This window comes from Rattus rattus, chromosome 5 (genome assembly GCF_011064425.1).
Source record: "Rattus rattus isolate New Zealand chromosome 5, Rrattus_CSIRO_v1, whole genome shotgun sequence".
Lineage (NCBI taxonomy): Eukaryota > Metazoa > Chordata > Mammalia > Rodentia > Muridae > Rattus > Rattus rattus.
Genome location: NC_046158.1, coordinates 107,365,264 through 107,487,159, shown reverse-complemented (window position 1 = coordinate 107,487,159; position 121,896 = coordinate 107,365,264). Strand labels below are relative to the sequence as shown.

Genomic DNA, 121,896 nt, shown 5'->3' with positions numbered 1-121,896 from the left:
CTAAGAAAGAGAATGACCGGGAGGAGGGTCTCTGGTTACTCCGCAACATCGGAGTCTCACTCTGTATGAGTAGGTAGGAGGGCTTGGAAAGGGTAGTGGGAGACTTTGGTAGAGGGCGCTGATGCAGCTCCAAGACCTTTGAGGGTTAGTGGGTCCAGCTGTCTTGGAGGGGCAGCGATTCTGCAGTCCAAGCTCTACTAGCCTGAAAGGTCCTGGCAGCTGCACTCCAGAGGCTGTGGCCACGGTGGCAGCAAACGCTGCGGTGCCGGGAATTCCTCCTGGCTACTGAATCGGAGTGCAAGAGCGGACCCTGGCGTCAGGTTCTTGCAGCCACCACTGGAGAGGTTAGTTCAGGGAGCACTAAGCCGAGTCTTATATGGAGGGAGTTTGGAACAGGGATGGAAGAAACAGTGCTTGTAGTGGGAAAGGGTGGAAGGCCCAAGACAGCAGCATCAGATTGTGAATTCTGTTGTGAATTTCAAAGAAAAGGAAGGTGCTTTTTCTAGCAACCAAACAAATACTTTACATTGTGTATGAGGCTTTCTTAAAGGAAATAGAATGATTAGTTTTCTTTGGAGATAAGATCACATTAGGGCCTGGAGTAAATAGCCCCGATGAATTTAAAGTGTTTATTACTGAAACTAAGGACAGACACAAGCACTGTGATGCCTACAATCATCTCCTTGCACCTCTAGCCCTGCAGAAGGACATCAAACCAGAAGGGCAGGATTAAACAGACCCTTGATTGGTGATTGATGTGAAAGAGCCCAGTTTACTGTGGATGGTGCCATTCCTGGGTAGGTAATCCCGGGATGTATAAGAAAGCAAACTGACCAAGCCAAACTGATCAAAGGGAGCAAGCCAGTAAACAGAGTTCCTCTATGGCTCCTGCTTAAAGTTCTTGCCTCCAGGTTCCTCCCTTGAATTCCTCTGGCTTTCCTTCATGATGCATTCCAATCGTAAGCTGAAACAAACTATTTTCTCCCTAAATTGCTTTTGGTCATCACAGCAATAGACATCTACTTAGGACAGACAGGGTCTTGCTGTGTTACCCAGGCTGGACTTGAATTTGAATATCTGGTTATGCAAACACTCCAGCTTTCTTAGTAGCTAGAACTACATGTGCGTGCGTGCGTGTGTGTGTGTGTGTGTGTGTGTGTGTGTGTGTGTGTGTGACTATGTCTTGCTTAAATCTCAGCTTTCTTTTTTTCTTTTAAAGGCAAGGTCTAACTATTTAGCCCTAGCTGGCATGGAATTCACTATGCAAACCAGACTGGTCTCAAACTCAGAGATCCATCTGCTCTGTCTTCCATGTGTTAGATAGAATTAAAGGTGTGTGCCACCATGTTCAGGACAGATGTGACTTTTTTCCTCTTTGGATAATTTCTTTAGCTACATTGTGTATGGGTGTTTTGACTGGATGCATGTGTGTGCTGGTTACCCATGGAAGTCTGAAGTGAGTGTTGGATCTCCTGGAATGTAGTTATAGAGAGTTGTGAGCCACCAGATGGGCACCATGAATTTAAAATTGGTCCACTGCAAGAGGAACAAGTGCTCTTAACCACAGAACCAACTTTCCAGCCTCAGATCTGTCTGTTAATGGGGTCTCCCTTGTACTGTTTTATAGGTCACCCTAAATGTAGTAAGGATGAAGCATTGGCCATTTTATTAGATTCACAGATTCGGACAGAGGAAATGGATTATCATTTCTCTGTGGCCTCTGTCTGTGACCTTCAAGTGGCTAGCACCTGGAGTGACCCCAGTGGGAAAGGACCCGAGAGTCTGTGGCCTGGCTTTGCACATCAGCATTATTGGAAGACAGCCATCACAGGCAATATTATCTCTGTCGTTTTTGTGCTGAAGTGGCAGGGCTGAGTAGTAGTAACAGAGATTAAATGGTTCACAAAGCCATATAATCCAGCCCTTTACATAGTCGGCCAAGCCCTGGACTAAAGGTTAGTTCATTTACATAGCTGCTGCCTGCACTGGCATGATTTGGAGACAGGGGCTTTGGACCAAAGGATCTAGACAAGCTTAGAGGAAGTCGGGCATGGGAGCCCAAGAGCTCCAAGAGTGAGCAATCCAGTGAGCAAGGTAGACGCTGCTGTGTGCTGCTGGGTGATGGAGCCAGAAGTCAAGTGGCTCTCAGAGTGAAAGCAATGCCAAGCCACACTTGAAGCCACACACCATAAACTCTTCATAAGAGATGTGTCAAAGAGCTTGCAGTTATGTTTGCAAACCTCCACAGCATGCAGACCTAAAACGTAAGCTGCACGCCGACCTATAGTATTGCTTACTGTACGTCCAAATGAAATTGTAATTTTTTGACTGCTTTTCTTGTTACCAAGCTACTCGGAGAGAAATGTGAGACAAAATAGAATCAGGCTCTATTTTCCATACCTGTTTCCATGTTTGTAGAATGCCCGTGTACAGCATTTATGCAATTTCAGAGGTCAACAATGTCCTAGAACCCATGACTCAATGACACTACGTAGCCCAGAGCCTTAGATCTACTGTTGTTTTCCCGTTGTTATTGTTGTTTGTTTTGTTTTGTTTTTCTTTTTGGTTTTTCAGGAAAGCATTTTTCTGTGCAGATCTGGCTGTTCTGGAACTGGCTTTGTAGACCAGGCTGGCCTCACACTCAGAGATCTACCTGCCCCTGCCTCCCGAGTGCTGCGATTAAAGGCATACATCACCACCGAACAGCTAGATCTACTGCTTATTAACTAACCAAAGGAGGGATTATCCGGGCCTGTAGTACTGTTTATCCAGGGCCAGAGAGGATAATTTCTACTGATTCAGTAGTATAGCTGCCTATAACCAACATAAAGAGTGAGCGTGAGCTAGGTATTAAACATGTTTAATACATCAGTGACTGAAGACTTTCAATCAAAGGCCCCAATTGTGCCAGACCATTCATGAAAGGTTAAGATTCTTCAATGGATGCCACCCCTCCCCTTCTTTGAGATAAGCATTCGTGCATCTTAAATTCCATTCAAATTTGCTTTATAGCTGAGGACGACCTTGCACTTCAGGTCCCTGTGCCTCACTTCTCTAGTGCCGGGATTACAGATGTGTGCCACTCTACCTGGCTTTGTGTGGAGCTGAGGATCAAACCCAGGGCTTGTTGTGCTTGTGTGGCAAGTACTCTGAGGTACATCCCCAGCCCCATGACGTCATTCTAAACCCGAATCCTGCTCCGTAGCCTCCTAACCACTGTCTCCTGCACTTTTCATATTGTTCTTAGTCGGGACCTATAATTTACTCCTGCTTCTGTTCCACTAGCGTACCCTCCCCCAGTAGTGCACCCTCATCCCCCACCCTCCATCCTGTCAGTTAGACTCCCTCATCTACTGCAACATAGTTCAGACTGCCTATTGGCATTGATTGAGATCTAGACATCAAACTGATCCCAGGATACTCTACAAATGACCGTGCGGCAAGAATCTGCTTTCAGTGCTAGAGACTTCATTACATAAACGGGCCATTATCTTTAATTTCAGGTATGAACGGATGCCTAGGAGGTGTGGCTGAGACAGTACATGGCTCCTCCAGCAGGGAGCCTTTATCTCACGTCATCTAGTACCAGTTAAGGCCTGTCCCACTCTGGCTATCGTCCAGCCAGAACCCACACTTCAGTCCTTCAGTAGCTGCACCTGGGTGTTTCTCTGGTGAATCATATCACCCACACTCATATTCCTGTTCTCCTTGAGTGGGAGTGGAATTCTCCTTGATACCGGAAGAGCATCTAATGTCCTTCTCCAAAGTTTCTGACTTTAAATTTTGAGTCAAGGGATGGAGAGAGATGGTTTAGAGATTAAGAGGCCTGTATGTTCTTCCAGAAGTCCTGAGTTCAATTTTCAGCAACCACGTGGTGGCTCAGAACCATCTATAATGTGATCTGATGCCCTCTTCTGGTGTGCAGGTGTACGCGCAGATAGAGCACTCATACAATACATAAAATAAATAAATCTTTTTAAAAAATTATTAAAAGGAATTTGGGGTCAAGAGATGATTCCAAGGGGGATAGAAGAGGGTAACAGAAAGAGAATGTGATAAAAATAGATTCTGTATATGGGGCATGTGTTCATAATAAACCCATTACTGCATATAATTAATATATGCTAATGATGCACTAGAAAATTAATTAATAATTCTCTATCAGCCCTGGTTGCTGCATTTATCTACAGACCTCTAGGCCTCTTCTCATCCACAGAACGTTTCATCCCGTGCTCGATGGCCACTTCTTTCACTTCGCCCATGACATAACTCCCGACATGTTCTTCAAGTTTGCTGGGTAACTGGGATGATGCAAAAACAAGGAGAGTCCACTCAGAATGGCGAAAGCCATAAAGGGAAGGTAACATCTTGGGGTTTCATGGAAGGATCAAATAGTGCCTAGGAGCGACCATTCAATGTGCTCCACGCCACTGAGATGACAGTGCACACCCCTTGGGGGAGTAGGTTTACGCTACTGTAATCCCTTTGGACCTGTCTTGTCAGAGTTCCTATTGCTGCAATGAAACAGCATGACTAAGCAACCTGGGTAGGGAACGACTTATTTGACTTTTCACATCACTGCTCACCATGGAAGGATGTCTGGACAGGAACCTGAACAGAGCAAAGACCTGGAGGCAGGAGCTGATACTGATGCCATGGAGGGGTGCTGCTTACTGGCTTGCTCTCTTGGCTTGTTCAACCTGCTTTCTACAGAACCAAGGACCACACCAGCCCAGGGATAGCATTACCTGCCCTGGGCTGGGCCTCATCAATCCCTAATAAGTGCTCTGTGTGCTTGCCTACAGTCTGATCTTATGGAGGGATTTTTCTCAATTGAAGTCCTCTCCCCTCAGATGACAATAGCTTGTGTCAAGTTGACGTAAAATTAGCCAGCACAGGAACCGAATTGAATACAAGTAATGTTGCAGCTGTGTAAGTAGGTCTTAAAGAAGGCTTAACTTTCAACGTCTCATTGATTCCTTTAGGAAGCCGTGGACTATGACCTGCTTAATTTCAGGTATCATCTGGCGTGTATGAAGCACTGCTGAGACGATGCGTAGCTCCTCCAGCAGGGAGCCTCTAGCTCATAGAGTCCAGGCCTGGACCACTCGGGTTGAGGCCTGGACTGCTCTGGCTATGGACTGTTCCTCTACCCAGAACTCACACTACAGTCCTTTAGTAACTGCATCCAGGTTTTCTCTTCCTGACTCATACCACCCACCCTCACATTCCTGCCTGTCTCTCACCAAAGTAGTAACGAAAGAATGTGCGCCACAATCCGAGGTGATCTGGGGTAAGAGATACAGAGGGGTGAGGTGCCTTCTGTAAGGAAGTGACCAGACGCAAAGCACATCTGAACCCAGGACTCCTAATGTGGAGGCTCATGGGGATTTTTCTGTTTGCTGCCTTCACAGGCATTTTCCTAAGGCAATATCAGTCTCCACCACAGAGTCCAGGTGCAAATCATCTCTCTCCCTGTTTTCTATCAACAATGCTGACAAGCTGGCACGGATCTCCCTGATCCTCCTCAGATCTATGATTAAAAAGCAACATTATAAATGAGTGTGCTTCATGCTGTTGGCTGGTGCTCAAGGCCATACAGAGACTTTAGCAAAGCCTCTCAGGCCAATTCCAAGCCTGCTGGAAGGAATCCACCCAGCACAGTGGTTCCTGAAGTTGTTGAAAGTGAAATGGCACTAGTAGAAGGCCGTCAGCGGACACAATAATGGGAAAAGGGTATTGTATTTTGTAGAGTATTGACCTCTCCACTCCCACCTCTATAAGATCATCCATCCGATAGGCTGAAAAGCTTATCCTTACTCTCAGCCCCACCCTATTAGAAATGATACAGTACCACAAAAAGCTATGTTTTACTATACTGAACAACATATGGACGAGAACTATTAATATGTATAGTTTCTTGGGAAATGCGATGTTGTGGATATAAAAGAATCCTTTTTGTTATTTATTTTAGATTTAATTATTTGTTTTGATTTTGTGTGTGTGTGTGTGTGTGTGTGTGTGTGTGTGTGTGTGTGTGTGTAAAACAGAGTCTCACATAGCTCAGGCTAGCTTCAAACTCACTAGGCAACGCTGACAATGACCTTTAACTTCTAATCCTCCTGCTTCTACCCCTAAAGCTGGGGTTACAGGTGTGTACCACTGTGCCCCATGTGAGAGTCCTACTGTCCTAGGAAAAGCATGAGAAATGCAAGTTCCCAAGCACTTCTCCGTAGCCTCTGCTTCAGTTCCTTCCCTGAGGTTCCTGCCTTGACTTCCTGCCCTGATTTCCTGAATGACGTAAGATAAAATGAACCATTTGCTTCATAAGTTGTCTTTGGCCATTTTACCACAGCAATAGGGAGCTAAGATAGATATTTCAGAGAGGGGCTATCAGAGTAGGTCTTGCCATCATATAGAATGAAACCGCAAAGAAGCATCCTAAGAGATTTGCTCAGGGAAACAAATGTCCATCCATGATAGTTGAGATAACCTTTTTTAGTGACTCCCTAATTGGACAGCCAGCAATGTGTTTTGTGTTCCTCAGGGCTAGGATGAAGAGTACTGGTCTTTAGCCCTGTCTGGAGAGAGGATAAAGAAAAGAGGACAAGGGTAGGTTAAGAAGACACAACAAATGTTGCACTGGCTGTCACTTTACAACCAAATGCAACCAACTCGCAGACAGATGGATATGTCCACTCAGTCACACAGTGTATTTTATGACAGGTTGTACAATCAAAAATTCAATAGAACGGTCCATGGGAAAGAGAAAAAGAGGACAACTTATTTTTTCTAAGATTTGTTATTTGTTATATGTGAGTACACTGTAGCTATCTTCAGACACACCCGAAGAGGGTATCGGATCCCATGACAGATGGTTGTGAGCCACCATGTGGTTGCTGGGATTTGAACTCAGGACCTTTGGAATAGCAGTCAGTGCTCTTAACCACTGAGCCATCTCTCCAGCCCAAGAGGACAACTTATAAATGTCTCCTTCTGCCTTGCTCCTATTGGCTGTTAGATCCTGAAGAAACTCAGGACACAGGGTTAACTGAGGTGCCTATTACCATATCAAATCAAACACTGGCCACCAGACTCTCCCAGCATCCCTTGTGCCTGTAATAGAGTCCTGGCTCCTCTCAGCACTTCTCACCCACCCCACCCCAATCCTAAATCCCTCCAGCTCCACAGTTAGCTTCCCTTCCTCCACCTTTTTTCTCTGTATAACCTAGCCATTTTGGCCACAGGTTGCTTGGTTCCCAGCTTCTCTCTTAGTCCTCCTGGGTCTGCTCTTGATCTCTTTTGGCTTGCTTGTGCTTCTCTCTTTTCTCTCTTGTCCCCCTTCCCTCCCCAATCCTCTCATGGCCTGGTCTATTCTGCAGCCTGTGTTCAGTATTCAGTGCAGACTCTTCCAGACTCTGGCTGTTCTTTCCCTCCGATCTATGATAAAAACCTCCTCAACCATATCTAGGAGTGCTCATGTCCTTGTTTTCATTCATTGACCAGTTTGCTCCCTAACGTTTTGGGTTTCTAAGTATGGCCTCTTCAGAAGCCAACTCCCATATCCCTCATCCAAGGCTGGCAGTAGCAGAAGATATCACAGACTCGAGTATGATAGTGGCTTGGTTGCTCAGAGCATCGTGGAGAGTCGGGTGTCCTTCTATTCCAAGTGACTACTGGTGTGGTTGATGGTGTTATAGGCAGGCTGTGATGGGGAAGGGGTAGAGAGGATGGAGAATGATGAGTGCTCTTTGTTGGGTTCCTGCATTGATATGTAAAATACACACCTCAGCCCCTTGTCTCAGGTCAGAAACACACACACACACACACACACACACACACACACACACACACACACACACACACACACACCCAACACTCTTCTGTTCGTTTTTCCAGATAGCCTTGTTGGTGATAGAAAGACCTTTGTAGGATGGTGAGGTTTTGCGGGAAGGAGTGAAGAGGTCGGAGCAGAGCATGTGGAATATGAGTGTTAATTTAACCGTTTTTTAATATCCAGGCAAGCAAATTTCAGCTAAACAGGCATTCCACTCACCAAGTTCTATGAGCTTCCTTTTGGAGTGCAGCCTCAAACTCTGTAGGATGACATTCCAAGAAAAGAAATAAGAATGAACTAAAATATCAAGGTGTGTGTTACAATCGACAATTAAAATGAAGGTATCAAATTCCAACTAACTGCCTTTGGGGCAGAGAAGTGGACTGGAGCTCTATTCTTTAGGCAGTGAGAGGCCCGCCATTTTTTATCTTAAACTCAGAGACCAAGAGCAGTTAAGGGACTAAAGCCCATCTTGGGTGGTGGGTGTGTGTGATTTCCGGGCAGAATGTTTTCCTTGCAATCTTGAGAAAATGAGCGGCCTCCCTTGCGCTCCCATTCCTCAGTAAGGAGGCACACATCCCCTTTTGAGATGAGGAGGAAACTCAACCAGCTGGAAAAAATTACCTAACTTAACTTAAAATTGAGAAGATAGTTCAGGATCTCAGAGATTTAGTTTGTTAGAGAGGTAAAGTCGTTAAGTGACTGCCTTCGTAGGCACTCGCACAGACACCCTTTCCAACTGCGCAGGCGCCAGGTCCTCTCCGCTGCCGCGCGTCCCCGCTTTGCTCTGTCGTGGCGCGAGGCAGGTCGGGAAATCCAAGATGGATACATTCATTTGAGTTCTTCGCCAATTTTTTGGTATCACGCTGCGGCCCATTCTTCCTCCGACATCAGAGAGGGTAAAGGGATGAGAAGCTGTGGCGAGGAGGAGCCATCGTGACCGTCTTGCCGCTGCTCTCGGGCCTTCGCGGCCCCTGTGCCTCCGGGGAGCAGCCGGGGCTCGCAAGCGCCTGACGCGTCCCGAGTCACTCAGGTGCGGGCCGGGCCGGGTAGCGCATCACTGCAACTTGGTGTTGGAATTTCGCTGCACCGGGTGACCCAACGGCTGAGCGCTCCGGGGCGGGCCTTGAGAGCGTGCTGGGGTGAGAGGAACCCGAGTCTCAGACTGGGCTTTTCCGGTTGGGCCGACGCGACCCGCGCCCTGAGCCAGATGCTCCGGCCGCTGCGCCTGTAGCGCGGTTTACTCAAATGCACGGAAAGCCTATTTTTGTAGACCCAACTCAGGGTCCCGCTGTTTGCATATGTATCTAGTAATCAGTAATAACAGTTTTACTTCTAGCATGTCAACTCCGTGCTTTGATGTGGCCTGTAACGAATAACAAGCTTAACAACTTTTGGAGACCTGTGAAAGTATTAAGTATGATGCCTTTGGGCTAAAAGACGTCGAACTGTGAAAATGATGCTGTAAAAAGCAATCCTGTAGGTTTGTTTTAAGTTACAAGGGGATGACATTACATGTTTGCACAAGGAAAAGTCCGGCAGAGTTGCGAGTTCTTTAATGTTACCTGCTTTGTTGAATAGAATTTGGAAAGGCCAGCCACACCTTGGAATTTTTTTTCCTACTTTGTATAAGGCATATGTGGTTCAGTTAAGTTCTGTTCTCAATATTGATTTTATTTCTAGGAGGTGAGGTAGTCATATCAGGGATAACATTTACATCACAGCAAGGAAGACTTTGTAGCAATAGAGGGCTTCGTATAAACTAGAGGCTTTCAGGTGATTGTAAAAAAAAAAGATAAAAGATGTCTAAAAGCTTCAGGTGAGAGCTTCAAGTCAAGTTTAGTTAGCAGTTGTTAATCTTACGTTCCTTTCCAAACACTAACAGTTGGTTGTAGTGTTGCTATCAAATGCTGTTGTAGACGTTTTCTCAAAGACAAAACTTGCACAAACTATGCCACAGAATGTTAGAATGTTAAGCTATCTTTACATCCAGTGTGTTGAAATGTCTGCGAGGTAGACCAGCATGTTTCTGACATAGCTCCATCCGGGCCTTTGTAGTGATAAGTTAGTTTTGATTAGAAGGCTGACAAGGATGTGTTTGATTTCACACAGAAATAATGTTGATATTTGGAACCCATGTCGAACTTCTCTGAAGAAAGGGCAACGATGATTGCAGCCGGGGATCTGCAGGAATTCGTTCCTTTTGGTCGAGACCACTGCAAGCACCACCCTAATGCTCTGAACCTTCAGCTTCGTCAGCTGCAGCCAGCTTCTGAGTTATGGTCTTCCGATGGTGCAGCTGGCTTGGTGGGCTCTCTTCAGGAAGTTACGATCCATGAGAAACAGAAGGTTTTATTAAGATTCTCATCATACGTTTGAAACACGGAATGAATGAGTGTAAAGCTTCTTGTGTGCATGTGAGAAATACGTGTGTGTTGGCACTTGGTTAAAAGCTAGTGTTTGGTAATTTCAGTCAGTGCTGAAACATAGTGCTGCCTACTTAGGCATGCTGTGTAACTTGTAAAGAGAGTTGATTACTTCAATCATGGCTCACTTTAAACTATCTTCACTTCATATGTGGATAATCAGGTTTTATACTCTTTGGTGACTAAATGCTAGAGATTGGAAATGGTACCTGCAACACACGTTTCTAGAAGAGGGTTGATGTCACACAAGAGTGTTAGAGTAGCAGTACCTTTTTTTTTTTTTTTTTGAGTTGGAGCCTCACTGAGTAGCCCAGGCTGGCCCTGGAATTTTGACCCTCTCTCTCAGTCTTCAGAATATTGGAATTAGATGTGTGTGCCACAATGCCTGGCAAATCTCTTAATTATGGAGATGAGATGCAAAAGTAGGTCAGAAAAATGACACTAGAACAAAGTCGTTCCTGTGTATCATCCTTGTCCCCTCACCCAGCCCCTGATTTTTTGGGGGTGGAGGACTCATGCTGGGGCCAAACCAATGTCATGGCCTTGTTGCCTTGAGAGAGAAACACTCTACCACCAAGCTGTTCCTCTCTCCTGCTGCTTCACCTAATCTTCACATGCCTTTGAGATCCAATCTCCTGGTGTGTACATAGGTAGAAATCAGAAACTTTCTAGCTTCCATTCATCTTATGTGTGGGACAAGGGAAAGAGGACGACTGTGTTTGCAGCTGTGAAGCAGGGAAGTCCACACTGCATCAAGTCCCCCATTGAGTCCCATGTGCACCTCTGTTTTGTGCCTTCTACATACATTTAATACATACTTTTAGTTTCCCTTCAAGCATGGATTTTATCTTATGCTTTATATGTAAGATATACTTTTTGTGTGCCTGTGTTATTGGCAGAGCAATACTAGGGACCTAGAAGTATAAAATAAAACACTATAGAGGAATTTTGAGTCAATTTTTAAACTGCTTGTATAGCTGCACCATGTGTATGCAGTGCCCATATGGGCCAGAAGAGGGCATCAGATCTCTTGGAACTGAAGTTACAGACAGTTGTGTAGGTGCTGAGAATCAAACCCCAGTCTTCTAGAAGAGCAGCCAGTGCTCTTAACCACTGAACCATCTCTCCTACCTCTCTTAAGTTATCTGGAGAATCCCCTGATAGAATGTACCCCCTTTGCTAACTCACCCACTCTGCTCATCTCTGTATAGCCATCCTTTGAGGAGTTAGTCTTGGGTTGAGTCTTAATTCACAGGCAAATCTTACTCCAGACTCCTGAAAAGGAAGGAAGAAGTGCTTAGCATGTCCTGTGTGTTCATTTTTTTTTTTTCCTTTTTTTTTTTTTTTTTGGAGCTGGAGACCGAACCCAGGGCCTTGTGCTTGCTAGGCAAGCGCTCTACCACTGAGCTAAATCCCCAACCCCTGTGTGTTCATTTTTAAGGAAAGCTGGCAGTTAAGAAAAGGCGTGAGCGAGATTGGAGATGCAGCCGACTATGATGAGGAGCTCTATGTGGCTGGGAACATGGTTATCTGGAGCAAAGGGAGTAAAAGCCAGGCCTTGGCAGTGTACAAAGCCTTCACAGTGGACAGCACTGTCCAGCAGGTGAGTTCATTGAGTTTGCACAGCAATCAGCTCTTAATATCGCTGGGAAAGAAGTTTGTGTTTTAAAATAACAAATAACTGTAACAGTTGTGGCAGTTGATTGTACATTATGTCATATAGTGAAGACTGGCAGGAAAGTAAGATTTTCAGTTTTTCCATCATGACATGGTCTCTGTAGCCCAGGCTGGCCTGGTACTTGAGATCCCCCTGCCCCAGCCTCTGAGTATGACAGGCACCTATCACCGTATCTGGCTTATCAATTCTTATATTTTTGGTTATAAGCGTAGCATTTAACTTCTGAGCCATCTTTCTAACCCTCTTATTCTTTATACCCTTACTCTTCACATTATTCTTTGCTAGTGATACAATCTTTTTTTTTTTTTTTTGGTTCTTTTTTTCGGAGCTGGGGACCGAACCCAGGGCCTTGCGCTTCCTAGGCAAGCGCTCTACCACTGAGCTAAATCCCCAACCCCAGGTGATACAATCTTTTATTTACTTCTCTTTCTTTCTTTTTTTTTTTTTTTTTTTGAGACAGGTCTCTACATAGCCCTGGCTGTCCTGGAACTTTCTCTGTATTATAAGCTGGCCTTGAACTCACAAAGATCCCATTGCCTCTGCCTCTTGAATGCTGATATTAAAGGTGAACCCAGCACAGTCTTATTTTTATTGCTATTTGTAGTACTGAGGACTGAGTTTAGACCCTTTTATATGTAAGGCAAGCACTTCATACATACATACACACACACACACCGATTACAAATACTATTTTAATACTTAGATATGAGACTTAAAATTTGTTCTTATCAACAAAAATTATATGAGATTTAAAAAATCCCTTAAAACACATTACTATAATTCATTTCTAGATATTGAGTACATAAAAATTATTAGATTCATAGTGAAAGCAAATTCAACCTGATTTGGTACTATTGTAGGAGTTGTTGAGATCATTTTCTTTAAAAAAAAAAAATGATAGAAGAAATTAAGCACTTACTATTTCAGGAAGATAAGCAATTTATCACTGTTTGATGAAGGAAACTCTTATTGAAGAATACCAACCTCTAAATGTAAAAGAAATGGTAGAATCTGAAATCATTTTGTAGCTTCCAGTGTGCTAATCAGTTCAGGCATGGTTGTAATGGTTATTAACACAGTTGCAGAAAAGGAAAATACATGACAACAAGGTATTACTTGCTAAGTGTAAGAAACAAATGAATCTTTTTCAAAATTGTTTTTGGTCTCTAGCTGAAATAGGTTCAGCTTAACTAATGTACCTCTGGCTAGTTGTAATAAGGGAAAAATGTGATGTCTAAGTATTTTCTTTTGAGAAATATTTAATGTGAATGTTTAGATTTAGTTTCTAGGGGTGCAAATTCTAAAGTAGCCTAAGATTTGAGGAATGCTTGGAGGTTATTTAGTGAAGGCTCTGGCCAGAAAGATGGCTAGGCTGATAAAGGCACTTTCTGCTAAGTCTGACAACCTGAGTTATTACAGGACCCAATGCTGGAGAGAGTGAACCGACTTCTGCAGGTTGTCCTTTGACTGCTATAAGTGTGCTGTGGTAATAAATATAAAATAAATATTAAATGTACTCATGAAGAACAGAGGCTAGGTGTGGCTGTGTTCTCTTTTAATTCTAGTACTTAGGAGGCAGAGCCAGGTGGATCTCTGTGCATTTGAGGCCAGCCTGCGCATAGCCAGTTACAGGACAGCAAGGGCTCTGTAGAGAAACCTTGATTCAAAAATAAATGAATAAGAAAAAAAAAAAAGCTAGCTGGCCAGAGGTGGTGAATGCCTGTACTCCTAGCAGTTGGGAAATTGGGAGGCAGAGGCAGGTAGATCTCTGAATTCAGGGTGAGCCTTGTCTACAGAGCAAGTTCCAGAACAGCCAGGGCTACACAGAGAAACAAAACAAAACAAAAAAATGGCTGATAATTATGGAAGCTGTGGATGCAGATAAATTGTATTTCCTTTGTGTGTATATTTGAAATTTTCTGTAATAAAGTTTAAAAGAAAAAAATACCAGAGAACAACTAGAAGACTCTGGAATTTGGGAATGTTTACATTGTGGTCTCTTAAAAAGTAAATCAGGGAGGAAGAAAAAGTAAGAACTGTTCCGGATGGCAGACACTAAAATGACATCACCACATTCCTTTATTTCTTGAACAGAGTTGTACTATGTAGAACTCAGGCTGTCCTTAAAGGAGAAATGCCCCAGCCTCAGCCTCTTTCTGTAGTGCTGTGATTACAGGCATGTGTTGCAAATGCCAAGCCAAATGCAGTATTTTTGAACCTTGTTAAATGAACTTTGTTTGAATTCCGGTTCTAAAACAACTATGTAAAAAAATGACTCATGGGGGAGGGGGAGGTGTTAGAAAAGTTTAAAGAAAGAATGTTTCACTGTAAAGTGATATTAGTATTTTTCTCTCTAGGCTGATAGTTTTGAGAGTTCTTAACAAAACATCCTCACCTGGGCCTGGTGGTGCACACCTTTAATCTCAGAAGGCAGCAGCTGGAGAATCTCTCAGTTTGAGGCAGCTTTGTTCACATACTGAGTTCCAGGCTCATACTGAGTCTCAAAAGCAAACAAAAAGAGAGCATCTTTAGCTTTTAAATTGAAATTACTTAGTAGCATTTTAATATTTTAGGATCATGGCAGACTATATACACACAACACAAAATTTATGCTTTATACCATTTTCAAGGGTTCAATTTAGTAGCATTAATGGAGAAACTGTTTTCTAACATTCTTTTAATGTGAGCATAGAGTCTGAGATCTGCTGAGTCACTCAAGCTCTCGCATAATCCTTGCTTTTGTAAGATGCAGGGTTTGCACAGCCTGGGCTGATGTTTGAGCTGGAACTGCAAGATTTGTGTCAACTGAGTCTTTTGGTTATTTTGTTCCTTTCTCTTAAGATTTAATTGTATTCATAAGTCTTCTTAGAATATGTAGCATTATGTGTTCTAATCTTTTTGTTACTCTTGTTTGTTTCCATGGTATGTATGTATGACAGTGTGTGTGTGTGTGTGTGTGTGTGTGTGAGAGAGAGAGAGAGAGAGAGATAATACATCTGTATTGAACTGAGGAAGTGAACTATGTAAATACTGTTTCCAATGCCATTAGCTTGTGATGATTATTTAGATGTAATTTTCTTAGACAAACATTTTGTTTTGGTTTTAGGCATTGTGGTGTGACTTCATTATATCACAGGATAAGTCCGAAAAGATCTATAGTAAGTTTCTTTATGAAATTTTATTTCCCATGATTCTAAATATTTATCTCACTGTGTGATACATTCATAAGCAACTCTTTTTCTTTTTTTTTTTTCGGAGCTGGGGACCGAACCCAGGGCCTTGCGGTTGCTAGGCAAGCGCTCTACCATTGAGCTAAATCCCCAACCCCCATAAGCAACTCTTTTTTTTTTTTTTTTTTTTTTTTTCGGAGCTGGGGACCCGAACCCAGGGCCTTGCTTGTTAGGCAGCGCCCTACCACTGAGCTAAATCCCCAACCCCCATAAGCAACTCTTAATCACAGTGGTTTAGTCTTAATGTTTTCATAAGGTATTGAACTTTGGCTGTTTGGATTGAACTCTTTAGCAGGAAAATCAGCAACCTGTAAATCTTGTACTCTTTCCTTTCAGAGAGCCATGAACTAGAGAAATGCATATGTATATTACAGAGCTCGTGTATGAACATGCACAGCATAGACGGGAAGGATTACATAGCTTCCTTACCATTTCAGGTAAACTCAGCGCTTTAAGTTTTTGTTGTGTGTTTTGTGTAACGTATAATTATGTGTTACAGATTTTTAAAGATATATTTTTATTTATTTTATATATGTGAGTACACTGTCACTGTCTTCAGACACACCAGTAGAGGGCATCAGATCCTGTTACAGATGGTTGTGAGCCACCATATGGTTGCTGGGATTTGAACTCAGGACCTCTGGAAGAGCAGTCAATGCTCTTAACCGCTGAGCCATCTCTCCAGCCCCGTGTTACAGATTTTTATGTAGGTCTCATATGTCAAGGGTGTTAGTTTTTACTTAACTGAATTTCAGTAGTTTTAGTTCACCATGTGACTAACCTTTCCACAAAAATAATTTTGTAGTGAAGTAAATTATGAATTATGAGATGTTTGTCAGTTTAATGTGTTTGCAAAGTCATGTTGGCTCTATTACATTAGGCATGAATAGTGTTGGCCTTTTTGTGTCACATCGTCTTTTAGTGCTCAGGGCTGTTACACCCTGCACTGATGACACCAGCCGCAGTTTCACACTGAGCACCTGGTCTGTGGGTTTGATTTTTGTCTTAGAGTTGTTTGTTAAAAGTCATAGGTTTTGAAATACTGCATTTCCTGATTATATTACTTGAAGCCCTCAGTAAATCCAAAGAGAATGTTACATTATTCTGTCTGAAAGCTTTGCTTAAACTGTAGTTTTCTTACTTCTGCTCCCCACCCTCTTATTGATAGGTGGCAAACGTGTGGGCCACTAAGTATGGCTTGCTGTTTGAACGAAGCAGTTCTTCACATGAGGTGCCTCCAAGTCTACCTAGGTATTTACTTTATTCTGTTCAGAATATTATTTCTTGGGCTTTTATAGTGTTGATTCTGAAGTAAACTTGTCAACCTAAAGGTTTGGGCTGGGGAAGATATCCATAAGTATTACACCATTTCGTGCCAGTTTGGTCAGCGTGAGAACTTACTCAGCACTCCCTTGCTCTCCTAGGGAACACTGGGCAGTAACTGAAGGGGGAGGACCGGGCTCAGTTCTTAGCTCCACCATGTCTTCATTGCACTGCTTTAGACAGACCGTATCACTTGCTAGTCTTCATTTCTTAACTTGTTTCAGGAATGTTCTTAGTTAGCTCTCGGGATCCTGCAGACTCTCACAGGGTGGCCGCCCAGTGTCTTAAGAGCACAGTCTGGTGATGTTTATTGACCACGTGCCTGCTGAGAGGAGGAATGTGCAGAACAAACATAGGGCACGGCAGCAGACGCTTGCTGTGTGAGAAAAGCTTGCCGATTTTCATCTCTGCGTTGATAGAAAAGCCAGTCCTCCTCTTTAACTTTCTGAAAATTTCAGACTTAATTATTTGAAGTACTTTTCTTTTAAAAAATGTATCCATTTATGAACAAGTGTAGGAGGCTAAATGTCTTGGCTACTGTAGACACACTGCGACTAGGAGAGTTAAAGGAGGCTCATCTCATACTGTTGTCAGTCTCTGGATTCTGTCAGGGGTGGCTGCTCTTTGTGGATTTCCCCCAGGACATAGTCAACTTCCTTCTATGTGTGAGTGTATAGAATTATTACAGGAAGAGTTTTAGAACGAAACAGAGGATGCCGTGACAGACAGTATGTGAAGAATTAGAATTGAGATGGTAACTGTGATAGAAGCTTGACAGGGATTGAGGAAGGAAGGACCTATTTTGCTTCATGATTTCAGCCCTTTGTTCAGGGAAGGTGTGGCAGAGTTCGTGTTGGAAGGGCTCTGTGACAGAGGCTCTGTACGTCTGGGCAGACCCGGAAGTGAAATGAGGGATTGGAAACAGGGCTGGGCAGTAGCCCTAAGACCCTCTTTTCTTAAAGGCCCCACAGCCTCCTAAAGCAGTGCTACAGTTGAGGACCAAGCGTCCACACATGGCCTCTGAGGGCATTGCGTGTCCAGTGGTAACAGTAGGTTTGCAGTTGCTTGTCGTGCACACAGTCTTCTTGTTGGTAATCGATTGTATGTGTTTGTTGCTAGAGAGCCTTTGCCTACCATGTTCAGCATGCTGCACCCTCTGGATGAGATAACTCCACTTGTTTGTAAATCCGGAAGTAAGTGCACTTTTATACTCCTCTATGTAAGCTCTGTTTTGACATTGAGGGCATTGATGGAGGGAGGAAGTTTAAAAGTTTATTTTAAACCTGACTTGTTTTATTAGAAGGTAATTTAAGCATATTATAGAAGTAACTTTTGTCTTGAAAATAACTCATTGAAAGCAAGGATAACCATTATCTCAGCGAAGCCAAGATGCACATATCTCGGAGGGACACTGACATTTGTTAATTTGCTTGTGTGTCTTTCCTCTAAAAATAAGAAAATGAGTGATACTTTGATGAAATAAAAAGTTTTTTTTTTTTTTTTTTTTTTTTTTTTTTCGGGGCTGGGGCCCGAACCCAGGGCCTTGCGCTTCCTAGGCAAGCGCTCTACCACTGAGCCAAATCCCCAACCCCAAAGTTTTATTTTTTTAAGGGTACATTCATAGGTCCTGATTGCTGGGCACATTTTATTATTTTACTGCCTTTGTTAAAGATTCTAAATGTTTGCACCTTGAGTATTTTTAAAGTATCGTTGTACACTTGGCTTTAAATTTAGGCTTTATGACACATGAATAAGCATCTACAAATAATAGACTGAAGGGCTAGAAGGGCATTTATAGAGTCCTCGGTCATTTTACTTGTACATTCCAAGCACTACTGAGGTGTTTCCTTCTGATCATGACTCCAATAGCCACTGGCTAAACCAAGCCTCTGTCCTGTTCAAGTAAATCACACCAGCTCTCTTGAAAGGTTATAGAAAAAAAAAAAAAAAAAAAAAAGGATTGCTGATCATGTAGGATGTTATGAGTAATATATAAAGCTGTAAGCACAGTATACGAGTACAGTAAACTTCTAACTTGATAAAATTGGTTGTGGTGATATGTACCTATAGACACAGCTACGACTGAGGCTGAGCGGGGAGATTGCTCGAGACTAGCACTTTGTGGGCAGCCTGGGCAACATGGGAAGATTTTGTCTCTCTAAGAAGATTTTACTATAATCTTTAGTGCGTGTGTGAACCCAAGTATGGGTATGTGTGTATGAGTTCAGATGCCCACAGAGGCCAAAAGACAGAATTGGGTCCTGGGGCTGAAGTTAAAGGCCGTTGCAAGTTACTTGACGTAGGTGTTAGAAACTGAGCTTGGGTCCTCTACAGGATCTCCAAGTTCTTGATGGCTCAGCTGTCTCAGCCCCACCCCTCCCTCTAACCTTGGGATCCCACTGTGTGGACTTCTTAACTCTATGTAGAGTTCCAGGCTGGCCTCAAATTCACACGAGATCTGCCTGCCACTGCCTCCTGAGTGCTGGGATTAAAGGTGTGTTAGCTTGGCTAGTTTTTTTTATTTCTTTTTTTTTAAATGTAAATATTTATTTTATATATATGAGTACACACTGTCACTGTCTTCATACATGCCAGAAGAGGGCATTGGATCCCATTACAGATGGCTGTGAGCCACCATGTGGTTGCTGGGAATTGAACTCAGGACCTCTGGAAGAGCAGTCTGTACTCTTAACTACTGAGGATCTCTCCAGCCCTTATTATTTCTTTATAAAATTTTTTCTAGTTTTGAAGAATAATCATGTTTTTTTCATTTACCAATATTTTAACTGAGAATGAAACTGTCAACGATATGGAACCTGGTTTGTGATGATATAGAAAAATAGCTGGACTCAACTGGAAAAACGTGCTTAGTAAGACACACCGCTCACCACTTGTGGATTATTACAGAGGACAGAGTAGAAGCAGCAAGTCAGACGTTTCCAGCGTGCCATTGTAATCTAAAGAAGTTGGTTGTTGGCTGGGTATTGTGTGTGCCTTTAATCCCCGCACTTGGGAGGCAGAGGTAGGCGGACCTCTGAGTTTGAGGCCAGCCTGCTGTATATAGTGAGTTCCAGGACGGCCAGAACTACATAGTGAAACCTTTTCTCAAAAACAAAACAAATCACCCTTTGCCTCTGGCTAATGAATTTAATAACAAATCTGGATAAATCGTCAACCTTTGAGTTGTATGTGTGTCAGAGTGAACAGTCATTATGTCTTGTTTAATGCATTTTAAGGAAGTTAACAATTGAAAATTGAAAATTTGTTGTCAGTTACATAACACAGAATGGGTTTTGTGCTTTAAGGCTTTTTGGCTTGGTTCTCTTTCCTTTCAGGAAAAATGAGACTATTCTATAAAGCCACTATTCCGTCCCTGGTCATTTCCATTTTGATTTTTAGGTCTTTTTGGCTCATCGCGGGTGCAGTACGTTGTAGATCCAGCAGTGAAAATTGTGTTTCTGAACATTGACCCCTCCATTGTAATGACCTATGATGCTGTTCAGAATGTGCATTCTGTGTGGACTCTCAGGAGGGTCAAGCCAGAGGTGAGGGGACAGATCTGCTTCCTCCCATGTCAGATCACACTTGCATGCTTTTGAGACCCGTTGCGGTTCTTTGGTAAAGAACAAGCCCTTTGTCTTTAGTACTGCCATCTACATGCATTTTCAAGGTAATTTCCGGGAAATTACCTCTTTGTTCTGATTATTTTCTTATTTTTCCCATTCCTTTGACTTAAGGAAGAGAATGCTGTTTTAAAGTTCCCTGAGCAGGCAGGGACCCTGCAGAATGCAGCTACTAGCAGCTCCCTGACAGCACATCTCAGAAGCCTCTCCAAAGGCGAGTCCCCTGTTGCTTCGCCGTTCCAGAATTACTCTTCCATTCACAGCCAGAGCCGCTCAGCCTCCTCACCCAGCCTACACTCCCGGTCGCCTTCCATTTCCAACATGGCGGCTCTAAGGTGGATGTCTGTCTTTGTTTTAAACAAGCAACAGATACCTGCTGTTTTTTTAGCTCTCATGTTTTAAAGGATCTAAAGTTTCTATTGACAACTCTTGGATAGTTTTTAGGGAGAATAGGCAGAAACCCAATTATGGCTACTTTTGACTTGTAAATCCATGATGCTTCAGTTTCCTGTATCACACTTAGAACCTGTTCACGCTGCTGTAAGTTTGATTTGTTTCTCCTATTAGGTATCAGCACTTGGATGAACATCTAATTCTACAAATATTTTGTTTTTTTAAACCTTAATTTATAATTCTTTTTTTTTATTTTTGATAATTAATATGTATACCTGTGGATTGCAGTCTATATGCAGGTGAGGGCAGCAGGCACAAGACAAGGCGAAAGCCTGTGATTGGGCAGTGGGTAGAGAAGGCGGGCTGAGAGTTTAAAGATGGGAGAGATAGGGAGACACAAGGAGAAGGAAGGAAGATGGGAGGAAGAAAAGGACAAACCAGATTTTCGTGGCTTTAAATAGCCACAGGTAGCTATGACTATTATATAAGAAATGGATTATTACGGGACATTTTGTCCAGTCGAGGTGGGCAGCTTATATCAATGTTAATTGGCTCTGATTTCATTGTGTGAGTTTTTTGTGGGTTGAGAATTTACTGATAGAAATCTGATAAATCACAAGTCTCTAGACTTTTGATTTTACCGGGTTTTGGGGATTTGTGACTATAACCACGGGGCAGATGGCTGTTACTGTGAGCAGAATTTGCAGCAGGAGAACTGCGAGTTGGGTGGTCACTGCATGGGGACCGTGGAGACCTTGGGGTGCGGGGGTAGCATGTTACTATCACATAGCTGGTGCTAGCGTGGGTGCCTTTTTTATATTTTATGCAACATATGCCTACATGTCTCTTTATTGACATAGATGCACATGGATATATACATTTAGAATTGAAAATGAGTTTATTCTCAGAAAATATGGCTTAAGTATTTTGTGTGTGTGTGTGTGTGTGTGTGTGTGTGTGTGTGTGTGTGTGTGTGTGTGTGTGTATGTGTGTGTATCTCCTCTCTGTGTAGCCTTGGATGTCCTGGAACTCAATATGTAGATCAAACTGGTCTAGAACTCAGAGAGATCTGCCTGTCTTTGCCTCTGTCCTGGGACTAAGGCCTTGCTCGTTTATGCCTGGTGTGAGTGCATTTTAACACAGATTCTAAACAAAATGTTAGGCTATCATAAAATATGTTAGAGCAAACCAACTGTTTAAATAGCTATTCAATTCTGAAGATGTCTGTGTCACTGGGATTGTACCATAAATGCTTCCTGTGCGTAGGAGTGGGGACTGTTATCGCATGTGTTAGAAATGCAAGCTGCTCCTAACGACATCCTCTCTCTGGTTCTTTTGCAGTCGTGCTCACTCTCCTGCCTTAGGTGTGCACTCTTTCTCAGGGGTGCAAAGATTCAACCTTTCAAGCCACAACCAGTCACCAAAGAGACACAGTATTTCTCACTCTCCGAGTGGCAGTTTCAACGATTCATTTTTGGCACCAGAAACAGAGCCAATTGTTCCTGAGCTTTGCATTGACCACTTGTGGACTGAGACACTTCCGAATATGAGGTTTGGTGGATATAATTTCATGTTCAAAGAAAAATATTATTAGCGTTTTTTGATGATGTTTGGTGTTATGCCTGGTGGTTTAGCTCAGTGGTGGAGTGCTTGTCAAATATGTGTGAATGTTTTAAAGTATCCTTCAACATCAGGTATGGTATCAACACATACACTATGTAGAGATACATACTTATGCCACCTTAAATTTAGAAGAATAAATTACTGATACTAAAGTGATCATAAAGATGTTTTGTCATCAGACATTTCTTTAAGAAGTAATCTTTGAGGTTTGAGGTGTTTGACATTTTGGGGTAAAACATTTAATTCTGTAGTGTTGTAGTCAGGGTTCTGTTGCTGTGAAAACACATCACGACTGCAGCAAAACTTTTTTTTTTTTAAAGATTTATTTTATTTATTATATATAAGTACACTGTAGCTGTCTTCAGATACACCAGAAGAGGGCATCGGATCTCTTTACAGATGGTTGTGAGCCACCATGTGGTTGCTGGGAATTGAACTCATGACCTCTGGAAGAGCAGTCGGGTGCTCTTAACCGCTGAGCCATCTCTCCAGCCCCGCAGCAAAACTTATGAAGGCAAGCATTTACTTGTGGCTTGCTCTCAGTTTCAGAGGGTCATTCCATTATCGTGTTGGTCTAAAGCATATAGGCATGGTGCTGAACAGCAGCTGAGAGTTCTACATCCTGATACAGAGATAGCAGGAGAAGGAGCAAGATACTGGGCCTGAAGGAGGCTTTTGAAATCTTCACAGCCCATCCCTAGAGACACAGTCCTCCAACAAGGCTAAATACCCCTCCCCATCCTTCCCTGGTGGCTCATCAACTGGGGACTAAGCATATAAATGGGAAAGGTTGGATTGGGGTGGGCCAGTCTCATTTAAACTATCACAAGTAGATTCAGTAATTTGAGGTTTTATAGCAATTTTTAGTAAATTTTATCTTTGTGTTAAATTTTAGCACTACTTTTTGAGAAATAACTCTAATCGTTTTGTGATCTCATTGATAGTTTGTTAATTCAGCCACATGCCAGTGTGTGTGCTAATTAACAAGGTAGTTTAGTGATTGTCTAACACATAACTAGTAGTGACGCTGGAGCACTTCCTATTCTGCAGGTAGGGTTTGGGAAAGATGGGCACAGTGGGTGATGTGATCCAGAGAACAGTTCAGAGAGTGAGTGGGAATCACAGATATTCCTGTTTTGCTCTGTGATGGGATGAACAGCCTGATAATGAAGAGGTGAGAGACATAGAAGACAGAATCAGCAGCACAATTTGTAGGTGAGATAAGGGCTTCTGTTAGTTGTGGACTCTTTAGGTGATGGTGGTGTGTGTGGTGTAGGCTTTCCCTGGGCAGTTTCAACATTCACTCCCTCTTCACATTATTCCGTCACTTTGCAACAAGCTAAAGCTGGGTAGTGGAAAGACTAAGGTCTCAGGACTTGGGAGGCCGGTGGGGAGAACTGCTACAGAGAGACAGGAAGTGACATCAAGTGAGAGTAGCAACAGGGACATCACAGCACACAGGCATTTCAGGAAGGAAGTATGTCTAGTGACCTCGGGACAGCAGTCAGCTCACCCACCTTAGGCTTGAGGAGTGGTAGGGAAGCATGGTACAGCGGGCAAATGGGAGGAGTGGAAGTGAGCACCTACTTAGAGAAAGACTTGAGGTGCTGCCTAAGGGTGTTTACCTTCTCTGAACAACGTGATGAAAACAGTCTCTGAATTTCATCCAGATTTGTCACTTTGTATATATAAAAGGTGAGTGGCTTGTTTTTTTGTTTTTGTTTTTAACCTAGCCACATAACCCTAACCATCACTGTGAGTAAAAATGATTATGTTGTTAGGTAAACACTCTTAACTCTTGACCTTTGTGTATATGTAGTGTGTGCGTGTGCATGCTTGCACGTGCGTGTGCTCGCATGTATAGTTGCACTGTATGTACATGTGGAGGTCTGGAGTTGATATCAGGAGTCTCCTTCATTCTTCTGCACCTTATTTATTGAAGCAAAGTCTCTTTATCGAGTCCAGAGTTGACTGCTCTGGCTAACCATCCTGCTGCTGGGACCCTTTGTCTCTGCTTTCCAAGTTCTGTGTTTGTACTTGGACTGCATACTCGCCTGATATTTAGTTGGGTTCTGGGAATTCAAACTCCAGTCCTCACATTTGCATGACAAGTGCCTACTGGTCGAGCCATCTTCCCAGCCCTCCATTTAACCCCTGTATCATCCTCTCTACGATGTCTAAGGCCTAACAGGAGAGCACTTGAGTAGGCTGTACTCAAGTAGAGAAAGGACATGATGGATAAGAGGGAATCTGAAAGTGGAGAGCTTAGTTTTAGAGGTGAGAGTTTATCACGTATACAGAACATGCAGTTTTTGTGTCTTGGCTATTGGTCAATCCAGGAATTATTTAGCTTTTTTGTAAATATTTTCAAAGGTTTTTAAATTATTGAGGTAGATTTTGGACTAATACTGATGGTTTAATAATCTGTCTACTTCAGAGAGAAAAATTCTCAAGCCTCCAAGGTATTTATAACGACTGACCTGTGTGGACAGAAGTTCCTGTGCTTTTTAGTGGAGGCCCAGCTTCAGTTACGGTAAGCGTTTCTACTCTCATTGTCTCTGAAGAAATTCAGAGCTGATTCCTTCTCTCCCTTCTATTTGTCCCCTCCAGCCTTATTGAGAAGTAGGTTACATATCGTGAGATTAACATGTCGTATCATGACTTTAGTAATTTATAGAGGTGTGTAGCCACCAACCACCTCAGTTCAGGCTTAAACATTTCTACAACCCTGGTGATTTCCTCTGCCAATTGCAGATAGTCTTGCCCTGCCCCAGTCTCAGGCAGTCATCCTGGGGGGCTTGCTTTTTTGGTTTTCTGTGGACATTTAATGTAATCTATAATCATATGTTTTTAATTTAATTTTTTTTTTAAATTTTGCATCCCTGGCTGGCCTGGAACTTAGAGAGATCCACTTGCCTCTGCCTCTGTTGTGCTGAAATTAAAGGCATTTGTTACCACCATACCATTATTTTGATCAATTTTTTTTACTTTTCACAGTGATTTTTAGGATCCGCCCTGTTGGGACACATCTGAGGACTTCCTCAGTGTTACTGTACTCATTGTATAAATAGGTCATGTTTACCCGCTAACCAATTGGTGGATAGTTTGTTTACCTCATTGTGTGGCCCTGGATGTCCTGAAACTCTGTGTAGACCAATCTGACTTTAAGCAACAGAGCCGCCTGCATCTGCCTCCCTCTGGAGTAAAAGCATATGCCACGATGCCCACTTGTCTTCACTGTTCGACCACTGTGACTTAGGAACCTGTGAGCAAGTATCTTTGTATGCACATATGTAATTCTGCTTTTCTTAGGCAGACACCTAGCAGTGGATTGTTGAATTGACTGATAAATTCATGTTGAATGTTTCAAGAAATTGAACAGTTGATTTCCAAGCAGGCTATACTGTTTGCATTTCTTCCTCCAGTGTGTGAGGTTCCTGTCTCTATCATAAGCAGTGTTAGATGTTGTCAGCATCTTTGATTGTATCCGCCCTAATGAAGCATCAAGTTGTTTCTATTTATATTTCCATGATGCTTTTTAAAAATGAATTATTCTGCATGTATGTGTGTATGTATGTATGTATGTATTTATGTATGTATGTTTTACTTGCATGTATGTCTGTGTACTGTGTATGTACATGCCTGGCATCCCACAACGGTTCTTGACAGAGGAACACTTCAGATCCCCTGGAATTGGAGTTATAAGTGATTATGAGTTGATATGTGGATATTGAGAACCAAACTTTGTTCCCAAGAACAAGGTTGTCTAGCAGAGCAGTCAGTAATTTTTGAGCCATCTCTCCAGTCCCTTCCTGATACTTTTGATACTGTTTATTTTCTCATGTGCCTAATACCCACATACTTACCTTTATAGGCGCAATGCCTCTTCATGATTTATCTGCTCACTTAGCTTCCATTTAGGAATTACTATAGCTTATAGCAAGGTGCAGAATTATAGAGACCCTTCTGTGTCATGAAGCTTTTTTCAATTTAAACATCTGTGTGTGTGTGTGTGTGTGTGTGTGTGTGTGTGTGTGTGTGTGTGTGTGTGTGTCCTATGGTATTCTTGTGGAGATTTGAGGGCAAGTTGGAGGAATCTATTCTTCTTCACTGTATGGTCCTAGGATTACACCCGGGCTGTCTGGCTTTTCCTGCTGAGCCGTCTAGCTCCCTGGCCCCCATGCACTATTTTTCTCCAAGCAGTAACTATAGCATGTTTTTAAAATCAGAAATCAATATGACCCACATATCTTTCTTTTGTTTTACATGTATTGATTTTTGTGTATATTTATTCAAGCAGTTTTCTCTTATCTGCAGATTTGCATAATACTCATAACATCCCATACTATCTGTCTTCTTGCTCCCCAACTATAGTGAATGTGATCCCTGGTATCCTGGAACTGGTTATGTACTCCATGTTGTCCTTGAACTCAGAGGTCTACCCATTGCTCCCTCCCAAGAGCTGAGATTAAAGGCATACACCACAGTGCCCAGCCCGCATGACGCTCTTAGAACTCATTTTTTTGTTTGTTTTTATTTTCATACTTAGCTGTGTAAAGTTTCAAGAGAGTAATGACAAGACTCAGCTTATCTTTGGCTCTGTCACCAACATACATGCAAAAGACGCAGCCCCAGTGGAGGTAAGCACACAGTGAAATCATTACGCTTTATCAGAGTTGTTCTGGAAAATTATGTTAATTTACTCAGAATACAGGAGCTTTTGTGTTTTGTCTTTTAGAAGATAGACACCATGTTGGTGCTCGAAGGCAATGGGAACCTGGTGCTGTACACAGGAGTGGTTCGGGTATGTTGAAGGCGGTGCTTCTGTTATTTCCAGGTGGCTCTGCTGCTTCTGTGCAGTTTGGAAAAACATTCTTGTGGGAAACGAAGCTAAGCTAACTGGAGCTCATCCTAATGCACTGACAGTGTGCATCTGTGGTACCCAAATGGGAAATTGTGTATTGGTAGGGTCTTAGAAACCAGTGTGAGAGCGGAAGGGGAGCAGCTTTGGGAAGCACCGGCACTGTCGCAGGGTTGCATTGTACTAAGTGTTATGTACGTTAGTGGCAGCTTCCTTTTGTAACATTTGTCAAATTTAAAAATGCATCCTTAAGCTGGGTATGAGGCACACGTCTGTAATTACAGCACTTGGGAGGCAGAGGCAGGTGGATCTCTTATGAGTTCAAGGCCAGCCTGGTCAACAGAATTTGTTCCAGAACAGCTAGAGCTGTGTAGTGTGCCCTTGTCTCAAGAGTTTAAAATAAGTGCATAAGTAAGTAAAAATATATACTTAGTTTAAAGAACAATGAAGGAAATGTATTATCCGTATATCTATTTTTTTCTATTAAGTTATTATTGTTCTTAAGGCAGTTTCTCACTAAGTAGCACAGGTCTTAGGACCCTCTTGACCTGGCCTGCCAGTACCTTTATTATGTTCTCTGAATGCAGCTGCCACCTGCCTCTCCAGTACACTATCCTGACATGTCCAATAAACCACCCTTGATTTCATTGTTCGCTTTGCACATATGTACATGTCCCTAAAGATCAGTCTGTTTACTTTTCCTTGGTTTTGAATTTTTATATAAAGGAGTTATATGTATGACTCTTGAGATGTTTTTTATTAGATTTCTATATACTATCTTCAGCTTTTGTGCGAAAAAGTTTGCTAAATCAAACAAAAAAATGTATACTGAGGTATTCCCACAGTTGGTTGGTAGGATCTGAGGGGTTGCTAAAGGTGCACTTTGCTTTTCAGTTGTATTTAGTGAACATGAACTTCAACATAGGTAAAGAACTTAGCTTATGTGCCTAAACGTCTAACCTAAGGTGATGTAGTCATTGACACCTCCCCCTACATCTTTTCACTACTCAAAGGTGGGGAAAGTGTTTATTCCTGGACTTCCGGCTCCTTCCCTGACAATGTCCAACATGATGCCTCGGCCCAGTACCCCACTCGATGGTGTTAGCACTCCGAAGCCTCTTAGCAAATTACTTGGATCAATGGATGAGGTAAGAAGTAGATTAGGTTTTGTCAAATGTTAATCATGTTTTGAAGAAGTTTGGTCTAGAATTAGCTCTTTCCATTGTTAATTTTAGGTAATACAAATGCGTGTTTTTGAGCACAAGTGGCAGATGTTGCATGCTGCCCTCCTTTATGCTCTGGAAGGCATTCTTTGAAGCTGTGGAGAGGTGAAAGGACACACTTTTAAAAGAGTAAAGATCTCACAGTTTCTCAGGATGTAAAGATGCGTTCTGCATAGGAAATCATAATTTAGGTAGCCTGTTAAGAGTTATAAGTGGGGCTGGAGAGATGGCTCAGCAGTTAAGAACTGGCTGCTCTTCCAGAGGTCCTGAGTTTAGTTCCCAGCACATTGCAGCTCACAGCTGTCACAGCTCTAGTTCCAGGGGATCTGGTGTCCTCACACTAATGCATATAAAATAAAATAAAGTTATGAGTTATGAATAAAAGCTGTTAATGCTCCTTTATTCACTGAGCAGAATACTGGGCTGAATCCTTTTTTTTTTTCTATTAATTTATTTATTCACTTTATATCTTGGTCACAGCCCTCCTTCCAATCCTCCCTCCTATAGCTCTTCCTACTCCTCCCTTCTCCTCTGAGAAGTGGGACCCCCTGCCCTATGCCTCCAAGGTCAACCCACCCTGGCACTTCAAGTCACGGCAGGACTAGGCTCATCCTCTCCTACTGAGGCCCAGTTATGTGAATGGGATCCATAGGCAGGCAACAGAGTCAGGGACAGCCCCTGCTCTAGTTGTTGGGGAACCAGCATGAAGGGCAAGCTGTGCTTCTGCTACATGTGTGCAGGAGGTTGGGGTAGGTAGAGAAAGCTCATGCTTTCTCTTTGGTTGGTGGTTCAGTCTCTGGGAACCCCCAAGAGTTCAGGTTGGTTGCCTCTGTGGGTCTTCCTGTGGGGTCTCTATCTCTTCAGGTCCCTTAATCCTTCCTCTGACTCTACCACAAGACTCCCAAAAGCTCCCTCTAAAGTTTGGCTGTGGATCTCTACATCTGTTTCCATCGGCCACTGGATGGAGCCTCTCAGAGGACAGTTATGCTAGGCTCCTGTCTGCAAGCATAGCAGAGTGTCATTAATAGTGTCAGGGGTAGGTATCAAGTTGGGCCAGTCATTGGTTGCTGGCCTGTATCTTGAGGGTAAGAAGGGTAAATAAAGGACTGTTCAGGGCAAGGACACGAACACAGAAGAGTTGAGAAGACTTTCTCTGAGGCTGTTACATGTAGTCCATGCTGGCCCCAGACTTGCTGTATAAACTGTAATAACTTGAGCTCCTGATGTTTCTGCCTTCAGTTCCTCAGTGCTGGGATCACAGGTGTCCACCACCATGTGGCTAGGAGATCTTTTAATCCATGTATCTTCATCTCTTAGCACATAAACTAAAGACTCAACAGATCTGTGGAATGAGCAAATAGTATGTTGGGTGAGATAGAACAGAGAGTAGGATGATAATAATTAATTATAATAATAACTATTTTAAAATTTTCTTCATCTGTCTGCTCTATCAGTGTTTTCCTATAACAACTTTACCGATTGAGAGGATACTTGGTCCTCACTTTATAAGTGGATGCACAGAGGTACATGGAACTTAGTTGTCCAAAGTTAGAGAGCTGTTAAGTGGTAGAACCCCAGTTCTACCCTCTATCCATACCCTACGAATGTGTTCTTGAAGAAGGTGGGTGAAAAGACATTGTTCTGAATGCAGTTCCCCTGGCGTTGTAGGTTTGCGAGAAGTTTCTCATGTCATTATTTGTTTTAGGGTTGAAGCTAGGAAGGTCAAGTGAAGTCTGTGCATAGAAGAGAGATGAAGAGGGTCTGAGCTTGATGTGCGTAGAAAGGAGGAGAGTGGTGTGACAGGCCTGGATGCGTGTAGATGAGAGTGTGTTGGCCAGCAGCGTTTATTCTCTTAGGATGGGGCTGAGTTCTGTGAGCAATTTAGGCTGGTGCCTGTGCTCACCAGACTCGAAAGCCTAGAGACAGGTGTCTACATGATGTGGGTATGAGTGTAGGTTGTCAGTCAAATGCTTTTGTAGTTTTCTGTGAAGAACTTGGCCTGCTGCAGGTTTCTCATTACTGGAACAGCATGATCAGAATCATCATAGCATTTGCAGAAACACAGTTCCTTGTCTTTAATTCTCAAAGTCTTTTCGTCTGTGTTGTGACTTTTTATAGGTGGTTCTTCTGTCTCCAGTTCCAGAATTGAGGGATTCTTCAAAACTTAACGATTCTCTCTGCAATGAGGACTGTACATTCCAGCAGCTTGGAACGTACATTCACGCTGTGCGAGACCCTGTTCATAACAGAGTCACTCTGGTAAGTCCTCCTCCCTCCAGAGGGTGGAGTAGCTGCCTGACCCTCCAGAGGGTGGAGTAGCTGGCTAAGGGTTATTTGCTTGATACTTTGCATTTGGCAGGATGTAAAATTATGTGTGGGAATGAAAACGAGCATTTCTCATGATTTTAAATATTTATTATTGTTATATGATGTGCATATGTGTGTGGGTATGCATTTATGTATGGGGTCATGACATGAATGACCACAACTTTGTGGGGTTGGTTCTCCTTCATGTGAGCTGTAAGATTGAACTGCTGAGTTACCTTGTCATTCATATAGCTCATCATTTTTAAAACACGCTATCATTTTGTACTATTTTACTTTAATTCTGTTTTTATTTTCGAGATTTCTATATTAAACATTTAATGAACCCAACCCCAATTGGGGAGCTGTGGGGAGTGGATGCTTTCTGGGGGAGGGAAGGTCAGTTTCCTTAAAGGATGTGTGACCCTGACAGGATGACCACTCATCAGTGGATTGCTCCACGTCCAGGAGTTTATGGGTAGCATAAATTGGACTTGGTGGGTTGTTAAGAAGGAGAGAGGACAGGAAGTTGGGGAATTGGGAAATAGGATCTGGGAGGAGTTGGAGGTGACTATGATAAAAAGACAGTGTATGAAATTCTCAAGTCGTTAATAGTATTTAACACATTTATTTAAAACAAGCACATTTAGTCCATCATCTTATATTACTGTGCTTTTATCTTTTCAGAGAAAGGCACTTTCTGATAGTGTCTCATAGTGTTTGAATAAAAACACTATTAAAAGAATTTTTGAAAGTATTTTACAAAAATGCTTATTGAGTTAGAAGCATTCATTTCTTATTGAAAAATATAGCAGTTCAATTTATTATATTTTTCCTTTACAGGCAGACAGTAATAAGAATTAGCATTTTTTAAAGCTTTTAAAAACGTAGAATACTTAAGCAGTTGGTTTTTTGTTTCCATTCTTTTTGCCAGGAACTGAGCAACGGCTCCATGGTTAGGATCACTATCCCTGAAGTGGCCACCTCGGAATTAGGTACTGTGCGCTCTCAGTTTGTTTACCACACTGTTGATGCAGACAGTTGCTGGTCCTTTCCTTTTGTCTCTAAGTACACATGAATGCAGTGCCCATGGAGGCCAGAAGGAGGCTGGCAGGTCCCGAGACTAGAGCTGAGAATGGTCGTGAGTTGATATGGTCCTAGACAGTGAACCAGCGTCTCTACAAGAGTAGCCTGTGCTGAACCATCCTCCAGCCTCCACTTTCTGTCTGTAGGAGCAGTTCCTTTGCAACATCTGGTTTATTCTTGTTTTGTTCTCAGCTAAAGCATGCTTCTTTGGATTTTAGGATGTATTGCCACATGATTCTCATCCTTGCAGTGTCTGTGTTCACACAGCAGATCGATGAGGCCCTGCTGCTAACGATGGAGTTGTGACAGTGGGAGTGGAGGGAATGAGGATGGAAACTACCATCTGGAGCCATTTTCTCCCAATAGTGAATCTGCACTGTTTACAACAGGCAGTAGCCTTGGCTCTCTCTACTGTAGTGGATGTTCGCGCCAATGACTTGGTGTAACTAAGAACAGTATACATTAGTGTTCCACCTAACCCACTTACGGCATGGTGAGGGAAGACATTTTAGAAATTAAAAGTCGCAATTTTAGTGGACAGCAACCTTGGCTCATTTAGATCTTGTGGTGCCCTAAGCATTTCTGTTAGAAGGCGCCTGTGTTGCACATTGAATCTACTGAAGGATTTAATCCATATTTCATATAAATTTATTGGTGTAGAAATTAGATATTTTTTATAAAGTAAACTTGATTATTCAAACTAGGACAGTTTTGAGAGTGAGAAGGGGACAGTTATTTCCTGAAGCAGTGGCTGTAATCAGGATTATTTCTGGTGAACTGGGCTATATGCGCACCTTATTCCCTAATCCAGAATTAGGGATCTGACAGCTATCCTCAGATTTCCTGTGAGCCCTGTTGAATTTAAAGTGATTGACAGTGATGAATGAGGTAAGGTTTGTGCCAATAGAGTCTTTAGTGACAGTTTCTTTTTTTAGTGGCTGGCCTTGACATGGTAGCAGTTTGAACCTTCCCATTTGAAAGGAGGAAGGAAGTACATAGGAAGCATACTAAAACCACCGCTTGCCTTTAACAGTGCAAACGTGTCTGCAAGCAATTAAGTTCATCCTGCCGAAAGAAGTAGCAGTTCAGGTGCTCGTCAAGTGGTACAATGTGCACAGTGCTCCGGGAGGACCCAGTTGTCACTCAGAGTGGAGTTTATTTGTGATTTGTCTCTTGAACATGATGGGTTATAACACAGACCGCTTAGCATGGACACGAAGTGTAAGTGATGACTCTTGTTTTCTTCATTATCCTCTTACAAATGCAGTGCTTGTGTTAACTGGCTACATAACCCTGAGAGAACCTAACAAACTTAGTAACTGGTCAGCCTTAGAGTATGGTGGGATAATACTAAGGCTTACTGTCTGATATAGAATGAATCAAATACTCAGAAGATTTTGGGTCTTTATAAAAAATGTGTTAAAGTACATTTTACCTTTCTTTTCTTTTTGTCTTTTGTAAAGTCAAGGTCTTGCTGTGTACATAGCCAAGCTGGTCTTGAATTCACCACATTCCTGACTGTGCCTCCCAGGTGCTGGGATTGCCGTCGTGTGTGCTGATGCCTGATTTTGACTGTTTCTTAGTTATCTTTGTAAAATGACTTAAATAGACCTCTTGGCTTTGTTGGTAGGTGAGGCAGAAAGGTCTCAGACTCAGCCTTGGAGCAGCGTTAGTGGTATAAACCTGCCTGCCTCACTCAGCCTCCCAGTCACTTCTGCAGGGTCTACATAGGTGATTTACAGACTCACCGGCAGAGTGCCTTCGGTGTGAGAGTGCTTGTTCTTTGGAGATCGATCTCCAATTACTCAAGCCTGGGACTCTGAAGAAGTTACTATAGAATATACTTAGCCTTTTGTACCCCAAACTAAGACCTACTCACCTACATGTTTTAGTCTTATGCTAGTAGCTCCATTTTTTTTTTTTTAAAGCTTTTTTCTTTTTCATTATCAAAGTTATTTTCTCACTGAGGAAGATTTGGAAAATGGAAGAAGGAAGCGATGATTATCTCCTGTTTCTTGGAGTAGCTGTTGTAGACACTTTTAATGGTGCCCTTTACATAAAAATGGTACTGAGAGGAATTTTGCAAATTTTTAAATTTTTCAGAGAACCGTTCCATGTTATTGTATGTAAACAAATAGCTAATACTTGGGCCTTATTGAAAAATTGCCTTCTTATGAGTAATTTGCCAGTTTACTATTTTTTTTACATGTATCTAGCTATTTCTCAAGAAATGAATCTTTAAGACATTGGGCCAGATAACATTTAGAAGGGGTGTCCAGTCAATATTGTTGCTAGTATTGTTTAGAAGTACCCCTGCTACCACATTGGTTATTTGTGATGTATAACCCTTTGCTAGGTCATAGCAATAAGATCTTGTTTCTGTGCAGGTGGGAATGATTTTCTTTTCTCAGGCTCTCATTGGTCAAGTAGGAGTAAAGTATAACTCTTGAGGGTTCTGATCAGCTGATTGCCTTTTGCTTGTGTTTGGTCCCCTCTTAGCTTAGCAGCCTGATAAAGTCAGGTCATGTTAGTCACTCCTCTGGCTTAGAATCCTTCAGAGGCTCCTATCTCCTTCTTGATATGAGCCATAAAAGTAATTTGGAGGCTTGCTGCCTCAGTCTGCTATCCTAGGCCTAGGTCTGGAAGCTTCTAGACGCCATCCAGTCTTGTCTAGACTTGGAATGTTCTCAGCCTCTGAGACTTAACTGCTGAAAGCTCACTCTCTCTAGGCTCTTTCTGGCTCTGGCTGGCTGGTCAGTACCGCTCTTCTGACTCAAACTACTTTCCAAGCTGACTGGTTTAATCTGGCTTCTTTTTCTGCCTCTCCTGAATTGCTCTGCTTGTCCTCATACTAAGGTTGGCAATATTTCTTAATACATAATAATCTTCTGACTTCTTATTTTCTGGTGTTTTCTGTCTTCACCTGTGTCTAGCTTGTTTCCTCTTCTAACTTGTTTTCCTCTGTAAAACTCTCCAGGTAAAACTGCCCATCCCCCCCCCCACCCGCCCCCTTCTAACTTCCCTTTCCTCACTCTTATCATGAGAGTTGGGTATATTTTATTCTGTCAAATCTTTCTCTGATTTGTCACTTTGTCTGCCACTCAGTTAGACATCAGTTTCAAACATGAGGTGCTTCCTTCTACAAACTAATTTTAGTTTCATTGTTTGAGATTAAAGGCATTTTCTATGGGTGTGTCTGTATTCTAGTCAGAGGGATTAAAGGTGCGCTAAGGACCGAGCCACACCACAACTAGAAACAAGTTTTCTCAGTAACTGTCACAACACAGTGTCAGGGTCCACGGTACAATCAAATATCTGGCAACAAGCGGCTGTCAGGGTTATGGAGAGAATTTTAAAATAAATATTTATGAGTTAGTTTTGAATTTCCAGAATTTCATTGGAAATTACAGTTTCCAGGTAACTTGATTAAATGATTAAACTCCTGACTGACTGCAGGAGTTTCTATAGAACGGCAGTCCCTAAGGGTAGTTTGGGAGTCTGTTTTTTGAGACCAACGCTTGGGCTGCAGTTGCCCTCAGTGGCCATCGAGTTTCATGGCACTCATTTCCTGTTTGCTTTGTCCAGACTTTGCTTGCTTGTTTGTTTGTTTATGCTTTCATTTCTATGACCTTGTAGAGAGTGCTAATGACTCCTTATGTGATTTTTGGTATTCTTCTGTGTGGATATAATTTGCATCATCAGAGAAGCAGGAGAGAAAAATAAATGACCATTACTGTACCTATGGGCCCAGGCACTGTACTACCTGCTTTACATGCTCCATTTGGCTCCATGAGCACTTAGGAAAGATTTACATCATACTTCCTGGTGAAAAAAGAGTGTCAGTGACTTTCTTTAGTTTTTGTAATTAGCAGAACGGAATCTGAATCCTTAAACTGATAATAGCAATAAAGTCACAATTTTGTCTTGTGCTTTTTGGTTATGTTTCAGTTCGACTTTGAAGGATCACTTTCCCCAGTCATTGCACCCAAGAAAGCGAGGCCCTCTGATACTGGGTCTGACGATGTAAGCATTGTTATTTCTTGCTAATGCTGTTGGTCTGCCTTGTATATTCCTAGCAATTTGTTAGTTTTTCCTTTAACTCTGGCTGTATTTATTTTACTTCTCAGTAGGTAAATTAGAAGGATAGAATGTTATGTTTTCTGTTATTTATTTACTTTTGTCTTTAATCATATAAAATTACTATAAATGTAAATATTTTGCATGCGTTCATGTGGACTTCTGGATATTTTATTGATAATCGATCAAGTATTTGACAGCGTTTACCCTTTTATGTAGCATTTCTCTGGCGTATTCTGAAGTGGTTTGAAGCACAGAACATTTTGTACTATCTCCGTTTGTTATTGTTATGTGTTATCAGTCCTTTTCTCCCTTTTCCTCAAGCAAGCCCTGACTTGAATTCTTTGACCACATGTTAGTTGTGCCTGTTATAGACTTTGTTATAAATGAAAAAATATTGTCTGTATTCCAGATGTATAAGGTTTCTTTCACTCAGCGTAATATGTGGAGAGTCAACCAGTTATATGCTCTTTTTATTACCAAGCAGTGAGTCTTTATTGTAATTGTTTTGCATTCTTTCTGTTGATGGTTGTATTAGGCTATTTGCAGTTTTGTTTCTGCTTTTGAGTGAAGATGCCTATGGGGTCCAGAGAAGTTGTAACCCCTGTTGGAATTTCAAGTGGTTGTGAACCACTTGATGTGGGTTCTGGGAACCACATTCAGGCCCTTTGCAAGAGTAGTACACACTCTTAGCTACAGAACCTCTCCAGCCTCCTGACGTTATGTTTTTAAGTACCACTTCCAAGAGGCATTATGTAAATAATTGCTGTCTTTTTTTTCTTTTTAGGACTGGGAGTACTTACTGAATTCAGAGTACCATCACAATGTTGAGTCTCATCTTTTGAACAAATCTCTATGTTTGAATGCTTTGGAAGTTACAAAGACAAAAGATGAAGATTTTCCACAAAACCTCAGTCTGGATTCGTCTACTCTTCTCTTTGCTCACATTCCTGCAATTTTTTTTGTTCTTCACCTGGTTTATGAAGAGCTTAAGTTAAATACTCTAATGGGAGAAGGAATTTGTTCTCTAATTGACCTCCTTGTTCAGTTGGCAAGGTAGATGTTGTTAGAACACTGCAAGAGGTCCTTAGAGGACTTTCTTTCTATGATATGTTATAAGAACCTCGGTAGAAAAACTCTCCAATCTACCCTTCCCAGATCACCACAGCATTGTTGCAAACCATAAAACTGTTAATATTGGATACTTGTGTGCCTTTAGCATTCTGGGATTTTTTTAGTTTTTATCTCAAGATCTGGAGAAAGTCACAAGAAGCAGGATGACTGACTGTGGGCTCTCTGTTCTGTCAAGCTGCGTGTGCCCACATGTTTTGTTTTTACATGCCGCTTTCCTGTGAAAAATTGTGGTTGTGAGTGAAGTGCCAAATGCTTGTCCTGTGTGGCATTGGGGAGCCTCAGCATGAGCGAGGCAGTGGCAGAGCAGGTGCCAGTGGACGGCAGGAGTGGCCCCTTTGCTGCAGCTGTTTGGCTGTGATTCCCGGCAGGGGAAGGCGGCTCTCACACTATAACACCCTGTTTGGCACCGTACTCCTGAAGTCATACTTAGTATCGTTTGGACTTTCATGACCCTTGGTGACAACTAAGTTAAGGTTGGCATTTCAGCCTCTTAATTAAGATGACAGCACATTTTCTGACTTCTGTGGTACTGAGGATCCTGAAATGCCTTCCTTAAGTGTGGCATGTTTGTTTCATCATCCATTTCCCTAATGACAGATCATTGCCATCATAAATTCCATTTTGTAGTTTGTCTAAACCCTGATCATGGCTTTCTGAAATACATAACACTTGTCACTATAACTGTGACTGGCTTCAAACTTTTGATGCTTCTGCCTCAGCCATTCAAATTTTAGGATTTTTTGATGTGTGCCACCATGCCCTGTACTTCCCACATATATATTATTTATACACGCACCTTGTAGTAGCCAGGAATGGTGACACGTGCCTGTTATCCTTGTACTTCGAAAGCTCTGCTGGAAATACTGTGCCTGAGGGAGACTGTTCTACTTGAGGAAAAAAGTAGCCCCAAAATAAAGCAAAATAACACAATAATCAAAAAGCCTCAGAGAGAGCTAGGTATTGTGTCTGTTTCTGGAAGAAGTGTTGTGGTCTGTGGAGATTACTTGTGGAGATCACACAGCCTGTAAACAACAGGAGGGAGAAGGTACTGCTTTAGCTCTAGTATGACCTTCGTAAAATTTGTCTAGACAAGAAGGCTGGGTGTGTGACACAGATGCATGTGAAGGTGCTCTAGATTTGAAAACCTCATAGCTATGCTTTTTAAATCAGAAAGTCAACTGAAGGAGGCTGTTATAACACTTTTGTTTGTCTATGCTCTTAATGTTCTAGGGACTTAAAATTGGAGCCTTACTTGGACCATTACTACAGAGATTACCCAACTCTTGTCAAAACTACTGGACAAGTGTGTACCATTGACCAAGGTGAGTGTTGACACCACTTCAGGTCTTCAGTGGATAGGCGTTTTGTGTCTCTCCAGGATGAGCAGGAGATATACATCTCACGTCTTATTTTTAGCCAGGCAGTTTGGAAATGGAAGCATTTGACCTCTGAGTTGAATGAAGCCACAAATTCTTTAGTTTACCCATTCCAAAGCTTAGATAACTCTAATGCTAGAGACACGAACCTTCCCCTGTGGTGCCCAGTGAGTAACCAGTGTCCTATATTTACTTGGCTTTAATTAACAGTACAAATTTAACTCCACATGGGGTTGGGGATTTAGCTCAGTGGTAGAGCGCTTGCCTAGGAAGCGCAAGGTCCTGGGTTCAGTCCCTAGCTCCGAAAAAAAAGAACCAAAAAAGAAAAAAAAAAAAAATTTAACTCCACATTGCACTAGCCACATTTAAGATACTGAGTAGTCACATAGGGCTAGGGGTTACCATGCTGGACAGCACAAATGTGAACAACTTATAGCACCACTGTTCCGGCCTAGCCTTGAACTGAAGGGGCTCAAAGAGCACAGCTGAGCTGAATCTTTTGTGTCTCTTTGTTTTTTCATCTTTATAGAGGTAGGCAGGGGGAAAGTTACGTTCTTTAAAAGGAATTTAAAAATTACTTTTATGTATATTTTGCATGCGTATGGCACATATGTGTATGGATGTGGGTATGCATGTGCCATTACATATGTGTGGAGTACAGAGAACAACTGTCTGGAATCAGTTGTCTCCTTCCACCATGTAGACATAGGGGTTGAACTTGGGTTGTTTGGTTTGGTGGCAGGTGCCTTTACTGAGTTATTTGGCCAACCCATGGCTAATTCTTCATATAATTTGTAAATGACATTGCTAAATTTCTATTTAGAATGGAATAAAACAGAAGTAATTTAGACTTAAAATAACATAACCAGCTATTTACTATGACAGGAATATGATTCATTTTGGATAATATTGAAAAAGTAATTCTTATAGTTTGAAAGGACAAGTATTATGACCATCTTTTTGTCTTAAATATTTTATTTGTGTATCTTTATAATCGTTTCATGTAATTTTAAAGGTCAGATGGGATTTATGCATCATCCCTCATTTTTTACTTCTGAGCCACCAAGTATTTATCAGTGGGTGAGTTCGTGCCTGAAGGGTGAAGGAACGCCACCCTATCCCTACCTCCCTGGGATCTGCGAGAGGAGCAGGCTGGTGGTCTTGGTATGTATTTGGAGTATTGACTGATTATCGTATTTCTTTAGATTTTCATACATACAGCACATACATTATTCACATATATACATACACACAAATTATAGTAAAAATCACAGTGTTTCTTTCCTCCATTCAGTTCCATACATTTCAGCAGATTACTGTTAAACAGTAATTTCCTGTTCTCTTCTCTTTGATCCCTGATAACCTGCTCTAGTTCTGTGAATTTACTTAATTTACATACCTTCTTGGAGATACTTATAATTAAGGATATTGTAGCCACATAGTTGACTCCTCCTGTATGACTACAGGAATAGTGAGAGGTGGAGGTGGGAGGATTCCCCACAAGCTTGCAGGCCCTGGTTTACATAGCAGTGAGTCAGAGCCTCTGTTGGGCCTTGGGTGGTGAGAGAGATGGCTCAGTGGTTAAGGTCACTTGGCTTTTCTTCCAAAGGAACCATCACTAAGAGATCCTGCCACAAGCAAGGTAGATGACAAGAACCACCATCTGAGTTTGTCCTCTGGCCTGTGTCATGTACATGTCCATAGTCACACATGATCACTCAGTGGAAATATGCATGCACATAACACCCCACACACTGTGTAGAAATAATTTTCTAGTTGGTGATGTTAAGTCACTTGAACTATTTTGCATTTTTTTCTTGCTATTGTTTTGAGTGTGTCTGTTTCTAAAGAAACTAAAGGCTAAGTGAGATCCTTTGGGATAACTACCCCTGCTAGGGACTATTAGGGTCTGACTTGGCACCTGCAAGGATAATAAACACATGAGAGTCTGGAGCACCTGAAACTCTTTAGAGGAGTATAAGAAAGCTGCAAAGTTTTGTTAATTTTAACATGTATTTACCATAAGCCAAAGCAAGTTTACTCTCCGATATGAAATAGATGGTCACGTAAAGACCGGAATGTGAGGGCATGGAGCGGTTTTCTTACAACTGATGGAAACTGGGAACAACTGTGTGTCAATTTAAGAACTATTTTTGAAATCATTAATTTTATTTTGTGTGAGTCTTTTGCTTGCAAGTATACTGTGTACCATGCATACACAGTGCTCATGGAGGTAAAACATTGGCTCCCTTAGAACTGGAGTTACAGTGGTTAAGAGGTACCATGTGAGTGCTGGGAATTGAACCTGCGTCCTCTAGAAGAGGAACCAGACCTCTTAATTACTGAGCCATCTCTCCAGCCCATGTTCATCAACTCTTTAGCAGATGTACTAAGTTGGTACATCTTTGCAATGGGTACTACTCAGTAAAGAGGAACAAATTACTGATTATAGCATAAAAGAGATGAAGCTCATGCCTGTGCTGTGTTGCAATTGTAGAACTGGGAAGACTCCACCCTGTGTGATCCCATTTATATCATGTAGGACAGATGGGATGGGGGGCAGATAAAGCATTTGTCACGATAGAACACGAGGGTGGGGTGGGGTGGTGTTTGAGGTATGATGTATTGAGAGTGATAGTAGTCACCTGGTTGAGTAAGATTTGTCCAGACTCACAGTGCTGTACGTCTGAAATGCAGGAGTCTTCCTTCTTACATTGTGCTTTCCTTTCTTCTACTTCAGTGGTTTAAGAACAGGTTTATCTGGATGTAGGATAGGGCACAGTCCTAGGGAGGCGCTAGGGAGTCAGAGGCGTAGGAGGCTCAGTGGTTCAAGGCTAGCCTCAGATTCATGGGGATTTTTAGGCTACTCTGGGTTACATGAGACCCTGTTTCATAAAGAAAAATAACTAAAACAACTGAAGATTAAAAGTGAAAAACAAAACAAGTAACAAGTTCCTTTTCTCTGCAGAGTATTGCCCTCTACACCCTTGGTGATGAGAGTTGTGTTTCTGATGAAACCTCCCAGTATTTATCCAAAGTAACCTTAAGTAAGTTGTTACGACGTTTGACTCCCACATCAGAATATTAAAATGTTCATTAGTGCTAGCCTTAGACATAACATCTTGCCTCTGTTATTACTATTTAGTCTATAATCACAGCTGAATCTCAGATACCAGGTTACTTCAAGTCTGACAGACCTGGCTTCTGTGCAGTGTGGCTGTGTCAGCCTGAAGGAAACAGCTGTCCTCTGCAGCTCTCCACAGTGCTGCTTGCTTTATTATTTTTAAAAATTTTGGTTAATGAACTCTTCCTTCCAAATATCTTATGCATGTTGCTTTTCTTACCAGGATGTCTATTAAAGTTTCCATTTGTTGCCTTTCAGCTCCCCAAAAGCCACAAGCAGAACAAGAAGAAAACAGGTAGCCTGCTTCAGACTGTGCTCTCATCTTTACAGCTGGAAGCTGTGTTGAGTGTTTGTGTCTAATGTACTTTTGTTCTCCATAGGTTTACTTTCCGGCAGTCTGCTTCCGTGTCTGTTCTGGCTGAGAGACTAGTTGTCTGGATGGCCAGTGTAGGTAAGAGCTGTGCTGTTACTGAGGACGAGTCCTGCTCCCAGACTACTCTCACTGGAATTGGGAGGCACATGGGGAGGGACTCTGGTCTTCTGTAAAGGCTGAGGATTGAGATATTGGTGAAGTCGAGTCTTTACAACTTCTACAGGAGAATAGCTGGGACACCAGCCCGTTACATCTTAGGGCGTTGGAAATCTTTATTTCATTCTTGTGATCAGTTGAGGCAGCAGTTCTGTAAATTGGTCTCAGAATACAAACTTTAGTTACTATGTCTCTAAATGTGAAGCCTTTCTGGGACCTCAGTATCAGAAATGGGAACTCTCTTCATTTAAGATGAGTTGTGTAAGCACTTCAGAGTGTGCTCTCAAACGGCAACGGCCCGAGATTGATGAACGAGTACTCAACTAACGAGAAGGGAGGAAATTCATTCTTTACTTCTTCTTCCAAATGCCATCACTCCTGGGTTCAAAAGTGTTTTGTTTGAAAAACATAATTGGGCAAAACCAGCAAAAAACTCTTGACAGTAGTGGTGGCGCATGCCTTTAGTCACAGGATGTAGGAGCAGAGGCAGGTGGGTGTCTCTGAGCTGGATGCTAGCCTGGTCTACGTAGTGAGTGCCAGGGCATCTAGGGCCACATAGTGAGACTGTGCTCCCTGCTGGGGACAAAAGGTTACTGAAGTGAGTTGATGACTGAAAATTGAGACTGTTCTACAAAGTAGTACCTTAAAAAGCAATGCTTCAAGGAGGTCACATGTGTTTCTTGATTCTCCCCTGGAGTCTTTACAGTTCTTTTTTCTATGACTCATACAAAAATAACAGTAGCTTCTTACAGTGCACATGAGGGATGCATAAATGAAAAATAGGGAGGAATTCTGTCCACTGTACATCACTTAGTATTTACTAATAGTTATGTAAGAAAATACTTTTGCTTCAATAATGGAACTTTTATATTATAAATAGTGTGAAATTTAGGGCATCATTTCTAGAGAAGAAATTTGAATTGGCCTAAATGTATTTAACATTCAAAAGTGTTTGAGAAATGTTTCTGTAGAGAATAACACTAAGGTGAGTTTGGTTATTGGCCACCCACCTTTAAAACAAACGTGATCAGTGCAGCTGGTGCTGTCTGTCTGCTGTCACTACCAACAGATGTGTACCTTTGTCTTGCTGTTTTCAGTAATCTTTATATTTTGCTTAGGAATGTATGTTTGAGTGTTTTACGTGTATAAATACAAGTACCACATTCACCTGTAGCTAAGTCATTTATTGAAGTCAGACAGTAGGACTTGCCCTTCCCTACCCATGCCTTTTAACCTGCATAATGAAACAAAGTTCCTATTTTTATTCCTATGTTTTAGTGCACATATGCACAGTGTGTTTTGTGACTATGATGAACCAGAAGAGGGGAGGTGTCTTTTCTTACCAACTCCCAAAATAATGATCATCAGTTCACAGCACTGTTGATTAGGGGTGGGATTCACTGTTGTCTCCTGTATTTGGACAGCTCTTAGTACTGGTGGCGTCAGTTTTCTGACTGACCTAGAGGATGATTAGAGAAGTGGCAGATCTCTGACTGCAAAGCATCTCTCTTTGCTTCACTTCAAGGATTCACTTTAAGAGATCTGGAGACTCTTCCCTTTGGGATTGCTCTTCCCATCAGAGATGCAATCTACCACTGTCGGGAGCAGCCTGATTCAGATTGGTCAGAAGCCGTCTGTCTCCTGATTGGACGTCAGGACCTTTCCAAGCAGGCTTGCGAAGGAAATTTACCCAGAGGCAAATCTGTGAGTGTCGACATGGGAAGTTCAGTTTTACCCCAGATAAAATCAGAGCGGAAGCAGTCTTCATTTTCTTTTGCACCTTTATCTATTTTGGTAACTGTGCATATCAGTTTGCCTTTTATGTTAAAAAGCCAGATGGAGTTTATAATGGGGTTGTGAACTTAGTGACTGCCCCATGTTGCCTGGACCTTTTTATGCCCAGAATCAGGATAGGTACGGAGTCAGCAAGCCACCTGCCATGCCTGTTCTACTTGTACCTGTGAAGGCAACCGATTACTACACAGGTAAACCAGAGCCTGTGTGCCCTCCGTGTGGCTAGCTTTGATAATACCTGTTTACTTGTTGATACTTTTTGAAGGGTTCGATTTCTTGATTTATTGAATTCTTAAATAGGTATATATAAATTTGTATAATCCCAGAATAATAGTAAAATTAAACTATTAAAGTTTAATTTATTAAAGTATGCCCCGTGTTGGGGCATACTTTATCCTTAAATCTATTTCAGAATGAGTTCTAAGAAACCCAAAAACAATGATAATTTTGTTTCATTTTTTTAATAATTGTCATTATTATTATTATTATTAGTAGTAGTAGTAGTAGTAGTAGTAGTAGTATTCATTTTTTTTACTTTTTGAGACAGGGTTTTTTGTGTAGACCACAAAGAACTGTTCTAGGACTCAGAGAGATCTGTGACATCCCTGAGCAAACAGTAGGAATCAGACTTGTCTCATTGGCCTTTGAATCATCACAGCACAGTGTGTATGACCACGGTGTGTTACAATAGGTCTGCTGCCTGCCACGAACCTGGGCCAGATTCAGTTCCCACAAGAGTCTGATCTCAAATAGCAACTCTAGTTGACTTGGTATTTGTCCTATTTTATTTACAAAACTCTTATTTTCTTAACCAAGAAAATCCTGAAGTAGTGGTATATGCTTGTAAGCAGAACTTGGAAGACTGAGCCAGGAGGATTACTGTGAGTTCAAGGATAGGATTGCATAGTAAGACCCTGCACTCACACGGAAAAAAGTCTTTGGCATTTAGATTTCTTTTGCTCCTGAGAGCCACTCAGCATATAAACACTATAGATATTAATCTATAAATTATTTAAATGTCAGTCTAGGCAAGTTTATCTAAATTTAGTTTCTTCAATTATGCGTTGTTAAATTTCAGCATGGTTCTGCATTGGTGTTTATGTTCATAGGTTAGGATCTACAGTCACCTATTGCCTAACGGTGACACATATTCTGAGAAATGTGTCCTTAGGTCGCTCTGATGTCTGATCATGGTAGTGTTTGTAGCTGGGTCACTATGCACACATCCTGTCTTAGGGACGCACCCTCACGGATGTGGACTCTTGGTGGAGGTGCTGTGTACTGCACATTATAGTTTGTTTTACATTAGTTACTCCATGGGAACCAAAGTAAGTTTATAAGTACACTGTAGCTGTCTTCAGACACACCAGAAGAGGGCATCAGATCCCGTTACAGATGGTTGTGAGCCACTATGCGATTGCTGGGATTTGAACTTAGGACTTCTAGATGAGCAGTCAGTGTTCTTAACCGCTGAGCCATCTTTCCAGCTCCCAAAGTAAGTTTTTATCGGGACATACATAACCATTTTTTTTTCAGGCAAACATTGTTGCTTCCACACTGAACATTGGATCAGAAAATTAGCATTTTTAGGAACTAGACACATACATAGACATCATAGGTGATAATGAGACCAGCAGTATGTAGCCAGCCTGGGCAACATGGTGCTGTCCCAGTACAGAAAAGCTCAGCTTGTGTGACAGCTTTGAGTGGCTTCAGGAAGTGTACTGGTTATGCTTACCTCTAGTGTAGAGCTCTGTTCCATAGCCTGCTGCCATTCTCAGGCTAGGCAGTGACTCCCTTTTAAAGCACTACGCTGAATCTGTCATGCAGGTGCTCTCATCAGATGTGTCTTCAGGAGCTGAGGCTGAGGAGGAAGATGATGGCATGAATGACTTGAACCATGAGGTTATGTCATTAATATGGAGTGAAGATTTACGGGTGCAGGATGTGCGAAGGCTGCTTCAAAGTGCACAGCCTGTCCGTGTCAATGTGGTACAGTACCCAGAACTCAGTGACCATGAGTTCATTGAGGAAAAAGAAAACAGGTAAAATAGTTCATCTCCTGCCCACTCTATTACACTTGAGACTAGTTTATTCTCCTTTAATGTTTTAACTTTTTTTTTTCTTTTTTCTTTTTTTCGGAGCTGAGGACTGAACCCAGGGCCTTGCGGTTGCTAGGCAAGCGCTCTACCACTGAGCTAAATCCCCAAGCCCCTAACTTTTCTTTTTCAAACGTGTGTGTGTGTGTGTGTGTGTGTGTGTGTGTGTGTGTGTGTGTGTAAGTCAGAGGACAACTTTTGGCTTCAGAATAATCCAGCTCAGACCACTAGGCTTAGTGGCAAGTGCCTTTTCTCAGTAAGCCATCTTGCCAGCTTTGTGGTTAGTTTTAAGTGTTATCTTGCTGTAGTCTAGAATTACCTGGGAGAGAATTTAATTTGAGGACTTATTTAGATCAGTTGATTTGTAGGAATTGTCTTACATAAGCCAAAATGAAGTACCTTTGAAGTTAAAATTTACCTTTTATATTAGCTTTATATTCAATGTCAGTAAACCATCTATAGCTTAAAAATATTTTTTTTTGGGGTTGGGGATTTAGCTCAGTGGTAGAGTGCTTGCCTAGGAAGCACAAGGCCCTGGGTTCGGTCCCCAGCTCCGAAAAAAAAAAAAAAAAAAAAGAACAAAAAAAAAAAAATATTTTTTTGGCTTTTGAGGATATACTTGTACCCTTCTGTTGAAATATAACAGATACTTCAGAAAAGGCAAATGTAAGAGAGGAACAGAATTTGTACATGAAGTATATACTGAACTTACTCTTCTGTGTCTTAATCTAGGAATAGACTTTGAGGAACTTTGTTAATTTTTAGTGTGCTTTAAACTCACACCACTTGTATTAGATACCTTTGTTGTTGTGAAAAAATACCTGACAAGCCACTTAGAAACAGAGGTTGGCTTTCGATCGAACACAGTTCTACAAGGTATGAGGCAGGGTGCTGGGAGTGGCTCCATCTGTAGGGAACCAGCGTGAGGCAACTGGTTCTCCCTCTGAATGAAACCTTGCCTTTATTTCTGCCCTCCCTGGCATCAGACTTACTAAGCTGCTTAGCTGGCCTTGATTTTTCTCCAGCTCAGGCAGGGCTTGCACTGAGCTTCTGTTTTGAGTAGCTGGAATTATAGGAGTGCGAATCAGCTGCGTCTTTTCTTACACTGCTTGAAGGGCATTCGCCACTCACGCTTAGCGGCAGGCCACTGAAACTCCTCAGTTCTCCCACTGTTTTCACAGCACACGCAGTCAGGTTATCACGTGGAATTGAGGGCAGAGCACATAGTTGGGAATGGGGGCTTTTGTAGTACGGCTGCAGTAATTGCTAGCATGTTAGTTCATGAGTTGCTTCAGCTGTAGTAGACATGGTGTACAGTTACACCTCACCTGCTATCGGTCTCAAGTCTGTTCTCTTACAGAACACTCAGTACACTTCGTAGTGCATAGTAAACTCACGGTAGTCAGCCATTATTACAGTGCATTGATTCTTTTTCTGTGTGATCTTTTAGTACAGTGGTTCTCAACCTTCCTAATGCATAACCCCTTAATATAGTTCCTCATGTTATGGTGACCCTTCCAATCGATATATTATTTTCATTGCTACTTCATAACTGTAATTTTGCTACTGTTATGAATTATAATTTAAGTACCTGATATGTAAGTGGCCTTAGGCGACCCCTGCATAAAGGTCATTTGACATTCTCCCCAAGGGGTCACTACCTACAGATTGAGAAACACTTTTCTTATCTATGAAATCAGAATGTATCTTTTTGGTTGGTAGATATAAGTCTCATTGGAGGTCTTTTTTCTTGGTACTGATTGGATTGTGAAGCATCCTATTAGTGGCCTTGTGCATCCAGGGGCTACAGCATTGATGCTGTTGATTTAATTTAATGACTTCTGCAGATGTAATTGAATGATAGGTAAAGCTTTCACCAAAACATTTTATAGGATCCAGCTTCTTGGATTTAAATTTCACACATCACCAGTTATTGTACTGCTGTAATTCCAAGGAATGTTAGAACATTAGAATGTTAGAATCCTCTCTAATGAGCTAGAACAGTACACTTATGTAACTAAGGAGAAATCGGCTTAATGAATATTTTTGTTTGCAGAGATGGTCCTTCGTATCAAATACAACTTTTAAAACCATTTCTAACTTTTGAATGGCAAAATTTTTTGTTAGTTTTTGTTCCAAGGACCTATTTAGAGTAGATGTAATGCAGGAACAAAAATGGGGTGTTAAGTTTTTCTGTGTGACCAACAAAAGCCATTTTAACTTTGAGCATACTTGTATGGATCTGGTGACTGTTTGCTTCCTTTCTTTATGTACAAAACAGAGGTGTCATTTTTGAGGCGTGTTGGTAGAAGGAATGAGGAGAGGATCTCAGCATACTAATGCAGCTCAGCTGAAAATTACACTAAGAAGAACGGCCAAATAATATACTTTCTTTGAACAGGTTAGCATCAGAGTAGAATTTAAGGTTCATGTTTTACTACCCCAGGAGAATTGGATTTCAATCAAAGTAAATTAGCAGAGGAACTCCGTGAGCTTCAGCATCTTGATGGGAGTAGACTTGTGAGAGGAATTGTGGGTCCTCCTATCTCTGTGGTGGTTTGCTCTGTGAGGACTTACTTGATTGCCCATCTTGGTTCCTGTCAGAATAATTCCCTCCTGTGAGATTCCAGCTATGAACTCTGTTAACAGTTTGTGTGTTGGTTTGTATTTTCATTTTAGGCTGCTCCAGTTGTGTCAGCGAACTATGGCCCTTCCAGTAGGACGAGGGATGTTTACCTTGTTCTCATACCATCCTGTTCCAACAGAGCCATTGCCCATTCCTAAATTGAATCTGACAGGTACGTTAAATTCTGGGCTCATTAACAGAGAACTAAGTTCATAGTTCGAACCAAAGAAGTGCTTCTCTGCCCTCAGTGATTGTTAAGCATTAATACCTGCTGTAGTGGTCATCGAAACTCAAATAACAAATTGTGTTGCTTTCTTTTAGCTGTGACAAAGTACTCTGTCTAGCAGCTTAGAGGAGGCAGAGGCAGGTGGATCTCTTAAGTTCTTGACCAGCTGGGGCTACACAGTGAGACCCCGTTTTGTTGTGCTTTTCTAAAAATTGTAAATGATGTGAAAGTCTAATATGTACAGTATTAGTTCTTTTGAGACATTGTTTCTCTGTGTGTTTCGCTACAAATACAACACTATTCATCTATTCAGAATTTGTTTTTTATGACATTTTAGACATCTTTAAAATGGTGTTTTTAAAGTTTTGAAGATTTTGGTAGCTTTATTCATTAATTTATTTATTTTAAATGTCCATGCCATTGTCATTTTGGCACAATGGTCATATCAGTCTCATAAATATCTGTTGATGAGTGGAGCTGACATAAGCCATTCAGAATATAAAGGTGATTTGGCCTTGTCTGTGCACACAGTATGTATCAAAACTCAAAGGAACTAGGAAAAAACAGACTGAACTTAAAACATCACAAACATTCAATTTATATCACTTGTGGACCTTCATATTACAGAATGTTCCTTACTAGTTGCCTGACACAGTGTCTCAATTGCCTCAAAATTTCCACCCTCCTGTGAAGCCTCGTGAATGCCAAGATTATAGGCATGTGGTACCATATTCAGTTAAATTTGGCATTTTAAAGCATTTTAAAAGAAACCGTTTAGCTGTTGTGTCTGGGTGTGCATATGGAGGTGAGAGAACAGAGCTGCAGTTACAGGTGATTGTCGCCTGATGTGTATGCTTGGGAACCGAGCAGGAAGTGTTCTGGACAGTACAGCCTTCCACCTCTCCAGCTACAGATTTGGCATTTTTAACAAGACCATATTTAGATACTTACAGATACACATGGAGAGTCAGAGAAAGGGCAGATTTCTGAAGGTCCCTGCCTCTTAAAATTTATACTGCTTTAATATCCAGACAGCAACATAGGAGTGAGAGTTTGAATGAACCTCAGTGTCCTCAGGCACCGGTTGGAATTCGTTACTCAGGTAGTTAAACTGTGACACTGGCCTTCATTTAGTTTCCATGTATCCCTGCAGCTGCTACAAATGCTAGAGCAGAGAGAACTCTGACCAGACCATCTGAAGCCAAAGCTGTTAGTTATTTTATTGTGTGTTAGCAGTGGACCCTGAAATATTTCAAATAATATAGTTTGCTTTGTTTGATTGCTGTTTCTGGGAGCAGAGTCTCAGTATGTAACACTGAACTCTGACTAGCCTGGAACTCTGTAGACCAGATTGGGCTCCAATTCTCAGAGATCTGCTAGTCTTTGCCTCTGGGTTTTCGGGATTACAAGCTTGTGCCATTGCCAGGCACAGAGAGGGAGAGGGAGAGGGGGAGGGTGTAGAGGGTGGAGAGGGGAGGGTGAAGAGGGTAGAGGGAGAGGGAACGTGCGTTTTAAATATTTTATGCGTGTACCTGAGTGTATGTGTGTGTACCATGTGTGGGAAGGTATCTAAAGAGGTCAGGAGAGGCATTGAATCCCCAGGGTACAGAGCTACACAGACTTGTAAGCTGCCGTATGGGTGCTGGGAAGTAGATCTCAGTGCTCAGCAAGTGAAGCAAGTACTCTTAACCGTGGAGCCATCTCTCTGGGTCTTAATAGGGGTTTTGAATGTAACTTTATTTCAAAGACTTGAACTTTAATTATGTAAATTCTAATTCCCTTTTCCTTTGTCTGCCTAGGGCGAGCCCCTCCGAGAAACACAACTGTAGATCTTAATAGTGGGAACATCGATGTGCCTCCCAATATGGCAAGTTGGGCCAGCTTTCATAATGGTGTGGCTGCTGGCCTGAAGATAGCCCCTGCCTCCCAGATAGACTCAGCTTGGATTGTTTACAACAAGCCAAAGCATGCTGAGCTAGCCAATGAGTACGCAGGCTTTCTCATGGCCCTAGGTCTGAATGGGCACCTTACCAAGCTGGCTACTCTCAATATCCATGACTACTTGACCAAGGTGAGAACATGGCATCCCCATCCTGGCAGCATGCCACATAATTTAAATTCTACTGCACTACCTCCTAATTGTCCTGCTTGCCCTGCTTCATTCCTGCACCTCTATGCTCATCTCATAGCAGGAAACAGTGTTGGTCAGTGTGTGTCTCTTACTCAGAACCATTTAGTCATCTTCTGTTGTCTCGGTCTGCTTCTGGGCCTGTGTGGTCCTGCTCACTTCTGCAGCCTTTGTACTACTGTAACTGCTCTTTCTTTGAGTGTCCCACTTTCCTCTACTTTACTGGCTAATGTGATCTAGTTCTTTAGAGATTCTAATAATTCTCCAGCCCCCCAATAAACAATTATTAGTGTCCTTTAAATAGTCTATATTCTCTGTATTTTTATTTTAATTAATTGTGGCTTTGTATGTCTTTCATTTAGCTTGTTTTCCCCTATTAGAAAGAACACTGTGAACCAAGACCACATGCATTTGATTTGCTACTGTTCTCTCGGTGCCTGCCAACCATGTAGAGGTGCTTATTGAAAGACGCAGGCACTGTTCTACTTAACACTACTTGTGGGGCTGGGGAGATAGCTCAGTTAGTAAAATACTTGTTGTGCACTCATGAAGACTTAAGTTTAGTTCCCAGCACTCACATAAAAATGGCAGCTGTGGTCTAGCACTCTTGTAATTCTGCTGCTGGGGAAGTGAAGAAAAGAGGACCTCAGGGCCTTGCTGAAGCCGGCTTACCTGATTGTAAGTTCTAGGTCTCATGTCTCAAAACTAAGATGGAGAGCTTCCTATGAACAACATCAAAGGTTAATGTCTACTTCTGAATGATGCTTGTGTGTTGTCGTATTGTCTGAGTTTTATTCTGTGTGCCTTTGTAGGGCCATGAAATGACAAGCATTGGATTGCTACTTGGTGTTTCTGCTGCAAAACTTGGCACCATGGACATGTCAATTACCCGGCTTCTTAGCATTCACGTTCCTGCTCTCTTACCCCCGACATCCACAGAGCTTGATGTGCCTCACAATGTCCAAGTGGCGGCTGTGGTTGGCATTGGCCTTGTTTATCAGGGCACAGCTCACAGACATACTGCAGAAGTCCTGTTGGCTGAAATAGGTATGCAGTTAATAGTGCTTGTTTTTACAGGTGTACATTTTCCACTCAAATATACACCCACAGAAAACGATAAAGTTATGAAAATAAAGGAAACAAAGAATAGCTTTTATGAGCACATAGTGATCAGCTAGTCAGCTAAATAACGATCAGCTAGTTAGTTAAAAGAAAAGAGAAAGCCAGGCTCACACGTGGTGGAGCCTAGGCTTCTGCTGCTGTACAGTGGTGGTAAGCCAGGATGGACAAGCCCACAGCCGACCTCTGCTGGACACGCCTGAGCGCTCATCTCGCACCAGGCAGTGTCTAACAGTAGCCTGCACTTAAAATTCCATTGTTTTGGTTCCTAATACCACCTTGTTTTCTTCTGTTGTACAAGAACATTTGAAAAAACCCAGACGATTATGTCCTGTAACCTGTACACACCTCATATCTTTCACTTTCCTTTAATCACTGGCGATTAAGGGCTTTGCATCTTGCAAACAGTGTTATACTTGTGTTGTTTAGGGAATGGTGGTGGAAGTCTGAGTGTTCTTATAAAAGTCTTTTTGGTGTGTGGTTGATTGATTTAATGGGTGCAGGACCTATAGATATGAGGCTACTCTTTGACAGTTTAACTTACAAATTAAAGTAACAAATTAACAACAATAACTGCTGTTAGAGTAGGATGATTATAATGGTCTAGTGATGTTAGGCACTTTTATTTCTAGAGTTTGGCATTTAATTTTTGCAAAACATAGCTGCCAGTAGGGAAACCATAGAAAGTAAAACCTCTGGAGATTTCAGAGTGTGACAGTAAGGACGCATTGTTCTTTGTTACGATTGCATCACATGGCTGCTGCTGCTCCACTACTGCATAATGGGCCACCATGGAGTCGGCCTGATGGCTCTGTTTAGGCTGCACATCTATGGCTTGCTTGCTCTGGTTCTGCTTCACCTATTGAAGGACACAGGTTAGAGGGCCATATTTTGTCTCATTATGTGTCTGTATGAGAACTCAGTAGTAAAGTGTGATTCAGTGCCAGCTAAAGCCCAGGCCACATCTAGCAGCTCCACCAGAGGCTGTGAGGCCATAGGACCCTGAAGATGGGGGCTGAGACTCTGATCTGCTGTGGTGGTAATAGAAGTTATTTGCCAAACCAAAACATTCCTTGTAGTGACAATTTTGTAATTTTGGTTTCTTTAAAATAAAAACACAGAAATATTATAAGAAAGAATGTTTTCATTTTAATCCCAGGGTGGGATATGGGGCTGCTTCCGACTGTCCACAGCAGCTGACTGTGATTTGCCTTGTGCTCAGCAGGGGCGTGATTTTTTTTTGCCAGTTGCATATAGTTTCTGCAGTTGTGTGGCACTTAGAATTCTGAGGTCTTTTCAGAGGGTGTATAACTGCCAGGGCCCAAGAGGGTGTTGTTAGAGGGTTGTTAGTTGGTTATTGGGCGTTAGTCGTGCTTTGGTAAGTAGTTATGTGCAATGAAAAAAAGGAGAAGAAATGAGATCAAACTTGCCCCCAAGGAACTTGATGCCCCAATCAGCAGGAAATAGAGACCTCCTTCCAATCCCTGACTTTGTTCAGGCATCGCTTCCCTTTCCTCTCCTTTCTCTCTTTATCTAGTGTTTGGGGGCTAACAGGGTAGAAGAAAAGGGGTGGAGAAGGGTGGAAGAAAGAAGCTCACACAAAGTAATGAAAAGACCAGCTTCAATTCCTATACCAAAGTAGGTCTGAAAAAGTACTCCAAGGCACTGAGCACCGCTGTTTAGATTCACTCACTTAGACGGTAAGCAAGAGCAGTTGATCCACAGTCTGCACAGTGATGTAGCCACTGTCTCATAGCCACGGCACAGCTCTCTCCTATCCTGCATACAAGATTTCATCTTTGATTCATATGTTTCTTGGTATAGATATCACCAGGATGCACATGGAATTTATATTCTGCTTTTGAAAATGCTTTGTTTTGTGTGTGTGTGTGTGTGTGTGTGTGTTTTGCCTGCATGCATGTCTGCACCATGTGCAGTACCCATGGAGGCCAGGAGAGGGTGTTGGATCTTTTGGAACTGGCGTTGTGAGCTGCCACCATATGCGTGCTGAGAATCAAACCCATGTCCTCTGAAGAGCAAGTGCTCTTAACCACCGACTCACCTCTCCAGTCTCTCTCTTTTTTAATGGGAGAGTCTCAGCCAAGGCTGTTTTTGAACTGTTTCTCCCTCCTCCCCTCCCATGTGCTAGGATTATAACATGCGCTATCTTGTCAAGTTCTTTCAGGGGTGGTTTCTCTCTCTGCTATTATGTGCATAAGTATTACACTAATTACGGTCACATAACCTTTTCTTTTGAATGCCAGTTGTTTTACTCTGGAGAATAAAATTCCAGAACTATGAACTTCTTTCTGGAGAGGTCTTTATATATAACACATTTTTGTTTTTCTAAAGCCTTGGTTCTCAACCTACCTAATGCTGTGATCCTTTAATACAGTTCTTAATGTTGTGACCTGCAACCATGAATTATTGTTGTTGCTATTTCCTAGCTATAATTTTGCTACTCTTACGAATTGTAATTAAACATCTGATATACAGTATATCTGATATGCTACTCCAAAGGGTTTGTTACTCACAGATTGAGAACCAGTGCCCTAAAGCATATTGTAAGTAGAGTGGAATGCTTTTAAAAGTATGAATTTTTTGGGTTCGGTCCCCAGCTCCGAAAAAAAGAACCAAAAAAAAAAAAGTATGAATTTTTACTGTAGACATACATGATTGTAACTGTACTTTTTGACTACTTTATTGGGTTCTTTTATGTACAACTCTGCCGTACCCACATCCCCTCCAACCCCCTACTACTTGGTAGGAGAGAAAGAAGATTAGAGGGGAAAGGTGTTGTCAATCTTGTTAGACTACTTCCTGCTGATTAGGGGCATTGAGTTCTTTGGGGGCAAGTCCAGTCTTTGTCATCAGGATATCCAATTTCTTCTCATCTCTTTGCTTCTGACCACTTGACAACAGCAACAGCAGGAGGGGCAGGAGACTCCTCCGTATCTCTTGGGGCTCTGGCATTTTTATACCCTCTGAAGAGTCCCCAGAATTCCAAACATAAACTATCCTCAGCTGACAGAATCACGCCTCTGCTAGAGCACGAGACAAATCATAGTCAGCTGCTGAGGACAGTCTGAAGCGGCCCCATATCCCACACATGGGATTAAAACAAAAACAGTCATATAACATATCTGTTTTTAAAGAAAGCAAAATTCTCACTTTGCATGCTATTATATAGAATCAAATGGCAATCTGGAAAAACACTTTAATTTAATTTAAATTGTAAATTTTATTTTTAGTGAAAACAGTTTTTTAAAAGTAATTGTCTCGTATTTTAAGTGTTGGGGCCTCTAGTGTGGAGGTCAGAGGACGGTTAGCTGGGTTGCTCGCCACCCCCAATATGTGTGCTGGGCTGGGCTGGGGTTTCCTTCCCCCATGTGCGTGCTGGGCTGAGGTTGCCCTTCCCACGTGTGTTGGTATCACACTTTAGGTTGTCAGGCTTGGCAGTACTGGGTTCTAGCTAGACCCAAAGTAATTGCCTCCTTAAAAACCACAATTTTTACCTCTTGGCAAATTTTTTTGGGGGTAAAACCAAGTGTTTGAAAGTCATTGCTGATAGAAGTTGTAATGGGTTTAAGAACCTTTTGGGAGCTTTAGGTAGACTTGGAAGTTGGATACCTTTTGAACAGTGTCTTTGAACAGCTCAAGCAACTAGAAAATGAACTCCCGAAAACTCGCACAAGTTGGGGTTTTTTAATAGGTAGCTTGACCTGTGTTTCTCTGTCCTCCACAGGGCGGCCCCCTGGTCCAGAAATGGAATATTGCACTGACAGAGAATCCTACTCCTTAGCTGCTGGCCTGGCCCTGGGCATGGTTTGCTTGGGGGTGAGTAGTCTGTCTCCTGCTTTTACGCAGGACATCTTTGAATTGAATGGAACAGCCTTAGTCCTCAGCTCTGAATGCTATCTATGACTTAACCCAGTACCCAACCTTTTCTTCTAAAGGATTCTTTTTTCATTGTCCTTCTAGTTTGTAGTGGAGAAAAACTATAGTGAACTGAGATATTTATCTTTCCTCACTTAAGTGTTTGCAGTTAAACTATGATTTTTATTTTTATTTTATGTGTATGAATTTTTGCTTGCATGTGTGTCTGTTCACCATGTATGTGCAGTGCCTGCAGAGGCCAGAAGATGGCATTAGATCTCCTGGAACTAGGGTGACAGATAGCCATCACGTGGGTGCTGGGTATTGAACCCAGGTCCTCTGGAAGAACAGCTTGTGCTCTTTACCACTGAGCCATCTCTCTAGTCCTGAAATTTCTTGAAAAAGTTCAAATAAGATTAAGATGAAGAATGATAAACCACTCTGGAAGAAACCAGCGCTCGGTAGATAAGAATATCTGTATCTACTGTGTAAGCACGAGAACTTGAGTTTGGATTTCAGTACACACTGAGAATGATAGAGCAGGATTCCCAGCATCTTACTGTGGCTCCCGTGCACATATGTACACACACAAGTAGCCGTACATGTGTAGCTCACACATATACACCACACTCACACACATATTTATTCACATACATATATTTATCACTTTCTTCTCTTCCTCTATAAATATAAGGATAGAAATATTGTGAAAATATATATGATTAGAAGAAGCCTTAAGAATCTGTAGTAATTGTAGAAATAGCCTTAATCATCTTGTGCTACTCTGTTATCACTGCATTCCAGAATGTTGCCATAGCAGATCTTGCTTTGTGAAAGAGTGCAGTGTCTGATTGATTCATCTTTAACTCCATCCAAGGGAGTCTTCAAAACTACCAAAAACATCTCATGTAATTACTGTCTTTTACTTGGAATGTGATTTCTTTGAAAAACCACCACGGCAGTATTCTAGTCAAGCTAAATGATGTTCAAAATGTTGTAGTGGAACATAAAATCTGTCATTGTCGGCTATGTTTGTCCTCACATCTGGCATACGAGCAAAACAAGGCACTATGTAAAAAGCATCACATTGTGGATTGAGACTGGAATTTTGGTCCCGACTTGTGACGAGTCCAATCATTTAACTGCATTAGTTTCTGTCTGTTGGCCAGGCAGCCCCATGGCTGTTGAGCAGAGCTGCTGTGTTTGACATTCAACCTTGCCATTTAGTAGCTGGGTAACTTGGGCTGGGTTAAGTTGCACCCCCCTTTCCGCATTAAAAATGAGATTCTTACTAGTAGCTCCTCAGTAGTATCCTACACTCTGACCAAAACACCTTATGGAGGACCTCAAGTCAGGAGTCAGGGGCCGAAACCATGGAGGATGCTGCTTGTTGGCTCAGTCTGGCTTGCCCACAGGCTTGTGCTGAGCGCCTGTTGTTTTATAACCCAGGACCACTTGCATGGGGATGGTGCCACCCACAGTGTTCACAGTTCAGCTTTTGAATATGTACTTGATCTTTTCTTTTACTCTGAGTGTAATTGCGTCTTTCGATTTTTTCATGTATTTTATGAAACAAAAATATATAGATCTAAAAATACATCATAACTTTGATGAGACTTAATAGCCTGACATTAATTAATATGTATAATGTTTATTGTAATTGGAAGAAACCTCAAAATTAGAATAGGCTCTTCTGAAGTGTGTCCTTTTATTTATCATGAATGCATGTTCTTGATTTACTGCTGTTAAGACTTCTTTTCACCTCAGTTATTTGATTTTCCCAGCATGGCAGCAATTTGATTGGCATGTCTGACCTCAATGTGCCCGAGCAGCTGTATCAGTACATGGTCGGAGGTCACAGACGTTTTCAAACTGGAATGCACAGGGAGAAACATAAGTCTCCAAGTTATCAGATCAAAGTAAGTCAAGTCAGAGGGAAAGATCAGAGCCCCAGGCTGAGAGGTTAGCTGCCCAGTAGTGGCTTTCCTACCACTAGCTGTAAGCGTGCTGAGCTCTTACATGAGTAACTTCTCTCACCAGGAAGGAGATACCATAAACGTGGACGTGACTTGTCCAGGCGCTACTCTGGCTCTGGCTATGATCTACTTGAAAACCAATAACAGGTATCAGCACCCTCCCTGTCCTGCATGACGCATGGCATGCTTTTTGCCCTCAGCAGTACAGTCTTCTCGTGTGTATCTCCCGTGTACTGGAGCAGCCTGATGTCTTTCTCTCAGAGGATGGAGCTGAATAGACTTTCTGTAGCACTGTTTGCTTTAGTAATGGTGTGTGTCAGGAATCTTGTCTCAGGGTCTTCAGGGTATCAGTCCCAGAACCCTCAAATGTTCAAGTCTGTCACATAAATGCAGGAGATGTGCACATGATTTATGCACTTCATCTTGCTACTTCAGATCATCTACAGGTTACTTATAATATGGAACATGTTTGTATTTGCCATATGAATGGTTGTTAATACCATATTGTGTAGAGAATCACGATTAAAAAATCAAAAGACCATCTGTGTTTAATTTAGATGTAAGGTTTTTTCCCCCTCTGGTCTTTTCAAGTGGATGTGGAAGAAAAGGTTATGGAGGGCAAGCTCAAGGAACTGCCTGCTTCCTTTCAGTAATTTAGCATATCCTTGTGAGTACTGTTTAGCCATAGCCAGAAATACTTATCATCATTTTGTCCTTGGTTACCATTTATAAAAATGGTTTCTGCTTTGTTTAGAAGCTTTTCTAATGATTAAACCTTCTATATTCTATATACTTCTGAGTTATGTTCTCAGATCACCTTAATTCTTTTAAGTTGAAAAATACTCTGAGATTAGTGAAACTCTACAGTGTTCTCAATTCTTTTAGTTCCAAAAATTTTATGCAGAATTAACAAAGTTGTAAAAGATATTATTAGTCTTCTATTTGAATGAATGTATGTCAGCTGATACTGGAGATATTTCAGTCAACAAGACAAAACTTAACATACCCTCATGGGACTTATTTCTATAATAAGACATAAAAACATAAGTCTTTCATCAGCATATGTGAAGCATTATGAAAAGGCTACCTTTGCTGGAGAAGGGCGATGATTTGTGGTCTTGAGTTTTGAATGCTTGGCCTCTTCCTTGAGCAGCTTCCTTCATTGTTACTCCTCTGCCAACAGATCTATTGCTGATTGGCTGCGAGCTCCTGATACCATGTATTTGCTCGACTTTGTGAAACCAGAGTTCCTCTTGCTTAGGGTATGGTGCTTTGTCATTTCATTGTTCTCTACATGAGGAGGTGGGGCACCGATGTGATCCTCAGGTTTAGCTGCAAGTCTAAATGTCTTTCCATGGAGGGGTTTACTTTTAGCCTGTCATATTTTTCTGATTGACAATGTTCTTTTGAAGTTTCCAAGAAAGAACTTAGAAGGGCTAGGAAAGGTGACCACCTTGATAGATAATAATTAGAATGATGTTTCTTATATTATTATTAAAAACTCACTAAGAGGCAGCCTGTGACCAGGATCTTGTATTATTTTTAGTATCCTTGAGGATGCAGAAGTACTGTTGTGGTTGTAATGAGAGTAACCGTTCAGTACGCTCTAAAGTTGTTCTGTAGTCCTTTCATGTTTGAACTTACCCAGCTTTTAAGATCTGAGTCTTTATTTTTATATGTTTAGTTGATAGTCTGTGTTTTAAAGTAGTTGTTAGTTGGGAACTAATTCTTAGTTTACTTACTGTTAAAATTGTTGGGGAATATATGAGCTTTGCCTTATTATTAATTTTGTCTAATTTTTAAGACACTTGCTCGGTGCCTGATCCTGTGGGATGACATTTTACCGAATTCCAAGTGGGTTGACAGCAATGTTCCTCAGGTAGGTACAGATAATAAGTACTGTGACATTCATAACATGGATTGGGATTTCTTGCAAGGTTTCCAACGTGCTATCGAATATTTTTTCTTGTGGAAGCAATTGTTTACGTTTCGGGTATCTTTTTCAAGATTTGTGTTTTGACCATTTTTAAGCATGTATGTATTTAAATGTGGATACTGGTGCTTAAGGAAGCGTTGGATCCCTCTGGAGGTGGAGTCGCATGCAGTCGTGAGCTGCCTGCAAGTCAAGTCCTGGAAGAGCATGCTGCTTCCTACTGCTGAGCCGTCCTCCTGCTCATCTGTAGGGGATCTTTTGAAGACAGAGAAACTTTAATTTCACAAGTGTACACTGAAGGCCAAGGGAATGACACAGCAGCTAAAGTGCTTACCTTGGAAGCTAGAAAAGCACAGCTAAAACGTCCAGGCCTTCCCCCAGGGTGGTACTGCTCTGTAGGTGTGGTCATGGGCCGAGGTGGCCTGCAGTTCATGTGAACTGTTACTTCCCAGACCTGTTGGAAGACCAAGGCTATTTCTGGACCTCTCCTGGCTATATGATAGGGGGTGTAGACTGCTGTGGTGGTGGATTGGGTGGTGCTAGAATTACTTCACTAAGCTTACTGTGTGTACTGTACTTGTGTGGTTGTGCTTTCTGAAATGCTGGGGTGGGTGTGATGTTAGCATCCTTGGGTCCCATATAAACTGTGGTGGAGAAGGTAGAGATGGGATCCCTGCACAGGCTGGCTGACAAGACTAGACATATTGTTTGACTAAGAGATCCTGTTTCAATGAATAAGGCAGAAGAAGGACCAAGGGAGATTTCTGACCTCAACCCCAGGCCTCTGTGCCTGTAGAACTCAAAGTTGGCTCCAGACACTCTAAGACCAAGTTCTTAGGACAGTGAGATTTATTTGTCCCAGAGGGACAAAGGGCAGGGAATAAGAGACAGAGGAGATAGAGGATGAGGAGAAGGGAGAGGGGTAAAGGGTATTTGTCCCAGGGGGACAAGGGACTGCCTCTGGAAAGAAAGGATACAGACAGGAGACAAATGTGGCCTGCAGACAAATGGCAGTTTATAAAGATAAAAGGATGCGTTGCTTAATTTTAACTGGACAGGTTAAGTAGGTCACCCACAAGGGGCTTTTGGTTGCTGGACTTCAATACGTTGATAGTTGGACCTTGGTGGTCAGCCTCAGGAGGAGGAAGTGGCTAAATAAGGGAACAGACCTTGCTGGCGAGTTTTAGGAAGGCAGTTTAGCAGTTTAGGAAGGAAGAGGGAATGGAGGAGGGACAAGGCCTGCCAGAGCCATGTTTGCCCTGGCTGGGCAGGCCAGAGCCCCTTTAGTACCCATCACACACACAGGGGCAGGCACCTACATACACACAAGCTCGCGCGTGTACATGTACACACCAGTTGCAAATGCACATGAAAAGCAGTAAAAAAAAAGCGCAAAACATTTTATACTGACCTTTCAGCCTTCTTTTTTGTCCTCAGAACCTTTGAAATTGTACTGTTCAAAATTAGATGTACTAGAATTCTCTAAAGAACTATTTTTGATATTCTTACTCTACTTATACACTTATCTAAGATTGTTTATAAAATTGTCAATTTTATCATATATTCTAAATAAGCTGAGTGTATTAGTTAAAAACAAGCAGTCTCCTTTGTTATGAGACTTGAGAATCAGTATTGTAACCAGCTGTTGCTAAGAGCCAGTGTGTGCCCTGCATTGTTCCCTATTTTAAAACTAAAATGTGAGTAGATGTTATATGAACACCCGTGTTACTACAGATTCTATAGTTCACACTTTATTGTGTAAGCTTGTTTAATTATGTATCTATCGGCTTACCTATTCCATTATTTTATTCGTAAGTTTTAAATACATTTTCAAGTTGTAAATAGTAATGAATGTCTCCTAATATCTCAATATGTGTATCATTAACTAGATATTATTTTTATTTTCATTTTTCTATTGAGATAAAATTTCTGTACCATGGAACACATAATTAAATGTAATATTTATATTTAATATCACATGACAGTGACATGCGTGTGGACGCAGACTTGTGTCCCATATACCGCTTCACTGACACTCATCCTCCCACACGCAAACATTCTGTTTTTTTCCCTAAAGGTGTTAATTTTACTGATGAATCTATTTTAATGAAGCCGCCTGCAGTACATGTCTTTTGTGTGAGCCTTCTCTTCTGCTCAGCATGCTGTGCGATATCACTGAGAGTGTTAATGGTCCATCTCTAGGTTTATTCTGTCATGTGAATGTGCCAGTTTCTTGTCTTTTGTCAGGGCAGCTTCAGCTGTCATGGGTCAGGCTCCTGTGAAGATTTGCAACAACTAGTACATATTTGCTGAAGTTTAGGGCGTTGTGCTACATGGGCAAAATCATCCAAATCAGAAGGGGTGGGAGCAACCCAGAAGACCCGGCTGGTCTGAAACTCTCCTGTTTCTACTTCCTGAGTGCTGGGCTCACAAGCACACACCACACAAGAGGTGTTATTTCTTGTACACCTCTAACCTGCTTCAAGTGATTCTGGTTTGATCTCTCCTGTTTTTAGTTTTTTATAACTTAAGGAGACCATAGGAAAATGACAAAGGACCAGATTCTAGAGGGCGTTTCTTCCCAGCTATTGACAGCTCATATTCTTAGTGATGTTTTTCTCAGCTGACGATCAGTGTGCTGTTGTGACCATGGCTGCATAGGGATACCTATAGCCAACACAAAAGGCTTCTGTATACAGCAAGCTAATTGTAAGAGCTGTTGGTGGATTATAGATGAGTCAGAGCTGTCAGGCAACTTGTGTGTGGCCATATGGTTGGGCTTTGAAGCTAGGCCTTTAAGCTTTAGGGTACATGTTCTATTAAAGATCCAAAGGAGGCCCAGCAAGATGGCTCAGTGAGTTGGTAAAGGCTCTTGCTGCCAAGCTTGGTGACCTGAGTTTAATCCCAGGGTTGCCTATATGTTAGAAATGTAGCTACAAGAAGTTCTTTGAACATGCACCCCCCCCACACACACACACAAACTCAACAAATATATAAGCAAATAAATTTAAAAAATGATTTAATGGAAGTGTCTACTGCCAAAACCTATTCCCTCTATGGCGTTGCAAACCCTATCAGCTCCTTCAGTTCTTTCTCTAACTCCTCTATTGTGGACCCCATGCTCAGTCCAGTGGTTGGCTGGGAGCATCCACCTCAGTATTTGTCAGGCTCTGGCAGAGCCTCTCAGGAGATATCTAGACACCCCACTCCACCCCCAGAGCTCCTAGGGTCTAAACCACCAACCAATGACTACACATGGAGGAACCCATGGCTCCAGCTGCATATGTAGCAGAGGATGGCATTGTCTCACAAAAATAGGAGGAGAAACCCTTGGTCCTGTGAAAGTTCATTTCCCCAGTGTAGGGGAATGCCAGGGTGTTGAGGTGGGAGTGGGAGCATCTTCATAGAAGCAGGGTTGGGGGGCTATGGGAGAGGAGGGAAAAGGGATAACATTTGAAATGTAAATACATAAAATATCCAGTTAAAAAAAAGAAATAACCTGTTCCCATATGATGTTACAGGTAAGTTCTAGTACATATGAATGTATATGTAAATTACTTACTTTGGGGTTTATTTTCTGTAAGTACAGCCGTGATAGTTATGACATATTTATAACTAGAACAGTGGTGTTGAGACATTATTGCTTTTCTATGTTGGCAGATTATAAGAGAAAATAGTATCTCTCTGAGTGAAATTGAATTGCCTTGTTCAGAGGACTTGAATTTGGAAACCTTGTCGTAAGTAATATAATTCATTAGTTAACTACGTTAGCGCCTGTCAGATCGCTTACTTACACAGGAGAGCCAGGGCTTGATTTGAGTAATTCTGAATCCCTCATGTGAGGTACCGTAGGTCCTGTCACACACACACACACACACACACACACACACACACACACACACACACACACACACACACACACACACACACACACACAGAGAGAGAGAGAGAGAGAAAATATTAATTAAAATATTAATTGTACTTTCTCTTTTTTCATTCTTTCCTTGGTGGGAGCACTCTAAAGATGTCCTTCCTGGTAGTTTATAAAGACTGTCGTGGAAGAGGCAGGCTACATCAGTGAGGGTCACATGGTCTTCTGCAGAACCATGGAGATCTGCTGATTGGATAGGGACCTTCTTCCCCATTCTCAGAAGGCTGTAGATTAGTTTGCAAAAGATGAGTATTTATTATTTCTATTCCATGCTAATGGATTTTAAAGGACAATAACAACATTGTTTCTTGTAATTTGTTTTCAGGCAAGCACACGTCTACATCATCGCAGGAGCCTGCTTGTCTCTGGGTTTTCGATTTGCTGGCTCAGAGAACTTATCAGCATTTAACTGTCTGGTGAGGACTGCCTTGCTCGTGCTGTGTGCTGGGTGTTGTCCTTTTAACCCAAGCCTTAAGATGCCACTTTTAACTTCTCAATTTTTCTTCTCCTCTTCCAGCATAAATTTGCAAAAGATTTTATGAATTATTTATCTGCACCCAATGCTTCTGTAGTAAGTCTTATTTTTTTTCTTTCACCTGTTTGGAAATAAGTGAACAAAGAACATTTATAGATAAACCAGACACTCGGAAGTTATCAAATACCTTCGCTATTTAAATCTAAAACAAGGCTTGGAGCACTGCTCTCTTTATGTTTTAGCTTTAAGGTAGTAAATTAGGTGAGAACATGCTTACCCTTGAGACTGTGATTAGCCTGGAAGGATGTGTGTATTTCTAATTCTTGTGACAAGAGAATAAATGAGATATGTAATATTGTGGATTGTCATACTTCATATACTGTCATATTATTGAATGCTGAAATGTCCTTTAAAAAAAAAACACCTAGTGAATATACAGTCATTCTCCAGACATTACTTCTCCAATAACAAGGAGACTGCAAGATTTTATATCCTGGTTAACAACACAGACCTATGCAGTAGTTTTTATAATGTGAAAAATTAGAAATATCAAAAATGACCAAGTATTTAAGTTACAGCATATCCATATGCTCTTACACATTGGATGTGTAAGATTGTGCTATATAAGGTTTTCTGTGTTTGAAAATTGCTTATAAGTTATTAAAAGGGTTATCAGGTACAGTAGTGTCTGCTTTTTATCTAGGAATATGTGTGTGTGTGTGTGTGTGTGTGTGTGTGTGTGTGTGTGTACAGGAAGAGTTTCTGAGTGACGGTACAGGAGTAATGGCAGTGGTCAGTGGGTGGTGTACTGTATATGCTGTGATGCTCCAGAGTATTCATTTTTTTTTAAGATTTAGTTTTAAAATTCCAAACATTGTAATCTTCCAATGTCAGATATTTTTTGGTAATGAAGAAATGTAACACTAGGTACTGTTTTTCTGTCACCAGACAGGGCCCTACAACCTCGAAACCTGCCTGAGTGTTGTCCTGCTGTCTCTTGCCATGGTGATGGCTGGCTCTGGGAACCTGAAGGTGTTGCAGCTCTGCCGCTTCCTGCATATGAAGACGGGCGGAGAGATGAACTATGGCTTCCACTTGGCCCACCACATGGCCCTGGGCCTTCTCTTTTTGGGAGGAGGAAGGTAATGAATGCTTTGCTTTGTTTGTTCTTTAATAAAAGAGTTCATGAGGGAGATCTATACAAGTGATCTATTTTTTCAATTTTAAAACTACATTTTTCTGTTGGCTTTTTTTCATACAGATGTTGGAATTTGTCATTTTCCATAGTAAATAACTGGAAAGAACATTAATTAGAGCTGCATTGACAGCACCAGTGGCAGAGGGTTGAAGTCCCTTGCTGTGTTATCTTTCACCTATGGCTACACTTACTTATCTGGTGTCTTGTGAGATAGAGCTTATGACCAGGATGTGTATGTTCTTAATATAGTTTGTGACAATTGCTTCTTTTTATTAATTTAGTTAATTCCGAATACTTAAAGGCTGGGGCTGTAGCTCAGCCATAAAGCACTTGCCTGTCATGGGCAGGGCCCAACCTGTGAATTCTTGGCACAGCAATAAAAATTAAAAGACCCAACAAGGATGGGTAAAGGAATGCTATCTATAAGAATTTTTTAGTATTTTACGACTTTGAAATTATTTTCTTTCAAATAAGTACCTGCATTTAATGAAGGCTCACAGCCACTTCTACATTCTACAGGTGGGACTCCCTGCTTTCTTTACAGATTGAGTCACTTTTCTTTAGCTGAGCTTCTGCCTTTTTTTTAAATATTTAATTTTTAATCATGTGTTTGTATGTGTATCTGTGTGTCTGTCTGTCTTTGTGAGGGTTTATGCACGTGAGGACTGGTGACTATTTAGATCTGGAGCTTGGGTTACAGCCAGTTGTGAGCCACCCAACAAATTGGCTGAGAGCCAAACCTGGGTCCTTTGAAGAGCAGCTCAACTCTCAAGCAGTGAGCCATCTCTCCAGGCCCTGACACTGCATTTTAGTGGTTTGGGTTTTTTTTTTTTTTTTTTTTTTTTTTTTTTTTTTTTTTCGAGCTGGGGACCAACCCAGGGCCTTGCGCTTCCCTAGGCAAGCGCTCTACCACTGAGCTAAATCCCCAACCCCTGGTTTGGTATTTTTTAACTGTTATATGTTTTCTATAATATCGACATTTATAACATCCTGCATTGTTGGGCTTAATCTCCAAGTTTCTAATGTTAATATATGAATATTCATCTTTGAATTTTGGTTTATCAAAGTGATAAAATACTTCATCGTCCTCACTTTGTGCTATTTTAGGGTAAGCCTTGCTTATTAATTCCTGGGTTGTTTTAACATTTGTAGAATTGCTTCTGCTTCGAATGGTAGTCAGTCTGGAAGTGATGTAAGAGATGTGTAGCCCACGAAGGACACACTTTATTATGGCATCTTACTAGGATACCTTGTTGTAGAACCCCACGCTTCTGACCCAAGCATGCCTGAAGATCTGGGCAGGGAAACTAATAGTGTCTTCCCCGGCCTTTGCTCTGCAGGTACTCTTTGAGCACATCCAACTCGTCCATCGCTGCCCTTCTCTGCGCCCTTTACCCACATTTCCCAGCCCACAGCACTGACAACCGGTGAGTCTCATGAATTGCTTAGCCTAATTTCTGAGTTCTACTTTACTTTCATGGACTATTGCTTTGTTTTTGAGCTTAGGTCCCTGGCTAAATTTTTTAAATGTCTCTTTCAAAGTATTAGACTAGAAGAAAATTCTGGACATTTGATGCCTGATCATTCTTACATATGTCAAACTGTTGTAAATCCACATGTAAGCCAGATAGAGTTATCTTTAGGTATAAATTAACCAAACAAACTTTAGGGAAGTACAAAAATATTTTCTATTACAATTATTTAACTCCAAGAAAAAAAATATAATCTGAATTAGTGGTGGTGTGAATTTTCTTTACACAATTGCTGAGAAGTTTTGTGTAAATAACATCAAAGAGGGACAAAAATAGAGACCTATAAAAAATAAAACAGTCAACTTAGAAGTGGCAGGAAACAGTAGTCTAAGTCATATAACGTGAGCATTAGAGAGCATTGTAGAGCACAAAGAATGACTATCATCTCCTTTTCTAGGGAGGTGTCCAGAATAAGGGACTTCTTTTGTGTACTGGGAGAGGGAAGAGAGTAGTTCCTGATAAATGACATTGTAGGCAGCCGGCACTGCATGTAATCTGTTGTCTGTCCAAAAGTCAGCAGCATTCTTGTCTAGTAAAATGTCAGGAGCCCTTAAAGCCACTTACCATGACTGTGTTCTCAAGTGTCAAGTATAGCCAGTGATAGGAAAGTCAGCTCTGCAAAAGTAGCCTGATCTGAAATCCAAACTGTTAGTGGAGCTTATGAACATTGCTAACTTCCTACAACTCCGACATGTGGCCTCCATCATGCCAGCCATTTAGAATGTTTCAGTGAGCTGTTATACTCAGTTACAGGTCATTGCAGGAGAGCGCTTCCCTCCCTCCTTCCCCTCCCTCCCTCCCTCCTCCCTTCACAAGGTTTTAATGTGTAAAGTTTGCATGGAACTAGTATGTGACCCAGGCTGCCTTTGCACCTGTGATCTTCTACTTTAACCTCCCAAGTGTTGAGATTCTAGGCATGTGCCACTGTACGCAATTTGGTGATAAATCCGAAGAATCTTATGTAGGTCTGCGTGTAGTATAGTGGCAGAGTGCCTGCTTAGCCTGTGCAAGGCCCATTCAGTACCCAATTCTGCCCTTCCCCCACGTTTAAATACAACTAATGGCAGGGATTCCCCTCCTCTCAGCTTTACTTTTAATACCCTGACAGAGGTGAATAGATTTGAGTGAGGACAAGACTGTTTTTTATCACTAGTTTTTGCACACTGTGCATGTGTGCATGCATATACGTTGTGTATATGCCCTGTGTGTACATGTGGAGGTCAGAAATTGACATTGGGTATATTTTTGTCTGTCATTCCGTACTGTACTTTTTGAGATAGGGAACTGAATCTAGACCTTGAATAGCTGACCACCAAGGCACCCAGTATCCCAGGATCCACGTGTCTTCAGTCTCCTGGCACTGGGGGAGTTACAGGTCTATGGCCCTGCACTGGACTTTTTATATTGGTTCTGGGGATCCAAACTCAAGTCTTCATACTTAAACCATGTGTATTTTATCACCCCACTGAAGCATCTCCTCAACCCTGTTTTTTTTTTGTTGTTGTTTGTTTTTTTTTTTATTGTAATCTCATTTCATTACTTTTTAATGGGATCTCGAAAATTGTAAAGTTAGGGTTTCTAATGTGAAGACTCACAAGCAAATGCACACACACTGACATTCCCGTGCGTGAGTGTTTTACTAGGTATTTCAGTTGTTTGTGTGCAAGGATGTATACACAGAAAAAGTGTTCTCTGAAGAGAACGGACTGCTGTCCTTTCTTCCCTATTAACCCTGAGGAGAAATACAGCAGCTACAGCATATCCCTGAGAAAGGTGACAAGAGGTGTCTTGTGTGGAGCACCCAAGAATGGTCGAATAGGACTGTTGTTTTAAAGCAGTGTTTAGGTCACCATTAGTTAATACTTTCCTGTTAAGACAATTGTTACTTTCTTAGAAAATGTTTCCTTGTGAACTCAGATGAAGAATTCTTGTATCAGTAATTACGTAAGTAGTTTCTTAGAATTTTTCAGTCCTTTGGGGTCTGCAGGATGGTTCAGTAGATAAGGTGCTTGCCTATCAGGGGATGGTCTGAGTTTGCCCCAGTACCCACATGATGGAAGGAGAGAATGAACTCCTTAAAAGTTGTCCTCTGACCTCTGTATATATACATGTATCACATGCATACACATACACTAAACAGTATAATAAAACATTTAAACTAGAATTTCTCTGTATTTTCATTGAATTTGTCATCTGCATTTCAGATTCTTCATAGGAAAGTATTTAGCACCCAGCATTGTGTAGCCTGTCAGCAGTGGCGACTGTCAGGCTCCTTCCTGGCACTGGTCTCTTCACTTCTCTGGTTTTTGTGCACAGGTATCATCTCCAGGCCCTTCGGCACCTCTACGTGCTGGCTGCAGAACCAAGGCTCCTGGTGCCTGTGGATGTGGATACAAACACACCCTGCTATGCCCTTATAGAAGTTACTTACAAGGTGACTAGCTCTCCCTGTCCTCTTTGCAGGTCAGGACATTTTGGAAGCATTTTAGCAAAAGGTGATGGTGCTAAGTGGGACAGTCATAAAACCTCGTCTTGCTCTAGTGTTTGTGTGCGACTTTTGACATTATCCGCTGTTCCTTAGAGCTGATCACTGGGAAATGTTCCTGGTAACTTTAGGTGGCTAATTTGTAGTGTTCTACAAAGTGAGTCTGGTTTAAAGTTTGGTTTTGTTGAACATTCAAAATCACCACATTTTGTATTTGTGTGTCCTAAATTTGTTTCTCTTAGATTGGGATTCATACATAGATTAAAAATCATGTAGTCTGTACCACAGTATTAAATACTTCTGTTCATCAAACTGCCACACTTTGAGATGTGAAAGTGTGATGATGTCATTCCTAAAGGAAATGTGTGGTGGGGTGTGATGTTAGTGCTGGCAGCGTGAGACTTAGAGGGCTGTGTGGAGTGCTCTTATCTAACTGAAGAGTCTGGGGCGACTGTCACAGCAAACTAGGTGAAAAATGGGGCTTGTGTATAAATGCATGCTGTAGAAGCACAGCCCTCCGGCATTGCTACCCAGTGAAGGGCAAGGCACTAAGGTGTTGAGGTGATGAATGCTCCGTAATGGAATGTGGGCCTGAGTACTAGGGATTTAGCCGCAGCTCAGCTCTAGAATTCTTGCCTGGTTGCACCAGGCCCTGGACTCAGGCTAGCACTGCCGAGCAGAACTGTTGGAGGAGTTGTACTGGTTCATGGTTACGCGCAGACCACGAGCCAGGGGAGACACAGTGACATTTGGCCCATGCTGGCTGTGTTTTACCTTTGTGAAGGGCACTCAGTGGTATGAACAGACCAAAGAAGAACTGATGGCTCCAACCCTGCTTCCAGAACTCCATCTTCTAAAGCAGGTGAGTTGTGACTTGGGAGGTTTACCCAGGGGGCAGATTGAAACAGAATTACAGATCTGTAAGGGTCCTCCTATTTAAGAAAAAGAACTGCAGGAGGAATGTTCATGAAGGGCAGAGGAAGTCTTATCTTAGAGGTTTTTACTGATAGTCCGTATTCTTTCGGAACATGGTTCACATACCTTTTGGTGGTTCACAAGCAATCGGATCGCGTTAACATACAGGCGACTCATTGCATCGAGCACTGTTCCCTGTAAGAAGCGTGCTGGGTCTGCCAGCTTTGAGTGACTGTGTTCATTTGTCCCTGCAGATGAAGGTTAAAGGGCCAAGGTACTGGGAACTGCTCATAGATTTAAGCAAGGGAGAGCAGCACTTGAGGTAAGTTCTCACTTTAGCCTCCAGCAGTATATAGACGTCTGCAGAGAGCTGGGTTCTAGAGCAGTGTCCGTGTAGTGTTACTCTCTGGTCGCATGCATGACAGCACATAGGGTATGTTGATCAATGTGGCTTGTATCTTTGAAGCAGGATTTGTTTTAGATTAAAAGTTTTAATTTGAAAGTCAAATGGTAAATATTTACACATGTTCATTGAGAAATGACTCAGCATTACATAGTGATGGGTACAGTAAGATTTAGTGTAAAAAGGACTGTTTATAGCATCCGATGCCTATCAGACATCTCCTGTTGCTTCTTTGTACCCTTGTCTTGTTACAACTGACATAGGGGGTTGGGGATTTAGCTCAGTGGTAGAGTGCTTGCCTAGCAAGCGCAAGGCCCTGAGTTCAGTCCTTAACTTCAAAAAAAAAAAAGACAAAATAACAACTAATATAAGGCTATGGGAGGTTCCTTTCAGGTAGAATAAAATATATCCAAATAATTAGTTTTATACATTAGGAAGTATATAAATTGTTTAAATTCACAGAAAGTTTTGACAAGCATGTAAAAGTTTCATAGTCTGGTTCCAGTTATATTTTGGTGTCTAGTAGCTAATTTCTCTTTGTTCTGTCTTAGATTAATTAGTATTTTCTTTCTACTGCAAAACAGTTACTGGCTCTTTAGTACTTTCAGTGACTTAGGCATACTGCTAGGGACACAGGAATCAGCAGGGTTAGGTAAGATCCTGGAGAGGCTCAATCGTGAGCAGGTGGAATCCCTTCTCACTGAACAAGTTCATGCATCTCGACATCACAGAAAAGTGGGGGTGCACCCTACCCTCCCTTACGTGCACTCAGTCATTTTGTGCAGAGTTAATAGTCCTTCCAGAGAGTGGGGACAACTTCTTCCCCTCCCTATAAAAGTGGCCCTGGAAAACACCGACTTCAGCAGAGAAGTGCTAATGATACCTCCCATAAAATCATCTTTTTCCTCCTTCCAGGGCCATTCTTTCCAAGGATGGAGTTTTATATGTAAAGCTCAGGGCAGGCCAGCTCTCCTACAAAGAAGACCCAATGGGATGGCAGAGTCTGTTGGCACAGACTGTGGCTAACAGGAACTCAGAGGCCCGGGCTTTCAAGGTAGCGTTGCATTGCACTAGCACCGTCTTTGATCGCTGCAGATTGTAAAGCTAAATGCACCTCAGTTCCTCTTGCTTTCTTTTTTTTTTTTTTTTTTTGTTCTTTTTTTCGGAGCTGGGGACCGAACCCAGGGCCTTGTGCTTCCTAGGCAAGCGCTCTACCACTGAGCTAAATCCCCAACCCCTCCTCTTGCTTTCTATATGACACCCATAATAAAATTGGGATGTCTGCTAGTATTATGGGTAAGACTTGTATTTAATGACACCTATAAAAAACCTCTACACTACCAGCAAGATTTGGTTTATTTTACTTAGTAGTCCCTCAAAGAGAGAGAATTTCTAAGTTAGCACTTGTTAGCCTTTCCTTTTCTTTCCTCCCCTCCCCACCTCCTTTCCTTTGACAGTGTTTCAGTTGACCAGGTTGGCATCACCTCTTTTGGCTGCCCTTGGCTCTCTGTCTCTGTTTTGCGGTGCGGGAGATTGAACCCAGGACTTTATGCAGGCCAGCGTTAGATGTTCTATTACTGAGCTGTAACCCAGGCCCAGCCTTAGACTGTGCGGTTTCTGTGCCCCAGTCTCCTGAGTGCTGGGATTATAGGCAAACACCACCGTGCGGGGCTATACTCCACTGAGGGAAAAGCCATATATTAAACCACACTTGTTTCTTTAATCTTTTTTTTTTTTTTTTTTTTTTTTTTCCCGGAGCTGGGGACCGAACCCAGGGCCTTTTTTCGCTCACTAGGCAAGCGCTCTACCACTGAGCTAAATCCCCAACCCTGTTTCTTTAATCTTGATGACAGCTTATGTCTTGCTTTTTAGTTTACTATTTCCTAGTACTCAGCTACAGTAGTGTTTAAAATGAAACAAAAAAAGGTTAAAATGTGAGTTAAAGCTCTTTACTGTGAAAAGTTCAGTGCATATTATTTTGTGTTCTAGAATTCATTTCTGCCGTTAAGAATGTGTTCTGTAGCACATCTAGCTTTAAACTTGGGAATTTAATCTCAGATTTAAGGATTTCAGGGCAGAGGTTTGTTGAGGAGCCTCTGAGTACCTAGATCTCAGGCCACACACAAGCAAAGCTGTGTTAGCTCAGCAGCCGGGGCAGCCACTTTCACGTCCTTTATTCCTGAGTAAGGAGGTAACAGTTCATGTAGTCCACTTACATCCCATCTGGACCACTCAGCCGGTACTGATCTTCCTCACAGCCATCGGGGTGTGAATGTACGGAAGCCCCAGCCTTGATGCCAAGTGTGGGTTGTTGCCAGAATATTTTGAAGGTTTTTTTTTTTTCTGGCTTAAGTTAGCACTATTTTTTTTTTCTAACAGAGCCTATATGAAAAGCTAATCCAATGTATATGTAAGTTTGAGCTTAATTCTGAATATTGAAAGTATATAAATATTAAAGGACAGCTCAATATCTTGCCTTCTGGGATTTCAGAACTAAAATAGGAACCTAACCTGAAGTACTCCATTTTCAGTTTTGAATAGTTCATATGAGAGAAGACATGTTTACTACTGACCTTTTGGTAAATCAACACTTCATATTACCTTTGCAAAGGCTTGTAACTTCCTAACAAAACAGGATGACAGACTCTAGCTTGTTTTGTCTTGTGGGACCATTGTGTGAAAGGAGGGGGTAGAGTTCTTATAACTATAGGCCTTATAGCGTGAGCAGAAAGGGAAGTAATAATTGGTTATCTCATTTAAAGTGGGATTTGTTTTTCTTTTTAGCCAGAAACAATTTCATCATTCACTTCTGATCCAGCACTTCTGTCATTTGCTGAATATTTCTGCAAGCCGACTGTGAGCATGGGCCAAGTAAGTATTATATTGTTTGTTAGTTCTATCAATAGACAACCAAAGTCACCTGTACTATTCATGCCTGCCTCTGAGGTCGATGACATCCTTTATGTGTGTTAGAGATTGCTGATAAAACCTGTGCCTTCTGTTGCCACCACCACATCTTCCTCTCTCCCCAGTCCCCTTGTACATGTGACTCTGAGAACTCCATTTACCTGGGTGCTGTTTACCCCTACATCTCTGTTGGTGCTGTGCTGCCTTTCTGGATCCCACTCCCAGCTGACTGAAGGCTCGTCTTTGGTGTTCTCACAGATTTTTTTTCTTTTTAACCCTAGATTGACCATTAATGTGCCAGATCACATGCTGCTACCTCAGCATTCTTTTTGTGTTTTCAGTGATGCTATAACACTGTGTGGACTATGACTTTGTGAAGAGATGGACTGTTTACCCTGTTTACCGTAGAGCTTCAGAATGAGCTATTAGTAGCTGTTACAGGTTGTTTCTTGAATTGGTTTTGTGATATGCTTTGATGTGCTACAAAGTACTTGTGCTTTCCCACAGAAACAGGAGATTCTGGACCTCTTTTCTTCCATACTTTATGAGTGTGTTGCTCAGGAAACTCCAGAGATGTTGCCTGCCTACATAGCAATGGATCAGGTATGATTCCAAAATCATTTGCATTCTGTTGCAATTGTATTGATGGTGTGCTTCAGATGACCCACTACCCAGTGTGGGAAGAACCCTATGGATTCAGTTTCTTGTTTACTTTTAGACATCTTATCAAGAAACCATTTCCAGTTGACAGCCCTATGCTGATGCCCAAAGGCTGGACTTTGTGCTAGCAGGCGTGCTCTCTGGAGACTGCCTTCCTCTTGGGAGTCCCACATCCCTTTCTGTCTTCTTCCCTTGGTTTGGAGAGGAAGAGATCATTTCCTTTCTTGCTCTAGTCTTCCTGCGTCATCTCTTGCCACCTTTCTTCATGGGAAGGCCACAGATGAGAGCAGGTGAGCCCTGTGTGCCCTGCTGTTTGCCTGGATATGCACTTCCTCCTCGGTCAAGTCTGCAGGCAGTGTAGAGCCAGGAGCTGGTGATTTAGGGACATGGTGTCCATTTTTATTCTCTTGATGTTTTGTAAGTGCCTAACAGGGCCATAATCTGGCTAAAATTAATCTGGGCAATCTTAAAATGCAGATCTTCAAGTCCTGTTTCATACCTTCTAAGTTGGAATCTGGTGGGCAAGATCCAGAACCCCTAGTTTTAAAAATTCTACAGTAATATGAAAAGTGTATAGATTGGCATTTGGGACTCTATTCTCAAGCCAAAGAACTAATCTTTGATGATAAAAATAGTCTTGTGGATAACTGAGTAAAGCAATTAGGCAAGAAACAGTTCCCCAGGCATGAAAATCACAATATGTAAAGTCGCACTCTGCATTCCAGCAGGAGCACAGGGCCAGCCAGAATGCTGTTACCGTGTGGGTCTTCTCTTCTCAGTTGCAGAGATTCATGGTACTGTGCTGGTGTTCTGCGTGCTGCCTCTCTTGGCACAGCAGCTAAGTTAGGCTTCTTGGTTGTTAGTTAAATGTTCTCTTTACAAACTGTGGGTACCCTCATCCCCCCACCATCTAGAGCAGTCTCCATGGATGAATGTCTCCTCTGGTGGTAACCATGGTATCTTTATGGGTGATTCTTAACAGTGTGATCAGTGATTAGGTCTCTGCCTCACTGGGATTCCTGTCTGTCCTTGCTATGTCATTGTACCCCAACTTCCTCCCCAGAGATTTATACCTGTGTGTGTGTGTGTGTGTGTGTGTGTGTGTGTTGGGGAGGGGTCTTCATCATTCAGGGTTGCTGAGCCAAGAATGGACTTGACCTTTGTTGCTTTTACTTGGAAGTTGCCTTCATGTTAAGCCACACTGGGGAGGGCTCTTTAATGTAGTCAACGGCACTTCAATACCCATGAATCTCCATAGCCTCTTGCTGATCTTGTTAGCCATTTTGGAACATACCCTGAAGATAACGTGATTAGAACAACTTGCCATTTCATTAAACAAACTGTTCTTTCTGTTTCTTCACACAGGCTTTAAGAAGTCTTAAAAAGAGAGACATGTCGAACACATCTGATCTTTGGCAGATAAAGTTGATATTAGAGTTTTTCAGTTCACGAAGCCACCAGGAAAGGCAGCAGACCTATCCTAAGCGAGGGCTCTTTATAAACTCGGAGTTCCTACCTGTGGTTAAGTGCACTGTTGATTCCACCCTGGACCAGTGGCTACAAGGTATGGTGGTACTGTGTCCCTGTGCTTGTACGGTAACTCAACTGAGGCTTCTCTGTTCTTAACAGTTTCCAGTGGCAAGCAAGGTAAACCTGGGCATAATCTACAACTTGATGGTTTGAGGAGTCAAAGTCTGGTTATATACGTCAGTGTCTTTAAAAGAAATACATTTATCTGCCCTAGGAAAAGGGCACATTGACTGAGTCAGTGATATCTTGAACATCCTGTGGCCCTGGCTCTGCCAGGGGAAGAGCTAACCTGAGAAAGAGGGAAGCCATCGAGTTACTCATGCTGACTCACAGGAGGGATGCAGCCGTGGGAAGCCTTGATATGTCACCTGTGCCTGAGGGTGGCTTTCTGCAGCCAGGTCCTGGGTCTCTATGTCCTTTCAGTTTACTCAGGTCCCTGCACCAGGTATCTGATGGTGGCCTGCTTTCACCACATGCCATCCCTAGTCATGGTCGTAGCAGTTCTTGCTTTTGTGTTTAAGCTGTCATGCTGTGACACTGGGAATAAGTTTCTGTCAAACAATCAGACAATAAAGAGGTGTGCGAGGAGCAAATGAAGGACGCAACTCTACCAGCACCGACCTTAACTTTGAAATGTTTTAGATAGGTATTTAAACCACCACTACCCCCTTTTGTAAAAATGTTATATAATAAATGTCATTGTTTTCTTTCCATTGGGTTTGGTATTTCAACACCTGTAGAAAGCCTTTGCTATTGAGAAGTATGCCATTAGTCTTGGCACATTTTCTGATAGCAAACATTTTAGAATATAAAAACTATCTGGCAGGGACAGGCAGTCTTAGAGTAGTGACCTGGTTGGTGTGTGGTTCTTCAGGACACTTGGTGAATTCAGCTTTCCAGACTTCTTTATCTCTCTTACTTTCTTTTTGGGTTCAAATGTCTTATGTCTGTAACAGAAGACTGAACTGACCTGAAATAATGAGGCTAGCAGTGGTAAGCTCGGATTACTGGAGATAAGACAGGTTAAGAGACTCGACTTGTTAATTGCTGGACCTTCGACTTTTACCCCTGAAGTTGTATTTGCTGTCCTCTGCTTGGTCACTTTTTCCCCTTGTGGTACTAAAACAGCCAACAGTTCCTTTTCTCCAGCTGTTCATGATGCTCAGAAAGAGAAAGGGGATGTTTTAGGAACCATGGCATGAAGACCATTCCTATCCAGAAGCAGATGTGTTGAGCATCTTGATGTGACCCAAGCTGCATGTCACCCGATTCCTCAGTCCACCCTCCTGCCACAGAGTGTCTTCCCTGGTTGTCTGAGGTCACGTGTCCTCGGCTGACCACTGTGTCTGGAGGACAGGACTGCCTTGGCTGTTCTGGGCTAGGATTCTCAAAGCCTGGCTCCTAAGCGGCATTTTCCTGCCAGTGCTCCAGACCTGCTACTCAGAAATGTGAGCTGTGTCAGACCTTCAGACGCGCTCTGATCATCTCCTGCTAAGAGTAAATAGATTCTAGTTCTGGGTGTAATCCAGTCTCCTTGGATGTTACACTGGGAGGAAAGATGTGACAGTGGGTATCTGTTACACTGTACTCACCTGTATTCGTGTGTATTTCCGCACTTCCTCGGCACACTAAACTAGGCAGCCTCTGTACCTGTGCAGCACTGCCTGGTCTGTGCCAAGGGCTAAGCCCGCACTTGATGAAAAAGTAGCAAAAGTAATCTTCCCATTTCCCTCGCCTCTGCTCTTGATCCATTGACTCCGTTTGTGTCCTCACAGCTGGAGGCGATGTGTGTGTGCATGCCTACCTTAGTGGGCAGCCTGTTGAGAAGTCTCAGCTAAACATGCTGGCCTGCTTCCTGGTCTACCACTCTGTGCCAGCACCGCGACACTTGCCACCCCTGGGACTGGAAGGTAACCCATCTCAGCCTCTCTTCAGTATTTGTTCCTCACTAGTGTCTAGTTAGGGAGAAGCTCCTGTCAGTCACCTTCTCTAATGCACTGCTCACCTTTGCTTATGATTTGTGTTTGTTGAGAATGCTTTTTGAAAGCAGAGCAAACCATATACTTTTACCTCTGAAAAAAGATGTTTTTAGAGCAGGACTATAAATTAAATGTATATTATTCCATATATGAGTGACATCTTTCTATATATTTAAGTTTTATGGATTGAAATCAATGTCTTGGACATAGTCAAATATTCTACCACTGAGCTATATTTACAGAACTTATCTATTTTTCTTATAACTTTCTAAGATTTCCTAGTTTTTAAAGATTTATATAATCACAGTCTCTGTTACCCTAAAACTTAAGTGCTATTGATTGAGTGCTATGTCCAGTATGGAATCAGGTGCTAAGTTTGTCTGTAGAACAGCCTGATTTATTCACATCACATTTATTTGCTACCCTTAACTGAGAATGGAGAATACTTTTGAGAAGGAGAGGATTGCTCTGTTAGTGTGCAATCACTTTTAGTTTGATGGCACTTGTGTTTATGTGCTTTAGAGAAACCTTAGAGAAAATACAGTATAAACGGACCAGTAATGGCCATGTATTCCGTAGCCTTTCCGATGAAAACAAATACAAAAGTCAGACAGATGCATAAGATAGCAGCTAAAGGTTTGGTGTTACCTTTTCTGATTGGATTGTTTGGGAGTTTCTCAGCTATGGTAGGGAAAGGGAACACATGCATTGCCAGGAAAACTCCTTGAGTTGTGGGGAGATGTGAGGGTATGGAGACCGAGGGAGCCAGAGTTTGCAAGATGTATATCAGAGAGGAACGAGCCATGCAGGAAGAACCAGGGGAGTTTCTGGTTTTAGAAGTAAGTACTGGCCCAAAAGTTGCATATAATAGACTTCCCTGAGGGAAGAGCTTGCATGTGGACTAGAAGATAACCTGCCAGCTGTTCACTAGTGCCTGTCCCACCGCTTCATAGTAGAATTTAGGAGGGTATAGCCTCAGCCATAGGAAGTAAATTACCTCTGGACTATACAATGTTGTGGTCACACCATACTCAAAGGATCAACATAAGTTGTGATCTATGATCATAACTGCATGTATGTTTTCTTGAGATTTAACTGTACCCAGATCAAAGCCCAATAGCTAAAACCTCAGAAGTACCCAGCAGTGAAGTAGGTGAAATTCAGTATGTGGCATACAATAAGAACAGCCCCACCCCTGAAGGGCATAGTAGCCCACACTTATAATTTAAGCAATTGGAAATCAGAAATTCCCTGGAGGGGAAGGAGTTCAAGGCCATCCTTGGCTATAGAGTGAGGTAGGAGCTGGCCTTGCCCACACAGGACCCTATCTCAGGAATAAATAACAACGTTACAGCAGCTACTGTTTACAGGTCCACAAGCTCATGTGATGCAGCCCCAGGCCGTTAGACTGGTGCTGCCTCAAGCTGCCTCCACATTGTGTTGTTCCCTTTGCCACAAGCCAAATAGCTGTCTCTCCCTGGCTAGGCAAGATTCTTTACCTTTCCCCCTCTGTTTTCTTTCTTTGCTCCCCACCCTGTTCTTATTCAAATAAGAAAGTAAACATTGCAGAATGAGAAAAACAAAAACAAAAGCAACAGGCAGCATGCAGAGAAGCAGGAAGGTGTATGACCTGTGCTGCTGGGACTATGGGGTGGAGAGGAAAGGATGAGGAAACTTAAAGGACTCTTTGGTGATGCCCATGCTTCCCTCAGAGGCTGTGGGTCTAGATCTTGGTAGACAAACAGAATCATTTGGGTAGCTTCCAAAACCCTGCATGTCCAGCCTCACTCCCAGTGAGTTACGTGTAATTTGTGGGACCAACTCTCATTCTTCATGGGAAGTTGTTTTTGTAAAAGATCGAACCCACAGATCAAGAATCAAGTATTAAAATAGTTTTCAAAATCACTTATAGTAGTTAAGGTTAATTGAATTTAATGTACACAAGTAAGTTTTCACAGTGGTAATTTCTGAAGTTCAGAATGGATAAGTTTAAATTTTTAAAGTGTTTTAGGAAATTAAAAATTCAAAGATTGCCACTGGGGTACTTTGTGTAGAAGAAGTAAGGCTTCCTGGCTCGAGCTTGGTGTGCTGAGCTTGGGAGGGCTGTGTGGCTGAGGCTGTGTAGTGACATAACCTTCTGCATCTCTGTTCTTCAGGGAGCACAAGCTTTGCTGAACTCCTCTTCAGGTTCCGACACCTAAAAATGCCAGTCCGCGCTTTGCTGAGACTGGCTCCTGTGCTGCTCGGGAATCCACAGCCGATGGTTATGTGACCGACCACCTCCGGCGGTAAACCTACCCCCAAAAACCACTGCGGCGCAGAATCCTGATGGCAGCAAAGTTAACGGCAGCATTTCTGTTTTGTGACCAACGGAGCTCAGATGCATACGCCTCACTGTGTTTAAAACCCATGTTGAAAATATTACAGATAACGCTGGTGCTGTCCACATGTCATATGATGTATAAAAAGTCAGTTAAAACTCACTTTTATAAATAAAGATTTTTGGTTTGTTTTCAAAACTATTGATGATTGCTTTGGACTTCAGAGAATAAATGGACAGGCTGAGTTTTGAAGCCTTTGAACTTTAGTGGTTCAGGTTCTGTACTCAGAAAAAGCCACATCACGAGAGTGGACTTTCTGCTACCACAGGAGAGTTTCTGTGTTGTCTGTTACGTGCTTCCCATGGTGGATGATGTCATTACTGCGAGCAGATTTCTACTTAATGAAGAATCGCTCAGCATGGAGTACTGAACCATGCCCAAGCCCTGACTTTGGTACAGCTATGTAGGCTGCAGCTCTTTGGAGATAACCAAGGTTAAAGGATAATTAAGGGTGAGTCCCTGTTTCGTAGACTTGATGGCCTGTTCAGAAGAGGAAGAGATGTTTTCTCTCTGCACCTTGTGAGAACTCATAGCACAGCTGCTCACAAGCCAAGAAGATTCCTTTGTGAGGAACCAGTCAGAAGGTCTTGGACTTCTGCACCTACGAGTATAAGAAATAAATTCCTGATGCTTAAGCCATCCTATCTTGTCTGTGGTACTTGGTTTTGCAGCCTGTGCAGACTAGTGCACGACACCTGCTCAAAATACCTAAAATACAAAATTACCCCTACAGAGGAGTGTTAAAATATTTTTAAAGACAGAAGTCAGTATCCGAACTAAAGGTCTGGAAAGTGCTTTTGTACAGGTTAGCTCATGATGCCCCATGTGACAGGAAGAGTATTCCGACTGTGCTCACAGCTTTCTCAGACAAGTGGGACTGTGAACAAGGAGGGACAGCAAACTGCATACTCACTGGTTTCCTGCTTGTTTCTGAAAAAGCCAATAGAAATTGCTCCGCTGGGATTTGGTAATGTCCGTCTGCTCGTCTGCCTGCAGCAAGGTAATTTGTGGCTGACTTTTAGGGCAAAATGTGTTTTCCTTCCCTCTTAGATTAAGGATTGCACTTAAGTGGCAAGGGGTGATGAACGTTCAGTTTGCATCAACATCGAACCCACCGTCCAAGTCATTTTTCACTCTCAGTTGTTATGGTGGCCATGGGAGGACTTGAAAGAGAACACTGAATACAGTGGAAGCAGCATTGATGGGCACCAAGAAGAGACTCTAGTGCCCCTGAGTCAGCATGTTAGCATCATCAGATAAACTAGTATATTTACCATCCTGTGGGAACCAGTCTTACCAAACACAGCAGCTGCCTCCTGGGAACCAGAGTGGCAGAGTCAGAGAAAACACCTGGCAATGAAGTATTCTAATATCCGAAGTGGCACTTGTGACTTCAAGGGAAGGCTGACTACCCAGGATTGCTTCACCTCTGATGCGTGTGGAATGGGGACTCAAGGTGTAGCCGCTTTGAGTGCAGGTACTGTCCAGCAGACAGACAATTGAGCATGTACTCAGATTCTTCCCCCAAAGGGTACTGACGTCTGCTCCTCCCTCAAGGTCTGACGTGGGAGCCAAGGCAAACTGAGCTCAGATGCCAGACTTGAGCTACACTGCTCCATCGTAGTCCTCAACATTCTGGGCTCTACCCAATCTGCTACACCCCACCCTGCTCCAGTCTGCTGCTGCCTGTGTGGATTCTGAGTCCAAGAGAATCAGAAACCGCTCCTCAGTGTGAACTGAAAGGACTTAGCATTGGCAGAACTTGTGAACCGGCCGAAAAGCAGGCGAACATCTTTGTAATCACAGGGGTTTTTGTGCGTTTTCTTGATGTTTCTCCCATTGACTTAGTCTGTCACTATTGATCACATTATATAGAGCATCTTGTTCAAGTTTTGTTTTTTAGCTAAAAACACTTCTTTGGTAAACTTTTAATACTGTAATTTTTTTCCTGTAGAATATTTTGGAGTGTACTTTTAAGACTCTTTTTCCCTTGAAACATATCGGAATTTCATAATAAATTTAGTAAGATTTATAAGCACCTGCCAGATCCTAATTCCTGTTCTTTTATACTCCAATGCTTAGCTGAGCTGTTAGCTTTTCTCTGTAGCTAATGGATGTCTCAAGTCTCTGCCTTGTGAGGCTGCAGACCATGTGTTTTAAAAACTCAAGATGTGGGGCTAGAGACATGGCTCAGTGGTTAAGAGCACTAACTGCTCTTCCAGAGAGGTCCTGAGCTCAATTCCCAGCAACCACATGGTGGCTCACAGCCATCTGTAATGGGATCTGATGCCCTCTTCTGGTGCATCTGAAGAGAGTGGCATACATAAAATCTTAAAAGAATTCAAGACATGTTGGGTCATGATGTCATGGTCACCTTATAGGTGGAGGGTAGGTACCTAAAACAAGGACAAAAGCCAGAAGCTAGGGTTGATAATTTCCTTCTGGTTGAAGGAGGAGGGGAGGCTCAAGACACTAAGCTTCACATGTCTTGGAAAGCTGAAGCCCAAGAGCCACAAAGTGCTTCCCCAAGGTTGTAGAAATGGAACTGTGTGGGGACAGGACAGAAGGGGACAGGTTGACTGTTAGCAGCAGAGCTCCCCAGAGGGGGCCTGGCTGCCTGGGAGGCGATTCCCTGACTAGTCAAGCAGCCTGCAAGTTGTGTAGAGTTGTTCTCCTTGTTGAGGTGGGCTTAGGTGATACAGATGCTTCTGAGTCGTTCCTGTTCTTGGAACACCACCAGCCCCTACTCTTATAAGTGACCCCAATAAACTCATTGAATTGCTAAGTGCACTTGGGCACTGTCATTACTTTGGTATGTCATTGGTTCTCTAACTGCTGTGTGAGTGCATTTGTGTACTGTATGGATGCAGTTGACTGTGTACCTGTCAAGCTGATTCGCCTGTAGCTGCAGCAGGACATAGGAAGTGGGACATCTGATAGGCAGTAAGGATTCTAGGAGTGAGGCAGGCTGGGGAGGAACTGGTCCACAGAAAAGGATGGTTGCACGCAGGTTGTTATACAGGAGCTTGGGGCCAGAGGAAAACTTGGCTTTTACAGATGACGCTCAACATATAAGGCATGAAATCCAAACCTTTTAATTTCATATTCAGTTAATTAGAATCCTGGATGAAAAAGTGGAAAACAAGGAGCCCCACTGTGCTACAGAGCGTTTGACTGAAGCCGGTGAGCGTGCAGTGTCTCAGACCAAAAGAGCTAGCCCGCCTGCGGTGGCTGAAAGAGACAAAGGAGTGCTTTTAAGGTTACAACACTTGCTAGACTTTGGCACACATGCTTCTGTGGGCCAAAGAGGACCTCCTCCTCACTGTAGCTGGTGGGAACCTGCCTGGGAAAGAGCTGCCACAGGCCACAGGAAGAAGGGTCAGTCCAGAGCAAGGAGCAGGAATGCAGAGGTTCAAAACACAGCCCTCAGTGAAACCCTGAGGGCATGAGGCAGGGTTTACCCCATCTTTCCAGAGTGGGGAAGAGGCACAGCAGGTATTCGTGCAAATACACACTGTACCCCCAAGAGCCCAGGACTGCTGGGACCCGAAGACAGAAACAGATTTTTCTGTGACTCACCCTTCCCTGTAAACTAGGAGTCAGGAACCACTGCAGTATCCTGAGCTGAACCAGAGGGAGACAAGAATTTGAGCACAGTGAAACTTGAGAAAGGTAAAAAATTGTATCTTAATACTAAAAAGGAACTAGATATTAAAATTCACACATATATAAGTAATTAAAAATTGATAAAGATATAAGGCATATAAATAGGAGAGACACAGATTTTGGAGTTTGTCTAATGCCCTTTAAGATCATTCCAAGTTAGAAATAGGAGAAGAAAGATCATATTACTTATTATGACATCACATTAATAGTCCTCGATTTTAACCTTAATAATCGTTTTGTCTTTCCAAGTCCTCTCAAAGGATAAAACTTTAGAAAAAAATTACAAAACTTTATAGATCAGACTAACTGATCTGTGTTTTGAACCTCTGCATTCCTGCTCCATGATCTGGACGACTACTCCTCTCCCTGTGGCCTGTTGCAGCTGCCTCACAGGCAGGTCCCCACCAGCTGCTCTGAGATGAGGGCCCATCTTCTAGAATATCAGAGATGAAACAAAATGGGAGAAATACATTTTGGAAGCAAGTTTTAAAGGAAAATTTACAAAAACACATAGATCAGACTGAGGAAATTGCTAAAATATCAGGGATAAAACAAAATGCAACAAACTAGAAGAAAAATTAGGTTTATATAAAAGATTAAAAGATGACAATGATCCAGGAAAAGAAAGAAAAATGGAAACAAGTCTTAGAACAAAATTTACAAAAAGTTCTTTAAAATACTGTGATAGATACTAAGATAGAGACAGAGGAAGGCCAGAACATACAACACCACCTTGTAACAAGACTGCAGGGCAGTCTGCATCTTTTAAGAAACCTAAAATGATTTACCCGACCTTGATAAAGGGATTAGCAGATGAGGGAAGAATTCAAATGTTCCTCTAGAGAGGAACAGGACTTCAAAAGGTTCAAAGAAGCAGTAAATAAGTTATAGCTTACACTCACCATAGGTCAAACAAATACTTAATAACTGGGCCACACAAAATCATACAATTCCAAAATACTGAAGAGATTTGATGACAGCCATCCTAGAGCCTGGCCCTCAATTAAAATGAGTAACATGTTGGAAAGATGAGGCCTTGGTCATGGAGCAATGAAATAGGACTAGAGGCATTGATACTGTCAAGGACCAATGACTAGGTGAAGGTCTGAATTCTGAATTGAGAATACAGATTACCCTTGATTGCTGTTCTAAAGCAATATCATACAGTATCCATAAATGCTTGGGACAAGGTGGGACAACAGGGATGAGCCAAATCACTTACAAAGATAATCCAGGGTTCAAATGAATCTTTCACTGACTTTTTGCAAAGAACAGCTACAGCTCTGAGTAGAGCGATATTAGATCCAACTGCTAGAGAAAGTTTAACTGAATCTCTAGCTCTTGAGAATGCTAATGCTGAATGCAAAAAGGCCACTAGACCTTTAAGAGCAAGATCTGCACCTCTTTATGAATGAAATAACATTACTGCAGACAAAGAAGCAAATGCTCACAATTTGGTTATAGTTAGGCAAACAACTACAGGAGATTTAAACGCAAAATGCTCATTGTGGCTGTGAAAGATCGTGTCATTCCCTAAAGGACTGTGAACAGTTGTTAAGGAAAATTCTTGTATAATAGTAATAATTCAGGGAAAAAGTTTCCTGTAAAATGTGGATGATGTAGAAGGAACAGCCATGGGGCTCATAAATATAGGTCATCCAAGGATATCCAAGGCAATTCCTTAATTTCAGAAAATTAACTAAGGGATTTTGCTCAAGGCCTGACAAAAGACATGAGCTATTCATTTCCTGTCCACCGAGGAAAGATTACTCTGAAAAAACAAAGCCTAGTAAGACAAACAGCTGCTCAAGGCTTAAACCACTTAACGGAGATAGAGTGACTCCTAGGGAAACGAAATTCTAAAGATGCCAACAAAACAAGCAACTTCTCCTCACCTCCCCCACCATCCATATTTTGGCAGTCTACTATATAAGATAGGAGCCCGCAGTTAAAATTACCATTAGATGCCACTGAGATTGAAGAATTAGTGGATACTGAAGCAGATATAACAATTTCCCAAGATTCCTGGAATTCAGCTTGGCTACTTCAAAAAGTATTTACACAGCTTTTAGGGATTGAGACATTGTCTCAGGGTAAAACAAAGTCTAAAATGGATTAAATGTATAGGACCAGAAGGTCAAATAGAAAGTTTAAAGTCATATGTGTCAGATATAGCCATGAAGTTATGGGGAAGAGATTTATTGCAACTAGGGGAAATACAGATTAACTTTGCTCCAATTTTAAAGACAGGCTGTGAGGGAGGAGATGTTTCTGATAAAGAGATTAGAAGATGTCATTGAAGACAGTTACTGACTGTCCAAAGGATACAATAAAGGCCAACTCTTCAGCTATGTATGTGAAAGCCACTGCTGATGAAACACCAGCTGCCCTACCACTAAACTGGCAAACCTACTAGGATAGAACAATGGCCTGTGACGCAAGGAAAGTTATAGGTACTAGAACAGCTAGTCCAAGAGCAGCTGGAGGCTCAACATACAGAAGAGCCCACCAGCCCTTGGAATTCTGTATTTGCCATTAAAAAGAAATCTGGCAAATGGATCTGAGAGCAATTAAGAAAATCACTCAGGGTTCGGGTCCCCAGCTCCGAAAAAAAAAAAAAAAAAAAAAAAAAAAAAAAAAAAAGAAAATCACTCAGCCAATGGGCTCATTACATCTTGGAATCTCATTATTTTTCTTGTTGCCTAAGGAATGGCCTATTATAGTGATTGATTTTATTTTATTTATTTTTTCTTTTTTTCAGAGCTGAGAACTGAACCCAGGGTCTTGTGCTTACTAGGCAAGCGCTCTGCCACTGAGCTAAATCCCCAACCCCATGATTGATTTTAAAAATTGCTTTTCCACAATCCCTTTACATGAACATGATAGGGAAAGGATTACTTTCTCAGTACCTACTTTTAAGAGAAGTTGTCCAATAAAGAGGTATCATTGGAAAGCCTTTGGAAAACCACAAGGAATGTTAAATAGCTCTACTTGATGCCAATGCTTATATAGTTGCTATTAGAAATAATTCATAAGCAGTTCCCTCAGTCCATAATTTACCATTATATGGATGCTATTTTGCTGGCTGATTCAAATAATGTTTGATGGAATAAAGGGAATTTTGCCTTGTTGGGGATTACAAATTGCTCCTGAAAAAAATTCAAACAGGAGATTCTATTAATTTTCTAGGACATAGGATAAGTCTACAAAGGATTCAACACAAAAAGTACAAACCAGGGGAGACCAACTAAGAACTCTTAATGATTTTCAAAAATTGCTGAGATATAAACTGGCTATGGCCTACAATTGGAATGACTACTTAAGAGCTAAGTGATGTATTTCAAACCTTACAATGTAATAAAGACTTAGTCAAAGAAAATTGTCAGCTGAAACTGAAAAGAAATTGGCTCTAGTAGGAAAGAAACTACAAGTTGGACATAAAGATTGTATTGATCCAAAGATGGCTTGTATCTTATTATCTTGCCTTTTAATCATTCTCCCACAGGAATTATTATGCAAAGGTAAGATTGTATCTTAGAATAAATATTTTTAGCACACAGTAAAAAAAATTAAAAACATATATAGAAAAAGTTTCTGAATTGATTCTGAAAGGAAAACCGAGAGTTCATCAGTTAACAGGAATAGACCCAGCAGAAATTGTGGTTCCTTTTTCTAATGCTGAGATTGCCGCCTCATTATGGGCAGAAAATGAACACTGGCAAAGAAAGAGCTTGCAATAATTTTGGGGGATGTAATAACAGCAAATACTCCAAACACAAGCAACTTTAGTTTATAAAGAAAACTAATTGGATTCTCCCTTGTGTAGTAAAAGGGACTCCAATTTCTGGAGCCCCTGCATTTCATGCTGATGATGTGAACTTGTAGACAATAAGCATCAGAGGACCAACCTGATTCTTGAGTTATGTTTAATATTCTTTTGAGATGTATGTGTGTGAAGGTACATGTGTGTCACGGAACTCCCACTTGTTTATGTATTTGAGTTTTTCTCAAATTCATTCATTTGAGAATGTCCATGTACCACACGCTTGCAGTGCCCCCAGAAGCCAGAAGAGGGCATCAGATCCCCTGGGACTAAGTTTACAGATTGTTGTGAGCTTCCATGTAAATATGCTAGGGCTTAATCTCAGTTTCTCTGCAAGAAAGGGCAAATCTCATAATGTCCACCTCTCCAAATCCAAGAGGGAAACTTTTGAGAGTGGGCCTTTACTGTCTTCCTTGTTGGGCTGTGGTCTCTCTTGCTTCTGTCATGTGGTATACTCCCAGGGTCAAATTCACATCAAGCTTGCAGGTCAAGTGCTCTCCCCCTCCATCTCACCCCTCACCCTCTGCTGGCTCCACTGATCACCCTTAGTGCCTGGTTTCCCTCGGGTTCCCAAGGCTCAGATGCTCTAACCTGGCTTGCCTTCCTCTGGCTTCAGATGGCCGGAGGTTGCCAACTACTTATCCTTCCCTACCCCAAGCATTGCTTTTAGCACTTTGACATGACCTTTCAACAGCGAGGAGCTAGATTTTGCTTTGTGAGCTAGTCGAGTCCTTTTTAGTAAAACATATTTATTAATATAAATAATATAACCAAACTACCATTAAGTAAAACAGGACCAAAACATATCAGAATACATCTCAAATAACATAACCAGTATAATAAAATGCTCCTCAGCCATGCAGTGTGTGTGTGTGTGTGTGTGTGTGTGTGTGTGTGTGTGTGTGTGATTTACTTTCTTATTTTAAATCTCTATTTGATCTGCTTTCTTTGCTCTCTTGATACCTACTGGATGCTTTGCACTTAGGATGGCTCCACTTCTCCAAACCCTCTTTCCCATCCTTTGTCTTCCAACCTTTTATTTCTAGCGTTGGTGCCCTCGCCCTTGTACTCTTTACCTCTTCTCTTCCTCCTTCTGGATCCTGATGGCTGCTTATTAAGTCATTAGGGCATGCAAGTTGCATATTAAGTCACGCCTGTTCCCACTTAGATTTCAGCCTCACAATTCTATACTATAATGCCCAGTACCTCAGGGCTTCATCTCAGATATCCCCACAAATTCCTTCATTGGATAAGCTGGTAGACTGTGCAGAAAGGGCTCTGAAGACAGTTTCCCCCAGGAATGTCAGCTCTAAATGCCCCTCCATCTCCTGATGTAAGTCTCCATGCCTCCAGCCTGGGTTGTTCCCTCCCCACCTCAGTTGTCCCTTCCTGGTGCTCCCCTCTTGCCGTCTCTTTCCCTTCTCCCTCAGTTATCTAGGACTCTCAAGCTTTCCCCTATAACCTTCCTCTTCCTATCTAGTCTTCAAAGGCACTGCTGTTCTCGCGTGTCCTTCCAAATTGTTGAGATCTTGCCCTGGATATTCAGGGGTCAGGGACTTCTGCAGCTGGTGCCCATTTGAAGGTGGAGGACAGTGATTCCTTGGCTGAGGGCTGCTTGCTCTTGCTGGACTGTCCACCCTATGTTGTGAGGAAGGCTGGAGGTGGGTTGCTGCCGTTGTACAGAAACTGGATCCCAGGAATAAGACAATGGCTTCTTGGCAGGGAAGGGACCAGCAAGGGTAGGCAAGAACTAGACAAAAGAAAAGTGCAAGGAAACTCTTAAACATCACATGCATGCTACAAGGAAGAAAAGAACTGGGGAGATCAGTGGTTACTCACTTATCTATGACGGAAAAACCCTAGGGGCCCCAAATACTATAGAACTTATTTAGAATTTAGAGATTCCCAATGTGGTTTTTTTTTTTTTTTATGTTCCCATAAAATCCCCAGTGGTTAATCTTTGGCCAACTGTCTGTCTGTCAAATACAAGGTTTCTGCTTTCCTCTCTCCCTTCTTTGATTGTCCAGGGTCACAATAGACTGTCATACCCTGTAATATACAGAATATCTAGTGGATTGTTTTAGCACAACCATAGGCTTCGACAAAGACCCTTGAGCATTTCACCAGCGTTCTCTCTCCACTTCAAGTAAATCCAAATAGAAAGAGAAATTTCAGCCAAAGAGAGTGTGCCTTGGAGTGTGATGCCAGACAGGGTTGTTCCTGTGCTATATAGCAGTTGTCTTTCTCACAGAATTCCCTGCCCCCTTGCTCCATTTAGTTCCTTGCAATTTCACTGTTTTCAAAGTCTAATGATGTCATGGATGACCATGGAAATGTGTGACCTGATCATGTCCTTCACATAAAACACCCAGGAGCAGAAGTTGGAGTTTCTCTTTTCTCCCAAGAACCACACAATGAAGAGTCTCTTCTCCAGAGTGGATTCCTCCAGTGCGTTTTTTTTATACTAAAGCATATTATTTTTTTTTATTTAACTTGGGGTATTTTTAATATCAGGTACACAGTGAAGATAGCCTGAAACAACTGGTGAATTCAATGACAGGTAAAGAATCCCAAGTCTCATACTTAATTCTAGTAAATAATGCAGTTCTCCAGACACATAATAACATGTCCTCTTAGTGAAAGCCTAGGTGTCAGAAAGGATTAAAGGGAATAACAATCGAAATGTAAATAAGAAATACCCAATTTAATAAAGATGAAAAAAAATAAAGTGGTAGCATTGTAGCCCATGAGACTAAAGCATATTCTTTCTTCTTCTTCTTCTTCTTCTTCTTCTTCTTCTTCTTCTTCTTCTTCTTCTTCTTCTTCTTCTTCTTCTTCTTCTTCTTCTTCTTCTTCTTCTTCTTCTTCTTCTTCTTCTTCTTCTTCTTCTTCTTCTTCTTCTTCTTCTCCTCTTTTCTTTTTTTCGGAGCTGGGGTAAAGCATATTCTTAAATGTCACCTGAGCTCAAATTGGATTTGTTACCTAGACAACATGTTTCTGCAAGTTAAAAAAAAAACCCAAAACATAACATGTGTGTGTACACTCACACACACACACACACACACACACACACACACACACACATACACACACCAAAAAGGACACCAAATTCACGCAAAGTGAACCTTGTGGCGTGAATTGCATAGTCCTGTGATACAATCCAGTTGGAAAATTGGGGTTTAAACACTGTACCTCTGTAGTGCTCATGAGCTCTCATCCAAGAGGAAACTCCAAGACAGAAGATAGCACAAATTCCTCCCGTGTCTGCATAGCCTAGAATACTGCTTTAGGGACCCAGAGGCCAGAAATAGCCCATATATGTGCATCTTCCTGCTCCATGACTCTGCTAATGGTTCCCAGGCCTGGGAATCTAAGGGGTGCCCTGGTGGTTCTGGTTCTGGATCTGAGAGGGAAATTAGGTGATTCCAGGAGAATGAGCCCATTCTTGCTCTTCCCAGAAGAATTCTTCTGTGACCTCAGGAAGTCCTTGTACAAGTCTTACCAGGTGTCTCTGCCTGGCCACAAGTACTTCCTGGCCACTATTCTGAAAATTAGACATCACCTCATGAGGACAAGGTGACAAGAAGTCATTCAGTTATCACTGGGCCTTAGGGACAAGGAAGTTCAGGGGTGATAGTGTGTGCATACCTCCCTTGACATCCACCAACTTGTTTTGCCTCTGGCCCCTCTTCCTCAGGGACAGCAGAAGCATCACTAGAGCTGGCCTGAGGAGCTGCAGGGAGAGAAGACCCCGTGTGACCATGGGAGAGACCCATCCTGACAAAGGTTCTGACTTTCTAAAATGTGGTGAGGAATTTGCATGTGAATTCTGAGGACATGGAGGAATGGTCAGTGTCTCCTCCCCTCAAACCCCTACCCCTAAGCACACCTGCACTTATGGACAAAAGAGGCCAGGAATTATGTCACTGTATACTATTCTTGTCAAGTATGTGCTGCTCTCTGGTTCTGCTTTCCCATGGATTATCCTGCCTGCAGGGTGCCTCTGTGGAGAGGCATGCACACAAATGAACTTGTGGGGCTTCTCTGTCACAGGTACAGAGGTGAACAAGGGATTGACCTCCTGGCACATCAGGATACCCCTTGCAGTGGCCCTCTAGAACTTGACTTTAAGAGTTGAGTTGGTGGCTGGCGGGGAGCATGGTTTCTACCCCTCATTCACCTGGACAGCAATGGTGAAGAGGACTAGGAACACACCTTCCAGGGGCACTTGCCTCTTCCAACCCTTCTTTGTTGGTTCTCATGCTTTGGAGCCATCTCTGAGGCAACTGGTCTGGACATAAAAGAATTCTGTCTTCTCAGAACAGCTAAGGAACCCAGCCTGACTCCAACTAGGCTATTTCTTTCTGCTTAACCTGCTTCTTGGAGAAAGAATTAAGTTGTAGTAATAGTTACAGTCTTCCTCCCTCCCTCCCTGCCTGTTTGAAGTGTTGGATGCCAGGACGTGCTCTGCTACTGTACACTGAGCATTTCCTGATCCTTGCTAAACTTCAGACGTTACTTTGTACAATAAGAATATCTCACTTATACCTTATAATGTCAGGCAGGAACTATAATTTTCCTGGTTTGCAAATGAGAAAATGCTTATATAGGGTATAAAACTTGCTTAGGGTACAGACCTTGATGATGCCAAGCCAGAAACCAAATTACTATACACCATTCTTTGCCATGCATAGGCTGTTCTTGGGTGTCTCTTTTCTGAATTATTCTGCCAGATTTGGGCCAGAACTCATGTGTGTTGAGTGGCAGTAGACACTGCTGAGTGTCAGTTATATTTCTAAATACAGCCAGGCCACCCGGCCTCATGTGCTGGTTGTCTTATCACCATTTCTGTTTTCCTTTCTCCGTGAACTAGAACAAACCCATTTTGCCTTTATAAACTGTCATCTTCCTTTGGGCCACGTCTGTCTCCTCTTTATCCAGAGGCAAACCTTTGTCCCTCTGGGACAAATACCCCTCCTCCCTCTCCCTTGTTCCCTTCTCCTTCTCCCTCATCCTCTATCTCTTGTATTTATCTCTTATTCTCTGCCCTCTCTGTCCCTCTGGGGTAAATAAATCAGCTTTGTGCTGAGAACTTGGTCTTGGGGGTCCTGAGTCAGTAGTGCTCCTTTCAGTCAGTGCCTTGGCCGCCATCAGCACATTCCTCACAGTGAGACCGAGCTTTGGGCAAGCTCTGAATAGGCCTGGGAGGCCTAGACCTTGAGAGCAGAGCCGGTGCTAGGGGGAACGTCCAGGGCTGAGCTGTGTTCCTTCAGAGAGTCTTGGGGTGTGTCAGGGGTCCTCGGGAGTGTCTGGATGGACAGCTGGCGGTACAGTGGGAATGGAAGCAGGTCTGGGTTAGAGGAAACAGAGCGAGATGTGAGCAGAAGAGCAAAGGAGCAAAGATAAAGAGAAAGCAGGGAGGATGGTCTACAGGAACCTTGTCCGCCATCACTGGAGATGTGGGGGTGGTGAGTGCTCAGGACTCCAGCAGCCACAGCAATGAAATCATTTCTTTCAGGACAGTGTGCTACAGTTTTAAAAGGGTCCAAAATGGAAAATACAGTGAAAGGATGGACGAGCTCTCTGAATCACTTCTGACAAGTACATGTGAATCTTTATAGCAAAATATAAAATACTTTTATACTTTGGGAATAAGAGGCGATCACTTGAGGGTTCAGAGGAGATGCCTCACCACCCTCGCCTCTCCAGTTCTGCCTCTCTTCATGATGCTCACACTGCTTTTTCTCCTCCTCTCCCATCTCTCCACTACATACTTGCACATCATAGTGGCTCCCCCTGTGGGCAGGGCAGGTAAGGTGGACCGGCCTCTGGGTGTCTTCTGCCTACTTCTGGCCTATTTCTGACAGTTGGTGGTGGTCCTATTTTTTCTTTATTATAAACATACCACACACACACACACACACACACACACACACACACACAAACACACACATATCTATCTATCTATCTATCTATCTCTATCTATCTATCTATCTACCTACCTACCTACCTACCTACCTACCTACCTACCTATCTCTACCTCTCCTCTCTTCAGTTAGGTTATTTCCTTGTCTCATTGAATTCTTTGTATATCCTGGCTAATCCCGTCCAATGTACACTGGGCAAAGATTTTCTCTGTCTCGGTAGGCTCTTTACTTAGCTGTCGCCTTTACTGTATAAAGAAAGCTATGTAGCATCATGAGGTCACATTCATTGTTGGCCTTCTTTCCTGGGCTACTGGAACCGTTTGGGAACTCCTTACCTATGCCTGTGTCCTGAAATGTTTTCTCTGATTTTATCTCTGACAGTTTCACAGTTTCAGGTCTTATGTTACAGATTTGGAGTTGACTCTGGTGCAGGGTGAAAAATAAGGCTCTTGTCTCATTCTGTGTGTAACAACTGGTCTCCCAGCTCCATTTGTTCATGTGTCTGTCTTTTCTCCAATGCATAGTTTTTGGCGTATATGTCAAAATCCAGAGGCTGGAGTTGTGTGGCCTTTCACCTGGGCCGTTGACGTCATCATCCTGTGCACTGTGCAGGAGGCAGACTGGTTTCTATTGCCATGGGTCTGAAGTAGAAGATGGAAATCAGGCACAGTGGTAGCCTCTGGTGTCATTTTCAATGAAAGGAGTTTTAGATGAGTGTGTTTGTGTGAATGATTGCAGTTTGATGCCCAGACACCCTCCTGAGTATGGATGCTTGGATGCTAAGAGTCTTCCTCCTGCACGTCCTCCAGCTCTGGTGGGGCCTGAGCTTGGCTTCTTCCCCTTGAAATCCAGATGTGCATCCTACTCATCTTGCAGTGCTTATCTGCCAGCTCCCCTCCCTCAGACTTTGGTGTTAGCACCTCAGAAGCACTTTGGTATCTCTCAGACAGTAAGAGCTGAATTTTGCTTTGTGAGCTACTCGGAGTCCTCTTTAGCAATAATTCATTTTTATTGATGCAAATAATGTTGTAACACAAGTAATATAAACCATATGATGTTATAACCAAACATTACAGCCAAAATAATATAACCAAGACAGTATTACTGAAACATTATGATAAAATTTTATGATGAAAATAATAAACTTTAGTGTGTAATGTACGTATTAGGTAATGTAATGTAATTTAAATATTACCAAAATATTATAATGAAAGTAACCTAACGAAAATATCATAGCCAAAACATTACAATCAAAATAAATATTAAGTGATTATAACAAAAATAGTTTTAATGAAAATAATATAAGCAAAATAACATGTGTTGAATGCTATAATAAAAATAATGTAACAAAATTATAGCTCAAATATAATGAAAATGACATAAATATAATAGGAACATTATAAGCAAGATGATTAAACATTAGTACTATTACCAAAATATCATAAAACACCAAATATAACCAAAACTAAAATTTTATGATGAAACAAATCTAACCAAATTATAGTGAAAATAACAAAAATTATAACCAAAAGGTATAATCAAATTATAAGCAATTATAACAAAAATGAGTTGAAGTATAACCAAAACAATAGTGTCCCAAATTTATGTCTTTGTCTCTTTTGTTTTAAATCCTGTTTGCCTTGCACTTGTCAAGGCTGCAAGCACCAATGTGACCCCGGGATTGGCCCTCCTTGTCCTCTGTGAGTCCATCTTCCCTCTTCAGCTTTCACCACTTTGCTCCTGTGTTGGGCTCTATCTCATTTCCCCCTCACCCACCTTTGCTTCCTGACTCTCTCCTTTGCAGGCTGGGTTGTCCCCCAGTGGTCATAGCCTGCACTTACATGTGATCCCCTTTCTCCTATCCTACTTTGATTATGCCTCAGGTCGCCACGTCTTTATGCTCAGTGTCTTAGTGCTTCCCATCAGCCCCCTGGGGAGATTTCCCCCATCACCATGTGGGATAAGCCATTATTGGATGGCCTGGTGGACTATTTTGGAAATTGACAACAATTTCCAAAGACATTGCTTGCCCAGAAGGTGGGCCCATTTTCGTCTTCCGACTTCGGTTGTTCCTCCTTTCCTGGACCCATGCTACACCCCAGAGCTAAGGCACATGCTCTCCTGGATCCTTCATCCTGTAAGGTGTAAGGAGAACCAGGGCTGGATGATGGATTCTTCGGGTGCCTGTATCATGGGGATAAGCTCTTGTTGGGGGTAGGGCGTGGCAGGGGTGGACAGGAGCTACAAGGAGAGGAGAGGAGAGAGAGAGTTGTTAGGATAGAAAAGGTAAATTCCTGAACATCAAATTCCTGCACACAAAGTTTATGGTAGAAAACGCTATGAAGATTAGGGCCACTTCTCACTGTTCCAAATGATGGAACCAGAGTAGACATGAATATTGATGCTGAATCTTGAGATCCCGTGTGTGTGTGTGTGTGTGTGTGTGTGTGTGTGTGTGTGTGTGTGTGTGTTGAGGTTTACTATTCTAGGAAAGTCCAGGGGATGAAGCAAAACTTCTGTTAAACTGGGTTTTCTTATAACTCAGGGTTCCTGATTTCACCTTTCCTCTACTCTGTCCACTCCTTGGGGCAGGTGAGTCCCAGTCACAACCTGCAACCTGCAGCATGGTAGGATACCTAGTGGGTTATTTTAGCACAACCATATGCCAGGACAAAGAGATCCTTGAGCATCTCACTAGAGTTCTCCCTCCACTTTGAGTAGATCCAAATAGGAAGGAAAACTTCAACCAAAGAGGGCTGCCTTGGAGTGCGGTGCCAGACAGGGTTGATCCTGTGCTATATATATAGCAGTTGTCGTCCTCACAGAATTCCCTGCTGACTCGCTCCTTATTGTTCCCTGCAGTCTCACTGTTTTCCAGAGACTATCGATGTCAGGACTTCATTTGACATGAATCATGTGACCTAATCATGTGATCTGATCATGTTCTCCATGGGCCCAGTTCAGGGAACCTTTCTTTATGTGGGTGTGAAACATACAAAACCAGAGGTTGGAATTTCTCTTCTCTCCCAAGAGCCACGCAACGAAGTCTCTTCACCGGAGTGGATTCCTCCAGTGTTTTTCACCTAGGTATATTTTAAAATGTCACCTGAGCTCAAACGAGTCGTCGCCTAGACGATGTAAGTTTAAATTTTTCCTGGGAGTTAAAAATAAAACGCAACACGACAACAACGAAGGCGTGTGGATTAAAACCTTGTGTCATGGATTCCGTGGTCCTGCGACACAGTCTGGCTGGAGAATTGAGGCATACTTTCTGTATCTCGGCAGTCCTATGCTTCCTCTCATGTGTACACAGACCGGAATACTACTTCAGGGACCCAGAGGGCAGAGCTAGCCCCCGCATGTGTAGCCCCTGGCTAGGCCCTCCACTCACCTGGTTCAGGCACAGCCCCATGCTCCACGACCCTGCAGATGGTTCCCAGGCCCGGGAAGCTAAGGGGTGCCCTGGCGCACCCGGCTCCAGACCCAGTGGTGTGGATTCTGGTTCTGGATCTAAGAGGGAAATGAGGTGAGTCCAGGAGGATGAGCCCATCCTTGCTCTTCCCTGGGCGGGACCCTGTCTCCCCACCCCCCTCGCTGAACCCCGGCAGACCTCTACACACTGCTCTGGTGTGACCCAGGCTCGGTAATCCATGGCTTGGAAGAAATCCCTCTGCAGCTTCAGGAAATCCTTGTACAAGTCTTGCCAGGTGTCTCTGCCCAGCAAGAATTGGAAGATGCTCCTCTTGGATATGGGGTCGTCTTCCTCCATGTCACAGGCGATGTAACTGCGACAGGGACGGGGAAATGCACGTTCCTAACTGTGACAGTCGGACTCAGGCAGAACTGGTGGGAGCACATGGTTAGAGAGAGAGGGTAGGGAAGTAGTCCGTGCAGGTTGACCTTGGTCTAGACCATCCCCAGGGCATCCTGGACACAGAGCCCATTTATTTATGTCTCAGCTCAGGAAAAGCATACTTTGTTTCTTCCTTCTCAACTTCCTTCAACTTCTCAACTTTCAGGACCCTCTCCTTCCTCCCCTACCTGGTCCCTTGAAAGTTTCAACTCTCTGGTTTGAGGGTCACCAAACAGTCCTGATGGAGTGATGGAAACTATGTGCATTGGGATAAGGATAGATTGAGAACTGGTCCCCAGGAGATGCTCACAGGGCCAGGAAGAAGTGGATCCTGTTGTAGAGATGTCCAGGAAGCCCAACGCGACCAAAGTACTCCACCACCATAGACAGCAGATACTGTGTGGAGAGAGAGCTGGTCAGAGGAGGCAGGTGGTAGACAGGAGGACAAGAAGTCGAAATGGGGTCTGGACCTTCTGCATCCAACTGCCATACCCAATATGACACAGAGTGAGGGGCTGGAATACACTCGCTTTATGGATATGAGCTGATTGGAAAGCCATGAAGGAATTGGGGGATGGGCTGTAGCAGACTTGAGTTATCCTGGGCTCCCACACTCTAATATCGTCTGCCTGTTCTTGAAGGGCTATGACCATAGAATGTCTGAGGTTACAGGTACCTTGTCGGTCACCCTGAAGAAGATGTCAGCTGCCAAGAAGTTCTGGACCACAGGATCCTCTGCAAAGGAAGCAAGTATGAGAGAGACCTGGAGCTCCCATCTGGTTACCCAAATGTGTGATTGCAGGGTCCCGCTTCCTAGGGGACGTTTTAGGAGCAGTCTGTGGCCTCCTGAGGGAGACTTCTCCCCCTGAGGTGGTTCCTTAGAGGATGCAGGACCTCTCCTAAGGTTATAGCCTCCATATCAAGAATCTAGTTTGTTCTTGTCATGACATGCCCATGTTGCTTTTACATGTTGAATTTTGTTGTTGATTCTTGAGCTTGGTCAGTGATAACATCTGGTACTTTTCCTCAGTGATGGGATTTAACATAGCCCTCAATGTTAACTTTTCCTACAACAACTCGGGTGTGGCCTTAGCTCTCTAGGTATGCACAGCCTGTCCATTCACCATATTGGGACAGTGCCAAGATCCCCTGCCTGTAGGATGACTGAATCCTCGGCAGAGAAGGAGGCGTCAAAGCTCCGTGCTTACAGTCTCCCTCCGTCCCTTCTTCCCTGGGCGGTCTTGCTCCATGAATAGTGACCGACTTTGCCTGCCCCACAGGAGCTCATCTCTGCTTAGCGCTCTTTCCTGAAGGCACCCTTTTCTGGTGGAGACCTGGGCTTATAGTGTCCTGTGTATCCTTCACTGGTTGCCAAGCAAACAGCACTTGTACCGTTACATGGCTTCTCAGTTCCCTGACCCTCAGAAGGGCACTGTCTATTGGAGCGCTCTCAAGTGGTTAAAACATCCCATCCTCCTGCCATCCAACATGGCTCCTTAGAGTCACGTGTAGGTATTGAGCACTGGGATGCAGTGGAAGAGGCTGAGGAGCTGAATGGCTATGGTTTGATTCATTTAAAAATGCATAAATGACTATGGCTGATGGATGCTGTGCCGGGAAGTATACCTAGATGTTGTTCCCAACCCGGTACACTTGATACCAGATCTATGGCCCTATATCACCTTGGCGAGAGCCTCTGTGCGTTACTGGCTTCACAGAGCTCTCCTGTCATTATCCTTGCCCACATCTAGGTGCTGTGGCCTTCTGAGGCTCTCCTGTGACACTAAAAGAGCTGATAACAACTTTATTTTGTAAATATTTGGGTGCTACAGCATCCCCAAAGCCAGATCAGTGACGTTTGCTGTTTTGTTCTTTCCAAGGATTTGTCACAAAAAGAAAACACCTCCACAAAACCCTGGAGCCCTTCATCCATGTTACCTGGAGGCCCATGAGCCTGCTGGGGAGCACTCTGGGGAGCACACTGGGGAGCACTCTGGGGAAGTTGGAACCATTGCTCCCCATGCTCAATTCTCAATTTTGAGAGTTGGCCCCAAGTATCCAATCCTCAGTCCAGAGAACCCACCCAGGAGTCGGTAGAAGGCTTCGAGGTCCTCAGGGCGATAGCTGGGTCTTCTCTTCTTGTTCATTATGAGTTTTGTCCCCTCTATACGGTCCACAGTCCATATGCTCTTCCTCTTCCCCCTCCTGAGGAACTTGAGCTCTGAGGCAGTTCCAGGGGCAGCTTCAGGGGTGGCTGTGCTAGAGGCCTGCATGCTGTTCTCCTGGGTAGCTGTGAGAATAAAAGCTTCTCAATAACTATGGATGTGGCCACGCGGGGAACACTGGCAACTTCCTGACCATTGCTCAGGAATTTGTCACTTCATGAGGACTAAATGACGGGTAGTCACTCAGCTGCGACTGACTCTTCGTAGGGACAAGAACAGACATATACCTGCTTTGACATCCACAAGAGTCTTTGTCTTGTGGACCCTCTTCCTTTTGGTTTGCTGCACAGGGACATCCCCTGCAGAGGCATCACTGGAGGCAAGAACGATACAGGCTTCTGGATCTGCAGGAAGAGACCTCACATGACCACAGGAGGAACAACCTGGGCACGGTTGGGTTCTTCCATTCTCAGAACTCCATGTGACATCTGGAAACAACTGGGAGGAATGGCTCTCACTTATCTACAAAGGAGACTAGACACTGAGTTACAATGAAATACTCTTCATCAGGCTCCAGCTGGTCTCTGGTGCCTCTTTCTCTGGATCATTCTGCCTGTAAGACACCCCCATGGAGACCAAGAATTTTTAGATCTTTCATCTACTATAGCTACAGAAATGAACAGGAAAAAAATTGATGTCCTAGATCACTAGGACAGCCCTTGCTATGACCCTGTAGAACTTGATTTAGGATTGTTTGGGAAGAGGGAGGGACTAGGCATAGCAGTATGCTCTTTCAAGCTGCATTCATACTTAGGCGAGAATGTCAAGGGACAAACACATACCTGTCTTGATATTCTCCAGTTTTCTTTTTCTTTGGCCTCTCTTCCTCTTGGATCTCTGCTCCGGGACATCCCCTGCAGAGGCATCACTAGAGGCCAGAATGCTGCTCGCCTGTGGAGCTGCAGGAACAGAAGACCCCGCATGACCACGAGAGGGACACTCTTAGCCAGTGCTGGGCTCTTCCCTTCCCAAGCACATTGAGGAATTTACATGGAACACCAGGAGACAGCAAGAGGACTGCCCCCCACCCCCTTTCACTTATCTACAAAGGTGGCTTTGGACTGAATCCCTACACACCTTTTTGTGCCAAGCAAACTTTATCCCCTGGCACCTGCTTCCCTGAATCATTCTGCTTGCAGGACACCTTTGGGGAGACAGGTGACATCTCTGATCTTCTGTCTGTCACAGCTACAAAAAGTGAACAAGAAGTGACCACCTGGCTCAGCAGGACACCCCTTGCCATGCCCTGCAGAACTTGACTCAGAAGAGTTGGGGAAGAGGGAGGGGCTATGCTCTTCCACCCTGCATTCTTCTGGGGACCAGGGGTGAGAGCACCAAGGGTCACACACACCTAGCATTGCTTTCACAGGCACTTTTCTCTTTTGACCTTTCTTTGGCTTCTGAAGCCTTGGTGTGGTCTCTGATGCCACCGGTGTGGACATAATGTTGTATTTGGTTTCCCAATGAAGGAAGCCGGTCCGCCTGATTCCAAACCCAGGCTATCTCTGTGTAACTTTCTTTTTCTAAAACAAAAGAATAATAAAAGTTGCAATGGTGGTTAAATAGTTAATGGTAGCTGAAAATGTTTTTTCTTTCGCAGTGATAGGACTTGAACATTGGTCTTCACACAAGCTAGGGAAGTGCTTCACCATGAGCACTGCACCATCATTCCTGAGTTTTTATTTTAATTTTTTTAAAGTTTTAAAAATTACTTATTTATTTTATGTATATGAGTATTCTATCTGCACGCACACCTGTGTGCCAGAGGAGGGCATCAGGTCCCTTTATAGATGGTTGTGAGCCACCATGTGATTGCTGGGAATTGAACTCAGGACCTGTGAAAGAGCAGCCAGCGCTCTTAACCACAGAGCCATCTCTCCAGTCCCCATTTTTGATTTGTTATGAAACTAGAATTTAATCTGTGCATAAAGAAGGCCTCACTTAGTCCTTGTAATCTGTGAAGGACCATAATTCACCTCTTTTCACATGAGAAGGTGGACTTGTGTAGGGCGCTTCCCCTGGCTGTGGCTAGGCCACTGTAGATTTACAGTGGGAAGAATGGCTGTTATCAGTCAGGTTTCCAGCAGGGTCAGGTTGGATGATTAAATCTTAAAAATACAACCCATGTGGCCCACACCATCCTCCTTGTAGCTCCTCCTCAAGGGCAGTCGTTGGTGAACAAGATTCCTCTTGACTGTCTTTGTTCTCTCTCTCTCTCTCTCTCTCTCTCTCTCTCTCTCTCTCTCTCTCTCTCTTTCTCTCTCTCTCTCATCTTTTGCTCACATTACTTCTTGTTCTGTTCCCTTCATCTATAACCTGTTTCCATTCCCATTGTATGACCACTCGTCCATCCCCAGACTCCCAGGGGATCCCTGACGTACCCCAAGACTCTGAAGGAACACAGGTCAGCACCTGACACTCAGTGGATCAAAGCGTTGGATGATACTCACCCGTGTGAGCACCTGCTCTGTTCTCTCAAGACCAAGGTCTTTAAGGCATATTCAGAGCTTACCCAGAGCTCAGTCTCACTGTGAGGAGAGCAGCGATGGTAGCTAAGCGAACTCAAACATTCTGAAGGTCCTGTTGACATCACACCATTCCATCAGAACCTGCTCTGTGTCGTTAAAGAGATGCACCCGAGGAACAGCCCCTGGGCATCCAGGGTAAAAAAGATGGATGTCTGTCTCCTCTGGACAGTCAAGTGATCTTCTCTTGTCCCACTGATAAATTCCTTTTAGGCTTCACCCTGTGCCCGATCAACTGTTTAAGAAAGAGTAGATACAGAACACACAATTAAGCATTGACCTCCTCATCCACAGTACAAAGCTACAAACAGTTTACTTTGTTGTCTTATTTGGTTTTGTTCCTATCATGATACAATCAAATTGTCTCTCTTATCTGTTGATACTAAGGTTGCTATGCAGCTTCAGAACTTGTACCTAGAGATTGATCATGCATTACTTTCTCCAAATTATCTCCTTGTGAGAATGACTTACATATCTAGTTCAGTACCCCAGGGAGGTGGAGACTGGTGGAAGTCATCGACCTTCCTTGGGTTTTCCATATTGACAAGCTCGTGCTTATGAATTGTATCTAGTTGTGTGCAGTTGTGTGTCTTGTGTGTGCTTTGGTGAGCTCCATTAAGATGTACACAATGCTATGACAAGGAGCCATCGTGGTTCTCAAAGGATTCTGTTTCCCCAACATCCCTGGCAACTGTTAATTTCATCTGTGTATAAAAGTGAGGACATGACCACTCCGGGGTACGATTGTGTGGGATATTTTAATTGTAGATCTGAGGGAGAATACAGCCAGAGGCATCTGGAAAAGTTCAGGGTTCTTTTTGTTTTTGTTTTTTCAATTAATTTATTTATTCATTTTTATCCCAGTCGAAGTCCCCCCTCCATTCCAGTCTTTCCCCCTCAAGCATCCTTCCCCCAGACCTCCTCCCCCTTCTCCTCTGAGAGAGTGCCCCCATCCCCCACCCCAGCACATCCAGTCTCTGCAGGGCTAGGTGCATCCTCTCCCACTGAGGCCAGGCAAGGAAACCACATAGGCTATGGATTCCACAGCGGCAACAGCTTTAGGGACAGCCTCTGCTCCAGTTGTTTGAGGACCCACATACAGACTGAGCTGCATACATATGTGCCAGGGGATCTTGGTCCAGCCCATGTATGCTCTTTGGTTGGCGGATCAGACTCTGAAAGTCCCCAAGGGTCCAGATTAGTTAACTCTGTTGGTCTTCCTACGGAGTTCCTATTCTCTTCAGGGCCTTCAATCCTTCCTCCAATTCTTCCATAAAAGTCCTCGACCTCCATGAATTGTTTGGCTGTGTGTGTCTGTCATGTCCGAGAGATTCCTCCACCCCCACAACCCCACCCCACAACCCCACCCCCACAACCCCACCCCACAACCCCACCCCCACAACCCCACCCCCACCCCAGAAGCTGCAGATTTCCATTTATTCTCATGGCCCTCTGGCTCTTTCTCCTGTTTCTCCCCATACCTGATCCCGAACCCTGGATTCCCCTCTCCACCCAGTTCCTTCCCTCTGCTTCCTATGACTATTTTACTTCCCCTTCTAAGTGATATTCAAGTAATTCCCAGTTTCATATGGAAAGCCAAAACCCAGGGTAGCTAGAACAATCCTGAACAATAAAAGAACTTCTGGAGGAATCTCCATCCCTGACCTCAAGCTGTTCTACAGAGCAATAGTGATAAAAAAAAAAAAAGCTGCATGGTATTGGTATAGAAATAGACAGGTCGGGGTTGGGATTTGGCTCAGTGGTAGAGCGCTTGCCTAGCAAGCGCAAGGCCCTGGGTTCGGTCCCCAGCTCCGAAAAAGAAAAAAGAGAAAAAAAAAAAAAAAAAAAAAAAAATAGACAGGTTGATCAATAGAATCGAACCGAAGACCCAGAAATAAACCTGTACACCTATGAACACTTGATTTTTGACAAAGGAGCCAGAACCATACAATGGAAAAAAGAAAGCATCTTCAGCAAATGGTGCTGGCGTAACTGGGTGTCTACATAAAGAAGAATGTAAATAGATCCATATTCATCACCATGCACAAAACTCAAGTCTAAATAGATCAAAGACCTCAATGTAAAAGCAGACATACAAAATCTAATTGAGGAGAAAGTGGGAAATAGCCTTGAACTCATTGGTACAGGAGACAATTTCCTGAACAGAACACTAATGGCTCAGGCTCTAAGATTAACTATTGATAAATGGGACTACATGAAACTGAAATTTCTCTGTAAAGCAAAGGACACCATCAGTAGGACAAAATGACAGCCTACAGATTGGGAGGATCTTCACCAACCCTACATCTGACAGAGAGCTAATATCCAAAAAAAGAATTTAAGAAGTTAGACTCCAACGAAACAGATAACCCAATTTAAGAGATGAGGTACAGAACTGAACGGAATTCTCAACAGGAATTTCTTTTTCTTTTTCGTTTTTCCCTCCATCTTTATTAAATTGGGTATTTCTTATTTACATTTCAATTGTTATTCCCTTTCCCATTTCCAGGCCAACATCCCCCTAACTCCTCTCCCTCCACTTCTATATGGGTGTTCCCCTCACCATCCTCCCCCCATTACTGACCACCCTCCCCCCAACAATCACGTTCACTGGGGGTTCAGTCTTGGCAGGACCAAGGGCTTCCCCTTCCACTGGTGCTCTTACTAGGCTATTCATTGCTACCTATGAGGTTGGAGCCCAGGGTCAGTCCATGTATAGTCTTTGGGTAGTGGCTTAGTCCCTGGAAGCTCTGGTTGGTTGGCATTGTTGTTCATATGGGGTCTCTTTCAAGCTCTTCCAGTCCTTTCTCTAATTCCTTCAATGGGGGTCCCATTCTCAGTTCCGTGGTTTGCTGCTGGCATTCGCCTATGTATTTGCTGTATTCTGGCTGTGTCTCTCAGGAGAGATCTACATCCGGTTCCTGTCAGCCTGCACTTCTTTGCTTCATCCATCTTATCTAGTTTGGTGGTTGTATATGTATGGGCCACATGTGGGGCAGGCTCTGAATGGGTGTTCCTTCAGCCTCTGTTCTAAACTTTGCCTCCCTATTCCCTCCCAAGGGTATTCTTGTTCCCCTTTTAAAGAAGGAGTAAAGCATCCACATTTTGATCATCCTTCTTGAGTTTCATGTGTTCTGTGCATCTAGGGTAATTCGAGCATATGGGCTAATATCCACTTATCAATGAGTGCATACCATGTGTGTTTTTCTGTGATTGGGTTACTTCACTCAGGATGGTATTTTCCAGTTCCATCCATTTGCCTATGAATTTCATAAAGTCATTGTTTTTGACAGCAGAGTAGTGTTCCATTGTTTAGATGTACCACATTTTCTGTATCCATTCCTCTGTTGAATGGCATCTGGGTTCTTTCTAGCTTCTGGCTATTATAAATAAGGCTGCTATGAACATAGTGGAGCATGTGTCTTTGTTATATGTTGGGGCATCTTTTGGGTATATGCCCAAGAGGGGTAAATAGCTGGGTCCTCAGGTAGTTCAATGTCCAATTTTTCTGAGGAACCTCCAGACTGATTACCAGAATGGTTGTACCAGTCTGCAATCCCACCAACAATGGAGGAGTGTTCCTCTTTCTCCACATTCTCGACAGCACCTGCTGTCGCCGGAGTTTTTGATCTTAACCATGCTGTCTGGTGTGAGGTGGAATCTCAGGGTTGTTTTGATTTGCATTTCCCTTATGACTAAAGATGTTGAACATTTCTTTAGGTGCGTCTCAGCCATTCGGCATTCCTCAACTGTGAATTCTTTGTTTAGCTTTGAACCCCATTTTTTTTCTTTTTTCTTTTTTTTTTCGGAGCTGGGGACTTAACCCAGGGCCTTGTGCTTGCTAGGCAAGCGCTCTACCACTGAGCTAAGTCCCCAACCCGGAACCCCATTTTTTAATAGGGTTATTTGTCTCCCTGCAGTCTAACTTCATGAGTTCTTTGTATAATTGGATATGAGCCCTTCAACAGAGGAATTTCAAATGGCCAAGAAGCACTTAAAGAAATGTTCAAAGTCCTTAGGCGTCAGGGAAATGCAAATCAAAATGACCCCGAGATTCCATCTTAATACGGGTCGGAAGGAATAACGTCAAAAGCTCAGGTGAGAAGAAGGTATATCAACAGATGCTGGCAAGGATGTGGAGAAAGGGGAACACTCCTCCATTGCTGGTGTGTCTGCAAACTTGTACAATCACTCTGGAAATCAATCTGGTGGTTTCTCAGAAAACTGGAAATGGTTCTACCTGAAGACCCAGCTATACCTCTTCTGGGCATATACCCAAAAGATGTCCCACTACACCACAGGGACACTTGCTTAACTCTGTTCATAGCAGCTTTGTTTGTAAGAGCCAGAAACTGGAAACAACCCAGATGTCCCTTAACTGAAGAAATGATACAGAAAATGTGGTTCATTCACATAAGGAAATGGCAGGGTTCTGTAGGAATGGAAGCTAGGGGAAGGGAAGCCTAGGAACTGGAGATGTTTAGGGTAGGGGTGGGGTGAGAAGAGTCATAGATGCTGGAGGCCAGTGAGTACTTTGGTATGCTAATAGGTACCACAGACAGCCATTCATCATTTCTTTTGGACCTGACAATCAGCAACTCTTTTTTTTTTTTTTTTTTTTCTTTTTTTTTGAGCTGTGGACCTAATCCAGGGCCTTTAGCTTGCTAGGCAAGCGCTCTACCACTGAGCTAAATCCCAACCCCAATCAGCAACTCTAATTTTGCTTCTTCCCCCACCCACCAGAATATTATGTAACTAGAAATCAGAAAGTATCTGGCCTGAGATTAACATTTCTCCTCAGGAACATTCTCTGAGATTTATCTATATAACTGCAAGAACCAATGGTGAATTCCTCTTTGCTACTCCAAGATCACATTGGTACATAAATGGCCATCCTTCTGGAAATGAAACAAAATACTGAGTCAGTTTACTTCAAAAGAGGGTGGGTGGGCAGACTCAGGTGGTGACCGTGCTGCCAGTTAGCTTGATGACGTTTCCCTTGTCAACAAACTTAATGACCTAAGTCTCTAAACCGACTTGACAGAAGCAGAGGTCAACACCTACAAGCTGTTCTGACCTCCACATTACACCATGTGACACACACATAACACCAAGGTACACGCATACAGTGAGACACACACCACGACACACAGACAGATAGACAGACACAGACACACGCATGCGCGCATGCACGCACACACTGACACAGACAGGGGGTGAGGAAGGAAGGAGAGAAGGAGAGAGGGAGAGAAAGAGGCCAGGCAGCTGGAGGTGTAGCTTAGTGGTAGAGTGCTGTGCCTAGCATACGGGGCGGGCCCTATGTTCAACCGCCTACACTGCAAAAGGAAAAATGCAAAAAGTTCACTTCATATCAGTCCATGGTTGTTTGCCACATTGTCAGGCTGAGGAAATCCCTCGCTGCAGGGACTGTGAGGTAGACCGTGATGTTTACCTCATGGTGGCTGGGAAGTAAACAGAAAGGAAGGACACCACAACCCCCTCGAAGGTACCCAGATCCAGCCTCTTCAAGGACTAGCATCTCCAAGTAGGCCCCGCCTTTTAAATGCCCACCCTGAAAGCTGGAGAACAAACACACGGATGGCCTCTGGACTCCTGCAGACCTCAGCCACCAAAAAGCAGATTTATTTAGTAAATCTTGCCAGTCAGTATCTGCTCTTCCCCATAAAGGTCTCTCACAAAGCCAAAGTTGTAAATTTCATGAAATGAAAATTATTTTTATATTTTGCCTTGTTTCAAGTGTGCTAAGAACTCTATCTACTCCCAGCTTCCAAAGGTTTTTCCTTTATGTGTCTGTATTTGGTTCTGAGGAGTTGTATTTGGAGATTACTACTAAGTCCACAACTCTATAGAGTTCATGGTAAGTGGCTCGCATAGGTCTGAGAGGCGTGGGTTGATTTAGTTTCTCCACTGCGGAATTGCTCTTGTGCCAGCATAGGTCTTGACAAAGCTCTCTTTGCTTTCACCCCTTTGTCTATTTCTGAGGTGGGCTTGGTGGCACACGCCTGCAGTCCTACTACAGGCTGGACGACAGCCTGGCCACCTAGAGACGGGACCCGTGTGTGGATCCTGGGGCTGCAGCTCAGCTAGGAGGTGAGGTGAGACTCTGTAAGGGCCAAATGCTAAAACTCATCTTGTGGCCCCACAACTTTTCTTGAATGTCTGCCTGGCATGGAGAGGAGGTAAGAGACTATGACTATAGCTTCACAGGTCCCCATAGCATGCGGATCCTGCAGCGTTACAGGTTAGCCTGCCATGAACCTGATATGCTGCCCTAACATAGAAACCAATCAGTGTTCAGCAAGAGCATCGAAAGGGGCGGGACCAAGGGCTCCTATTAGGTAGTAAACCATATGACATAAGTTCAGGGAGGATCTCCAGACTGGAAAGAAAAGCCAGATCCAAGGCTATATGAAGATTCTAGAAGGCTAACTGTGAAGACATTGGGGAGTTACAAGTAAGTGGGTGGAGAAGGAAAAGCACAGTGACATCGTCGGGTGTGTGTGTGTGTGTGTGTGTGTGTGTGTGTGTGTGTGTGTGTGTGTGTGTGGAGGGAGTCACATGCAGAGGATGGACTATTGGCACATGGAGGAAGGACCATTGGTATGAGAGTTGTGGCTTTCTGGGGACCATTTTCCAATTGAGATGTCATTGCAGGTTGGAGTGGGGAGAGAGAACTCTGAGCAGAGGGTGTCTTTGGTAAATGGAGGCTTCTCCTAACAGGCTTTAAAGACTTTAAAATTATTATTATTATCATTATTATTATTATTAATTATTTTACATAGATGGCCTGGCTGGCTGTCCACCTAGCAGAGAGAACATAGATAGCTGTGGTGTAAGCAGGCCTTATTTCTTTGCCCATCGTCAATTTGTGTAAAAGACCAAAAGTTAATGTTCTTTTTCATTTAGGTGGAAATGATTCTCAGGCTTGAGAATGGGAGGGAAAAAGCAGTACTCCATTCGCACTGTTGTCCTGGGACGTAAGTTTAGAAAAAAAAAAAGAATTCAAGAATCCTCAGTTCCTGCACTAACACAATGAAATCTCATTTTCTTGTCCACTGACGCCAGGCTCCATGGCAGAACTGGCTACAGCATGGTTACTCATTACCTGTAAAGAAAGGTCCATGAGAACACGTTGAGCCCTGATGGGGCCGTGGGACATGTTTGCGGTGGCTTAGAGCGCCCCCTAGTGGGACAGTGTCCCAGCTGTAGCACTTCTGCAGCCTAGCTGCAGTGCAGAAATCCCAGGACACTGTAGGGCTACTGACAGAGGGCCCTAACGGAGTATGTGATTAGACAGGTGTATTATGGATGTGAAGATGTCACCATCTTACATGTTTAATAGGCAGGAGTTTTCTTTATGTCTCCTATAAATGAGCCAGTTGCTTGGTTACTTCACACCGCCTTAGAATACCACCATCATATGTGGGAGAGTATTTGCAAAGAGGACCTTACAACGTCCCAGGTGAACATGACCTGTAGCATGTTTAATAAGGTTTATTTATTTCAAGTGTGTTTATGGAGCTCAGTTGTTTCCCTCTTCAGTTCCGGCTCGTGGAGCTGTGTCTGTGGGATTGCTCCGTGACTTTGGGGTCTGATGGCCCTGCTTAGAAGAGTATTTCTTTCTGTAGCTCCTGGTTCACAAACATGCTCATCTTCTGTCATTTCCATGGGGTAGGCTCAGTGGAGCAAATTACAAGGGCTGAAGTAGGCCTAAGGCAGGACCACATCTGCAGTGACGTCATTTCCGACCACTCCATGTACAGTTTGATTGCAACTTCCTCCCCTCTTTGACCGGCACTTCTTACCCTCAGCACTCTATTTATCTTCCATCTTTTACAATTCTATTCAGTAAATTTATTGTTCACATGCGTCTGTATGTCTAGAACATAAAATCCTCAAGAGCGGGCATCTTTACGAGCAAACCAGGGTATAAACACCCACAGTTCTCAGGGCCATGAAGGGACCGTTCAGTTACTACAGAAGGGAGAAACCTTGGGAAGGGAGAATTCCTCTGGAAACCTGAGGGAAGTCCGCAGTGGCAAGACTTGTGCTTGTTGTCACACTTACATGATATGAGACATGGATATTAGAAGGTGCACCAATCTTGAAGGCACAAGTCACTATTTGGCCTTAACTACTTAACTACTCAGTTTGTTTCAGGCATTTTGTCAGCCTGGATGGGGTTCCCTGTGTCTTGTGACGTACCCCTAGAGACACTTCATGGCTCTATCATTTGTGACCCCTTAGCACCAGCATCTTTGACTTTGAAGCCTTTACCTGTGATTGATTGCCCAAAAATTGCTGGCCACCTGCTATGGCTTGGAGGTGGTTTGAGAGTGTCCCCCAAGGTTTCGTGTGCTGGAGATTTGATCCCTATCAGGTACTACTGAGTGGTTGTGGTGCCATTAAGAGGCAGTTCATCAGGAACGGTGCTTCTGGAAGGAGTTGATATCATTCTCATGGGATTGCTAGCTTCCTCTGAGAGAAACCTGCTATAAAAGAGCAGAAATAGACCCTGGACCTGTCCTGATTCATACGATGCCAGGGGTGCACACCTCTGCCATTGTAGTGCTGGCTGCCTTGAGAACATAGGGTGGTGGGGCTGGAGAAACGGTTCCACCAACAAAGGCTAGGCTCACAACTGCGATGTCAGGAGAACATCAGAGGTCCGATTATCGGGGCTGCCCATTCCTAGATGTTCTGCCTTCAAAGCTGAGATACAAATAAACTTCTAAGTTTCCCAGAATCAGATATTTTGCTGAGTCGACAGAAAAGAGGCAAAGACCTCAGCCCTTTCTAGTCTCTCCCACCAACCCACCTAGAAGCTGACTGTTCTTGGGACTGGTCTTCCTAACTCTTTTGTTGTATTCTCTTTCATTTCAAGTCCGTTGCTCTGCAAGGCTCTGTTTTCCACTGATGACCCACATGCTGAGGACACCTGATGGTCCGGACACTCCACAGTGGCTTCTTACCTGTCACACTGGGTGTGTTCAAGACTATGTCTACACTCGTAGCTTCAACCTGACCTTGGCTGAAACTACCCCAAAGCACAATCCACCATCCTACTAGGGATTGTCCTGACATCGTTCCACATGTCTCCTCATCAGCAACCCATCAACAGCTTCCCTTGGTCCTAACTCCTTCAACCTGCTCACCTTGACTTTTCAAAATCAAAGCCTCATGTCTTTCCCTTCGCTCATGACCTCTCTCATGATCATTCTGCAGAGAACTGTCCAACTTGAAGCTGGAGTGGTTTGAAAGAAATGACCTGACCATGTCTTCAATGGGCTCCCACTGCTTGATGTCAGTGTGACATTTTTTCATAGGGAAGAAAAACCCACCCCCTTTCTGCTTCTCACCTTGACCAGTGGTCGAGGATCCAAGTCTTACATTCGGGGTTTCCCTTTTCACCTCAGCTTGAGAGTCCCTTGCAAGCTGCTGTCCACACGGGCTTCTCTTAAGCATCGTCTCAGTGGACTGTGATTAGGACGTGTAAGCTGAAGTAAACAGGTTCCTCCCCAAGTCGCTTTCACCTATGGTTTTCATCACAGCAACAGAGAGCAAACTAGGACAGCTGGCTGGGTTTCAGGAAGATGCCACGGGTCAGGGTTTGCAGAAGCATTGGAACAGTGGGGCCAAGGGGACAGCATCCTGTCTGAACTTCCTTGTGAACCACCTTCATGGTTTCCTGTTGGTCCTGGGACAAAGGGGGAGGGAGTCAAGGGTAGGGGAAGAGGAAGAGGGAGGGGAAGGGGGAGGAGGGAGAGAGAGCCAAAGCAAGGGTAGAGATTATGTCTAAGAACTTTTATTAGTCCTGCCTTCCAATTTCCTGTGTTCATGGACTGATACTCTTTCCTTTAAAACATCACAGCACAAATACGAGAATGGGGCCTGGAAAAGGAATCTCCATCCCATTTCTGCCTTGAACCTTGGCCAGAAACCTTCTTCTGTGTTCTCTTGAGAGCAACAGCAGTTCAGGATTTAGCAATAGATGTCTAATAAGAAAATGGCCACTGGTAAGAGCTAATAGATAAACATTGCTAAATATGTCGATATGGACATTATTTTGAAATCTTTAATGTAGGGAATCTGTCCCCCCCTCATCCCCAACCATGAACTCTGAGTTATAGGACTTCAAAAATCAACAGTGCCATCCCCTGTGAAGACCTGGGTTTCGCTCTGCAGGCTAACTGCAGCCCTAGTTCTGGGTTCCAGTCAAGTTGATGCTATGAGAAGTGTAGAGGAGAGAGGAGGAGAGGGAGCAGAGGGAGAAGAAGGGAGGAGAGGGGAGGAGAGGGAGGAGAAGAGAGGGAGGAGAGGGGAGAAAAGGGAGGAGAGGGAGGAGAGGGGGAGGGAAAGGGGGGAGGGGAGGGAAGGAGGAAGAGGGGAGGAGGGTGAGGGAGGGGAGGAGAGGGAGGGGGGGAGGAGAGGGAGAAAAGGGAGGGGAGGGAGGGGAGGAAAGGAGGAGAGGGGAGAGAGGAGGAGAAAGGAGAAGGGAAGGGAAGGGGGGAGAAGGAGAAGAAGGGAGGAGAGGGAGGAGAGGGGAGGGGAGGGGGGAGGGGAGGGGAGGAGAAGGGGGAGAGGGGAGGGGAGGAGAGGGAGGAGAGGGGAGGGGAGGAGAGGGAGGAGAGGGGAGGGGAGGGGGAGGAGAGGGGAGAGGAGGAAAGGAGCCTTTACCTCACACCAGCAGGAGGCTGGCTTGTTTTTGGGTGGAAGTGTGGAAACAGTGGGCTCTGACTGCAGGTCTGCAGGTCTTAGTCCTTTCCTTTCAGTAAAGACAAGTAGGGCTGTTGGTCATTTTCCGTGACCCACTAGAAAGAGACAGGAAAGTGAAAAGACACCGTGCCTAGAATGTTCTTCTTGAAGGGATGGATCTGTCTTTTGGGAGGTTGCCAGTATAACTGATTCTTCTCCTAAATTTCTTTTCTTTTTTTAAAGATTTACTTATTTATTATACATGAGTACACTGTTGTCTTCAGACACACCAGAAGAGGGCATCAGATCTCATTATAGATGGTTGTGAGCCACCGTGTGGTGGCTGGGATTTGAACTCAGGACCTCTGTAAGAGCAGTCAGTGCTCTTAACCACTGAGCCATCTCTCCAGCCCTCTTTCCCTAAATTTCAACTGTGGGCCTAACACTGATTTTTTTTTTTAAATCAGGCCATATATTTCCACGGGTATAATCCTGTCTCACTTGGTCACACTTGGAAATTTTACATATTTGTGTATATTACACTATTGTTCAAACGCCTGTGAGGGGTTTCAGAGCACGCATGTCCTCAGTGGTAGCGAATTTTGATGATGTAGGTTTTTTTGTTTCGTTTTGGTTTTTTGAGAAATTGCCATATGTTTGTTGATATGAGCAGCAAGGTAGGTGATGAGGACACAGCAACCTGCTGCACCCACTGTAGGAGGTCTGGAAGGTGATGACCTTGTCACGGTGACCTTGTCATGGTGACCTTGTCACAGTGACCTTGTAGGGATGACTTTGTCAGAGTGAACCTGGACAGAAGCCTTGCTGCTCTTTGCTGTAGGACTTTTTAAAAAACAAAACAAATTATTTATTTTTATTTCATGTGCATTGGTATTTTGCCTGCATGCCTGTCTAGGTGAGGGTATCAGATTGTCTGGAACTCCAGACAATGGTTGTAAGATTAGTTGTGGATGGTTGCAAACTGCCATGTGAATGTTGGGAACTGAACTCAGATCTTCTGGAAGAGCAGCCAGTGCTCTTAACTGCTAAGCCATCTCTCTGACTCTTAAACTGGATCTTCTGGGTTCTTCAGAGCACACTAGACATCTTTACATGGTGCGTTTGCTTTGGAAAAATGGAGGGGGTGGGGTCAAGGGAGATGGCTCAGCAGTAAGAACATCCCAGCACCCACATAGTGGCTCACAGTAACTCCAGTTCCAGGGTATCTAACACTGTCTTTTGGACTCCTTGGGCATTGTATGCATGTGATACACAGGTGAAAACTCAGCAAAACACATAAAATAATAAAATTAAAATAAAATGGAGGGACAAGATAGTAATTTCATTGGTACTTCTGATCCCTTGGCATATCAGAAGGACATTTCCATTCTCCAGTATCCCCACCTCTAAAATGAGAATGAACAGAGCTTACCTCGTCCACCGTTTCTCAGAGTTGAAGGAGACACTATTTGACAACTGCTACATGGACAGTGATGTAAACGAAAGTTGTCAGCAATAGTGGGATAGACTCTACTTAACCCAGTATATGAGTATATACTCTGTGATACAGTGGCAAAATATATGATTCCGTGTGTGTGTGTGTGTGTGTGTGTGAATGTGTGTGCATGTGTGTGCCTGTGTGTGCATGTGTGTGTGTGTGAGACTGTGACTGTGTGTGTGTGTGAATGTGTGTGCATGTGTGTGTGTGTGCATGAGTGTGCATGTGTATGTGAATGTATGTGCCTGTGTGTACATGTGTGTGTGTGTGACTGTGACTGTGTGTGTGTGTGTGTGTGTGTGTGCAGGCCCACAAAATGCATCCTCCTGTATTGAATTTTCTAGCTATCCCTCCTGGGCAGGTAGAGGCATTTGGCAAGTGATGCTATCCTTGGCCAGTAGGTGGCAGAAGCTGTCCGTCATGGACACTAGTTTGGTTCCAGTGTGTCTCCAAATCTTTCCCTAATCTAGCCAGGGCTTTATGGCAATGCTTGATCACGTGGCAAGGAACATGCAATAACTCCTGGTATTTCTGTAAACACACATGCTAAGAAGCAGCTGCTAGCTAGGGAGGAGGGAGCATTCAGCCAGAGGTCTCCTGAGGACAACCTATATAAGGAAAGCCCTATGATTTTTTTAAAAATCCATCAGTCAGTCACCCTTCCTGACTCATTGAAAGAAACGTTTAGAGCCCAGAAGGACAGTGATAACACATGTTGTGGATCGTAGTGTGGCTGACGGCTGCCTGTCTCCTCCACTCCCTCCCCTCACGGGTCAATCCTGGGGTCAAGATCACCTGCAGAGTGTGCCTGTGGGATTCTTCTGTGCCTTCTGCACTGGTGTGTGTGTGTGTGTGTGTGTGTGTGTGTGTGTGTGTGTGTGTGTGTGTGTGCCTCTTCTCTAGAGTAAAGTTTATTTGAACTTCATTCCACCATTAATAAAATTGGCACCAGATGGATCTGAAACTGAAGACACATCTCGGCCAAACAAAAAGTGGGATCTGCCTAACAACGGACACAGAGCTTTCAGTACACGCAGAAATTTTGCACAAAAATTGTAATGGTGGTAAAACACACAATAGTACGAAGCTCACCACCTCAGTGTTGCTTTTTTATAGACAGGGCCTTGCAGGGTAGCCCAGGCTGGACCGCAGTTATAATCTCTAAAGCCCTGGGATTACACGCATGTGCCACCAGTCCCAGACGCCTTCACCACCTGAAGGTATGTGGTTCAGCAGGGCTGAGTATTTTCACATCTGGCATACAGAACTGTAGCCCTACGTGCAGTTACCCTAACTGGGAAACACCAGAGCCACCAGCAACCACTATCCTGCTCTCTGTCTCTAGGAATGTGACTACTGCAAGTTCCCCACATAAATGGAATCATAGAGTACTGGTCATTTTATGATGGGACATTTTATGTGTTACGTATTATAGATTATGTATTGTATATTCCTGTTTTCTCCCAGGTAAATAGTATTCCATTGCATATGATTATTTTAAAATTAATTTTCTTTTATTGTTTTGTTTATGTGTTTGTGCATACATATTTGCATGTGAATAGGTATGTGTGTGTATGAATATACACAAGTGACTGTGGTTCTGTGGAATTGAACTCCTCTGCAAAAAGAGCAAGCTCTCTGAACTCTGGGTCTCTCTAGCCCCTGAGATGACTAATGTCATATGCCACCTTGACTGGGCTAAGGAAGGACCAGTGTGCTGTTAGTTGGCAGACATTATATTGATGTAGCTGTGAGGGTTTCTGGGTGAGATTAACATTTGAGTCTGTAATGAGTAAAGAGGATCTACCTTCAACGACAGGGACAGGAATCACTGTCTGTCCAAGGCCCAGATAAAACAGACAGAAGAATGGGACACAGCCTCTTCCTGAACTGAGGTGGATCTTCTCCTGAGTCTGCACTTCAAGGCTGCTTGTTCTCAGGCCTTTAGACTTGGGGGACTCTCCACCCTGCACCGCAGGCCGGCACTTCAGTGAGCCACCACTCTTTGGAGCTTCGTGGCTCAGGATGGTGGCATCCTGCTGAGGTCAAAGCACTGAGGAACGGAGGCATAAGTGTCTTTAAGCTAATCTGGATTGCATACCAAGACCTCAACAGTATCAACATCAACAAACGAGTGAATGGCCCTATAGCATCTGCAACTGTGGAATTCAAGGAGGTCTGAGAAACAGAAAAATCTTCCTTCAAAGCTAAATGTAGACAAGTTGTGCACTGCTGCAAGCTCTATTATCTAGTTCAAGCTTCCCCTCATCACAGCTCTTGTCCTGGCGAGTTAAACAACAGTGGCACATAGAGGGGGCCAGCAACATGACGAGGTGTGTAGGAAGAAGGAAGGGAGTTGGGGCCAGGCCCTGGACAAGGATCCTGAGGGGAGAGACCAAAGACTGTATACACTTCACCAAGTTTGACCTTCAGCTGCCCTCCTCTGCTTTCATATAAACTCATCTGTTCGGTCACAAAAGCCTAACACCTTCTGTGGCTTTCGAAATTGGGCATGTGGGGCAGTGTTTAGCAGGGACTGAGGATTCTGGCTGGGTTCTAGGGCAGCTGTTTCGAGACTAGAGGCTGCAACCTTTAATTTGGGGGCCACTGTGGTATTGTTGGTATTATTCAGGGGTTTGGCTTCAAGAGACTCAGCGCTAGTGTCTGTGTTATTTCACAGAAATTGGTACCAACTGTTGGCACGTTCTGTGGTGGTGTTGGTTCCCTGTTTGCTAACACCTTTCCAGTGAGCGGGGTGGTGGGAAGAGCCTGTGGTCAGTTTGCTGACTTACACATATCAACTGTGGTGCCGCTCACTCTTGCTCAAAAAGTTTCCCAGGCTCCATGCACGTGAGACACCTAGAAAATAACAAACCAGCCTTCAGTGTTTGTCTTCTAAGTAAGGAGAAGCGTCATGGCTTGTTTTCTAGTAAGGGAGGGAGAGAAGGAGGAGAGGGGAGAGAGGGGGGAGGGAGGAGGGAGGGAGGAGGAGGGAGGGAGAGAGAGAGAGAGAGAGAGAGAGAGAGAGAGAGAGAGAGAGAGAGAGAGAGAGAGAGAATCTCAGCCCATCTTACAGGAATGCCATGTCTCCACAGCTCAGTGTTCATGTTTGGTATACCCCACTCAGGCCCAGGGAAAGCAGAGTGGGACAGTGTCTGCACACAGCCTCTGCTTATCTCCTGGTGACCTCAGCTCACCTCTGAGCTTACAAACCTAGCGTGAAGCAAAATGCCATGCGATTGTTGTCCAGCCCGCTAACTGCAGGTTACTTGTACATTTTACTGTGGCATTGCTATTTTTATCGATTGTTCTTCTATAGTATTTCCCAGCGGGTTGGATCTGAGGATGTAAAAGCTGAAATATGGAGGTTCCCTCCTTCTTTGCGGGGCTCTTCCCCTGTTGTCTATGATGCCCTGAGGAAGATGCTCACAGCTTGTCAGCTCCTCTGCCTTGGGCAGTGCGTGTACATTGTTGTAGGTTTCTGAAGATCACTTAATGGACACCCTGTGAATTCTGGTTATTGTACGTGTATGTTGTCATGGAGCCACCAGTGACAAGTGAGACACACAGCACACCACCATACCACCCAAGGTCCCTGGCCATTTCTGCAATCCTATTCTTCTCCCTGGGCCAATAGTCAGGGGCCTGTTCTCCATCACTGTGGTTCTGCCTTTTATAGGATTTCATATAAACGGCCTCGTGCAGTGCGTCGTCTTTCGTGCCTGGCTTCTTTCACACTTCTACCTTTGAGACTTGGTCATGTCCTCATGAGTTAGTAGTGGATCCCTGTTGATAGCTGTCTTAGTTAGGGTTTTACTGCTGTGAGCAAACACCATGACCACAGCAACTCTTTAAGGACAACATTTAATCGGGGGTGGGGGCTTACAGGTTCAGAGGCTCTATCTATTATCAAGGTGGGAGCATAGCAGTGTCCAGGTAGACATGGTGCAGGGGGAGCTGAGAGTTATACACCTTGTCCTGATTGCACCCAGGAGAAGATTGGCTTCCAAGCAACTAGGACGAGAGTCTCAAAGTCCACCCTCCAAGTGACACACTTTCTCCAACAAAAACAAACTTACTCCTAATAGTGCCCCTCCCTGGGCCAAGCGTATTCAAACTACCACAACGGCCACTGACACAATCTAGGTTTCCCTTCATAAGTTGGATATTTGATGTGTTCACAACTTGGGGACAATTATGAATCAAGCTACTATACGTATTTATATATACTTATGCATGTACATATGCATTTATGTATCTTTATATATGTGTGTGTTTGTGTATAGACACATATATGTATGTATATATTACTAGGCCATATGAAAGTACATGTTTAAATTCTAAGATTTCACTAAATTTTCCTTTCAAGATGGCTATTCCATTTGTATCAAAATGCACATCATTAGCCCAAGCATGCGGCTTCAGCTGCCCTGGAGCCCACAGTAATCTACCTGTCTGGTGCTGTTTAGAGAGACTGTGCTGCCTGGTTTTGTGTGTCAACTTGGCCCAACCTAGAGTCATCTGAAAGGAGGGGACTTAATTCAGAAAATGTCTCCATAAGATCCAGGTAAGGAATTTTCCTTATTAGTGATTGATGGGGGAAAGTCCAGTCCATGTTGGGCGGGGCCATCCCTGTGCAGGTGATACTGGATTCTATAAGAAAGCAGGCTGAGCAAGCCATGGAAAGCAAGCCAGTAAGCAGCACCCCTCCATGGCCTGTGCATCAGCTCCTGCTCGAGGTTCCTGCCCTGTGTGAGTTCCTGTTCTGATGTCCTCCAATGATAGACAGCACTCTGGAAGTATAAGCTGAATAAACCCTTTTCTTCCCCAACTTGTGTTTTTGGTCATGGTGCTTTGGCTGAATCAGTAGTGACCCTAACTAATGCAGAGACGTCTTATAGGATCGCATAAGTAATTAAGTTGCTTGGCCTTAGGGGAAAAGGTGATAGCATATCGTGGATGAGATGACCCTTGTTTTGAACTCGAGGCTCTGTAAAGGCTTACCGAGAGAGACATACCCATCCTGTTACAGTGCGTGTGTGAGAGTCATGTCTCGCAATGTTCTTAGGGTCCTCAGTTTTATGTCCATGCCTCTAATGTCTGTTTCAAGTTCCTCCCAGGTTGAGATATCTCAAGGCCAGAGGGGAAATATCTGTGGGAAGTGATTAACACAGAGACATTTACAGCATCCTAACTGCTTAGTTCCCGACCTTTATCTCATGCCCTCCAAGGAAAGGCTTGGTCAAGTTTAAATGCAAGATGGAGGTTGGGGAGCCAGGATGGTCCCTGCTGAATACTTGAATGGGGCTCAATAGCACTGATCTCACACCCGGTAAAACTGACACCCAATTAAAAGAAAAGTATTGGAGGCAAAATAGTCGTTAACATGGCCTTGGGTTGGAACTTCTTGCAAGGTCTGTAGACTCCGCACATCCTTCGGGCACACTGGGTTTGGGCAGCCCCTGAATCACTCTGTTGTACCTGTGGAGACAGTGATTCATGTTTGTGTACTATTTAAAGTACAAAGTAGTCGCTTCTCCTAAAATCCTTTGGCTTCCTCCCTGGGAAATCACTTTAAGCTTGTAAACCTCACGGCAGGAGTAGACTCCTGGCCCCCACTGTAGCCCTGAGTCATGTGATTTGAGGGATCAAAGGATGTGGTTTACTCATCCCTGGGCAGGGTCAAGGGTCAAATTCAGGTGAGGTTTACTCCATCCAAAGTTGGATGGGGACTGTTTTCATTCAAAGAAATGACTAGGCACAAGATAACATCCTGTTGTAAGCTTGTAGTGCACACCTCACCCTTTAGAAATATCTGAGCATCCTGTCTTGGAGAACTTTGCAACACACAATCCCCAAACTACAGGTGCTGGGTCTCCCTTGGGGTCAGGGGTGTGTGTGTGTGTGTGTGTGTGTGTGTGTGTGTGCGCGCGCGCGTGCACGTGTACACCCATGTGCAAGGCCTGATATCAGGTATTTTTCTATCTTTCTTCACATTATTGACCCTGGAACACATCGGTTTGGCTAGAGTGACCAGCCGATTAGCTCTAGAGATCCACCTGCTCGCCCGCTATTCTAGGTCCTGAGATTGCAGATGTGGCTTCGCCTGGCTTTTACATGTCCATGAAGGACACGAGCTCAGGTCCCCCATACATGCACCACAGGCACCTTAGCAACTGAGTCATCTCTCCAACTCCTTCCTACCTTGGGGTCAGCTTCTCTGGCTACCTTTCATTGCTCTTAGCAACCAACAGGAGACAAGGTCCTGGAGAGCTAACAGTGAAGCCCTTAAACTTTTGGACACATCTTTCAAAGACAGCAGTGTACAGTATGACCTAACTTGTCCACATCCCGCAGTCCCGGAGTAATTCCAGACTGTGAAGCAGCACGCAGTACGAACCCAGGTTGCCCAATAAGGGACATGTTGGGAAATAGTTTTATTTTTCTCATTTAACGTAAGTAGGTCTGGAGAGAGCTGGGAAACAGTGGGATTTAGTTATAAAACGACTATAATTGTGGGAGAGGCTTTTTCAAATTTGGAGCATAATGAACAGTATATGCCACTTTGAAATAATTTACAGTTAGAGGAGGATTCTTCCTTCTGAGGAGCATTTCTCCATGCTCCTGGGTGCTGTGAGACAGGGTCTTGGGTGAGTCTCACCTTCCCTTCAAACGAGTCCCACCACATGAAGCAGGAGGTTTTAACGGAAGAGCATAGAGCCATGTTTTCCTCAGGTGAGAAAGAGCAGGGACAGTTGGATACCCACCCGGCTGGCAGACTTGCGTGGAGCTCCCCGGGGCACCCAGGTGGATGGCACTCCTTCCCACACAACTCTCTTCAGCAGGGTCAACATTGTCAACTAGAGAGCCACTGTACACTGGGCCACACAGGAGGGAAACCGGGACACAGCCACTGTCTGATCCCCTGTTACAGGACACCAGGTGAGAGGTGCCTGCTTGGCTTAGAGCCTAGAGTAGAAACTTGGCCTGGCCAGGGTGGAGCTAGCGTGGTGGGTTTTGTGGTTAACAGGACACATGCTCATGGTGTGGGTGAGGCTAGGCTGGCCTTGAATTGCATAGTAAGCATGAATCAACAGAATGGAGGAGTAGGGTGTGTGTCATGAGGTGTTCTCCTTCCCAAACAGAGCCATGTGAGGGCTGGGACTTGCCCAGTTGGGGCTTTTGTAAAGGCTGCTTCCTCCTCCCCATTCCATTCCCCTCCCCTTTTCTTCCCCCCTCCTCCTTCAAGACACGGTTTCCCTGTGAAGCTCATGCTGGCCTAGCCTTACGCTTCCAGTTCTCTTAAGAGTTGGAGTGATGGGTTTGTAACTTTGCTTTTACAGTCAATTATTATTACTTTGATTGCCTGTCTCTTTGTTCTCATGCAAGAGCAGAGAACTTTGTCTTGCTTATCTTTTGGATTTTCTGTAGGAACAATAGTACAGGCTGGTACTTAGAAACTTTAGAGAATCTGTTGAATAAGCCAAGAAAGGCATTGATGTGGGCCTCTCAAGGCCCTGGTGTAGGAAGACACCAGATGCTATTGTGCAGTTCAGCATAACAAGACAAAGTAGAAGAGTGGTTAGGGTCGTCAAGGCAGAACAAAAGGGGGATGTCTCTGGTTTGGACTTTCCTGGAGAGGG

The 121,896-nt window shown here is 43.1% G+C and overlaps 2 protein-coding genes across 2 annotated transcripts; one reads left to right on the top strand and one right to left on the bottom strand.

The window, feature by feature from the left end:
• The first annotated feature begins 8,614 nt into the window (after positions 1-8,614).
• Positions 8,615-82,808, top strand: Anapc1 (anaphase promoting complex subunit 1). The gene is made up of 48 exons (XM_032904183.1): positions 8,615-8,870; positions 9,950-10,186; positions 11,705-11,866; positions 15,048-15,099; positions 15,508-15,608; positions 16,340-16,422; positions 17,614-17,687; positions 19,894-20,039; positions 20,232-20,452; positions 21,852-22,061; positions 24,571-24,666; positions 26,683-26,773; positions 26,872-26,937; positions 28,008-28,142; positions 30,336-30,476; positions 31,456-31,516; positions 32,641-32,828; positions 35,556-35,630; positions 36,472-36,740; positions 38,049-38,140; positions 39,210-39,358; positions 41,163-41,241; positions 41,577-41,613; positions 41,699-41,769; positions 43,373-43,551; positions 45,472-45,686; positions 48,420-48,538; positions 50,392-50,663; positions 51,533-51,767; positions 55,585-55,676; positions 57,500-57,634; positions 57,756-57,838; positions 58,875-58,953; positions 59,496-59,570; positions 63,285-63,361; positions 63,881-63,971; positions 64,073-64,126; positions 64,979-65,172; positions 66,569-66,655; positions 69,077-69,194; positions 70,030-70,107; positions 70,415-70,482; positions 71,479-71,617; positions 73,348-73,434; positions 73,978-74,073; positions 75,496-75,694; positions 77,436-77,570; positions 79,796-82,808. Exons 2-48 carry the CDS (start codon positions 9,974-9,976, stop codon positions 79,909-79,911), a joined length of 5,835 nt encoding a protein of 1,944 aa, XP_032760074.1. The 5' UTR covers positions 8,615-8,870; positions 9,950-9,973; the 3' UTR covers positions 79,912-82,808.
• A 14,078-nt stretch (positions 82,809-96,886) lies between these two features.
• Positions 96,887-100,956, bottom strand: LOC116900623 (speedy protein E4-like). The gene is made up of 9 exons (XM_032902342.1): positions 100,866-100,956; positions 100,592-100,702; positions 100,297-100,413; positions 99,742-99,858; positions 99,373-99,579; positions 97,966-98,024; positions 97,600-97,685; positions 97,047-97,221; positions 96,887-96,946 (listed from the first exon to the last, which is right to left on the bottom strand). The coding sequence occupies exons 1-9, from the start codon at positions 100,954-100,956 to the stop codon at positions 96,887-96,889; spliced, it is 1,023 nt and encodes a 340-aa protein (XP_032758233.1).
• Positions 100,957-121,896: the final 20,940 nt, after the last annotated feature.

Bases quoted from the DNA above. Each gene is read 5' to 3' on its own strand.
- LOC116900623 (XM_032902342.1), bottom strand. From the start codon at position 100,956: ATGTCCACACCGGTGGCATCAGAGACCACACCAAGGCTTCAGAAGCCA. The intron at 100,703-100,865 runs GTGTGTGTGACC...CACTTTTTGTAG, and splicing joins GCCTGTGAAAGCAATGCTAG to CTGTGACAGACAGAAGATCA. The intron at 98,025-99,372 runs GTGGGTTCTCTG...CTTCCTTTGCAG, and splicing joins AGCCTTCTACCGACTCCTGG to AGGATCCTGTGGTCCAGAAC.
- Anapc1 (XM_032904183.1), top strand. From the start codon at position 9,974: ATGTCGAACTTCTCTGAAGAAAGGGCAACGATGATTGCAGCCGGGGAT. The intron at 70,108-70,414 runs GTGAGTTGTGAC...TTGTCCCTGCAG, and splicing joins AACTCCATCTTCTAAAGCAG to ATGAAGGTTAAAGGGCCAAG. The intron at 70,483-71,478 runs GTAAGTTCTCAC...TCCTCCTTCCAG, and splicing joins AAGGGAGAGCAGCACTTGAG to GGCCATTCTTTCCAAGGATG.